Below are 144,179 nucleotides of genomic sequence, written 5' to 3'. Positions count from 1 at the left end.
GGGCAGGCCCCCTCTGTAATTTGGTTCTGGAGCCGGGCCTGCTGTGAGACGGAGCTAAACACAAAAGATGCAATATTAATAGTTTTTCATGAGATACTCAGTATTTAATATTAATACTAATACTAATAATAGAAAAGGAGAAGATACTGAATAATGACATCACAACAGTATAATCCTAATGTTAATTTAAAATTAAATATTCTTCTAAATATGGATAAAAGTCCAAAAAACATAAAATTTTCTTCGGCGTTGCCGAGATTCCATTCCTTACAGCACCCCCTACTTAATAATAGTTCCAGCGCGGCTGCAAAAATATGGTGGCGCATTGTGTCAAGTGTACTGGCTCGGGGAACGGTCCGGCCCCCGGTCCCTTAGGTTTCTGACAATGTGGCCCCCTGAACAATTTAGTTGAATAGCCCTGCTGTAAAACCCAGTCGCCCTCATATTCTGGTTTATTTCAAGAAAAACATTTTGGCTAGTTGAAATTAATTGGCTCCTAACTTTAAAATCTAGCAGCCATATTGGCTGGTGATAAAAAAAAGTTGAATCTCAAACCCTGCAGTGAGAGCAGGTGGTGACATAGGAGTGAGTGAGAAAAGGAGCAAATATATGATTGTTAAGACTGAATACTGACATCACAACCGTCTAATCCTAATGTTAATTTAAAATGAGATATTCCTATATGAATCTGGCTTCAAACGACCAAAATCTTTATATGATGATAATAATAATAATCAATGATGGTGGTTCACAGACGTGTGTGTGTGTGTGTGTGGGGGGACACGCCCCCCCGACACGCCCCCCGGCCCCCCCAAGTTCAGATGCGTTCCGCTATCCCTGCTAGTACCCACAACATCCACCAAACCTGTACCCTCCTCCTCTGTAGGAGCGTCCACCTGGCTCTCCTGCCCCCCCTCTCCCCCACAGCCCCCCCACACCTGACCCGCTGAGTAGCTCCTCTCCAGCCCCACTCTGTAACTCCCCTCGCTAGCCTCCGCTGCAGGCTGCTCCCTTGGCCTAGTGGGGGCCTCCCTCTCTGCCTGTTTATGTGGGCATGCAAACCTCTTATGCCCAATGTCCCCGCACTCAAAACAACGCAACGTATCCGTACTCGCATAACCTCGCATCAAAACCTGGTCGGTGCTTTTCAAGTATATAAACACCTGTCTGCGAAAGGACAGGACATGTTTCAAACCTGGCTCCTTACACCCGAGTGAAATCATCCTGAACCCACTAGCAAACTTCCCAAAACAAGACAGCTCCTTCACTAACGCATCATTTTTGATAAACGGAGGCACATTTGACACTACTACACATGTAGCTGGCGCCGACAGCGGAGCTACCGGTACCAGCACACCCTTCACCCAAATGCCAAACTTTCTTTCTTCATAAACACCACCACTGCTTTGTTCAGTCGTGAAGCCTATCCGAGCTGTTCGCTCCGTACCTGTTCACTGACGGCTTGCAACACGTCCTCCACCGTGATCCCGCTGTCAGGTACGAGAAGCCCCCCGAACGAGACCGCTTAGACCACTTCAAACCCCAGCACCGAAGAGAAAAAGAGGGGAAGGAAAAACAAAGGGAAAGAGTGAGGATTGATTGATTGATTGATAACTTTATTGAAACAATAATAGCAGGATTGTACAAGACAACACAACAAAATATATTGCTCAACACCTAAACACAGGCCTACATAACAACATTGAATTCACCTGTATCTCATAGGGATGGGCGCGAGTACTCGGGTACTCGAGCACTCGTTCATAACGTCAGTAGTCGAGTAACATTTCTGCTGTTCGGGTACTCGCCCCACTCCGCACGCCTTTAAAAATGGCCTAGAAGATCTATGCACGCATCGTCATGTGGATCTGGCAGCATGAACTGCACGGGCGTCAAGTCAGCCAGAATGTACAAGTACATCGTCCGCTTTGTTGCTTTCAAAATAAAACGCTTATTGTACCTTATTTATTTTGAGTAATGCGTTACAGCCACAGTTTCACGCCATATAACATCACAACGAGTATTTTGATACAAGGTTTGGTGCTTCATTCGTTGAAATACCTTTTCTCCTCCAACGTGCATTAATAAGCTATTTACTTTTGTTTAAGTAACATTATTTTGAAAGTTTTAACCGGAAGTTTTCCAGCTCATCCCGAAAATGGTGGCTGAAGATATGCTCCCGAAGGAGACGCAGACTTCTTCATAGCGCACGCCCGATAAAACTCATTCAAAACTTTGCAGTAAACGCTAGTTTACCGACTACACTGTCGTTTCCCATAACGGTAGTCACAAGGAATGTGGAGAAAGAATCACTTTTTGGGAGACAATCGCTTCATGGTGATCACTATTCAGCTGCAGCTCAGCAGCTGTAACGTTAATCACACTGGTCAGTTTTCACTTTTTGGCAGAACACCGGACCTTGTAATCCGTGGATTTACGTTAGTGTAACAGTGATCATAAAGTAAAATGGATGATACTGGACAATAACCTGACATTGCTGGACAAGGACAATGGACATGTAGGCTATTGGAAATGCATTCGCTTGTTTCACAACTTGTCTGCTCCAAAGCGCTAATGCCATCCATCCAACCATCGGAGATAGGTAGGCTTTAGATGTTCGCGTCACCTAATATCACAGTCAGTCCCTCTCCTGACAAAAAATGCTCCAGGTAGCGCTTTTTCCATGCAAAAATGCAAACGTTATGTGTGAACAGCCCCATATACAGCAAATTACCCCTGCTCAGTCATTACCATAGTAATCACACAGCAGACCCCCCCCCCCCCCCCGCGCGCGAGTGCTCGAGCACTCGTTCATAATATAAGGAGAGTACTCGAGTATTTAAATTGCTTGAAATGCCCATCTCTAGTATCTCATAGGATTTACAGTGCAGGTATACACCCAATTAAAGCCAAAGGCACAATAACCCTCTAATTGTCCATAAACTTATGGGACAATTTGTCAAAAAATAAAGGGATCATTTCGTCCATGGCTCGGGCAAGATACATGGTGAAGAGGCTCTGGTTTATGGCTGTGGGCTCACGGGCAGACGCCACTCCTCCTGACAAAGCTACCAAAACACTGGTCGCTCATCCAACACTCAAAAACAGTAGGCCTTACCTGATCATATGGATAGGACAGACATATGAAGAAAACGGGGGGAAACCGAAATACAGGGACAGAAAAAATCTCCACGCCACTCGTCCTCTGCACTCGCTCACTGCACACTGTGGTGCTCAGTAAAGTAGGCCTACAGGTCTGAACGCATTGTGAATGAGATGTACTCGCCTCAGGTCAGATTCCTGTGTGTGTCTGAACAGAAATGTGACCTATAGGAGGCAATAAGGACAGCTTACTCTACTGACCTCCTCTGCATAACAATGGCTATTCTGGCTCAGCATTATGCAACTCTCTCCTAACATTGATTAGTTAGCTGAAATTAAATAGTAGCCTGGGAGACCTTTTATATCCTATATATTTTTTTTGCTATATCGCCCACCCCTACTACAAGCTGACCTCTGCCTCTGCCCTGTCTACAAACTGACCTCTGCTCTGTGAGTTAGGATTATTTAATCCCTTGTTTCCTTGTCTTGTTATTTTTGAGTAAAATGGCAGTTTATTGAATTGTAATTGTATTGAATTGGGCTGGTGAGCTTCAGTGCCCAGGGGCCCCTGGGGGTGTTAATCTGGCTCAGCCAGCAACAAACGGCAAGACAGTCACCAAGCAGCCAATAAACTGAAAACCGCACCTTACCTGATCATGTAGAGAAAAATATGAAAAGGAAAACTCCCGAAGTTGGTTCAGAAAATCAAACTCCGCGCAGAGAACTCACTCTCACACCCTCCACCAACAACGTCCCAGCAAGCAGCAGCAGCAGCTAGAGACTCGCGGAACTCCACCCCCATGTATAAGCGAGAGAGAGGAGAGGACACGCCTTGGGGGTGTGTGTGTGTGTGTGTGTGTGTGTGTGTGTGTGTGTGTGTGTGTGTGTGTGTGTGTGTGTGTGTGCGTGCGTGCGTGCGTGCGTGCGTGCGTGCGTGTGTGTGTGTGTGAGAGAGAGAGAGAGAGAGAGAGAGAGGACATCAGGGGGGGTGGGAGAGTTTAGCTCCAGCACCCAATCTGACTGTTGTCAGTCACCCATAGATTCAGTAGGTTCGTCATCAGCCCCATTCCTATCCTGATAAACCTGCTAGTAGGTTTCAATGGCCGTTATCAAACAACTTTATATTTAGGCAAATAAAACAACTTAGGGTTAGGGTGAGGGTGAGGGTGAGGGTGGGTTAGGTTTAGGGTTAGAATTAAGCAACAAAACACGTTAAAAATACGAAAACGTAAACCTCTCCTGATAACGAATCGCTGATAACGACCTTCTGCGCCTACTAGCAGGTCAGTAGGGCCCTACTGGCCGATATGAATGGGGTGATAAGACGCTGATAACGACGATTGAATGGGCTGACAAGCCGGTCCACCGACACGCTGCACGCCGCCTCGCTCAGCTGCTTCTGCTTGTGGGCTGTCGGCACTGCAGGCTGTCGGTATATAGATGGGGCACCGGTTTGGACATAAACACACATAATGATGGATGACTAAACTGAGTCATTCTCTGCTTAGTAACAGCACCACTGTGTCATTAGCACAGCACAGCCATACATCCATGATATGAGCACATGGAGAGAGCCAGTCGACTAAATCCATTCATTCTTTATTCTTTGCCTTTACCAGTCACAGACGTTTGTTTTGTCATTGTTTAATAAGAGCATCGCTGAGTTGCTTACCACTGTGTTATGAGTGCGTGCTGCAATTGTGAGTCTTGCTTGACTACAATGACAGAAAAGCAGCACATGAAGAAGCCATGACTTTTTTTGCTGACTTTAATCCAAATTTCCCTGACCAAACACTTTCTGGGGACCGCCTTCCATTCTGAAACACCACCATTCCGACACACCCCCACTCAGAAACACCCCCTTTCCGAAACCCCCCCACTCCGAAATTTAACCCCCCCACTCCGAAACCCCCCCACTCCGAAATTGATTTTCAAGTCCATATTTCTCAGAGTTTCCTGCATTCCTGCAGCTTGAAATAAACGTTTCAACTCGTTTTTTTATGTCACTTCATATAATTTCGCTATAGCAGCAAACACGAGCCTGCTGCATTCAGATAGATACAGGAATGTGATTGTAAACGTTGGATACATCCTAAAATCAGCTGTGGATCACAGACATTGGTGAGAAATAGCCTTTATTTAGATGTCGGCTGCCACGGACTTTTTTTTTTTTTTTACAGTGTGACTATTTTATTAGATAATATGTATTTCTGATTGAATAAAAACTACATCAAATTGATTGTGACTACGATGGAGTTTTAGGGCCATGCATGATGAAAAATAAAAATTAAAGAGGGATTTTTTTTTCCAATGACAGGAGGGGAAAAAATAGTTTCCATTTCAAGAATAAAGTCGAAATGTTGAGAATAAAGTCGAAATTTAGGCACCAGGCAGAAGAAAAAAAAATCAGAGGACCAAGTTTTTTTTTCAAGAATAAAGTCGAAATGTTGAGATTAAAATCGAAATTTCGTGAATAAAGTTGAAATACTGTAACGAGAATACAAATGAAATGTATCATTGCACCTGGAGCAATATCTCCAGAGACCAGACAGGCTAAGAGCGCACTCACTCAGACTCAGTGCGCTCTTAGCCTCGCTGGTCTATTTGGATTCCCAGGGGCACAAGTTAACATGTCTTAAGACCAGAGAGGCTAAAAATCTATGACTGGGCCTAGAGACACCCAGGCCAGCCACCATACCCAGGCTAGAGCCCCTTTGCCAGCCCCAGACACCCAGGGAAGCCACCCCCACCTCCAGGCTGCCAACAAACTGAAAAATCAAAACAAGTTAGGAGAGCACCGCCCACAGTGTAGCCTACATACTGTACATATCCCATTCTCCGACTCAGTCAGTGGGCTATATCCTGAGTTTCTGAAGTGTTGCAACTACTGTATATTGATGCAATGCCATGTGTATTTAACTTAAATTGCCATAATCTTGAGATTGATCATTCACAGATGATCTTGTACAACCAAATGCAAACGTCGGGCCGTGCGTTGTGCAATATGAAGACATTTGGATTCAGGTGTGTCCAAACGCATCCGCCGCCCCCGCCCGTGCATACAGCATAAATTATTCTTATTGCCGTTATTAAGGAGAGGAGTTGATTTGCCACTTAAGGAACGGTAAGTAGGCTATTCTAGCCATTCAATAGAGGCCTATATCAAAATTGTGCTGACGGGCAGATAGGCTTTCATCTTGCTGCGCACCTGTGTGGAGCTGCCTGCCGACTCCATATCCAAGTGTCTCTCCAACTTGCAATGCACACAATCATGCCTGTGTAATATGAATAGGCCTCTGCTCCTCAATTCTTAATCAATTTATTTTGTTGCCTATAGCCTAATTTCCGGATTGCCGCCGCGTTAAATTCGGCTGTGTCAACCACGCTTATAACCAGCAGATTAAAACGCGACAATGCTCACTGCAGGCCAAGCGCATGGCTTGTTGAGATGAGTGCACTGCCGACAAACCTTTCTCAGATGATACTGTTAATGTCAACACAGAAGTTAAAATAAAGTGTTGGAATATTTGTAATTAAATCAGAACAAACTAATTTTAATTTTTAAATCAAGTTGTGTGTTGTTTCTGCAATGTCAGGCTATTTGATGCAGACATCACGGCATTTTGAAATAATGGACATCCCGTTAACAATGGCTATATTTCTCTTGAACATAAAATAGGCTAAATAAGGCACACACAAAAACTAACCTACCTTTTTTATTTATAGCTGCCAGCCATATTCACAGTAGCCTATGGCTATATGATTATCAGTATAGCCTATAGCCTATTTAAAATTAATATTTGAAAGGTTGAATCCTCCATCGTTTCAGGGGGCACGGGTCAGACAGCCATGTCTACATATACCTATTTGATGGGTCGGCACTTTGTTATGTATGTTCATATTACGCATGGGTTTTCACTGCTTTTTCGCGCATTGCAAGTTGGAGAGACACTTGGATTTGAGTCGGCAGGTAGCTGCACGTGAGCCAGCAAGCATTGTTCATTTTAAATTAGTTTTAATTCGATTTTGGGCCTTGATTATGCCACTCTATAGGCCCGCATATCAATTGATGAAAGGAGTGTTGGCATTAAGTGTTAGCCTATATAAACTATAACTCCTTTGATGTCCAACACACGGTGCACAGCGAGATGAAAGCCTGCATCTGCCCATCACCAGCACAGTTTTGATATAGGCCTATTGAAATAGGCTAGAACTAAATGTTCACACATCTCCATCTATTAAATAAGCGAATATTATTTTGTGATGTGTATGGCTAGCCTATAGGCTACGTGATGAATGAATGAATTTGCAATTAGGAAGTGCAGATGCACAGTGTGCCTCTCGTCACCTCACAACAACATGGGAATAACATTTGCTTTTATGGAATAAAAAGGTAAGAAATAGCGTATTGTGTTAGTTAGCCTCAATCTCGAGATTATGGCAATTTAAACGAATTAAATCCATCAAGAATTGAAGAGAGGAATTGGAAACATGCGGATGTTGGCTGCCAATCTATATGCACCATGCAGTCGCAATATGATTTTTTTTTTTTTTTTTTCAGAGTGTTTATTCTAATTCATTTCATCTGATAATATGTATAGGCCTAAAACTGTAGGAAATTCATTGTGTTTATAGGTGTTGCCCCCATGCACGTGAGTCTAATTTATTATAGAGTTAATATAATGTAGGCTATATAGTCTACTTAACTTTTCAATAAAAATAAAAATAAATAGCTTAAACATATGCCTTATGTTATTTAGCCTAGCTGTTTTCAGGGGAGCTGTGTGGACAAAGGGAAGGATAGAACACTTCAATTAACATATTCTGCCTGTTTTCTGGAAAACGACTATAGTGAAGACTTTCCACTCTGCTGGTCTAAATACCAGGTGTGGTCTTGCGCATTCCTGGCTCGCAGTTTTCTGCAGGTCACGGTGCACAGAGATATCTCTACAATCACTAAACATTGTTCATTTATGTTGTCTTGCCACACAGTTTGTTAAGTTTGTCAAATGCGTAATCCGAGAGCACAAGGATCTGTTCCACAGCAGCCTATTCAACTGATTATTTATATCTCCTGACACGCCAACAGGATCTAACCATAAATTATGTTTTCTACACATCTAAAGGTGAGCTGTTACACACGCCCACATTCATACCGTGAAAGGTGTTTGAAAAAAAATAATTGTAACTTTGAGTCAAATGCTCACAGTTGAATAAGGTTCATTGAGTCGAGGACGTTCTTATTTGTGAATGCCAGTCGGGTTGAACTGATTTTGTTTTATGAAAATCTGAGGAAATGTAGCTTCCCCATTCCCGATGGTCTAACATGCATATGCATATTTTCAATAAAAAACAATGAGTTGAACGTTCATTTCAAGCTTTTGTAATTGGCTGCAGCTTATTTCCGAATCGATTGCGGCTGGAGAGCTGGCTGCAGTGTTTGATGCAGGAAACTCGGAGAAATCTGGACTTAAAAATCAATTTCGGAGTGGGGGGGTTTCGAAATGGAGGGGATGTCCCCATTCGGAATAGCGGTGCCTTTAAAAAAAATGGGAACCCCCTCCATTACGAAGAATGGAGGTCGATCTTCGGAATGGGGGGGTTTCGAAAAGGCACATTTTCTCTGCGTATACATAAAAACATGACTAATGAGTATGACATTCTAAATTTCAAATGTCACTATTAACAGATTACAATAATTGAAAAACTAACATGGTCAGTTAGTACTCTAAGGCTGGCTTTACACTGTGAAACTTTCAGGCAACTAGTTGCAGGTTGCAAATGGCATGAAACAATTTTCATGCAACTTGACATGAATTGAATTAGCAATTCAAAAATAATCAAGGTCTCATGTAACACTTGTTTCACTAAAACAGCGAGCTACATTCGTAATGTTTCATGGAATAGCACTTTAAAGCCAGTAATAGCACTTTAAATTACTGGCTCCATGGCAATGCACTTTACATTTATTTCATAGCTTTTTTATATTTTTTTATTCTCTTCCATTGCCCTGCTGCTATTTGCTTCATCTGCTGTCATTTGTTTTTATCTTGAGTTCCTTTAATGTAAACCACTTAGTGTTTTATGTTTATTGTGCCTCGTCTTTACTATATGTTTTATGTAGAGGTTGTAGTTGTCATAGACAGTGTTGCATAGTTGATTGCTCTATTGCTGACAAAAATGTGTTATTGTAAGTCGCTTTGGATAAAAGCGTCTGCCAAATGACGTAATGTAATGTAATGTTGTAATGTGAGGACCACAATTGTAAATTTCTGTGTTTTTATCCTCTGTGATTGATCTATTTGTCTGTTCTTTTTACTAAACTAGACATAGATATCTCGCGCGCTACGTGTGCTCGATTCCTAGGCTCGCCCGCTGCACGGGCTCACTCAGAAGAATAGATGAAAAATGAATGGATTTATTTTGGCTCTCTCCATGTGGTTATACCAGCATTGCGTAATGCTGTGCTGTGCGTAATCACACACTGGCGCTGGTAATAAGCAGAGAATGAGTCAGATTTTTGTCGCTCATCAGTCATCATCATGTGTTTATGTGTGTATGTGCAAACGGGTGTGCATGCAATACAATGACAAAAAGCCTGGAGTAGGGTTGGCACAATGAACCATGGCCTCGACCATCGTCAATGGGCCGACCCCCATCGACCTCTGAGCCTCCTACATCGGACCATCATGATTAACTATCTGTTCGAATACATTTTTTGCAGATTTAATAATAAAATACCAATTCCACTCAACCACGATGCGCAGAGGACGCGCGGGCGGTCTTAAACAAGTGCACCAGTACACCAGTGTGCCCACTACAGAGAAGCTGTAGAGTGGGAAGGAGGAGCGGGAGGGGAGGATAAGCAGAAGTCAGTTGTGTTCTTGTGAAAATGTTAAGACAATGAAGAAACTTCACGTTCTTTCCTGTTTTTAACCTAATGTGAGTGATGTTGCAAGTCTTCAACTGTAATTTCAACCCGCTCAAGTGTCTTTCCATGAAGTCACTCCATTACATAGGCTGCTGCTGCTGCTGTGTTTCTATCTCTCTTTACCATAATGTTAGGTTCAAAACTGAGCCCACACAAATCTCACGTTATCCTCCAGCAATTTTTTCCATTTTCTGCCAGCTAGTTAAATTCAACACACACACGTTGTTGGTCAGGATCTGTGATGTTAACGTTATTTGTTTTGTGCCTTTCAATATTGCTGGTAGTGATAGTCTACTGCTTCAGGTGCACAGCTCTGTGCTGTAGTAGTAGCCTATCCAAGCCCGCTGGTCTCATGTAGAGCTCAGCTGTCTTGTTGTAAACGTTGCAGTGGTGCAGCCAAATAGCACCGCAACGACTTCATAAATCATTCATTTGATGGGCCGACCCCCATCGACCTCTGAGCTTCCAACATTGGACCATCGTGATTAATTATCTGTTCGAAATAAGATTTTGCCGATTTAATAATAAAAAAAGACCAATTCCACTCAACCACGGGGGGACGTGCGGGCAGTGTTAAACAAGTGCACCAGTGTGCCCAGTACAGAGAAGTGGTAGCGAGGAAGCAGAGGGGGAGGATAAGCAGAAGTCAGTTGTGTTGTTGTGAAAATGTTAAAACAAAGAAGAAACTTCACGTTCTTTCCTGTTTTCAACCCAATGTGAGTAATGTTACAAGTCTTCAACTGTGAATTAAACCTGCCTGTTTCCATGAAGTCATTCCATTACATAGGCTGCTGCTGCTGTTTCTATCTCTCCTTACCGTAATGTTAGGTTAAAAACTGAGCCCACACAAATCTAACGTTATCCGCCGCCAGTAATTCTGTCCATTTTCTGCCAGCTAGTTACATTGGTAACACTTTATAATAACGTTCAGTCGTAAGTCATTTATAAGCCTTTAGTTAATGCTGAACTAATCACTTACAAAACATGAATATACATTTGTAGATGATTAATAAATGCTATGTTAATATATCACTAATGTGTTGTAAGTCATCTATAAACTTTTAGTAAATGAGGTGTTCCTCACCTGTTATAAATGATGTGTAAATCATTTACAATTAATTTACAAGGCCTTCTGCATCCCCTATTCTTTTTTTAAATATATTTTATTTAGCAATTCAAAAAATTTAGAACACAGAAAAACAAACCAAAAACAAACAAACAAACAAACTCAGATACAGTAAAAGAAAAGAAAAGAAAGAAAAAACATACATACACTAGTGCCACCAGTTACATACAGCTTGTAAATATATATAAATTATGCTTGTAAATATATATACATATATAAATGAGTGGGATCCCACACGAGGGAGAAAGACCGGCCGGGCGAGTCACCCATCACCCCTAACCTCGTTAAGGTAGGCCAGAAACGGGTCCCAAATAGTTTGAAATCTCCCAGGTGAGTTGGTCCTCAAGAACCTGAGTCTCTCCATTCGTATAACGGAAATCATGTCCGCCAACCACAACTGAAAACAGGGTGGAGTGGGGGACTTCCATTTCTGCAGAATGGGTTTCTTGGCAACAATTGTCCCCTGTGACAGAGACTGCTGCACAGCTGTAGGGAAGTTCAGAGAGGACTCCGAGCAGCCGAAGATGGCGAGTTCTGCTTCCGGCTGAAGGGTTATTTTGTAGGCCTTAGAGTCTGCATCCCCTATTCTAAAGTGTAAATCATTCATCACACATAAATGTGTTACATACAAGGGGGTAGCTCTGTCAAAATTGAAGCCAATGCGGAAGTGCACTTGAACCTGCATTCTTTCGAATGGCCTGCAGGGAGCGACCCATTGGTCTGTTGACTTCTGTTTTTTTATGCCTCACATATGGCATTTTGGCCATTGCCATCTTGGATCTTGACACAAGTCCAGGGGTTTCCCACAGAGCACGGCCTGCTATTGGTCCGTCATCGGTGAGCTGTGTGATCAGTGGACAAGCGACATGTCAATCACGCCCCAAAACATAGTCTGCAACTACAGTCAACTACTATTGAGACCATAAACACATTAGGAAAGTGTTTACTGATGAGGCCATACTTGAGGCTTCAAAACAGAAGTCCACAAACCAATGGGTCGCCCCCTGCAGGCAAAGAGGACACTTCTGCATTGGCTTCAATTTTGACAAACAGAGCTACTACCCCCTTGTATGTAACACATGTATGTGTGATGACTGGTTTACACTTTAGATTAGGGGATGCAGAAAGCCTTGTAAATGAATTCTAAATTATTTACACATCATTTACAATAAGTGAGGAACACTTCATTTACTAAATGTTTATAGATGACTTACAACACATTTGTATATGTTAACATCACATTTATTAATCATCTACAAATGTATATTAATGTTTTGTAAGTGATTAATTCATCATTAACTAAAGGCTTATAAATGACTTACGACTGAATCTTATTATAAAGTGTTACCGTTACATTCAACACACACACACGGTGTTGGTCAGGATCTGTAACGTTAACGTTATTTGCTTTGCGCCTTTCAATATTGCTGGTAGTGATAGCCTACTGCTTCAGTCGCCCGGCTCTGTGCTGTAGTAGTAGCCTATCCAAGCCCGCTGCTCTCATGTAGAGCTCAGCTGTCCTGTTGTAAACATAAACATGCATTGCAGTGGCGCAGCCAAACGGCACCGCAACGACTTCATAAATCATGAATCCACCCCCCCCCCCCCCCCCCCCCCCCATCAACGGCGATGCCATCGTCCATCGCAATGTTTCACTTTGGAACCATCGCGGTGGCCATTTGGTTGACATCGCACAACCCTAGCCTGGAGCCTGCCATTTTCTATGCTGAACAACACAATTGTAACGCATATCGGTTCATAATTAGACCTAATGTGTGATCATCAATCAATAGTATGGTCCACAATATAGCGGTGTGCGTAAAAGTGGCGTTAAAGCAGAGAACCAGCCTGGTCATCATAACTATAGGCTGAAATATAAGATGTGTGTGCATAAAAGTGCATTCCAGGAATTCCATGCAGTAAATGCGCGATTATTGAACTTTATGAAATGCAAGACGAGTCTAACAGCATCTAACTGCCCCATAATCAAAGCAGTCTACAGGCCAGCTCCATATAGGCTAAAGGGTGCGTCGCGCTGTAGCGAGCCTATGCGGTAATATTCCCATGCATTTGAAATGAAAGAAATTGTGAATTAAAGAGCCTACTCGCTTAGATCAAAACATAACATACGGTATTATAGCTTACAGGAAGAACACTCATATTAACACTAGTTAGTGGGTGATTGCCCCCTAATAATAGAATCAGTCTAACAATACCGGGACAGCTCCAGGACAGCTGTTGCTGAAAGAGCATACAGGCTTCTTCCCAATACCATATTTAATGAGGAGGGGGAAAAAGAAGAGAAAACATACTTTGTTATATCAAGATAACCAAATAAAGTAAGTATCGCGATAAAACGGCAATAAAATAATAAACAAACACGTGGCCGTTCTCGGCTTCTGTACTGGACAGAGACTAACTCAAAACTGAAAGTGTGTAGTAAATCTAGCCTGACTCTGTGTCTCCACCCCCATAGTGAAAAATAGCATCAAGTTGAATCAGCTGACTATAAACTCACTGTTAGGACCACAGAAGCAGGTTGTCCCTATAGGAACAGGCCCATTATAAATATGGAGTGATTTGACATTCAGCAGCAGTAAATGAACTTGGACAAAGATGAGCTTGAGAGAGTACAAAAGGTGTCATCAGAATTCTAGACAATTCTGAATTTTGTAGATCTGTTGTGATCAAGTCACAGTGATGTTCTGCCTTCATCTGGAGGGGAAATGCTGACGTTAAACAAGTCTAGTCTGTCACCAAACCGGTCTAACAGAAACCAGGTCTGAGACAGAGAAACCACAGACACATGAAAACAACATCATTCATGTTCAACTATAGTGTGAAAAAGCCTATTTTACAGTCTGCTGTTTTTGTTGAACGAAATGGTCACAAAGCCTCCTGTTAGCATTGCTAGCCTCCTGTTAGCATTGCTAGCCTCCTGTTAGCATCACTGGCGACTAGTGAGAGTCAAAGGGAACTGAAGGTATTTCCCTCAAACCTGCAGGTAGCCTCAGAATTCGACTACGGTACTCATTTCATATTTCATATGGAAGTCTCAGACAACATCCATCACACCGCCCCCCCACCCCGGAGTTCTACTGCGGGCCAGGGTTCCAATCAATCAATCAAAGGCAACTCGCCCTGTTGAGAAACACATTCAGGGCAGACAGAGCAGAGATAAACTCAGTAGCTATAGCTCAATAAACATAGCATGCTAAAAACAGCTGATATTTATTTGATTTGGAGTTCATGGATGATGCAGTTGAATTGGATGGCCGTGCGTATTTATTTGAGCTGGAATAACATCATGTGGAGGAGCGGAGGAACAGGAGTTTTTGTGATGGACAGCAGACAGACAGACAGGGTAAACAAATAGCCTTCCTGCAACAAGGTAAATTACAGCTGCCATTATCTTGCTGTCGCTATGATATAATAACGATATGAATTGCCGCATGTTAGAAAATAAGCTTTTTATAGTAGGTAAATACACACATCGCACACGGCCGCATTTCCCATGTTTCAGGTCGTGGCTGGGCTCGTTATTGCGCTGATCTGGATTTGACGTATGGATGTATTGGAAATGAGCATTCGCTTGTTTCACAACACTACTGTCTGCTCCGAAGTGCTAATGCCATCCATTCGACCATCGGAGATGATGGGCTCTATCATCCCACTGGCCTTAAATTAGCGCCAGGGGGGAAGATACCGTTAGGCCGGTATTTAAGGCCCATTCTGGCCTATTCTGCCACTGCGCCACGCCTCTTTGGCGTAAAGCGCATTTCGGGGCCTAAAAACATGATGCTATCTTCCCGAGGCAGGCGCAAAGCGTGTTTTTTTGCTGTTAATGCCAGTTTAGCGCCTAAGGCCAGTGGGACGCGGGCCCAGCGCCACGAGGGGGCCTAAGGGGGCTTAGCCCCCTCAGTTCAATTTTCTGCCCCCCTCACTTAATTTTTTTTTTTTTTTTTTTAAAGAATAGTTCATCTATAAAGGCCAGTTAGGCAATGTTTGTACCTGACATGTTTCGGCTGCTGTTTCTGCAGTCTTCATCAAATTTGATCAGTTTAAGTTGATGTAGGCTACCCCCTGTAAACATAGCTCTGTTGTTTCAGAATTGGCAGGGAAGCACTATTTGCTGTGCTTTGGTTGTCACAAGGTGTCAGAGATGTAGCTATTTATTAAATTTGAACCTCACTGCATGTTGTAGTGATCATGATGTGATTAAAACAGACACACACACACACACACACACACACACACACACACACACACACACACACACACACACACACACACACACACAGAGAGAGAAATCAGCTGCACCCAAGCACACAGCATGCCATGAGCAGAAAGATGGAGACAACGCATCTGATCACTTTATTTCTTTAATTTAATTAACTTGGCACTGACTGGCTATTATTCTGTTTATTTTTTTGTCGATTTTTGCTGCAATTGTTTATTCTATGACTTTTCATATAGACATATATGTTCAGAGTGCTCCAGACAGGTCCCGCATTTCACGTTATGCAAAGCTCAGCTCTATTAATGCCTTAATCTGCTGCTGTGAAATAAATGTTTTATTTGATTTTGAGTCTTTCTTGTGTTGTTATTGCACTTTTCAGAGGTTATTATGGTTAAAAAGTCCAGAAATAGGCATAGCGGGTATATAACCTATGTTTTACGATATAAAAATATAATATAAAAAAAAAAAAAAAAAATCAGCCCCCTCCCCAGTTATAACTGCCCCCTCAGTCATTTCATCCTGGCGCCGGCCCTGGTGGGACGATAGAGCCCACTGTCTGTGGTAGGCTTTAAACGTTAGCTTAGCGTCACATAATATCACAGTCAGTCCATCTCCTCACAAAGAAATGCTCCAGGTAACGCCTTTTCCATGCAAAAATGCAAATGTTATGTGTGAACAGCCATAGTAATCCATAGTAATTATGGATTAACCCCCACCGCATCGATTTATCTAATGACCATTTTTTGATTAGTCGATTAATCTAACAATTTTTTTTTTAGAAATACATTGAACCTCAAATTCAAAAGGATTGCTGACAGCTTAATGTTTAAACTGGAGTAATATGCAGTTAAGATAATTATGGGACGGCATTAGCTCGGGAGGTAGAGCAGGTCGGCCAATGACTCAAGGGTTGGCGGTTCGAATCCCGCTCCCTCCCAGCTGTTGTCGTTGTTTCCTTGGGCAAGACACTTAACCCTCATTGCCTCGTATGAATGGGTATGAATGTCTATGAATGTTGGTGGTGGTCGGAGGGGCCGTAGGCGCGAAATGGCTGCCACGCTTCCGTCAGTCTTCCCCAGGGCAGCTGTGGCTACATCACCCGTAGCTTACCACCACTGGTACGAATGGTGTGAATGAATAATGATTCCTGTGAAGCGCTTTGGGTGTCTAGAAAAGCGCTATATAAATCCAATCATTATTATTATTATTATTATTATAATCACTGGCAAATAAATGTTCTTTCATTAGTGTGCGGCAAGGAAAGTAATTGAAACGATTTGACTTACATTAATTAAATGCAGGGATGCAAAGTCATGTGTAGTGAAAAAGGTGACAGATACCAGAGGAGACATAAAACCACTCAGAAATCCTAAAGGATTAGGATAAAAAAAAGTGACTGTGACTATTTTGCATCCCCGTAAGTAACGTTAGACTAACAAACCCGCACGTATTGATATAATAATATGTAGCCATTTAGCCATGGGCAAGGGCAAAAATGCCCCCAAGTAATCTCAGAATGCCCCTAAAAACCATGATCCAGGGGCAAAAATTGCCTCCAAGATTTTGATTAAAAAAAATCACTGAATTCATATTTTCATCTCTAACACACACTCAGCACCTACAAGCTGGTTGCTAGAAGATGAAAAATGAAAAAGAACACACTCACACAACAGCGCTGTTCACATTATGCTTTAGCAAGGTTATGCACTAATTCCAGTTCTTTTTTAAGGTGCCCCCAAAGTTTTGTAAATGCCTCCAGGTCTAGACAGTGGGGGCAACTATATTTTTAATTTCCTACACTGTAGGCCAAAAAGTACGTTAAACAGGAGTGACTTGGTGCTGCTGTCTGCTGCCCAGAGACGCACGCGCACGTACGTAATGTTATGGTTACGTGACATTGTTTCCAATTTGCAGGGTTTAACGTTATATAGCGGGACATTGTTGGGTCTCAATCTAAAATCCTCCCACACTTTAGATGATCATGGACAAGGTTTTTGTAGCTTGTCCTGTCATTTGGGAATAACAATCCATGCTATTACGGGCACAGCCATTTCACTACTTCCGCTAGCCAGACAACAATATGACTTCTGGTCGGATTTCCAAGATAAAAACCATTCTACACAAGTCTAAAGCACACAGAAGCCATTAAAAAGTTTTATTTTGAAATCTGATATTGGAACGGAGCTATCTGGTGTATTAATTATCTTTGCTTCACTTAATTTCGACACATCGATGCACGTTTATGCAAATTGACGCATTTACGTAGTCGATGACGTCGACGCGTCGGAACAGCCGACGCAGGCAGAAAGCAACACAACAGAGAGAGAGGGAGGGAGGGAGAGGGGTGGACTGATTTACTGTTTGTGTGCAGGGATTTAGTTCCCACTCGAGGCTATTTCGCAAGGACATTGTTGCTGGGCTTAGCGCCGCCCATGACGATTGTGATCAGTTTAAAGCAGGGGTCTCAAACTCAAATTACCTGGGGGCCGCTGAGTGTCCAGTCTTGTCACAAGGGGGCCAGATATCTCGCGCGCTACGTGTGCTCGATTCCTAGGCTCGCCCGCTGCACGGGCTCACTCAGAAGAATAGATGAAAAATCTGACTTGTATTTGTTTTCGTTCTTGTTATTTAGTTTTGTTTATTGTATTACTTTTCTATGTATTGTAAAGCGTCTTTGAGTTCCCCAGAAAAGCGCTATATAAAACTTATGTATTATTATTATTATTTATTAAAAATGAATGGATTTATTTTGGCTCTCTCCATGTGGTTATACCAGCATTGCGTAATGCTGTGCTGTGCGTAATCACACACTGGCGCTGGTAATAAGCAGAGAATGAGTCAGATTTTTGTCGCTCATCAGTCATCATCATGTGTTTATGTGTGTATGTGCAAACGGGTGTGCATGCAATACAATGACAAAAAGCCTGGAGTAGGGTTGGCACAATGAACCATGGCCTCGACCATCGTCAATGGGACGACCCCCATCGACCTCTGAGCCTCCTACATCGGACCATCATGATTAACTATCTGTTCGAATAAATTTTTTGCAGATTTAATAATAAAATACCAATTCCACTCAACCACGATGCGCAGGGGACGCGCGGGCGGTCTTAAACAAGTGCACCAGTACACCAGTGTGCCCACTACAGAGAAGCTGTAGAGTGGGAAGGAGGAGCGGGAGGGGAGGATAAGCAGAAGTCAGTTGTGTTCTTGTGAAAATGTTAAGACAATGAAGAAACTTCACGTTCTTTCCTGTTTTTAACCTAATGTGAGTCATGTTGCAAGTCTTCAACTGTAATTTCAACCCGCTCAAGTGTCTTTCCATGAAGTCACTCCATTACATAGGCTGCTGCTGCTGCTGTGTTTCTATCTCTCTTTACCATAATGTTAGGTTCAAAACTGAGCCCACACAAATCTCACGTTATCCCCCAGCAATTTTTTCCATTTTCTGCCAGCTAGTTAAATTCAACACACACACGTTGTTGGTCAGGATCTGTGATGTTAACGTTATTTGTTTTGTGCCTTTCAATATTGCTGGTAGTGATAGTCTACTGCTTCAGGTGCACAGCTCTGTGCTGTAGTAGTAGCCTATCCAAGCCCGCTGGTCTCATGTAGAGCTCAGCTGTCTTGTTGTAAACGTTGCAGTGGTGCAGCCAAATAGCACCGCAACGACTTAATAAATCATTCATTCGATGGGCCGACCCCCATCGACCTCTGAGCTTCCAACATTGGACCATCGTGATTAATTATCTGTTCGAAATAAGATTTTGCCGATTTAATAATAAAAAAAGACCCCCCCCCCCCCCCCCCCCCATGGCTACGGCCCTGGGTGGAGGTTCCCTATAAGCCCCCTGGGCTTTTTTACCTCTCCCTGCACAGTATACAGTTGTCATTGCTGTGTATATTTTATTGTCTTGTTTTTTTACTGTGCGAATAAATAAACTAAACTAAACTAAATTTAAAGCATAAAATATTTTTGTTGAACTATGAAGCTTTTGCAACAACAACAAAAGTTTTTATTTTTATTTTCTTGAAAATGTTTCGCAAAGTGCCACGGACCCCTGGGGGTCCCCGGACCCCATTTGAGAACCACTGCCATAGGCTATATGATCCCTCCCAGTGCTTTACACTGAAACATACCTCCAGTGTTTATAGGTGAGTGCAGGAACATACCTGCCGCCTCAAAGACTGCACATGCTTCAGTTTAGGATCATTACATCCCAAACACTTTTAAATCCACTGGCAAATTTGCCAAACCTACGGAGCTCATTCTCTAACGAGTCGTTAGGTATAAACGCATATAGGTGGATTATGACATGAAGGGCCCCTGCAGGCCTGGAGGCATAAACGGGCCCTCATACGCACAATTAAGGTCAGCATTGACCTGCATCTCAACAGGATTTACAGCACAGCACCTATATATATATATATATATATATCCTATGTATCCTATATATATATATATATATATATATATATATATATATATATATATATAATGTAATCAGCAAGCAGGCCCCTCTTAACCCCGCCTCTGGCACCGTTGATATTCAGTGAGCCAACCCGTAGCACCTCCATGAAGGAAAAGAGAAAGAGACAACAAAGAAGAAACCAGCCAGGAAGGAAACCAAAAGGTGTGCTGTGAACTCTGTCCATTTAAATCTGTAAAAGATGGGAACCATTATTCACTGCTGTGACCCATTTGTTAAGGCTGGCCCTCTTCTTAGGTGTCAGGACTGCCAAAGTACATGTCCTGCTCACATGACCAGCTGACTTCAAAAACTTTCCAGCATCTGGGAAATATGCTGACAATTTAACATTTTTCTTGTACTTTGTACGGCTCAGGAAATTCTCAATTTCCCCAACTGAATACAAACTCCTAACCCGGGGCCTGGGCCCAGCCCCCCCCCCCCCCCCCCCCCTTAACTCCGGCCCTGCCGCCACAGCACCCTCTCTCTAGGACCCACAACATCCACCAAACCTGTACCCTCCTCCTCTGTAGGAGCGTCCACCTGGCTCTCCTGCCCCCCCTCTCCCCCACAGCCCCCCCACACCTGACCCGCTGAGTAGCTCCTCTCCAGCCCCACTCTGTAACTCCCCTCGCTAGCCTCCGCTGCAGGCTGCTCCCTTGGCCTAGTGGGGGCCTCCCTCTCTGCCTGTTTATGTGGGCATGCAAACCTCTTATGCCCAATGTCCCCGCACTCAAAACAACGCAACGTATCCGTACTCGCATAACCTCGCATCAAAACCTGGTCGGTGCTTTTCAAGTATATAAACACCTGTCTGCGAAAGGACAGGACATGTTTCAAACCTGGCTCCTTACACCCGAGTGAAATCATCCTGAACCCACTAGCAAACTTCCCAAAACAAGACAGCTCCTTCACTAACGCATCATTTTTGATAAACGGAGGCACATTTGACACTACTACACATGTAGCTGGCGCCGACAGCGGAGCTACCGGTACCAGCACACCCTTCACCCAAATGCCAAACTTTCTTTCTTCATAAACACCACCACTGCTTTGTTCAGTCGTGAAGCCTATCCGAGCTGTTCGCTCCGTACCTGTTCACTGACGGCTTGCAACACGTCCTCCACCGTGATCCCGCTGTCAGGTACGAGAAGCCCCCCGAACGAGACCGCTTAGACCACTTCAAACCCCAGCACCGAAGAGAAAAAGAGGGGAAGGAAAAACAAAGGGAAAGAGTGAGGATTGATTGATTGATTGATAACTTTATTGAAACAATAATAGCAGGATTGTACAAGACAACACAACAAAATATATTGCTCAACACCTAAACACAGGCCTACATAACAACATTGAATTCACCTGTATCTCATAGGGATGGGCGCGAGTACTCGGGTACTCGAGCACTCGTTCATAACGTCAGTAGTCGAGTAACATTTCTGCTGTTCGGGTACTCGCCCCACTCCGCACGCCTTTAAAAATGGCCTAGAAGATCTATGCACGCATCGTCATGTGGATCTGGCAGCATGAACTGCACGGGCGTCAAGTCAGCCAGAATGTACAAGTACATCGTCCGCTTTGTTGCTTTCAAAATAAAACGCTTATTGTACCTTATTTATTTTGAGTAATGCGTTACAGCCACAGTTTCACGCCATATAACATCACAACGAGTATTTTGATACAAGGTTTGCTGCTTCATTCGTTGAAATACCTTTTCTCCTCCAACGTGCATTAATAAGCTATTTACTTTTGTTTAAGTAACATTATTTTGAAAGTTTTAACCGGAAGTTTTCCAGCTCATCCCGAAAATGGTGGCTGAAGATATGCTCCCGAAGGAGACGCAGACTTCTTCATAGCGCACGCCCGATAAAACTCATTCAAAACTTTGCAGTAAACGCTAGTTTACCGACTACACTGTCGTTTCCCATAACGGTAGTCACAAGGAATGTGGAGAAAGAATCACTTTTTGGGAGACAATCGCTTCATGGTGATCACTATTCAGCTGCAGCTCAGCAGCTGTAACGTTAATCACACTGGTCAGTTTTCACTTTTTGGCAGAACACCGGACCTTGTAATCCGTGGATTTACGTTAGTGTAACAGTGATCATAAAGTAAAATGGATGATACTGGACAATAACCTGACATTGCTGGACAAGGACAATGGACATGTAGGCTATTGGAAATGCATTCGCTTGTTTCACAACTTGTCTGCTCCAAAGCGCTAATGCCATCCATCCAACCATCGGAGATAGGTAGGCTTTAGATGTTCGCGTCACCTAATATCACAGTCAGTCCCTCTCCTGACAAAAAATGCTCCAGGTAGCGCTTTTTCCATGCAAAAACGCAAACGTTATGTGTGAACAGCCCCATATACAGCAAATTACCCCTGCTCATCGTGCATTCCTTTATAACTGGGGACTGGTAATCTTACGACTTCAAAGGTCATGAGCTGGACGGTGACGTCATCAGAGCTGGTATGTCCCATTCCAAACTCGTAGGAGTCTCAGCAGCCCCAACCTCAAAAATCCAAGATGGCTGCGCCGCGCAACAACAGTAGTAGTATAATCGTAGTAATGTTGTTTAGCACTTCTGTTTTGTTTGTGTCTCATTAAATCAGCTGTACACACAGCACTGCCTAACATCTATCTGTGTGGACATGAGGCTGCAGTGTTTGTATGCGCAAATTGCCGCGAAATGCCATGTTGTCAAATTTATTGCTAACAATGGCTAACAATGGCTAGCCTGGCTAGCGACTGGATCTGACCAATGAACAGTGAACTTCCCAGCTCAAGTTTTCTGCAAATGGAACGCTAACAAAACGGATGTGATGTCATTTAGCCTCCACATCCCAGTTATTTTGCGATAAAGGAACGCACCATCAGTCATTACCATAGTAATCACACAGCAGACCCCCCCCCCCCGCGCGCGAGTGCTCGAGCACTCGTTCATAATATAAGGAGAGTACTCGAGTATTTAAATTGCTTGAAATGCCCATCTCTAGTATCTCATAGGATTTACAGTGCAGGTATACACCCAATTAAAGCCAAAGGCACAATAACCCTCTAACTGTCCATAAACTTATGGGACAATTTGTCAAAAAATAAAGGGATCATTTCGTCCATGGCTCGGGCAAGATACATGGTGAAGAGGCTCTGGTTTATGGCTGTGGGCTCACGGGCAGACGCCACTCCTCCTGACAAAGCTACCAAAACACTGGTCGCTCATCCAACACTCAAAAACAGTAGGCCTTACCTGATCATATGGATAGGACAGACATATGAAGAAAACGGGGGGAAACCGAAATACAGGGACAGAAAAAATCTCCACGCCACTCGTCCTCTGCACTCGCTCACTGCACACTGTGGTGCTCAGTAAAGTAGGCCTACAGGTCTGAACGCATTGTGAATGAGATGTACTCGCCTCAGGTCAGATTCCTGTGTGTGTCTGAACAGAAATGTGACCTATAGGAGGCAATAAGGACAGCTTACTCTACTGACCTCCTCTGCATAACAATGGCTATTCTGGCTCAGCATTATGCAACTCTCTCCTAACATTGATTAGTTAGCTGAAATTAAATAGTAGCCTGGGAGACCTTTTATATCCTATATATTTTTTTTGCTATATCGCCCACCCCTACTACAAGCTGACCTCTGCCTCTGCCCTGTCTACAAACTGACCTCTGCTCTGTGAGTTAGGATTATTTAATCCCTTGTTTCCTTGTCTTGTTATTTTTGAGTAAAATGGCAGTTTATTGAATTGTAATTGTATTGAATTGGGCTGGTGAGCTTCAGTGCCCAGGGGCCCCTGGGGGTGTTAATCTGGCTCAGCCAGCAACAAACGGCAAGACAGTCACCAAGCAGCCAATAAACTGAAAACCGCACCTTACCTGATCATGTAGAGAAAAATATGAAAAGGAAAACTCCCGAAGTTGGTTCAGAAAATCAAACTCCGCGCAGAGAACTCACTCTCACACCCTCCACCAACAACGTCCCAGCAAGCAGCAGCAGCAGCTATAGAGACTCGCGGAACTCCACCCCCATGTATAAGCGAGAGAGAGGAGAGGACACGCCTTGGGGGTGTGTGTGTGTGTGTGTGTGTGTGTGTGTGTGTGTGTGTGTCTGTGTGTGTGTGTGTGTGTGTGTGTGTGTGTGTGTGTGTGTGTGTGTGTGTGTGTGTGTGTGCGTGCGTGCGTGCGTGCGTGCGTGCGTGCGTGCGTGCGTGCGTGCGTGCGTGTGTGTGTGTGTGAGAGAGAGAGAGAGAGAGAGAGAGAGGACATCAGGGGGGGTGGGAGAGTTTAGCTCCAGCACCCAATCTGACTGTTGTCACCCATAGATTCAGTAGGTTCGTCATCAGCCCCATTCCTATCCTGATAAACCTGCTAGTAGGTTTCAATGGCCGTTATCAAACAACTTTATATTTAGGCAAATAAAACAACTTAGGGTTAGGGTGAGGGTGAGGGTGAGGGTGGGTTAGGTTTAGGGTTAGAATTAAGCAACAAAACACGTTAAAAATACGAAAACGTAAACCTCTCCTGATAACGAATCGCTGATAACGACCTTCTGCGCCTACTAGCAGGTCAGTAGGGCCCTACTGGCCGATATGAATGGGGTGATAAGACGCTGATAACGACGATTGAATGGGCTGACAAGCCGGTCCACCGACACGCTGCACGCCGCCTCGCTCAGCTGCTTCTGCTTGTGGGCTGTCGGCACTGCAGGCTGTCGGTATATAGATGGGGCACCGGTTTGGACATAAACACACATAATGATGGATGACTAAACTGAGTCATTCTCTGCTTAGTAACAGCACCACTGTGTCATTAGCACAGCACAGCCATACATCCATGATATGAGCACATGGAGAGAGCCAGTCGACTAAATCCATTCATTCTTTATTCTTTGCCTTTACCAGTCACAGACGTTTGTTTTGTCATTGTTTAATAAGAGCATCGCTGAGTTGCTTACCACTGTGTTATGAGTGCGTGCTGCAATTGTGAGTCTTGCTTGACTACAATGACAGAAAAGCAGCACATGAAGAAGCCATGACTTTTCCCTGACTTTAATCCAAATTTCCCTGACCAAACACTTTCTGGGGACCGCCTTCCATTCCGAAACACCACCATTCCGACACACCCCCACTCAGAAACACCCCCTTTCCGAAACCCCCCCACTCCAAAATTTAACCCCCCCACTCCGAAACCCCCCCACTCCGAAATTGATTTTCAAGTCCATATTTCTCAGAGTTTCCTGCATTCCTGCAGCTTGAAATAAACGTTTCAACTCGTTTTTTTATGTCACTTCATATAATTTCGCTATAGCAGCAAACACGAGCCTGCTGCATTCAGATAGATACAGGAATGTGATTGTAAACGTTGGATACATCCTAAAATCAGCTGTGGATCACAGACATTGGTGAGAAATAGCCTTTATTTAGATGTCGGCTGCCACGGACTTTTTTTTTTTTTTTTTACAGTGTGACTATTTTATTAGATAATATGTAGGCTATTTCTGATTGAATAAAAACTACATCAAATTGACTGTGACTACGATGGAGTTTTAGGGCCATGCATGATGAAAAATAAAAATTAAAGAGGGATTTTTTTTTCCAATGACAGGAGGGGAAAAAATAGTTTCCATTTCAAGAATAAAGTCGAAATGTTGAGAATAAAGTCGAAATTTAGGCACCAGGCAGAAGAAAAAAAAATCAGAGGACCAAGTTTTTTTTTCAAGAATAAAGTCGAAATGTTGAGATTAAAATCGAAATTTCGTGAATAAAGTTGAAATACTGTAACGAGAATACAAATGAAATGTATCATTGCCCCTGGAGCAATATCTCCAGAGACCAGACAGGCTAAGAGCGCACTCACTCAGACTCAGTGCGCTCTTAGCCTCGCTGGTCTATTTGGATTCCCAGGGGCACAAGTTAACATGTCTTAAGACCAGAGAGGCTAAAAATCTATGACTGGGCCTAGAGACACCCAGGCCAGCCACCATACCCAGGCTAGAGCCCCTTTGCCAGCCCCAGACACCCAGGGAAGCCACCCCCACCTCCAGGCTGCCAACAAACTGAAAAATCAAAACAAGTTAGGAGAGCACCGCCCACAGTGTAGCCTACATACTGTACATATCCCATTCTCCGACTCAGTCAGTGGGCTATATCCTGAGTTTCTGAAGTGTTGCAACTACTGTATATTGATGCAATGCCATGTGTATTTAACTTAAATTGCCATAATCTTGAGATTGATCATTCACAGATGATCTTGTACAACCAAATGCAAACGTCGGGCCGTGCGTTGTGCAATATGAAGACATTTGGATTCAGGTGTGTCCAAACGCATCCGCCGCCCCCGCCCGTGCATACAGCATAAATTATTCTTATTGCCGTTATTAAGGAGAGGAGTTGATTTGCCACTTAAGGAACGGTAAGTAGGCTATTCTAGCCATTCAATAGAGGCCTATATCAAAATTGTGCTGACGGGCAGATAGGCTTTCATCTTGCTGCGCACCTGTGTGGAGCTGCCTGCCGACTCCATATCCAAGTGTCTCTCCAACTTGCAATGCACACAATCATGCCTGTGTAATATGAATAGGCCTCTGCTCCTCAATTCTTAATCAATTTATTTTGTTGCCTATAGCCTAATTTCCGGATTGCCGCCGCGTTAAATTCGGCTGTGTCAACCACGCTTATAACCAGCAGATTAAAACGCGACAATGCTCACTGCAGGCCAAGCGCATGGCTTGTTGAGATGAGTGCACTGCCGACAAACCTTTCTCAGATGATACTGTTAATGTCAACACAGAAGTTAAAATAAAGTGTTGGAATATTTGTAATTAAATCAGAACAAACTAATTTTAATTTTTAAATCAAGTTGTGTGTTGTTTCTGCAATGTCAGGCTATTTGATGCAGACATTACGGCATTTTGAAATAATGGACATCCCGTTATCTCTTGAACATAAAATAGGCTAAATAAGGCACACACAAAAACTAACCTACCTTTTTTATTTATAGCTGCCAGCCATATTCACAGTAGCCTATGGCTATATGATTATCAGTATAGCCTATAGCCTATTTAAAATTAATATTTGAAAGGTTGAATCCTCCATCGTTTCAGGGGGCACGGGTCAGACAGCCATGTCTACATTAGCTTACCTATTTGATGGGTCGGCACTTTGTTATGTATGTTCATATTACGCATGGGTTTTCACTGCTTTTTCGCGCATTGCAAGTTGGAGAGACACTTGGATTTGAGTCGGCAGGTAGCTGCACGTGAGCCAGCAAGCATTGTTCATTTTAAATTAGTTTTAATTCGATTTTGGGCCTTGATTATGCCACTCTATAGGCCCGCATATCAATTGATGAAAGGAGTGTTGGCATTAAGTGTTAGCCTATATAAACTATAACTCCTTTGATGTCCAACACACGGTGCACAGCGAGATGAAAGCCTGCATCTGCCCATCACCAGCACAGTTTTGATATAGGCCTATTGAAATAGGCTAGAACTAAATGTTCACACATCTCCATCTATTAAATAAGCGAATATTATTTTGTGATGTGTATGGCTAGCCTATAGGCTACGTGATGAATGAATGAATTTGCAATTAGGAAGTGCAGATGCACAGTGTGCCTCTCGTCACCTCACAACAACATGGGAATAACATTTGCTTTTATGGAATAAAAAGGTAAGAAATAGCGTATTGTGTTAGTTAGCCTCAATCTCGAGATTATGGCAATTTAAACGAATTAAATCCATCAAGAATTGAAGAGAGGAATTGGAAACATGCGGATGTTGGCTGCCAATCTATATGCACCATGCAGTCGCAATATGATTTTTTTTTTTTTTTTTCAGAGTGTTTATTCTAATTCATTTCATCTGATAATATGTATAGGCCTAAAACTGTAGGAAATTCATTGTGTTTATAGGTGTTGCCCCCATGCACGTGAGTCTAATTTATTATAGAGTTAATATAATGTAGGCTATATAGTCTACTTAACTTTTCAATAAAAATAAAAATAAATAGCTTAAACATATGCCTTATGTTATTTAGCCTAGCTGTTTTCAGGGGAGCTGTGTGGACAAAGGGAAGGATAGAACACTTCAATTAACATATTCTGCCTGTTTTCTGGAAAACGACTATAGTGAAGACTTTCCACTCTGCTGGTCTAAATACCAGGTGTGGTCTTGCGTATTCCTGGCTCGCAGTTTTCTGCAGGTCACGGTGCACAGAGATATCTCTACAATCACTAAACATTGTTCATTTATGTTGTCTTGCCACACAGTTTGTTAAGTTTGTCAAATGCGTAATCCGAGAGCACAAGGATCTGTTCCACAGCAGCCTATTCAACTGATTATTTATATCTCCTGACACGCCAACAGGATCTAACCATAAATTATGTTTTCTACACATCTAAAGGTGAGCTGTTACACACGCCCACATTCATACCGTGAAAGGTGTTTGAAAAAAAAAAATTGTAACTTTGAGTCAAATGCTCACAGTTGAATAAGGTTCATTGAGTCGAGGACGTTCTTATTTGTGAATGCCAGTCGGGTTGAACTGATTTTGTTTTATGAAAATCTGAGGAAATGTAGCTTCCCCATTCCCGATGGTCTAACATGCATATGCATATTTTCAATAAAAAACAATGAGTTGAACGTTCATTTCAAGCTTTTGTAATTGGCTGCAGCTTATTTCCGAATCGATTGCGGCTGGAGAGCTGGCTGCAGTGTTTGATGCAGGAAACTCGGAGAAATCTGGACTTAAAAATCAATTTCGGAGTGGGGGGGTTTCGAAATGGAGGGGATGTCCCCATTCGGAATAGCGGTGCCTTTAAAAAAAATGGGAACCCCCTCCATTACGAAGAATGGAGGTCGATCTTCGGAATGGGGGGGTTTCGAAAAGGCACATTTTCTCTGCGTATACATAAAAACATGACTAATGAGTATGACATTCTAAATTTCAAATGTCACTATTAACAGATTACAATAATTGAAAAACTAACATGGTCAGTTAGTACTCTAAGGCTGGCTTTACACTGTGAAACTTTCAGGCAACTAGTTGCAGGTTGCAAATGGCATGAAACAATTTTCATGCAACTTGACATGAATTGAATTAGCAATTCAAAAATAATCAAGGTCTCATGTAACACTTGTTTCACTAAAACAGCGAGCTACATTCGTAATGTTTCATGGAATAGCACTTTAAAGCCAGTAATAGCACTTTAAATTACTGGCTCCATGGCAATGCACTTTACATTTATTTCATAGCTTTTTTATATTTTTTTATTCTCTTCCATTGCCCTGCTGCTATTTGCTTCATCTGCTGTCATTTGTTTTTATCTTGAGTTCCTTTAATGTAAACCACTTAGTGTTTTATGTTTATTGTGCCTCGTCTTTACTATATGTTTTATGTAGAGGTTGTAGTTGTCATAGACAGTGTTGCATAGTTGATTGCTCTATTGCTGACAAAAATGTGTTATTGTAAGTCGCTTTGGATAAAAGCGTCTGCCAAATGACGTAATGTAATGTAATGTTGTAATGTGAGGACCACAATTGTAAATTTCTGTGTTTTTATCCTCTGTGATTGATCTATTTGTCTGTTCTTTTTACTAAACTAGACATAGATATCTCGCGCGCTACGTGTGCTCGATTCCTAGGCTCGCCCGCTGCACGGGCTCACTCAGAAGAATAGATGAAAAATGAATGGATTTATTTTGGCTCTCTCCATGTGGTTATACCAGCATTGCGTAATGCTGTGCTGTGCGTAATCACACACTGGCGCTGGTAATAAGCAGAGAATGAGTCAGATTTTTGTCGCTCATCAGTCATCATCATGTGTTTATGTGTGTATGTGCAAACGGGTGTGCATGCAATACAATGACAAAAAGCCTGGAGTAGGGTTGGCACAATGAACCATGGCCTCGACCATCGTCAATGGGCCGACCCCCATCGACCTCTGAGCCTCCTACATCGGACCATCATGATTAACTATCTGTTCGAATAAATTTTTTGCAGATTTAATAATAAAATACCAATTCCACTCAACCACGATGCGCAGAGGACGCGCGGGCGGTCTTAAACAAGTGCACCAGTACACCAGTGTGCCCACTACAGAGAAGCTGTAGAGTGGGAAGGAGGAGCGGGAGGGGAGGATAAGCAGAAGTCAGTTGTGTTCTTGTGAAAATGTTAAGACAATGAAGAAACTTCACGTTCTTTCCTGTTTTTAACCTAATGTGAGTCATGTTGCAAGTCTTCAACTGTAATTTCAACCCGCTCAAGTGTCTTTCCATGAAGTCACTCCATTACATAGGCTGCTGCTGCTGCTGTGTTTCTATCTCTCTTTACCATAATGTTAGGTTCAAAACTGAGCCCACACAAATCTCACGTTATCCCCCAGCAATTTTTTCCATTTTCTGCCAGCTAGTTAAATTCAACACACACACGTTGTTGGTCAGGATCTGTGATGTTAACGTTATTTGTTTTGTGCCTTTCAATATTGCTGGTAGTGATAGTCTACTGCTTCAGGTGCACAGCTCTGTGCTGTAGTAGTAGCCTATCCAAGCCCGCTGGTCTCATGTAGAGCTCAGCTGTCTTGTTGTAAACGTTGCAGTGGTGCAGCCAAATAGCACCGCAACGACTTCATAAATCATTCATTTGATGGGCCGACCCCCATCGACCTCTGAGCTTCCAACATTGGACCATCGTGATTAATTATCTGTTCGAAATAAGATTTTGCCGATTTAATAATAAAAAAAGACCAATTCCACTCAACCACGGGGGGACGTGCGGGCAGTGTTAAACAAGTGCACCAGTGTGCCCAGTACAGAGAAGTGGTAGCGAGGAAGCAGAGGGGGAGGATAAGCAGAAGTCAGTTGTGTTGTTGTGAAAATGTTAAAACAAAGAAGAAACTTCACGTTCTTTCCTGTTTTCAACCCAATGTGAGTAATGTTACAAGTCTTCAACTGTGAATTAAACCTGCCTGTTTCCATGAAGTCATTCCATTACATAGGCTGCTGCTGCTGTTTCTATCTCTCCTTACCGTAATGTTAGGTTAAAAACTGAGCCCACACAAATCTAACGTTATCCGCCGCCAGTAATTCTGTCCATTTTCTGCCAGCTAGTTACATTGGTAACACTTTATAATAACGTTCAGTCGTAAGTCATTTATAAGCCTTTAGTTAATGCTGAACTAATCACTTACAAAACATGAATATACATTTGTAGATGATTAATAAATGCTATGTTAATATATCACTAATGTGTTGTAAGTCATCTATAAACTTTTAGTAAATGAGGTGTTCCTCACCTGTTATAAATGATGTGTAAATCATTTACAATTAATTTACAAGGCCTTCTGCATCCCCTATTCTTTTTTTAAATATATTTTATTTAGCAATTCAAAAAATTTAGAACACAGAAAAACAAACCAAAAACAAACAAACAAACAAACTCAGATACAGTAAAAGAAAAGAAAAGAAAGAAAAAACATACATACACTAGTGCCACCAGTTACATACAGCTTGTAAATATATATAAATTATGCTTGTAAATATATATAGATATATAAATGAGTGGGATCCCACACGAGGGAGAAAGACCGGCCGGGCGAGTCACCCATCACCCCTAACCTCGTTAAGGTAGGCCAGAAACGGGTCCCAAATAGTTTGAAATCTCCCAGGTGAGTTGGTCCTCAAGAACCTGAGTCTCTCCATTCGTATAACGGAAATCATGTCCGCCAACCACAACTGAAAACAGGGTGGAGTGGGGGACTTCCATTTCTGCAGAATGGGTTTCTTGGCAACAATTGTCCCCTGTGACAGAGACTGCTGCACAGCTGTAGGGAAGTTCAGAGAGGACTCCGAGCAGCCGAAGATGGCGAGTTCTGCCTCCGGCTGAAGGGTTATTTTGTAGGCCTTAGAGTCTGCATCCCCTAAGTGTAAATCATTCATCACACATAAATGTGTTACATACAAGGGGGTAGCTCTGTCAAAATTGAAGCCAATGCGGAAGTGCACTTGAACCTGCATTCTTTCGAATGGCCTGCAGGGAGCGACCCATTGGTCTGTTGACTTCTGTTTTTTTATGCCTCACGTATGGCATTTTGGCCATTGCCATCTTGGATCTTGACACAAGTCCAGGGGTTTCCCACAGAGCCTGCTATTGGTCCGTCATCGGTGAGCTGTGTGATCAGTGACAAGCGACATGTCAATCACGCCCCAAAACATAGTCTGCAACTACAACATAGTCAACTACTATTGAGACCATAAACACATTAGGAAAGTGTTTACTGATGAGGCCATACTTGAGGCTTCAAAACAGAAGTCCACAAACCAATGGGTCGCCCCCTGCAGGCAAAGAGGACACTTCTGCATTGGCTTCAATTTTGACAAACAGAGCTACTACCCCCTTGTATGTAACACATGTATGTGTGATGACTGGTTTACACTTTAGATTAGGGGATGCAGAAAGCCTTGTAAATGAATTCTAAATTATTTACACATCATTTACAATAAGTGAGGAACACTTCATTTACTAAATGTTTATAGATGACTTACAACACATTTGTATATGTTAACATCACATTTATTAATCATCTACAAATGTATATTAATGTTTTGTAAGTGATTAATTCATCATTAACTAAAGGCTTATAAATGACTTACGACTGAATGTTATTATAAAGTGTTACCGTTACATTCAACACACACACACGGTGTTGGTCAGGATCTGTAACGTTAACGTTATTTGCTTTGCGCCTTTCAATATTGCTGGTAGTGATAGCCTACTGCTTCAGTCGCCCGGCTCTGTGCTGTAGTAGTAGCCTATCCAAGCCCGCTGCTCTCATGTAGAGCTCAGCTGTCCTGTTGTAAACATAAACATGCATTGCAGTGGCGCAGCCAAACGGCACCGCAACGACTTCATAAATCATGAATCCACCCCCCCCCCCCCCCCCCCCCCCCCATCAACGGCGATGCCATCGTCCATCGCAATGTTTCACTTTGGAACCATCGCGGTGGCCATTTGGTTGACATCGCACAACCCTAGCCTGGAGCCTGCCATTTTCTATGCTGAACAACACAATTGTAACGCATATCGGTTCATAATTAGACCTAATGTGTGATCATCAATCAATAGTATGGTCCACAATATAGCGGTGTGCGTAAAAGTGGCGTTAAAGCAGAGAACCAGCCTGGTCATCATAACTATAGGCTGAAATATAAGATGTGTGTGCATAAAAGTGCATTCCAGGAATTCCATGCAGTAAATGCGCGATTATTGAACTTTATGAAATGCAAGACGAGTCTAACAGCATCTAACTGCCCCATAATCAAAGCAGTCTACAGGCCAGCTCCATATAGGCTAAAGGGTGCGTCGCGCTGTAGCGAGCCTATGCGGTAATATTCCCATGCATTTGAAATGAAAGAAATTGTGAATTAAAGAGCCTACTCGCTTAGATCAAAACATAACATACGGTATTATAGCTTACAGGAAGAACACTCATATTAACACTAGTTAGTGGGTGATTGCCCCCTAATAATAGAATCAGTCTAACAATACCGGGACAGCTCCAGGACAGCTGTTGCTGAAAGAGCATACAGGCTTCTTCCCAATACCATATTTAATGAGGAGGGGGAAAAAGAAGAGAAAACATACTTTGTTATATCAAGATAACCAAATAAAGTAAGTATCGCGATAAAACGGCAATAAAATAATAAACAAACACGTGGCCGTTCTCGGCTTCTGTACTGGACAGAGACTAACTCAAAACTGAAAGTGTGTAGTAAATCTAGCCTGACTCTGTGTCTCCACCCCCATAGTGAAAAATAGCATCAAGTTGAATCAGCTGACTATAAACTCACTGTTAGGACCACAGAAGCAGGTTGTCCCTATAGGAACAGGCCCATTATAAATATGGAGTGATTTGACATTCAGCAGCAGTAAATGAACTTGGACAAAGATGAGCTTGAGAGAGTACAAAAGGTGTCATCAGAATTCTAGACAATTCTGAATTTTGTAGATCTGTTGTGATCAAGTCACAGTGATGTTCTGCCTTCATCTGGAGGGGAAATGCTGACGTTAAACAAGTCTAGTCTGTCACCAAACCGGTCTAACAGAAACCAGGTCTGAGACAGAGAAACCACAGACACATGAAAACAACATCATTCATGTTCAACTATAGTGTGAAAAAGCCTATTTTACAGTCTGCTGTTTTTGTTGAACGAAATGGTCACAAAGCCTCCTGTTAGCATTGCTAGCCTCCTGTTAGCATTGCTAGCCTCCTGTTAGCATCACTGGCGACTAGTGAGAGTCAAAGGGAACTGAAGGTATTTCCCTCAAACCTGCAGGTAGCCTCAGAATTCGACTACGGTACTCATTTCATATTTCATATGGAAGTCTCAGACAACATCCATCACACCGCCCCCCCACCCCGGAGTTCTACTGCGGGCCAGGGTTCCAATCAATCAATCAAAGGCAACTCGCCCTGTTGAGAAACACATTCAGGGCAGACAGAGCAGAGATAAACTCAGTAGCTATAGCTCAATAAACATAGCATGCTAAAAACAGCTGATATTTATTTGATTTGGAGTTCATGGATGATGCAGTTGAATTGGATGGCCGTGCGTATTTATTTGAGCTGGAATAACATCATGTGGAGGAGCGGAGGAACAGGAGTTTTTGTGATGGACAGCAGACAGACAGACAGGGTAAACAAATAGCCTTCCTGCAACAAGGTAAATTACAGCTGCCATTATCTTGCTGTCGCTATGATATAATAACGATATGAATTGCCGCATGTTAGAAAATAAGCTTTTTATAGTAGGTAAATACACACATCGCACACGGCCGCATTTCCCATGTTTCAGGTCGTGGCTGGGCTCGTTATTGCGCTGATCTGGATTTGACGTATGGATGTATTGGAAATGAGCATTCGCTTGTTTCACAACACTACTGTCTGCTCCGAAGTGCTAATGCCATCCATTCGACCATCGGAGATGATGGGCTCTATCATCCCACTGGCCTTAAATTAGCGCCAGGGGGGAAGATACCGTTAGGCCGGTATTTAAGGCCCATTCTGGCCTATTCTGCCACTGCGCCACGCCTCTTTGGCGTAAAGCGCATTTCGGGGCCTAAAAACATGATGCTATCTTCCCGAGGCAGGCGCAAAGCGTGTTTTTTTGCTGTTAATGCCAGTTTAGCGCCTAAGGCCAGTGGGACGCGGGCCCAGCGCCACGAGGGGGCCTAAGGGGGCTTAGCCCCCTCAGTTCAATTTTCTGCCCCCCTCACTTAATTTTTTTTTTTTTTTTTTTAAAGAATAGTTCATCTATAAAGGCCAGTTAGGCAATGTTTGTACCTGACATGTTTCGGCTGCTGTTTCTGCAGTCTTCATCAAATTTGATCAGTTTAAGTTGATGTAGGCTACCCCCTGTAAACATAGCTCTGTTGTTTCAGAATTGGCAGGGAAGCACTATTTGCTGTGCTTTGGTTGTCACAAGGTGTCAGAGATGTAGCTATTTATTAAATTTGAACCTCACTGCATGTTGTAGTGATCATGATGTGATTAAAACAGACACACACACACACACACACACACACACACACACACACACACACACACACACACACACAGAGAGAGAAATCAGCTGCACCCAAGCACACAGCATGCCATGAGCAGAAAGATGGAGACAACGCATCTGATCACTTTATTTCTTTAATTTAATTAACTTGGCACTGACTGGCTATTATTCTGTTTATTTTTTTGTCGATTTTTGCTGCAATTGTTTATTCTATGACTTTTCATATAGACATATATGTTCAGAGTGCTCCAGACAGGTCCCGCATTTCACGTTATGCAAAGCTCAGCTCTATTAATGCCTTAATCTGCTGCTGTGAAATAAATGTTTTATTTGATTTTGAGTCTTTCTTGTGTTGTTATTGCACTTTTCAGAGGTTATTATGGTTAAAAAGTCCAGAAATAGGCATAGCGGGTATATAACCTATGTTTTACGATATAAAAATATAATATAAAAAAAAAAAAAAAAAATCAGCCCCCTCCCCAGTTATAACTGCCCCCTCAGTCATTTCATCCTGGCGCCGGCCCTGGTGGGACGATAGAGCCCACTGTCTGTGGTAGGCTTTAAACGTTAGCTTAGCGTCACATAATATCACAGTCAGTCCATCTCCTCACAAAGAAATGCTCCAGGTAACGCCTTTTCCATGCAAAAATGCAAATGTTATGTGTGAACAGCCATAGTAATCCATAGTAATTATGGATTAACCCCCACCGCATCGATTTATCTAATGACCATTTTTTGATTAGTCGATTAATCTAACAATTTTTTTTTTAGAAATACATTGAACCTCAAATTCAAAAGGATTGCTGACAGCTTAATGTTTAAACTGGAGTAATATGCAGTTAAGATAATTATGGGACGGCATTAGCTCGGGAGGTAGAGCAGGTCGGCCAATGACTCAAGGGTTGGCGGTTCGAATCCCGCTCCCTCCCAGCTGTTGTCGTTGTTTCCTTGGGCAAGACACTTAACCCTCATTGCCTCGTATGAATGGGTATGAATGTCTATGAATGTTGGTGGTGGTCGGAGGGGCCGTAGGCGCGAAATGGCTGCCACGCTTCCGTCAGTCTTCCCCAGGGCAGCTGTGGCTACATCACCCGTAGCTTACCACCACTGGTACGAATGGTGTGAATGAATAATGATTCCTGTGAAGCGCTTTGGGTGTCTAGAAAAGCGCTATATAAATCCAATCATTATTATTATTATTATTATTATAATCACTGGCAAATAAATGTTCTTTCATTAGTGTGCGGCAAGGAAAGTAATTGAAACGATTTGACTTACATTAATTAAATGCAGGGATGCAAAGTCATGTGTAGTGAAAAAGGTGACAGATACCAGAGGAGACATAAAACCACTCAGAAATCCTAAAGGATTAGGATAAAAAAAAGTGACTGTGACTATTTTGCATCCCCGTAAGTAACGTTAGACTAACAAACCCGCACGTATTGATATAATAATATGTAGCCATTTAGCCATGGGCAAGGGCAAAAATGCCCCCAAGTAATCTCAGAATGCCCCTAAAAACCATGATCCAGGGGCAAAAATTGCCTCCAAGATTTTGATTAAAAAAAATCACTGAATTCATATTTTCATCTCTAACACACACTCAGCACCTACAAGCTGGTTGCTAGAAGATGAAAAATGAAAAAGAACACACTCACACAACAGCGCTGTTCACATTATGCTTTAGCAAGGTTATGCACTAATTCCAGTTCTTTTTTAAGGTGCCCCCAAAGTTTTGTAAATGCCTCCAGGTCTAGACAGTGGGGGCAACTATATTTTTAATTTCCTACACTGTAGGCCAAAAAGTACGTTAAACAGGAGTGACTTGGTGCTGCTGTCTGCTGCCCAGAGACGCACGCGCACGTACGTAATGTTATGGTTACGTGACATTGTTTCCAATTTGCAGGGTTTAATGTTATATAGCGGGACATTGTTGGGTCTCAATCTAAAATCCTCCCACACTTTAGATGATCATGGACAAGGTTTTTGTAGCTTGTCCTGTCATTTGGGAATAACAATCCATGCTATTACGGGCACAGCCATTTCACTACTTCCGCTAGCCAGACAACAATATGACTTCTGGTCGGATTTCCAAGATAAAAACCATTCTACACAAGTCTAAAGCACACAGAAGCCATTAAAAAGTTTTATTTTGAAATCTGATATTGGAACGGAGCTATCTGGTGTATTAATTATCTTTGCTTCACTTAATTTCGACACATCGATGCACGTTTATGCAAATTGACGCATTTACGTAGTCGATGACGTCGACGCGTCGGAACAGCCGACGCAGGCAGAAAGCAACACAACAGAGAGAGAGGGAGGGAGGGAGAGGGGTGGACTGATTTACTGTTTGTGTGCAGGGATTTAGTTCCCACTCGAGGCTATTTCGCAAGGACATTGTTGCTGGGCTTAGCGCCGCCCATGACGATTGTGATCAGTTTAAAGCAGGGGTCTCAAACTCAAATTACCTGGGGGCCGCTGAGTGTCCAGTCTTGTCACAAGGGGGCCAGATATCTCGCGCGCTACGTGTGCTCGATTCCTAGGCTCGCCCGCTGCACGGGCTCACTCAGAAGAATAGATGAAAAATCTGACTTGTATTTGTTTTCGTTCTTGTTATTTAGTTTTGTTTATTGTATTACTTTTCTATGTATTGTAAAGCGTCTTTGAGTTCCCCAGAAAAGCGCTATATAAAACTTATGTATTATTATTATTATTTATTAAAAATGAATGGATTTATTTTGGCTCTCTCCATGTGGTTATACCAGCATTGCGTAATGCTGTGCTGTGCGTAATCACACACTGGCGCTGGTAATAAGCAGAGAATGAGTCAGATTTTTGTCGCTCATCAGTCATCATCATGTGTTTATGTGTGTATGTGCAAACGGGTGTGCATGCAATACAATGACAAAAAGCCTGGAGTAGGGTTGGCACAATGAACCATGGCCTCGACCATCGTCAATGGGACGACCCCCATCGACCTCTGAGCCTCCTACATCGGACCATCATGATTAACTATCTGTTCGAATAAATTTTTTGCAGATTTAATAATAAAATACCAATTCCACTCAACCACGATGCGCAGGGGACGCGCGGGCGGTCTTAAACAAGTGCACCAGTACACCAGTGTGCCCACTACAGAGAAGCTGTAGAGTGGGAAGGAGGAGCGGGAGGGGAGGATAAGCAGAAGTCAGTTGTGTTCTTGTGAAAATGTTAAGACAATGAAGAAACTTCACGTTCTTTCCTGTTTTTAACCTAATGTGAGTCATGTTGCAAGTCTTCAACTGTAATTTCAACCCGCTCAAGTGTCTTTCCATGAAGTCACTCCATTACATAGGCTGCTGCTGCTGCTGTGTTTCTATCTCTCTTTACCATAATGTTAGGTTCAAAACTGAGCCCACACAAATCTCACGTTATCCCCCAGCAATTTTTTCCATTTTCTGCCAGCTAGTTAAATTCAACACACACACGTTGTTGGTCAGGATCTGTGATGTTAACGTTATTTGTTTTGTGCCTTTCAATATTGCTGGTAGTGATAGTCTACTGCTTCAGGTGCACAGCTCTGTGCTGTAGTAGTAGCCTATCCAAGCCCGCTGGTCTCATGTAGAGCTCAGCTGTCTTGTTGTAAACGTTGCAGTGGTGCAGCCAAATAGCACCGCAACGACTTAATAAATCATTCATTCGATGGGCCGACCCCCATCGACCTCTGAGCTTCCAACATTGGACCATCGTGATTAATTATCTGTTCGAAATAAGATTTTGCCGATTTAATAATAAAAAAAGACCCCCCCCCCCCCCCCCCCCCATGGCTACGGCCCTGGGTGGAGGTTCCCTATAAGCCCCCTGGGCTTTTTTACCTCTCCCTGCACAGTATACAGTTGTCATTGCTGTGTATATTTTATTGTCTTGTTTTTTTACTGTGCGAATAAATAAACTAAACTAAACTAAATTTAAAGCATAAAATATTTTTGTTGAACTATGAAGCTTTTGCAACAACAACAAAAGTTTTTATTTTTATTTTCTTGAAAATGTTTCGCAAAGTGCCACGGACCCCTGGGGGTCCCCGGACCCCATTTGAGAACCACTGCCATAGGCTATATGATCCCTCCCAGTGCTTTACACTGAAACATACCTCCAGTGTTTATAGGTGAGTGCAGGAACATACCTGCCGCCTCAAAGACTGCACATGCTTCAGTTTAGGATCATTACATCCCAAACACTTTTAAATCCACTGGCAAATTTGCCAAACCTACGGAGCTCATTCTCTAACGAGTCGTTAGGTATAAACGCATATAGGTGGATTATGACATGAAGGGCCCCTGCAGGCCTGGAGGCATAAACGGGCCCTCATACGCACAATTAAGGTCAGCATTGACCTGCATCTCAACAGGATTTACAGCACAGCACCTATATATATATATATATATATATCCTATGTATCCTATATATATATATATATATATATATATATATATATATATATATAATGTAATCAGCAAGCAGGCCCCTCTTAACCCCGCCTCTGGCACCGTTGATATTCAGTGAGCCAACCCGTAGCACCTCCATGAAGGAAAAGAGAAAGAGACAACAAAGAAGAAACCAGCCAGGAAGGAAACCAAAAGGTGTGCTGTGAACTCTGTCCATTTAAATCTGTAAAAGATGGGAACCATTATTCACTGCTGTGACCCATTTGTTAAGGCTGGCCCTCTTCTTAGGTGTCAGGACTGCCAAAGTACATGTCCTGCTCACATGACCAGCTGACTTCAAAAACTTTCCAGCATCTGGGAAATATGCTGACAATTTAACATTTTTCTTGTACTTTGTACGGCTCAGGAAATTCTCAATTTCCCCAACTGAATACAAACTCCTAACCCGGGGCCTGGGCCCAGCCCCCCCCCCCCCCCCCCCCCTTAACTCCGGCCCTGCCGCCACAGCACCCTCTCTCTAGGACCCACAACATCCACCAAACCTGTACCCTCCTCCTCTGTAGGAGCGTCCACCTGGCTCTCCTGCCCCCCCTCTCCCCCACAGCCCCCCCACACCTGACCCGCTGAGTAGCTCCTCTCCAGCCCCACTCTGTAACTCCCCTCGCTAGCCTCCGCTGCAGGCTGCTCCCTTGGCCTAGTGGGGGCCTCCCTCTCTGCCTGTTTATGTGGGCATGCAAACCTCTTATGCCCAATGTCCCCGCACTCAAAACAACGCAACGTATCCGTACTCGCATAACCTCGCATCAAAACCTGGTCGGTGCTTTTCAAGTATATAAACACCTGTCTGCGAAAGGACAGGACATGTTTCAAACCTGGCTCCTTACACCCGAGTGAAATCATCCTGAACCCACTAGCAAACTTCCCAAAACAAGACAGCTCCTTCACTAACGCATCATTTTTGATAAACGGAGGCACATTTGACACTACTACACATGTAGCTGGCGCCGACAGCGGAGCTACCGGTACCAGCACACCCTTCACCCAAATGCCAAACTTTCTTTCTTCATAAACACCACCACTGCTTTGTTCAGTCGTGAAGCCTATCCGAGCTGTTCGCTCCGTACCTGTTCACTGACGGCTTGCAACACGTCCTCCACCGTGATCCCGCTGTCAGGTACGAGAAGCCCCCCGAACGAGACCGCTTAGACCACTTCAAACCCCAGCACCGAAGAGAAAAAGAGGGGAAGGAAAAACAAAGGGAAAGAGTGAGGATTGATTGATTGATTGATAACTTTATTGAAACAATAATAGCAGGATTGTACAAGACAACACAACAAAATATATTGCTCAACACCTAAACACAGGCCTACATAACAACATTGAATTCACCTGTATCTCATAGGGATGGGCGCGAGTACTCGGGTACTCGAGCACTCGTTCATAACGTCAGTAGTCGAGTAACATTTCTGCTGTTCGGGTACTCGCCCCACTCCGCACGCCTTTAAAAATGGCCTAGAAGATCTATGCACGCATCGTCATGTGGATCTGGCAGCATGAACTGCACGGGCGTCAAGTCAGCCAGAATGTACAAGTACATCGTCCGCTTTGTTGCTTTCAAAATAAAACGCTTATTGTACCTTATTTATTTTGAGTAATGCGTTACAGCCACAGTTTCACGCCATATAACATCACAACGAGTATTTTGATACAAGGTTTGCTGCTTCATTCGTTGAAATACCTTTTCTCCTCCAACGTGCATTAATAAGCTATTTACTTTTGTTTAAGTAACATTATTTTGAAAGTTTTAACCGGAAGTTTTCCAGCTCATCCCGAAAATGGTGGCTGAAGATATGCTCCCGAAGGAGACGCAGACTTCTTCACAGCGCACGCCCGATAAAACTCATTCAAAACTTTGCAGTAAACGCTAGTTTACCGACTACACTGTCGTTTCCCATAACGGTAGTCACAAGGAATGTGGAGAAAGAATCACTTTTTGGGAGACAATCGCTTCATGGTGATCACTATTCAGCTGCAGCTCAGCAGCTGTAACGTTAATCACACTGGTCAGTTTTCACTTTTTGGCAGAACACCGGACCTTGTAATCCGTGGATTTACGTTAGTGTAACAGTGATCATAAAGTAAAATGGATGATACTGGACAATAACCTGACATTGCTGGACAAGGACAATGGACATGTAGGCTATTGGAAATGCATTCGCTTGTTTCACAACTTGTCTGCTCCAAAGCGCTAATGCCATCCATCCAACCATCGGAGATAGGTAGGCTTTAGATGTTCGCGTCACCTAATATCACAGTCAGTCCCTCTCCTGACAAAAAATGCTCCAGGTAGCGCTTTTTCCATGCAAAAACGCAAACGTTATGTGTGAACAGCCCCATATACAGCAAATTACCCCTGCTCAGTCATTACCATAGTAATCACACAGCAGACCCCCCCCCCCCCCCGCCCCGCGCGCGAGTGCTCGAGCACTCGTTCATAATATAAGGAGAGTACTCGAGTATTTAAATTGCTTGAAATGCCCATCTCTAGTATCTCATAGGATTTACAGTGCAGGTATACACCCAATTAAAGCCAAAGGCACAATAACCCTCTAACTGTCCATAAACTTATGGGACAATTTGTCAAAAAATAAAGGGATAATTTCGTCCATGGCTCGGGCAAGATACATGGTGAAGAGGCTCTGGTTTATGGCTGTGGGCTCACGGGCAGACGCCACTCCTCCTGACAAAGCTACCAAAACACTGGTCGCTCATCCAACACTCAAAAACAGTAGGCCTTACCTGATCATATGGATAGGACAGACATATGAAGAAAACGGGGGGAAACCGAAATACAGGGACAGAAAAAATCTCCACGCCACTCGTCCTCTGCACTCGCTCACTGCACACTGTGGTGCTCAGTAAATGAGGCCTACAGGTCTGAACGCATTGTGAATGAGATGTACTCGCCTCAGGTCAGATTCCTGTGTGTGTCTGAACAGAAATGTGACCTATAGGAGGCAATAAGGACAGCTTACTCTACTGACCTCCTCTGCATAACAATGGCTATTCTGGCTCAGCATTATGCAACTCTCTCCTAACATTGATTAGTTAGCTGAAATTAAATAGTAGCCTGGGAGACCTTTTATATCCTATATATTTTTTGCTATATCGCCCACCCCTACTACAAGCTGACCTCTGCCTCTGCCCTGTCTACAAACTGACCTCTGCTCTGTGAGTTAGGATTATTTAATCCCTTGTTTCCTTGTCTTGTTATTTTTGAGTAAAATGGCAGTTTATTGAATTGTAATTGTATTGAATTGGGCTGGTGAGCTTCAGTGCCCAGGGGCCCCTGGGGGTGTTAATCTGGCTCAGCCAGCAACAAACGGCAAGACAGTCACCAAGCAGCCAATAAACTGAAAACCGCACCTTACCTGATCATGTAGAGAAAAATATGAAAAGGAAAACTCCCGAAGTTGGTTCAGAAAATCAAACTCCGCGCAGAGAACTCACTCTCACACCCTCCACCAACAACGTCCCAGCAAGCAGCAGCAGCAGCTTGAGAGACTCGCGGAACTCCACCCCCATGTATAAGCGAGAGAGAGGAGAGGACACGCCTTGGGGGTGTGTGTGTGTGTGTGTGTGTGTGTGTGTGTGTGTGTGTGTGTGTGTGTGTGTGTGTGTGTGTGTGTGTGTGCGTGCGTGCGTGCGTGCGTGCGTGCGTGCGTGTGTGTGTGTGAGAGAGAGAGAGAGAGAGAGAGAGGACATCAGGGGGGGTGGGAGAGTTTAGCTCCAGCACCCAATCTGACTGTTGTCAGTCACCCATAGATTCAGTAGGTTCGTCATCAGCCCCATTCCTATCCTGATAAACCTGCTAGTAGGTTTCAATGGCCGTTATCAAACAACTTTATATTTAGGCAAATAAAACAACTTAGGGTTAGGGTGAGGGTGAGGGTGAGGGTGGGTTAGGTTTAGGGTTAGAATTAAGCAACAAAACACGTTAAAAATACGAAAACGTAAACCTCTCCTGATAACGAATCGCTGATAACGACCTTCTGCGCCTACTAGCAGGTCAGTAGGGCCCTACTGGCCGATATGAATGGGGTGATAAGACGCTGATAACGACGATTGAATGGGCTGACAAGCCGGTCCACCGACACGCTGCACGCCGCCTCGCTCAGCTGCTTCTGCTTGTGGGCTGTCGGCACTGCAGGCTGTCGGTATATAGATGGGGCACCGGTTTGGACATAAACACACATAATGATGGATGACTAAACTGAGTCATTCTCTGCTTAGTAACAGCACCACTGTGTCATTAGCACAGCACAGCCATACATCCATGATATGAGCACATGGAGAGAGCCAGTCGACTAAATCCATTCATTCTTTATTCTTTGCCTTTACCAGTCACAGACGTTTGTTTTGTCATTGTTTAATAAGAGCATCGCTGAGTTGCTTACCACTGTGTTATGAGTGCGTGCTGCAATTGTGAGTCTTGCTTGACTACAATGACAGAAAAGCAGCACATGAAGAAGCCATGACTTTTCCCTGACTTTAATCCAAATTTCCCTGACCAAACACTTTCTGGGGACCGCCTTCCATTCCGACACACCCCCACTCAGAAACACCCCCTTTCCGAAACCCCCCCACTCCGAAATTTAACCCCCCCACTCCGAAACCCCCCCACTCCGAAATTGATTTTCAAGTCCATATTTCTCAGAGTTTCCTGCATTCCTGCAGCTTGAAATAAACGTTTCAACTCGTTTTTTTATGTCACTTCATATAATTTCGCTATAGCAGCAAACACGAGCCTGCTGCATTCAGATAGATACAGGAATGTGATTGTAAACGTTGGATACATCCTAAAATCAGCTGTGGATCACAGACATTGGTGAAAAATAGCCTTTATTTAGATGTCGGCTGCCACGGACTTTTTTTTTTTTTTTACAGTGTGACTATTTTATTAGATAATATGTATTTCTGATTGAATAAAAACTACATCAAATTGACTGTGACTACGATGGAGTTTTAGGGCCATGCATGATGAAAAATAAAAATTAAAGAGGGATTTTTTTTTCCAATGACAGGAGGGGAAAAAATAGTTTCCATTTCAAGAATAAAGTCGAAATGTTGAGAATAAAGTCGAAATTTAGGCACCAGGCAGAAGAAAAAAAAATCAGAGGACCAAGTTTTTTTTTCAAGAATAAAGTCGAAATGTTGAGATTAAAATCGAAATTTCGTGAATAAAGTTGAAATACTGTAACGAGAATACAAATGAAATGTATCATTGCCCCTGGAGCAATATCTCCAGAGACCAGACAGGCTAAGAGCGCACTCACTCAGACTCAGTGCGCTTAGCCTCGCTGGTCTATTTGGATTCCCAGGGGCACAAGTTAACATGTCTTAAGACCAGAGAGGCTAAAAATCTATGACTGGGCCTAGAGACACCCAGGCCAGCCACCATACCCAGGCTAGAGCCCCTTTGCCAGCCCCAGACACCCAGGGAAGCCACCCCCACCTCCAGGCTGCCAACAAACTGAAAAATTAAAACAAGTTAGGAGAGCACCGCCCACAGTGTAGCCTACATACTGTACATATCCCATTCTCCGACTCAGTCAGTGGGCTATATCCTGAGTTTCTGAAGTGTTGCAACTACTGTATATTGATGCAATGCCATGTGTATTTAACTTAAATTGCCATAATCTTGAGATTGATCATTCACAGATGATCTTGTACAACCAAATGCAAACGTCGGGCCGTGCGTTGTGCAATATGAAGACATTTGGATTCAGGTGTGTCCAAACGCATCCGCCGCCCCCGCCCGTGCATACAGCATAAATTATTCTTATTGCCGTTATCAAGGAGAGGAGTTGATTTGCCACTTAAGGAACGGTAAGTAGGCTATTCTAGCCATTCAATAGAGGCCTATATCAAAATTGTGCTGACGGGCAGATAGGCTTTCATCTTGCTGCGCACCTGTGTGGAGCTGCCTGCCGACTCCATATCCAAGTGTCTCTCCAACTTGCAATGCACACAATCATGCCTGTGTAATATGAATAGGCCTCTGCTCCTCAATTCTTAATCAATTTATTTTGTTGCCTATAGCCTAATTTCCGGATTGCCGCCGCGTTAAATTCGGCTGTGTCAACCACGCTTATAACCAGCAGATTAAAACGCGACAATGCTCACTGCAGGCCAAGCGCATGGCTTGTTGAGATGAGTGCACTGCCGACAAACCTTTCTCAGATGATACTGTTAATGTCAACACAGAAGTTAAAATAAAGTGTTGGAATATTTGTAATTAAATCAGAACAAACTAATTTTAATTTTTAAATCAAGTTGTGTGTTGTTTCTGCAATGTCAGGCTATTTGATGCAGACATCACGGCATTTTGAAATAATGGACATCCCGTTAACAATGGCTATATTTCTCTTGAACATAAAATAGGCTAAATAAGGCACACACAAAAACTAACCTACCTTTTTTATTTATAGCTGCCAGCCATATTCACAGTAGCCTATGGCTATATGATTATCAGTATAGCCTATAGCCTATTTAAAATTAATATTTGAAAGGTTGAATCCTCCATCGTTTCAGGGGGCACGGGTCAGACAGCCATGTCTACATTAGCTTACCTATTTGATGGGTCGGCACTTTGTTATGTATGTTCATATTACGCATGGGTTTTCACTGCTTTTTCGCGCATTGCAAGTTGGAGAGACACTTGGATTTGAGTCGGCAGGTAGCTGCACGTGAGCCAGCAAGCATTGTTCATTTTAAATTAGTTTTAATTCGATTTTGGGCCTTGATTATGCCACTCTATAGGCCCGCATATCAATTGATGAAAGGAGTGTTGGCATTAAGTGTTAGCCTATATAAACTATAACTCCTTTGATGTCCAACACACGGTGCACAGCGAGATGAAAGCCTGCATCTGCCCATCACCAGCACAGTTTTGATATAGGCCTATTGAAATAGGCTAGAACTAAATGTTCACACATCTCCATCTATTAAATAAGCGAATATTATTTTGTGATGTGTATGGCTAGCCTATAGGCTACGTGATGAATGAATGAATTTGCAATTAGGAAGTGCAGATGCACAGTGTGCCTCTCGTCACCTCACAACAACATGGGAATAACATTTGCTTTTATGGAATAAAAAGGTAAGAAATAGCGTATTGTGTTAGTTAGCCTCAATCTCGAGATTATGGCAATTTAAACGAATTAAATCCATCAAGAATTGAAGAGAGGAATTGGAAACATGCGGATGTTGGCTGCCAATCTATATGCACCATGCAGTCGCAATATGATTTTTTTTTTTTTTTTTCAGAGTGTTTATTCTAATTCATTTCATCTGATAATATGTATAGGCCTAAAACTGTAGGAAATTCATTGTGTTTATAGGTGTTGCCCCCATGCACGTGAGTCTAATTTATTATAGAGTTAATATAATGTAGGCTATATAGTCTACTTAACTTTTCAATAAAAATAAAAATAAATAGCTTAAACATATGCCTTATGTTATTTAGCCTAGCTGTTTTCAGGGGAGCTGTGTGGACAAAGGGAAGGATAGAACACTTCAATTAACATATTCTGCCTGTTTTCTGGAAAACGACTATAGTGAAGACTTTCCACTCTGCTGGTTTAAATACCAGGTGTGGTCTTGCGCATTCCTGGCTCGCAGTTTTCTGCAGGTCACGGTGCACAGAGATATCTCTACAATCACTAAACATTGTTCATTTATGTTGTCTTGCCACACAGTTTGTTAAGTTTGTCAAATGCGTAATCCGAGAGCACAAGGATCTGTTCCACAGCAGCCTATTCAACTGATTATTTATATCTCCTGACACGCCAACAGGATCTAACCATAAATTATGTTTTCTACACATCTAAAGGTGAGCTGTTACACACGCCCACATTCATACCGTGAAAGGTGTTTGAAAAAAAATAATTGTAACTTTGAGTCAAATGCTCACAGTTGAATAAGGTTCATTGAGTCGAGGACGTTCTTATTTGTGAATGCCAGTCGGGTTGAACTGATTTTGTTTTATGAAAATCTGAGGAAATGTAGCTTCCCCATTCCCGATGGTCTAACATGCATATGCATATTTTCAATAAAAAACAATGAGTTGAACGTTCATTTCAAGCTTTTGTAATTGGCTGCAGCTTATTTCCGAATCGATTGCGGCTGGAGAGCTGGCTGCAGTGTTTGATGCAGGAAACTCGGAGAAATCTGGACTTAAAAATCAATTTCGGAGTGGGGGGGTTTCGAAATGGAGGGGATGTCCCCATTCGGAATAGCGGTGCCTTTAAAAAAAATGGGAACCCCCTCCATTACGAAGAATGGAGGTCGATCTTCGGAATGGGGGGGTTTCGAAAAGGCACATTTTCTCTGCGTATACATAAAAACATGACTAATGAGTATGACATTCTAAATTTCAAATGTCACTATTAACAGATTACAATAATTGAAAAACTAACATGGTCAGTTAGTACTCTAAGGCTGGCTTTACACTGTGAAACTTTCAGGCAACTAGTTGCAGGTTGCAAATGGCATGAAACAATTTTCATGCAACTTGACATGAATTGAATTAGCAATTCAAAAATAATCAAGGTCTCATGTAACACTTGTTTCACTAAAACAGCGAGCTACATTCGTAATGTTTCATGGAATAGCACTTTAAAGCCAGTAATAGCACTTTAAATTACTGGCTCCATGGCAATGCACTTTACATTTATTTCATAGCTTTTTTATATTTTTTTATTCTCTTCCATTGCCCTGCTGCTATTTGCTTCATCTGCTGTCATTTGTTTTTATCTTGAGTTCCTTTAATGTAAACCACTTAGTGTTTTATGTTTATTGTGCCTCGTCTTTACTATATGTTTTATGTAGAGGTTGTAGTTGTCATAGACAGTGTTGCATAGTTGATTGCTCTATTGCTGACAAAAATGTGTTATTGTAAGTCGCTTTGGATAAAAGCGTCTGCCAAATGACGTAATGTAATGTAATGTTGTAATGTGAGGACCACAATTGTAAATTTCTGTGTTTTTATCCTCTGTGATTGATCTATTTGTCTGTTCTTTTTACTAAACTAGACATAGATATCTCGCGCGCTACGTGTGCTCGATTCCTAGGCTCGCCCGCTGCACGGGCTCACTCAGAAGAATAGATGAAAAATGAATGGATTTATTTTGGCTCTCTCCATGTGGTTATACCAGCATTGCGTAATGCTGTGCTGTGCGTAATCACACACTGGCGCTGGTAATAAGCAGAGAATGAGTCAGATTTTTGTCGCTCATCAGTCATCATCATGTGTTTATGTGTGTATGTGCAAACGGGTGTGCATGCAATACAATGACAAAAAGCCTGGAGTAGGGTTGGCACAATGAACCATGGCCTCGACCATCGTCAATGGGCCGACCCCCATCGACCTCTGAGCCTCCTACATCGGACCATCATGATTAACTATCTGTTCGAATAAATTTTTTGCAGATTTAATAATAAAATACCAATTCCACTCAACCACGATGCGCAGAGGACGCGCGGGCGGTCTTAAACAAGTGCACCAGTACACCAGTGTGCCCACTACAGAGAAGCTGTAGAGTGGGAAGGAGGAGCGGGAGGGGAGGATAAGCAGAAGTCAGTTGTGTTCTTGTGAAAATGTTAAGACAATGAAGAAACTTCACGTTCTTTCCTGTTTTTAACCTAATGTGAGTCATGTTGCAAGTCTTCAACTGTAATTTCAACCCGCTCAAGTGTCTTTCCATGAAGTCACTCCATTACATAGGCTGCTGCTGCTGCTGTGTTTCTATCTCTCTTTACCATAATGTTAGGTTCAAAACTGAGCCCACACAAATCTCACGTTATCCCCCAGCAATTTTTTCCATTTTCTGCCAGCTAGTTAAATTCAACACACACACGTTGTTGGTCAGGATCTGTGATGTTAACGTTATTTGTTTTGTGCCTTTCAATATTGCTGGTAGTGATAGTCTACTGCTTCAGGTGCACAGCTCTGTGCTGTAGTAGTAGCCTATCCAAGCCCGCTGGTCTCATGTAGAGCTCAGCTGTCTTGTTGTAAACGTTGCAGTGGTGCAGCCAAATAGCACCGCAACGACTTCATAAATCATTCATTTGATGGGCCGACCCCCATCGACCTCTGAGCTTCCAACATTGGACCATCGTGATTAATTATCTGTTCGAAATAAGATTTTGCCGATTTAATAATAAAAAAAGACCAATTCCACTCAACCACGGGGGGACGTGCGGGCAGTGTTAAACAAGTGCACCAGTGTGCCCAGTACAGAGAAGTGGTAGCGAGGAAGCAGAGGGGGAGGATAAGCAGAAGTCAGTTGTGTTGTTGTGAAAATGTTAAAACAAAGAAGAAACTTCACGTTCTTTCCTGTTTTCAACCCAATGTGAGTAATGTTACAAGTCTTCAACTGTGAATTAAACCTGCCTGTTTCCATGAAGTCATTCCATTACATAGGCTGCTGCTGCTGTTTCTATCTCTCCTTACCGTAATGTTAGGTTAAAAACTGAGCCCACACAAATCTAACGTTATCCGCCGCCAGTAATTCTGTCCATTTTCTGCCAGCTAGTTACATTGGTAACACTTTATAATAACGTTCAGTCGTAAGTCATTTATAAGCCTTTAGTTAATGCTGAACTAATCACTTACAAAACATGAATATACATTTGTAGATGATTAATAAATGCTATGTTAATATATCACTAATGTGTTGTAAGTCATCTATAAACTTTTAGTAAATGAGGTGTTCCTCACCTGTTATAAATGATGTGTAAATCATTTACAATTAATTTACAAGGCCTTCTGCATCCCCTATTCTTTTTTTAAATATATTTTATTTAGCAATTCAAAAAATTTAGAACACAGAAAAACAAACCAAAAACAAACAAACAAACAAACTCAGATACAGTAAAAGAAAAGAAAAGAAAGAAAAAACATACATACACTAGTGCCACCAGTTACATACAGCTTGTAAATATATATAAATTATGCTTGTAAATATATATACATATATAAATGAGTGGGATCCCACACGAGGGAGAAAGACCGGCCGGGCGAGTCACCCATCACCCCTAACCTCGTTAAGGTAGGCCAGAAACGGGTCCCAAATAGTTTGAAATCTCCCAGGTGAGTTGGTCCTCAAGAACCTGAGTCTCTCCATTCGTATAACGGAAATCATGTCCGCCAACCACAACTGAAAACAGGGTGGAGTGGGGGACTTCCATTTCTGCAGAATGGGTTTCTTGGCAACAATTGTCCCCTGTGACAGAGACTGCTGCACAGCTGTAGGGAAGTTCAGAGAGGACTCCGAGCAGCCGAAGATGGCGAGTTCTGCCTCCGGCTGAAGGGTTATTTTGTAGGCCTTAGAGTCTGCATCCCCTAAGTGTAAATCATTCATCACACATAAATGTGTTACATACAAGGGGGCAGCTCTGTCAAAATTGAAGCCAATGCGGAAGTGCACTTGAACCTGCATTCTTTCGAATGGCCTGCAGGGAGCGACCCATTGGTCTGTTGACTTCTGTTTTTTTATGCCTCACGTATGGCATTTTGGCCATTGCCATCTTGGATCTTGACACAAGTCCAGGGGTTTCCCACAGAGCCTGCTATTGGTCCGTCATCGGTGAGCTGTGTGATCAGTGACAAGCGACATGTCAATCACGCCCCAAAACATAGTCTGCAACTACAACATAGTCAACTACTATTGAGACCATAAACACATTAGGAAAGTGTTTACTGATGAGGCCATACTTGAGGCTTCAAAACAGAAGTCCACAAACCAATGGGTCGCCCCCTGCAGGCAAAGAGGACACTTCTGCATTGGCTTCAATTTTGACAAACAGAGCTACTACCCCCTTGTATGTAACACATGTATGTGTGATGACTGGTTTACACTTTAGATTAGGGGATGCAGAAAGCCTTGTAAATGAATTCTAAATTATTTACACATCATTTACAATAAGTGAGGAACACTTCATTTACTAAATGTTTATAGATGACTTACAACACATTTGTATATGTTAACATCACATTTATTAATCATCTACAAATGTATATTAATGTTTTGTAAGTGATTAATTCATCATTAACTAAAGGCTTATAAATGACTTACGACTGAATGTTATTATAAAGTGTTACCGTTACATTCAACACACACACACGGTGTTGGTCAGGATCTGTAACGTTAACGTTATTTGCTTTGCGCCTTTCAATATTGCTGGTAGTGATAGCCTACTGCTTCAGTCGCCCGGCTCTGTGCTGTAGTAGTAGCCTATCCAAGCCCGCTGCTCTCATGTAGAGCTCAGCTGTCCTGTTGTAAACATAAACATGCATTGCAGTGGCGCAGCCAAACGGCACCGCAACGACTTCATAAATCATTAATCCACCCCCCCCCCCCCCCCCCCCCCCATCAACGGCGATGCCATCGTCCATCGCAATGTTTCACTTTGGAACCATCGCGGTGGCCATTTGGTTGACATCGCACAACCCTAGCCTGGAGCCTGCCATTTTCTATGCTGAACAACACAATTGTAACGCATATCGGTTCATAATTAGACCTAATGTGTGATCATCAATCAATAGTATGGTCCACAATATAGCGGTGTGCGTAAAAGTGGCGTTAAAGCAGAGAACCAGCCTGGTCATCATAACTATAGGCTGAAATATAAGATGTGTGTGCATAAAAGTGCATTCCAGGAATTCCATGCAGTAAATGCGCGATTATTGAACTTTATGAAATGCAAGACGAGTCTAACAGCATCTAACTGCCCCATAATCAAAGCAGTCTACAGGCCAGCTCCATATAGGCTAAAGGGTGCGTCGCGCTGTAGCGAGCCTATGCGGTAATATTCCCATGCATTTGAAATGAAAGAAATTGTGAATTAAAGAGCCTACTCGCTTAGATCAAAACATAACATACGGTATTATAGCTTACAGGAAGAACACTCATATTAACACTAGTTAGTGGGTGATTGCCCCCTAATAATAGAATCAGTCTAACAATACCGGGACAGCTCCAGGACAGCTGTTGCTGAAAGAGCATACAGGCTTCTTCCCAATACCATATTTAATGAGGAGGGGGAAAAAGAAGAGAAAACATACTTTGTTATATCAAGATAACCAAATAAAGTAAGTATCGCGATAAAACGGCAATAAAATAATAAACAAACACGTGGCCGTTCTCGGCTTCTGTACTGGACAGAGACTAACTCAAAACTGAAAGTGTGTAGTAAATCTAGCCTGACTCTGTGTCTCCACCCCCATAGTGAAAAATAGCATCAAGTTGAATCAGCTGACTATAAACTCACTGTTAGGACCACAGAAGCAGGTTGTCCCTATAGGAACAGGCCCATTATAAATATGGAGTGATTTGACATTCAGCAGCAGTAAATGAACTTGGACAAAGATGAGCTTGAGAGAGTACAAAAGGTGTCATCAGAATTCTAGACAATTCTGAATTTTGTAGATCTGTTGTGATCAAGTCACAGTGATGTTCTGCCTTCATCTGGAGGGGAAATGCTGACGTTAAACAAGTCTAGTCTGTCACCAAACCGGTCTAACAGAAACCAGGTCTGAGACAGAGAAACCACAGACACATGAAAACAACATCATTCATGTTCAACTATAGTGTGAAAAAGCCTATTTTACAGTCTGCTGTTTTTGTTGAACGAAATGGTCACAAAGCCTCCTGTTAGCATTGCTAGCCTCCTGTTAGCATTGCTAGCCTCCTGTTAGCATCACTGGCGACTAGTGAGAGTCAAAGGGAACTGAAGGTATTTCCCTCAAACCTGCAGGTAGCCTCAGAATTCGACTACGGTACTCATTTCATATTTCATATGGAAGTCTCAGACAACATCCATCACACCGCCCCCCCACCCCGGAGTTCTACTGCGGGCCAGGGTTCCAATCAATCAATCAAAGGCAACTCGCCCTGTTGAGAAACACATTCAGGGCAGACAGAGCAGAGATAAACTCAGTAGCTATAGCTCAATAAACATAGCATGCTAAAAACAGCTGATATTTATTTGATTTGGAGTTCATGGATGATGCAGTTGAATTGGATGGCCGTGCGTATTTATTTGAGCTGGAATAACATCATGTGGAGGAGCGGAGGAACAGGAGTTTTTGTGATGGACAGCAGACAGACAGACAGGGTAAACAAATAGCCTTCCTGCAACAAGGTAAATTACAGCTGCCATTATCTTGCTGTCGCTATGATATAATAACGATATGAATTGCCGCATGTTAGAAAATAAGCTTTTTATAGTAGGTAAATACACACATCGCACACGGCCGCATTTCCCATGTTTCAGGTCGTGGCTGGGCTCGTTATTGCGCTGATCTGGATTTGACGTATGGATGTATTGGAAATGAGCATTCGCTTGTTTCACAACACTACTGTCTGCTCCGAAGTGCTAATGCCATCCATTCGACCATCGGAGATGATGGGCTCTATCATCCCACTGGCCTTAAATTAGCGCCAGGGGGGAAGATACCGTTAGGCCGGTATTTAAGGCCCATTCTGGCCTATTCTGCCACTGCGCCACGCCTCTTTGGCGTAAAGCGCATTTCGGGGCCTAAAAACATGATGCTATCTTCCCGAGGCAGGCGCAAAGCGTGTTTTTTTGCTGTTAATGCCAGTTTAGCGCCTAAGGCCAGTGGGACGCGGGCCCAGCGCCACGAGGGGGCCTAAGGGGGCTTAGCCCCCTCAGTTCAATTTTCTGCCCCCCTCACTTAATTTTTTTTTTTTTTTTTTTAAAGAATAGTTCATCTATAAAGGCCAGTTAGGCAATGTTTGTACCTGACATGTTTCGGCTGCTGTTTCTGCAGTCTTCATCAAATTTGATCAGTTTAAGTTGATGTAGGCTACCCCCTGTAAACATAGCTCTGTTGTTTCAGAATTGGCAGGGAAGCACTATTTGCTGTGCTTTGGTTGTCACAAGGTGTCAGAGATGTAGCTATTTATTAAATTTGAACCTCACTGCATGTTGTAGTGATCATGATGTGATTAAAACAGACACACACACACACACACACACACACACACACACACACACACACACACACACACACACACAGAGAGAGAAATCAGCTGCACCCAAGCACACAGCATGCCATGAGCAGAAAGATGGAGACAACGCATCTGATCACTTTATTTCTTTAATTTAATTAACTTGGCACTGACTGGCTATTATTCTGTTTATTTTTTTGTCGATTTTTGCTGCAATTGTTTATTCTATGACTTTTCATATAGACATATATGTTCAGAGTGCTCCAGACAGGTCCCGCATTTCACGTTATGCAAAGCTCAGCTCTATTAATGCCTTAATCTGCTGCTGTGAAATAAATGTTTTATTTGATTTTGAGTCTTTCTTGTGTTGTTATTGCACTTTTCAGAGGTTATTATGGTTAAAAAGTCCAGAAATAGGCATAGCGGGTATATAACCTATGTTTTACGATATAAAAATATAATATAAAAAAAAAAAAAAAAAATCAGCCCCCTCCCCAGTTATAACTGCCCCCTCAGTCATTTCATCCTGGCGCCGGCCCTGGTGGGACGATAGAGCCCACTGTCTGTGGTAGGCTTTAAACGTTAGCTTAGCGTCACATAATATCACAGTCAGTCCATCTCCTCACAAAGAAATGCTCCAGGTAACGCCTTTTCCATGCAAAAATGCAAATGTTATGTGTGAACAGCCATAGTAATCCATAGTAATTATGGATTAACCCCCACCGCATCGATTTATCTAATGACCATTTTTTGATTAGTCGATTAATCTAACAATTTTTTTTTTAGAAATACATTGAACCTCAAATTCAAAAGGATTGCTGACAGCTTAATGTTTAAACTGGAGTAATATGCAGTTAAGATAATTATGGGACGGCATTAGCTCGGGAGGTAGAGCAGGTCGGCCAATGACTCAAGGGTTGGCGGTTCGAATCCCGCTCCCTCCCAGCTGTTGTCGTTGTTTCCTTGGGCAAGACACTTAACCCTCATTGCCTCGTATGAATGGGTATGAATGTCTATGAATGTTGGTGGTGGTCGGAGGGGCCGTAGGCGCGAAATGGCTGCCACGCTTCCGTCAGTCTTCCCCAGGGCAGCTGTGGCTACATCACCCGTAGCTTACCACCACTGGTACGAATGGTGTGAATGAATAATGATTCCTGTGAAGCGCTTTGGGTGTCTAGAAAAGCGCTATATAAATCCAATCATTATTATTATTATTATTATTATAATCACTGGCAAATAAATGTTCTTTCATTAGTGTGCGGCAAGGAAAGTAATTGAAACGATTTGACTTACATTAATTAAATGCAGGGATGCAAAGTCATGTGTAGTGAAAAAGGTGACAGATACCAGAGGAGACATAAAACCACTCAGAAATCCTAAAGGATTAGGATAAAAAAAAGTGACTGTGACTATTTTGCATCCCCGTAAGTAACGTTAGACTAACAAACCCGCACGTATTGATATAATAATATGTAGCCATTTAGCCATGGGCAAGGGCAAAAATGCCCCCAAGTAATCTCAGAATGCCCCTAAAAACCATGATCCAGGGGCAAAAATTGCCTCCAAGATTTTGATTAAAAAAAATCACTGAATTCATATTTTCATCTCTAACACACACTCAGCACCTACAAGCTGGTTGCTAGAAGATGAAAAATGAAAAAGAACACACTCACACAACAGCGCTGTTCACATTATGCTTTAGCAAGGTTATGCACTAATTCCAGTTCTTTTTTAAGGTGCCCCCAAAGTTTTGTAAATGCCTCCAGGTCTAGACAGTGGGGGCAACTATATTTTTAATTTCCTACACTGTAGGCCAAAAAGTACGTTAAACAGGAGTGACTTGGTGCTGCTGTCTGCTGCCCAGAGACGCACGCGCACGTACGTAATGTTATGGTTACGTGACATTGTTTCCAATTTGCAGGGTTTAACGTTATATAGCGGGACATTGTTGGGTCTCAATCTAAAATCCTCCCACACTTTAGATGATCATGGACAAGGTTTTTGTAGCTTGTCCTGTCATTTGGGAATAACAATCCATGCTATTACGGGCACAGCCATTTCACTACTTCCGCTAGCCAGACAACAATATGACTTCTGGTCGGATTTCCAAGATAAAAACCATTCTACACAAGTCTAAAGCACACAGAAGCCATTAAAAAGTTTTATTTTGAAATCTGATATTGGAACGGAGCTATCTGGTGTATTAATTATCTTTGCTTCACTTAATTTCGACACATCGATGCACGTTTATGCAAATTGACGCATTTACGTAGTCGATGACGTCGACGCGTCGGAACAGCCGACGCAGGCAGAAAGCAACACAACAGAGAGAGAGGGAGGGAGGGAGAGGGGTGGACTGATTTACTGTTTGTGTGCAGGGATTTAGTTCCCACTCGAGGCTATTTCGCAAGGACATTGTTGCTGGGCTTAGCGCCGCCCATGACGATTGTGATCAGTTTAAAGCAGGGGTCTCAAACTCAAATTACCTGGGGGCCGCTGAGTGTCCAGTCTTGTCACAAGGGGGCCAGATATCTCGCGCGCTACGTGTGCTCGATTCCTAGGCTCGCCCGCTGCACGGGCTCACTCAGAAGAATAGATGAAAAATCTGACTTGTATTTGTTTTCGTTCTTGTTATTTAGTTTTGTTTATTGTATTACTTTTCTATGTATTGTAAAGCGTCTTTGAGTTCCCCAGAAAAGCGCTATATAAAACTTATGTATTATTATTATTATTTATTAAAAATGAATGGATTTATTTTGGCTCTCTCCATGTGGTTATACCAGCATTGCGTAATGCTGTGCTGTGCGTAATCACACACTGGCGCTGGTAATAAGCAGAGAATGAGTCAGATTTTTGTCGCTCATCAGTCATCATCATGTGTTTATGTGTGTATGTGCAAACGGGTGTGCATGCAATACAATGACAAAAAGCCTGGAGTAGGGTTGGCACAATGAACCATGGCCTCGACCATCGTCAATGGGACGACCCCCATCGACCTCTGAGCCTCCTACATCGGACCATCATGATTAACTATCTGTTCGAATAAATTTTTTGCAGATTTAATAATAAAATACCAATTCCACTCAACCACGATGCGCAGGGGACGCGCGGGCGGTCTTAAACAAGTGCACCAGTACACCAGTGTGCCCACTACAGAGAAGCTGTAGAGTGGGAAGGAGGAGCGGGAGGGGAGGATAAGCAGAAGTCAGTTGTGTTCTTGTGAAAATGTTAAGACAATGAAGAAACTTCACGTTCTTTCCTGTTTTTAACCTAATGTGAGTCATGTTGCAAGTCTTCAACTGTAATTTCAACCCGCTCAAGTGTCTTTCCATGAAGTCACTCCATTACATAGGCTGCTGCTGCTGCTGTGTTTCTATCTCTCTTTACCATAATGTTAGGTTCAAAACTGAGCCCACACAAATCTCACGTTATCCCCCAGCAATTTTTTCCATTTTCTGCCAGCTAGTTAAATTCAACACACACACGTTGTTGGTCAGGATCTGTGATGTTAACGTTATTTGTTTTGTGCCTTTCAATATTGCTGGTAGTGATAGTCTACTGCTTCAGGTGCACAGCTCTGTGCTGTAGTAGTAGCCTATCCAAGCCCGCTGGTCTCATGTAGAGCTCAGCTGTCTTGTTGTAAACGTTGCAGTGGTGCAGCCAAATAGCACCGCAACGACTTAATAAATCATTCATTCGATGGGCCGACCCCCATCGACCTCTGAGCTTCCAACATTGGACCATCGTGATTAATTATCTGTTCGAAATAAGATTTTGCCGATTTAATAATAAAAAAAGACCCCCCCCCCCCCCCCCCCCCATGGCTACGGCCCTGGGTGGAGGTTCCCTATAAGCCCCCTGGGCTTTTTTACCTCTCCCTGCACAGTATACAGTTGTCATTGCTGTGTATATTTTATTGTCTTGTTTTTTTACTGTGCGAATAAATAAACTAAACTAAACTAAATTTAAAGCATAAAATATTTTTGTTGAACTATGAAGCTTTTGCAACAACAACAAAAGTTTTTATTTTTATTTTCTTGAAAATGTTTCGCAAAGTGCCACGGACCCCTGGGGGTCCCCGGACCCCATTTGAGAACCACTGCCATAGGCTATATGATCCCTCCCAGTGCTTTACACTGAAACATACCTCCAGTGTTTATAGGTGAGTGCAGGAACATACCTGCCGCCTCAAAGACTGCACATGCTTCAGTTTAGGATCATTACATCCCAAACACTTTTAAATCCACTGGCAAATTTGCCAAACCTACGGAGCTCATTCTCTAACGAGTCGTTAGGTATAAACGCATATAGGTGGATTATGACATGAAGGGCCCCTGCAGGCCTGGAGGCATAAACGGGCCCTCATACGCACAATTAAGGTCAGCATTGACCTGCATCTCAACAGGATTTACAGCACAGCACCTATATATATATATATATATATATCCTATGTATCCTATATATATATATATATATATATATATATATATATATAATGTAATCAGCAAGCAGGCCCCTCTTAACCCCGCCTCTGGCACCGTTGATATTCAGTGAGCCAACCCGTAGCACCTCCATGAAGGAAAAGAGAAAGAGACAACAAAGAAGAAACCAGCCAGGAAGGAAACCAAAAGGTGTGCTGTGAACTCTGTCCATTTAAATCTGTAAAAGATGGGAACCATTATTCACTGCTGTGACCCATTTGTTAAGGCTGGCCCTCTTCTTAGGTGTCAGGACTGCCAAAGTACATGTCCTGCTCACATGACCAGCTGACTTCAAAAACTTTCCAGCATCTGGGAAATATGCTGACAATTTAACATTTTTCTTGTACTTTGTACGGCTCAGGAAATTCTCAATTTCCCCAACTGAATACAAACTCCTAACCCGGGGCCTGGGCCCAGCCCCCCCCCCCCCCCCCCCCCTTAACTCCGGCCCTGCCGCCACAGCACCCTCTCTCTAGGACCCACAACATCCACCAAACCTGTACCCTCCTCCTCTGTAGGAGCGTCCACCTGGCTCTCCTGCCCCCCCTCTCCCCCACAGCCCCCCCACACCTGACCCGCTGAGTAGCTCCTCTCCAGCCCCACTCTGTAACTCCCCTCGCTAGCCTCCGCTGCAGGCTGCTCCCTTGGCCTAGTGGGGGCCTCCCTCTCTGCCTGTTTATGTGGGCATGCAAACCTCTTATGCCCAATGTCCCCGCACTCAAAACAACGCAACGTATCCGTACTCGCATAACCTCGCATCAAAACCTGGTCGGTGCTTTTCAAGTATATAAACACCTGTCTGCGAAAGGACAGGACATGTTTCAAACCTGGCTCCTTACACCCGAGTGAAATCATCCTGAACCCACTAGCAAACTTCCCAAAACAAGACAGCTCCTTCACTAACGCATCATTTTTGATAAACGGAGGCACATTTGACACTACTACACATGTAGCTGGCGCCGACAGCGGAGCTACCGGTACCAGCACACCCTTCACCCAAATGCCAAACTTTCTTTCTTCATAAACACCACCACTGCTTTGTTCAGTCGTGAAGCCTATCCGAGCTGTTCGCTCCGTACCTGTTCACTGACGGCTTGCAACACGTCCTCCACCGTGATCCCGCTGTCAGGTACGAGAAGCCCCCCGAACGAGACCGCTTAGACCACTTCAAACCCCAGCACCGAAGAGAAAAAGAGGGGAAGGAAAAACAAAGGGAAAGAGTGAGGATTGATTGATTGATTGATAACTTTATTGAAACAATAATAGCAGGATTGTACAAGACAACACAACAAAATATATTGCTCAACACCTAAACACAGGCCTACATAACAACATTGAATTCACCTGTATCTCATAGGGATGGGCGCGAGTACTCGGGTACTCGAGCACTCGTTCATAACGTCAGTAGTCGAGTAACATTTCTGCTGTTCGGGTACTCGCCCCACTCCGCACGCCTTTAAAAATGGCCTAGAAGATCTATGCACGCATCGTCATGTGGATCTGGCAGCATGAACTGCACGGGCGTCAAGTCAGCCAGAATGTACAAGTACATCGTCCGCTTTGTTGCTTTCAAAATAAAACGCTTATTGTACCTTATTTATTTTGAGTAATGCGTTACAGCCACAGTTTCACGCCATATAACATCACAACGAGTATTTTGATACAAGGTTTGCTGCTTCATTCGTTGAAATACCTTTTCTCCTCCAACGTGCATTAATAAGCTATTTACTTTTGTTTAAGTAACATTATTTTGAAAGTTTTAACCGGAAGTTTTCCAGCTCATCCCGAAAATGGTGGCTGAAGATATGCTCCCGAAGGAGACGCAGACTTCTTCATAGCGCACGCCCGATAAAACTCATTCAAAACTTTGCAGTAAACGCTAGTTTACCGACTACACTGTCGTTTCCCATAACGGTAGTCACAAGGAATGTGGAGAAAGAATCACTTTTTGGGAGACAATCGCTTCATGGTGATCACTATTCAGCTGCAGCTCAGCAGCTGTAACGTTAATCACACTGGTCAGTTTTCACTTTTTGGCAGAACACCGGACCTTGTAATCCGTGGATTTACGTTAGTGTAACAGTGATCATAAAGTAAAATGGATGATACTGGACAATAACCTGACATTGCTGGACAAGGACAATGGACATGTAGGCTATTGGAAATGCATTCGCTTGTTTCACAACTTGTCTGCTCCAAAGCGCTAATGCCATCCATCCAACCATCGGAGATAGGTAGGCTTTAGATGTTCGCGTCACCTAATATCACAGTCAGTCCCTCTCCTGACAAAAAATGCTCCAGGTAGCGCTTTTTCCATGCAAAAACGCAAACGTTATGTGTGAACAGCCCCATATACAGCAAATTACCCCTGCTCAGTCATTACCATAGTAATCACACAGCAGACCCCCCCCCCCCCGCGCGCGAGTGCTCGAGCACTCGTTCATAATATAAGGAGAGTACTCGAGTATTTAAATTGCTTGAAATGCCCATCTCTAGTATCTCATAGGATTTACAGTGCAGGTATACACCCAATTAAAGCCAAAGGCACAATAACCCTCTAACTGTCCATAAACTTATGGGACAATTTGTCAAAAAATAAAGGGATCATTTCGTCCATGGCTCGGGCAAGATACATGGTGAAGAGGCTCTGGTTTATGGCTGTGGGCTCACGGGCAGACGTCATTCCTCCTGACAAAGCTACCAAAACACTGGTCGCTCATCCAACACTCAAAAACAGTAGGCCTTACCTGATCATATGGATAGGACAGACATATGAAGAAAACGGGGGGAAACCGAAATACAGGGACAGAAAAAATCTCCACGCCACTCGTCCTCTGCACTCGCTCACTGCACACTGTGGTGCTCAGTAAAGTAGGCCTACAGGTCTGAACGCATTGTGAATGAGATGTACTCGCCTCAGGTCAGATTCCTGTGTGTGTCTGAACAGAAATGTGACCTATAGGAGGCAATAAGGACAGCTTACTCTACTGACCTCCTCTGCATAACAATGGCTATTCTGGCTCAGCATTATGCAACTCTCTCCTAACATTGATTAGTTAGCTGAAATTAAATAGTAGCCTGGGAGACCTTTTATATCCTATATATTTTTTTTGCTATATCGCCCACCCCTACTACAAGCTGACCTCTGCCTCTGCCCTGTCTACAAACTGACCTCTGCTCTGTGAGTTAGGATTATTTAATCCCTTGTTTCCTTGTCTTGTTATTTTTGAGTAAAATGGCAGTTTATTGAATTGTAATTGTATTGAATTGGGCTGGTGAGCTTCAGTGCCCAGGGGCCCCTGGGGGTGTTAATCTGGCTCAGCCAGCAACAAACGGCAAGACAGTCACCAAGCAGCCAATAAACTGAAAACCGCACCTTACCTGATCATGTAGAGAAAAATATGAAAAGGAAAACTCCCGAAGTTGGTTCAGAAAATCAAACTCCGCGCAGAGAACTCACTCTCACACCCTCCACCAACAACGTCCCAGCAAGCAGCAGCAGCAGCTATAGAGACTCGCGGAACTCCACCCCCATGTATAAGCGAGAGAGAGGAGAGGACACGCCTTGGGGGTGTGTGTGTGTGTGTGTGTGTGTGTGTGTGTGTGTGTGTGTGTGTGTGTGTGTGTGTGTGTCTGTGTGTGTGTGTGTGTGTGTGTGTGTGTGTGTGTGTGTGTGTGTGTGTGTGTGTGTGTGTGTGTGTGTGTGTGTGCGTGCGTGCGTGCGTGCGTGCGTGCGTGCGTGCGTGCGTGCGTGTGTGTGTGTGTGAGAGAGAGAGAGAGAGAGAGAGAGAGGACATCAGGGGGGGTGGGAGAGTTTAGCTCCAGCACCCAATCTGACTGTTGTCACCCATAGATTCAGTAGGTTCGTCATCAGCCCCATTCCTATCCTGATAAACCTGCTAGTAGGTTTCAATGGCCGTTATCAAACAACTTTATATTTAGGCAAATAAAACAACTTAGGGTTAGGGTGAGGGTGAGGGTGAGGGTGGGTTAGGTTTAGGGTTAGAATTAAGCAACAAAACACGTTAAAAATACGAAAACGTAAACCTCTCCTGATAACGAATCGCTGATAACGACCTTCTGCGCCTACTAGCAGGTCAGTAGGGCCCTACTGGCCGATATGAATGGGGTGATAAGACGCTGATAACGACGATTGAATGGGCTGACAAGCCGGTCCACCGACACGCTGCACGCCGCCTCGCTCAGCTGCTTCTGCTTGTGGGCTGTCGGCACTGCAGGCTGTCGGTATATAGATGGGGCACCGGTTTGGACATAAACACACATAATGATGGATGACTAAACTGAGTCATTCTCTGCTTAGTAACAGCACCACTGTGTCATTAGCACAGCACAGCCATACATCCATGATATGAGCACATGGAGAGAGCCAGTCGACTAAATCCATTCATTCTTTATTCTTTGCCTTTACCAGTCACAGACGTTTGTTTTGTCATTGTTTAATAAGAGCATCGCTGAGTTGCTTACCACTGTGTTATGAGTGCGTGCTGCAATTGTGAGTCTTGCTTGACTACAATGACAGAAAAGCAGCACATGAAGAAGCCATGACTTTTCCCTGACTTTAATCCAAATTTCCCTGACCAAACACTTTCTGGGGACCGCCTTCCATTCCGAAACACCACCATTCCGACACACCCCCACTCAGAAACACCCCCTTTCCGAAACCCCCCCACTCCGAAATTTAACCCCCCCACTCCGAAACCCCCCCACTCCGAAATTGATTTTCAAGTCCATATTTCTCAGAGTTTCCTGCATTCCTGCAGCTTGAAATAAACGTTTCAACTCGTTTTTTTATGTCACTTCATATAATTTCGCTATAGCAGCAAACACGAGCCTGCTGCATTCAGATAGATACAGGAATGTGATTGTAAACGTTGGATACATCCTAAAATCAGCTGTGGATCACAGACATTGGTGAAAAATAGCCTTTATTTAGATGTCGGCTGCCACGGACTTTTTTTTTTTTTTTACAGTGTGACTATTTTATTAGATAATATGTATTTCTGATTGAATAAAAACTACATCAAATTGACTGTGACTACGATGGAGTTTTAGGGCCATGCATGATGAAAAATAAAAATTAAAGAGGGATTTTTTTTTCCAATGACAGGAGGGGAAAAAATAGTTTCCATTTCAAGAATAAAGTCGAAATGTTGAGAATAAAGTCGAAATTTAGGCACCAGGCAGAAGAAAAAAAAATCAGAGGACCAAGTTTTTTTTTCAAGAATAAAGTCGAAATGTTGAGATTAAAATCGAAATTTCGTGAATAAAGTTGAAATACTGTAACGAGAATACAAATGAAATGTATCATTGCCCCTGGAGCAATATCTCCAGAGACCAGACAGGCTAAGAGCGCACTCACTCAGACTCAGTGCGCTTAGCCTCGCTGGTCTATTTGGATTCCCAGGGGCACAAGTTAACATGTCTTAAGACCAGAGAGGCTAAAAATCTATGACTGGGCCTAGAGACACCCAGGCCAGCCACCATACCCAGGCTAGAGCCCCTTTGCCAGCCCCAGACACCCAGGGAAGCCACCCCCACCTCCAGGCTGCCAACAAACTGAAAAATTAAAACAAGTTAGGAGAGCACCGCCCACAGTGTAGCCTACATACTGTACATATCCCATTCTCCGACTCAGTCAGTGGGCTATATCCTGAGTTTCTGAAGTGTTGCAACTACTGTATATTGATGCAATGCCATGTGTATTTAACTTAAATTGCCATAATCTTGAGATTGATCATTCACAGATGATCTTGTACAACCAAATGCAAACGTCGGGCCGTGCGTTGTGCAATATGAAGACATTTGGATTCAGGTGTGTCCAAACGCATCCGCCGCCCCCGCCCGTGCATACAGCATAAATTATTCTTATTGCCGTTATCAAGGAGAGGAGTTGATTTGCCACTTAAGGAACGGTAAGTAGGCTATTCTAGCCATTCAATAGAGGCCTATATCAAAATTGTGCTGACGGGCAGATAGGCTTTCATCTTGCTGCGCACCTGTGTGGAGCTGCCTGCCGACTCCATATCCAAGTGTCTCTCCAACTTGCAATGCACACAATCATGCCTGTGTAATATGAATAGGCCTCTGCTCCTCAATTCTTAATCAATTTATTTTGTTGCCTATAGCCTAATTTCCGGATTGCCGCCGCGTTAAATTCGGCTGTGTCAACCACGCTTATAACCAGCAGATTAAAACGCGACAATGCTCACTGCAGGCCAAGCGCATGGCTTGTTGAGATGAGTGCACTGCCGACAAACCTTTCTCAGATGATACTGTTAATGTCAACACAGAAGTTAAAATAAAGTGTTGGAATATTTGTAATTAAATCAGAACAAACTAATTTTAATTTTTAAATCAAGTTGTGTGTTGTTTCTGCAATGTCAGGCTATTTGATGCAGACATCACGGCATTTTGAAATAATGGACATCCCGTTAACAATGGCTATATTTCTCTTGAACATAAAATAGGCTAAATAAGGCACACACAAAAACTAACCTACCTTTTTTATTTATAGCTGCCAGCCATATTCACAGTAGCCTATGGCTATATGATTATCAGTATAGCCTATAGCCTATTTAAAATTAATATTTGAAAGGTTGAATCCTCCATCGTTTCAGGGGGCACGGGTCAGACAGCCATGTCTACATTAGCTTACCTATTTGATGGGTCGGCACTTTGTTATGTATGTTCATATTACGCATGGGTTTTCACTGCTTTTTCGCGCATTGCAAGTTGGAGAGACACTTGGATTTGAGTCGGCAGGTAGCTGCACGTGAGCCAGCAAGCATTGTTCATTTTAAATTAGTTTTAATTCGATTTTGGGCCTTGATTATGCCACTCTATAGGCCCGCATATCAATTGATGAAAGGAGTGTTGGCATTAAGTGTTAGCCTATATAAACTATAACTCCTTTGATGTCCAACACACGGTGCACAGCGAGATGAAAGCCTGCATCTGCCCATCACCAGCACAGTTTTGATATAGGCCTATTGAAATAGGCTAGAACTAAATGTTCACACATCTCCATCTATTAAATAAGCGAATATTATTTTGTGATGTGTATGGCTAGCCTATAGGCTACGTGATGAATGAATGAATTTGCAATTAGGAAGTGCAGATGCACAGTGTGCCTCTCGTCACCTCACAACAACATGGGAATAACATTTGCTTTTATGGAATAAAAAGGTAAGAAATAGCGTATTGTGTTAGTTAGCCTCAATCTCGAGATTATGGCAATTTAAACGAATTAAATCCATCAAGAATTGAAGAGAGGAATTGGAAACATGCGGATGTTGGCTGCCAATCTATATGCACCATGCAGTCGCAATATGATTTTTTTTTTTTTTTTTCAGAGTGTTTATTCTAATTCATTTCATCTGATAATATGTATAGGCCTAAAACTGTAGGAAATTCATTGTGTTTATAGGTGTTGCCCCCATGCACGTGAGTCTAATTTATTATAGAGTTAATATAATGTAGGCTATATAGTCTACTTAACTTTTCAATAAAAATAAAAATAAATAGCTTAAACATATGCCTTATGTTATTTAGCCTAGCTGTTTTCAGGGGAGCTGTGTGGACAAAGGGAAGGATAGAACACTTCAATTAACATATTCTGCCTGTTTTCTGGAAAACGACTATAGTGAAGACTTTCCACTCTGCTGGTTTAAATACCAGGTGTGGTCTTGCGCATTCCTGGCTCGCAGTTTTCTGCAGGTCACGGTGCACAGAGATATCTCTACAATCACTAAACATTGTTCATTTATGTTGTCTTGCCACACAGTTTGTTAAGTTTGTCAAATGCGTAATCCGAGAGCACAAGGATCTGTTCCACAGCAGCCTATTCAACTGATTATTTATATCTCCTGACACGCCAACAGGATCTAACCATAAATTATGTTTTCTACACATCTAAAGGTGAGCTGTTACACACGCCCACATTCATACCGTGAAAGGTGTTTGAAAAAAAATAATTGTAACTTTGAGTCAAATGCTCACAGTTGAATAAGGTTCATTGAGTCGAGGACGTTCTTATTTGTGAATGCCAGTCGGGTTGAACTGATTTTGTTTTATGAAAATCTGAGGAAATGTAGCTTCCCCATTCCCGATGGTCTAACATGCATATGCATATTTTCAATAAAAAACAATGAGTTGAACGTTCATTTCAAGCTTTTGTAATTGGCTGCAGCTTATTTCCGAATCGATTGCGGCTGGAGAGCTGGCTGCAGTGTTTGATGCAGGAAACTCGGAGAAATCTGGACTTAAAAATCAATTTCGGAGTGGGGGGGTTTCGAAATGGAGGGGATGTCCCCATTCGGAATAGCGGTGCCTTTAAAAAAAATGGGAACCCCCTCCATTACGAAGAATGGAGGTCGATCTTCGGAATGGGGGGGTTTCGAAAAGGCACATTTTCTCTGCGTATACATAAAAACATGACTAATGAGTATGACATTCTAAATTTCAAATGTCACTATTAACAGATTACAATAATTGAAAAACTAACATGGTCAGTTAGTACTCTAAGGCTGGCTTTACACTGTGAAACTTTCAGGCAACTAGTTGCAGGTTGCAAATGGCATGAAACAATTTTCATGCAACTTGACATGAATTGAATTAGCAATTCAAAAATAATCAAGGTCTCATGTAACACTTGTTTCACTAAAACAGCGAGCTACATTCGTAATGTTTCATGGAATAGCACTTTAAAGCCAGTAATAGCACTTTAAATTACTGGCTCCATGGCAATGCACTTTACATTTATTTCATAGCTTTTTTATATTTTTTTATTCTCTTCCATTGCCCTGCTGCTATTTGCTTCATCTGCTGTCATTTGTTTTTATCTTGAGTTCCTTTAATGTAAACCACTTAGTGTTTTATGTTTATTGTGCCTCGTCTTTACTATATGTTTTATGTAGAGGTTGTAGTTGTCATAGACAGTGTTGCATAGTTGATTGCTCTATTGCTGACAAAAATGTGTTATTGTAAGTCGCTTTGGATAAAAGCGTCTGCCAAATGACGTAATGTAATGTAATGTTGTAATGTGAGGACCACAATTGTAAATTTCTGTGTTTTTATCCTCTGTGATTGATCTATTTGTCTGTTCTTTTTACTAAACTAGACATAGATATCTCGCGCGCTACGTGTGCTCGATTCCTAGGCTCGCCCGCTGCACGGGCTCACTCAGAAGAATAGATGAAAAATGAATGGATTTATTTTGGCTCTCTCCATGTGGTTATACCAGCATTGCGTAATGCTGTGCTGTGCGTAATCACACACTGGCGCTGGTAATAAGCAGAGAATGAGTCAGATTTTTGTCGCTCATCAGTCATCATCATGTGTTTATGTGTGTATGTGCAAACGGGTGTGCATGCAATACAATGACAAAAAGCCTGGAGTAGGGTTGGCACAATGAACCATGGCCTCGACCATCGTCAATGGGCCGACCCCCATCGACCTCTGAGCCTCCTACATCGGACCATCATGATTAACTATCTGTTCGAATAAATTTTTTGCAGATTTAATAATAAAATACCAATTCCACTCAACCACGATGCGCAGAGGACGCGCGGGCGGTCTTAAACAAGTGCACCAGTACACCAGTGTGCCCACTACAGAGAAGCTGTAGAGTGGGAAGGAGGAGCGGGAGGGGAGGATAAGCAGAAGTCAGTTGTGTTCTTGTGAAAATGTTAAGACAATGAAGAAACTTCACGTTCTTTCCTGTTTTTAACCTAATGTGAGTCATGTTGCAAGTCTTCAACTGTAATTTCAACCCGCTCAAGTGTCTTTCCATGAAGTCACTCCATTACATAGGCTGCTGCTGCTGCTGTGTTTCTATCTCTCTTTACCATAATGTTAGGTTCAAAACTGAGCCCACACAAATCTCACGTTATCCCCCAGCAATTTTTTCCATTTTCTGCCAGCTAGTTAAATTCAACACACACACGTTGTTGGTCAGGATCTGTGATGTTAACGTTATTTGTTTTGTGCCTTTCAATATTGCTGGTAGTGATAGTCTACTGCTTCAGGTGCACAGCTCTGTGCTGTAGTAGTAGCCTATCCAAGCCCGCTGGTCTCATGTAGAGCTCAGCTGTCTTGTTGTAAACGTTGCAGTGGTGCAGCCAAATAGCACCGCAACGACTTCATAAATCATTCATTTGATGGGCCGACCCCCATCGACCTCTGAGCTTCCAACATTGGACCATCGTGATTAATTATCTGTTCGAAATAAGATTTTGCCGATTTAATAATAAAAAAAGACCAATTCCACTCAACCACGGGGGGACGTGCGGGCAGTGTTAAACAAGTGCACCAGTGTGCCCAGTACAGAGAAGTGGTAGCGAGGAAGCAGAGGGGGAGGATAAGCAGAAGTCAGTTGTGTTGTTGTGAAAATGTTAAAACAAAGAAGAAACTTCACGTTCTTTCCTGTTTTCAACCCAATGTGAGTAATGTTACAAGTCTTCAACTGTGAATTAAACCTGCCTGTTTCCATGAAGTCATTCCATTACATAGGCTGCTGCTGCTGTTTCTATCTCTCCTTACCGTAATGTTAGGTTAAAAACTGAGCCCACACAAATCTAACGTTATCCGCCGCCAGTAATTCTGTCCATTTTCTGCCAGCTAGTTACATTGGTAACACTTTATAATAACGTTCAGTCGTAAGTCATTTATAAGCCTTTAGTTAATGCTGAACTAATCACTTACAAAACATGAATATACATTTGTAGATGATTAATAAATGCTATGTTAATATATCACTAATGTGTTGTAAGTCATCTATAAACTTTTAGTAAATGAGGTGTTCCTCACCTGTTATAAATGATGTGTAAATCATTTACAATTAATTTACAAGGCCTTCTGCATCCCCTATTCTTTTTTTAAATATATTTTATTTAGCAATTCAAAAAATTTAGAACACAGAAAAACAAACCAAAAACAAACAAACAAACAAACTCAGATACAGTAAAAGAAAAGAAAAGAAAGAAAAAACATACATACACTAGTGCCACCAGTTACATACAGCTTGTAAATATATATAAATTATGCTTGTAAATATATATACATATATAAATGAGTGGGATCCCACACGAGGGAGAAAGACCGGCCGGGCGAGTCACCCATCACCCCTAACCTCGTTAAGGTAGGCCAGAAACGGGTCCCAAATAGTTTGAAATCTCCCAGGTGAGTTGGTCCTCAAGAACCTGAGTCTCTCCATTCGTATAACGGAAATCATGTCCGCCAACCACAACTGAAAACAGGGTGGAGTGGGGGACTTCCATTTCTGCAGAATGGGTTTCTTGGCAACAATTGTCCCCTGTGACAGAGACTGCTGCACAGCTGTAGGGAAGTTCAGAGAGGACTCCGAGCAGCCGAAGATGGCGAGTTCTGCCTCCGGCTGAAGGGTTATTTTGTAGGCCTTAGAGTCTGCATCCCCTAAGTGTAAATCATTCATCACACATAAATGTGTTACATACAAGGGGGTAGCTCTGTCAAAATTGAAGCCAATGCGGAAGTGCACTTGAACCTGCATTCTTTCGAATGGCCTGCAGGGAGCGACCCATTGGTCTGTTGACTTCTGTTTTTTTATGCCTCACGTATGGCATTTTGGCCATTGCCATCTTGGATCTTGACACAAGTCCAGGGGTTTCCCACAGAGCCTGCTATTGGTCCGTCATCGGTGAGCTGTGTGATCAGTGACAAGCGACATGTCAATCACGCCCCAAAACATAGTCTGCAACTACAACATAGTCAACTACTATTGAGACCATAAACACATTAGGAAAGTGTTTACTGATGAGGCCATACTTGAGGCTTCAAAACAGAAGTCCACAAACCAATGGGTCGCCCCCTGCAGGCAAAGAGGACACTTCTGCATTGGCTTCAATTTTGACAAACAGAGCTACTACCCCCTTGTATGTAACACATGTATGTGTGATGACTGGTTTACACTTTAGATTAGGGGATGCAGAAAGCCTTGTAAATGAATTCTAAATTATTTACACATCATTTACAATAAGTGAGGAACACTTCATTTACTAAATGTTTATAGATGACTTACAACACATTTGTATATGTTAACATCACATTTATTAATCATCTACAAATGTATATTAATGTTTTGTAAGTGATTAATTCATCATTAACTAAAGGCTTATAAATGACTTACGACTGAATGTTATTATAAAGTGTTACCGTTACATTCAACACACACACACGGTGTTGGTCAGGATCTGTAACGTTAACGTTATTTGCTTTGCGCCTTTCAATATTGCTGGTAGTGATAGCCTACTGCTTCAGTCGCCCGGCTCTGTGCTGTAGTAGTAGCCTATCCAAGCCCGCTGCTCTCATGTAGAGCTCAGCTGTCCTGTTGTAAACATAAACATGCATTGCAGTGGCGCAGCCAAACGGCACCGCAACGACTTCATAAATCATGAATCCACCCCCCCCCCCCCCCCCCCCCCCATCAACGGCGATGCCATCGTCCATCGCAATGTTTCACTTTGGAACCATCGCGGTGGCCATTTGGTTGACATCGCACAACCCTAGCCTGGAGCCTGCCATTTTCTATGCTGAACAACACAATTGTAACGCATATCGGTTCATAATTAGACCTAATGTGTGATCATCAATCAATAGTATGGTCCACAATATAGCGGTGTGCGTAAAAGTGGCGTTAAAGCAGAGAACCAGCCTGGTCATCATAACTATAGGCTGAAATATAAGATGTGTGTGCATAAAAGTGCATTCCAGGAATTCCATGCAGTAAATGCGCGATTATTGAACTTTATGAAATGCAAGACGAGTCTAACAGCATCTAACTGCCCCATAATCAAAGCAGTCTACAGGCCAGCTCCATATAGGCTAAAGGGTGCGTCGCGCTGTAGCGAGCCTATGCGGTAATATTCCCATGCATTTGAAATGAAAGAAATTGTGAATTAAAGAGCCTACTCGCTTAGATCAAAACATAACATACGGTATTATAGCTTACAGGAAGAACACTCATATTAACACTAGTTAGTGGGTGATTGCCCCCTAATAATAGAATCAGTCTAACAATACCGGGACAGCTCCAGGACAGCTGTTGCTGAAAGAGCATACAGGCTTCTTCCCAATACCATATTTAATGAGGAGGGGGAAAAAGAAGAGAAAACATACTTTGTTATATCAAGATAACCAAATAAAGTAAGTATCGCGATAAAACGGCAATAAAATAATAAACAAACACGTGGCCGTTCTCGGCTTCTGTACTGGACAGAGACTAACTCAAAACTGAAAGTGTGTAGTAAATCTAGCCTGACTCTGTGTCTCCACCCCCATAGTGAAAAATAGCATCAAGTTGAATCAGCTGACTATAAACTCACTGTTAGGACCACAGAAGCAGGTTGTCCCTATAGGAACAGGCCCATTATAAATATGGAGTGATTTGACATTCAGCAGCAGTAAATGAACTTGGACAAAGATGAGCTTGAGAGAGTACAAAAGGTGTCATCAGAATTCTAGACAATTCTGAATTTTGTAGATCTGTTGTGATCAAGTCACAGTGATGTTCTGCCTTCATCTGGAGGGGAAATGCTGACGTTAAACAAGTCTAGTCTGTCACCAAACCGGTCTAACAGAAACCAGGTCTGAGACAGAGAAACCACAGACACATGAAAACAACATCATTCATGTTCAACTATAGTGTGAAAAAGCCTATTTTACAGTCTGCTGTTTTTGTTGAACGAAATGGTCACAAAGCCTCCTGTTAGCATTGCTAGCCTCCTGTTAGCATTGCTAGCCTCCTGTTAGCATCACTGGCGACTAGTGAGAGTCAAAGGGAACTGAAGGTATTTCCCTCAAACCTGCAGGTAGCCTCAGAATTCGACTACGGTACTCATTTCATATTTCATATGGAAGTCTCAGACAACATCCATCACACCGCCCCCCCACCCCGGAGTTCTACTGCGGGCCAGGGTTCCAATCAATCAATCAAAGGCAACTCGCCCTGTTGAGAAACACATTCAGGGCAGACAGAGCAGAGATAAACTCAGTAGCTATAGCTCAATAAACATAGCATGCTAAAAACAGCTGATATTTATTTGATTTGGAGTTCATGGATGATGCAGTTGAATTGGATGGCCGTGCGTATTTATTTGAGCTGGAATAACATCATGTGGAGGAGCGGAGGAACAGGAGTTTTTGTGATGGACAGCAGACAGACAGACAGGGTAAACAAATAGCCTTCCTGCAACAAGGTAAATTACAGCTGCCATTATCTTGCTGTCGCTATGATATAATAACGATATGAATTGCCGCATGTTAGAAAATAAGCTTTTTATAGTAGGTAAATACACACATCGCACACGGCCGCATTTCCCATGTTTCAGGTCGTGGCTGGGCTCGTTATTGCGCTGATCTGGATTTGACGTATGGATGTATTGGAAATGAGCATTCGCTTGTTTCACAACACTACTGTCTGCTCCGAAGTGCTAATGCCATCCATTCGACCATCGGAGATGATGGGCTCTATCATCCCACTGGCCTTAAATTAGCGCCAGGGGGGAAGATACCGTTAGGCCGGTATTTAAGGCCCATTCTGGCCTATTCTGCCACTGCGCCACGCCTCTTTGGCGTAAAGCGCATTTCGGGGCCTAAAAACATGATGCTATCTTCCCGAGGCAGGCGCAAAGCGTGTTTTTTTGCTGTTAATGCCAGTTTAGCGCCTAAGGCCAGTGGGACGCGGGCCCAGCGCCACGAGGGGGCCTAAGGGGGCTTAGCCCCCTCAGTTCAATTTTCTGCCCCCCTCACTTAATTTTTTTTTTTTTTTTTTTAAAGAATAGTTCATCTATAAAGGCCAGTTAGGCAATGTTTGTACCTGACATGTTTCGGCTGCTGTTTCTGCAGTCTTCATCAAATTTGATCAGTTTAAGTTGATGTAGGCTACCCCCTGTAAACATAGCTCTGTTGTTTCAGAATTGGCAGGGAAGCACTATTTGCTGTGCTTTGGTTGTCACAAGGTGTCAGAGATGTAGCTATTTATTAAATTTGAACCTCACTGCATGTTGTAGTGATCATGATGTGATTAAAACAGACACACACACACACACACACACACACACACACACACACACACACACACACACACACACACAGAGAGAGAAATCAGCTGCACCCAAGCACACAGCATGCCATGAGCAGAAAGATGGAGACAACGCATCTGATCACTTTATTTCTTTAATTTAATTAACTTGGCACTGACTGGCTATTATTCTGTTTATTTTTTTGTCGATTTTTGCTGCAATTGTTTATTCTATGACTTTTCATATAGACATATATGTTCAGAGTGCTCCAGACAGGTCCCGCATTTCACGTTATGCAAAGCTCAGCTCTATTAATGCCTTAATCTGCTGCTGTGAAATAAATGTTTTATTTGATTTTGAGTCTTTCTTGTGTTGTTATTGCACTTTTCAGAGGTTATTATGGTTAAAAAGTCCAGAAATAGGCATAGCGGGTATATAACCTATGTTTTACGATATAAAAATATAATATAAAAAAAAAAAAAAAAAATCAGCCCCCTCCCCAGTTATAACTGCCCCCTCAGTCATTTCATCCTGGCGCCGGCCCTGGTGGGACGATAGAGCCCACTGTCTGTGGTAGGCTTTAAACGTTAGCTTAGCGTCACATAATATCACAGTCAGTCCATCTCCTCACAAAGAAATGCTCCAGGTAACGCCTTTTCCATGCAAAAATGCAAATGTTATGTGTGAACAGCCATAGTAATCCATAGTAATTATGGATTAACCCCCACCGCATCGATTTATCTAATGACCATTTTTTGATTAGTCGATTAATCTAACAATTTTTTTTTTAGAAATACATTGAACCTCAAATTCAAAAGGATTGCTGACAGCTTAATGTTTAAACTGGAGTAATATGCAGTTAAGATAATTATGGGACGGCATTAGCTCGGGAGGTAGAGCAGGTCGGCCAATGACTCAAGGGTTGGCGGTTCGAATCCCGCTCCCTCCCAGCTGTTGTCGTTGTTTCCTTGGGCAAGACACTTAACCCTCATTGCCTCGTATGAATGGGTATGAATGTCTATGAATGTTGGTGGTGGTCGGAGGGGCCGTAGGCGCGAAATGGCTGCCACGCTTCCGTCAGTCTTCCCCAGGGCAGCTGTGGCTACATCACCCGTAGCTTACCACCACTGGTACGAATGGTGTGAATGAATAATGATTCCTGTGAAGCGCTTTGGGTGTCTAGAAAAGCGCTATATAAATCCAATCATTATTATTATTATTATTATTATAATCACTGGCAAATAAATGTTCTTTCATTAGTGTGCGGCAAGGAAAGTAATTGAAACGATTTGACTTACATTAATTAAATGCAGGGATGCAAAGTCATGTGTAGTGAAAAAGGTGACAGATACCAGAGGAGACATAAAACCACTCAGAAATCCTAAAGGATTAGGATAAAAAAAAGTGACTGTGACTATTTTGCATCCCCGTAAGTAACGTTAGACTAACAAACCCGCACGTATTGATATAATAATATGTAGCCATTTAGCCATGGGCAAGGGCAAAAATGCCCCCAAGTAATCTCAGAATGCCCCTAAAAACCATGATCCAGGGGCAAAAATTGCCTCCAAGATTTTGATTAAAAAAAATCACTGAATTCATATTTTCATCTCTAACACACACTCAGCACCTACAAGCTGGTTGCTAGAAGATGAAAAATGAAAAAGAACACACTCACACAACAGCGCTGTTCACATTATGCTTTAGCAAGGTTATGCACTAATTCCAGTTCTTTTTTAAGGTGCCCCCAAAGTTTTGTAAATGCCTCCAGGTCTAGACAGTGGGGGCAACTATATTTTTAATTTCCTACACTGTAGGCCAAAAAGTACGTTAAACAGGAGTGACTTGGTGCTGCTGTCTGCTGCCCAGAGACGCACGCGCACGTACGTAATGTTATGGTTACGTGACATTGTTTCCAATTTGCAGGGTTTAACGTTATATAGCGGGACATTGTTGGGTCTCAATCTAAAATCCTCCCACACTTTAGATGATCATGGACAAGGTTTTTGTAGCTTGTCCTGTCATTTGGGAATAACAATCCATGCTATTACGGGCACAGCCATTTCACTACTTCCGCTAGCCAGACAACAATATGACTTCTGGTCGGATTTCCAAGATAAAAACCATTCTACACAAGTCTAAAGCACACAGAAGCCATTAAAAAGTTTTATTTTGAAATCTGATATTGGAACGGAGCTATCTGGTGTATTAATTATCTTTGCTTCACTTAATTTCGACACATCGATGCACGTTTATGCAAATTGACGCATTTACGTAGTCGATGACGTCGACGCGTCGGAACAGCCGACGCAGGCAGAAAGCAACACAACAGAGAGAGAGGGAGGGAGGGAGAGGGGTGGACTGATTTACTGTTTGTGTGCAGGGATTTAGTTCCCACTCGAGGCTATTTCGCAAGGACATTGTTGCTGGGCTTAGCGCCGCCCATGACGATTGTGATCAGTTTAAAGCAGGGGTCTCAAACTCAAATTACCTGGGGGCCGCTGAGTGTCCAGTCTTGTCACAAGGGGGCCAGATATCTCGCGCGCTACGTGTGCTCGATTCCTAGGCTCGCCCGCTGCACGGGCTCACTCAGAAGAATAGATGAAAAATCTGACTTGTATTTGTTTTCGTTCTTGTTATTTAGTTTTGTTTATTGTATTACTTTTCTATGTATTGTAAAGCGTCTTTGAGTTCCCCAGAAAAGCGCTATATAAAACTTATGTATTATTATTATTATTTATTAAAAATGAATGGATTTATTTTGGCTCTCTCCATGTGGTTATACCAGCATTGCGTAATGCTGTGCTGTGCGTAATCACACACTGGCGCTGGTAATAAGCAGAGAATGAGTCAGATTTTTGTCGCTCATCAGTCATCATCATGTGTTTATGTGTGTATGTGCAAACGGGTGTGCATGCAATACAATGACAAAAAGCCTGGAGTAGGGTTGGCACAATGAACCATGGCCTCGACCATCGTCAATGGGACGACCCCCATCGACCTCTGAGCCTCCTACATCGGACCATCATGATTAACTATCTGTTCGAATAAATTTTTTGCAGATTTAATAATAAAATACCAATTCCACTCAACCACGATGCGCAGGGGACGCGCGGGCGGTCTTAAACAAGTGCACCAGTACACCAGTGTGCCCACTACAGAGAAGCTGTAGAGTGGGAAGGAGGAGCGGGAGGGGAGGATAAGCAGAAGTCAGTTGTGTTCTTGTGAAAATGTTAAGACAATGAAGAAACTTCACGTTCTTTCCTGTTTTTAACCTAATGTGAGTCATGTTGCAAGTCTTCAACTGTAATTTCAACCCGCTCAAGTGTCTTTCCATGAAGTCACTCCATTACATAGGCTGCTGCTGCTGCTGTGTTTCTATCTCTCTTTACCATAATGTTAGGTTCAAAACTGAGCCCACACAAATCTCACGTTATCCCCCAGCAATTTTTTCCATTTTCTGCCAGCTAGTTAAATTCAACACACACACGTTGTTGGTCAGGATCTGTGATGTTAACGTTATTTGTTTTGTGCCTTTCAATATTGCTGGTAGTGATAGTCTACTGCTTCAGGTGCACAGCTCTGTGCTGTAGTAGTAGCCTATCCAAGCCCGCTGGTCTCATGTAGAGCTCAGCTGTCTTGTTGTAAACGTTGCAGTGGTGCAGCCAAATAGCACCGCAACGACTTAATAAATCATTCATTCGATGGGCCGACCCCCATCGACCTCTGAGCTTCCAACATTGGACCATCGTGATTAATTATCTGTTCGAAATAAGATTTTGCCGATTTAATAATAAAAAAAGACCCCCCCCCCCCCCCCCCCCCCATGGCTACGGCCCTGGGTGGAGGTTCCCTATAAGCCCCCTGGGCTTTTTTACCTCTCCCTGCACAGTATACAGTTGTCATTGCTGTGTATATTTTATTGTCTTGTTTTTTTACTGTGCGAATAAATAAACTAAACTAAACTAAATTTAAAGCATAAAATATTTTTGTTGAACTATGAAGCTTTTGCAACAACAACAAAAGTTTTTATTTTTATTTTCTTGAAAATGTTTCGCAAAGTGCCACGGACCCCTGGGGGTCCCCGGACCCCATTTGAGAACCACTGCCATAGGCTATATGATCCCTCCCAGTGCTTTACACTGAAACATACCTCCAGTGTTTATAGGTGAGTGCAGGAACATACCTGCCGCCTCAAAGACTGCACATGCTTCAGTTTAGGATCATTACATCCCAAACACTTTTAAATCCACTGGCAAATTTGCCAAACCTACGGAGCTCATTCTCTAACGAGTCGTTAGGTATAAACGCATATAGGTGGATTATGACATGAAGGGCCCCTGCAGGCCTGGAGGCATAAACGGGCCCTCATACGCACAATTAAGGTCAGCATTGACCTGCATCTCAACAGGATTTACAGCACAGCACCTATATATATATATATATATATATCCTATGTATCCTATATATATATATATATATATATATATATATATATATATATAATGTAATCAGCAAGCAGGCCCCTCTTAACCCCGCCTCTGGCACCGTTGATATTCAGTGAGCCAACCCGTAGCACCTCCATGAAGGAAAAGAGAAAGAGACAACAAAGAAGAAACCAGCCAGGAAGGAAACCAAAAGGTGTGCTGTGAACTCTGTCCATTTAAATCTGTAAAAGATGGGAACCATTATTCACTGCTGTGACCCATTTGTTAAGGCTGGCCCTCTTCTTAGGTGTCAGGACTGCCAAAGTACATGTCCTGCTCACATGACCAGCTGACTTCAAAAACTTTCCAGCATCTGGGAAATATGCTGACAATTTAACATTTTTCTTGTACTTTGTACGGCTCAGGAAATTCTCAATTTCCCCAACTGAATACAAACTCCTAACCCGGGGCCTGGGCCCAGCCCCCCCCCCCCCCCCCCCCTTAACTCCGGCCCTGCCGCCACAGCACCCTCTCTCTAGGACCCACAACATCCACCAAACCTGTACCCTCCTCCTCTGTAGGAGCGTCCACCTGGCTCTCCTGCCCCCCCTCTCCCCCACAGCCCCCCCACACCTGACCCGCTGAGTAGCTCCTCTCCAGCCCCACTCTGTAACTCCCCTCGCTAGCCTCCGCTGCAGGCTGCTCCCTTGGCCTAGTGGGGGCCTCCCTCTCTGCCTGTTTATGTGGGCATGCAAACCTCTTATGCCCAATGTCCCCGCACTCAAAACAACGCAACGTATCCGTACTCGCATAACCTCGCATCAAAACCTGGTCGGTGCTTTTCAAGTATATAAACACCTGTCTGCGAAAGGACAGGACATGTTTCAAACCTGGCTCCTTACACCCGAGTGAAATCATCCTGAACCCACTAGCAAACTTCCCAAAACAAGACAGCTCCTTCACTAACGCATCATTTTTGATAAACGGAGGCACATTTGACACTACTACACATGTAGCTGGCGCCGACAGCGGAGCTACCGGTACCAGCACACCCTTCACCCAAATGCCAAACTTTCTTTCTTCATAAACACCACCACTGCTTTGTTCAGTCGTGAAGCCTATCCGAGCTGTTCGCTCCGTACCTGTTCACTGACGGCTTGCAACACGTCCTCCACCGTGATCCCGCTGTCAGGTACGAGAAGCCCCCCGAACGAGACCGCTTAGACCACTTCAAACCCCAGCACCGAAGAGAAAAAGAGGGGAAGGAAAAACAAAGGGAAAGAGTGAGGATTGATTGATTGATTGATAACTTTATTGAAACAATAATAGCAGGATTGTACAAGACAACACAACAAAATATATTGCTCAACACCTAAACACAGGCCTACATAACAACATTGAATTCACCTGTATCTCATAGGGATGGGCGCGAGTACTCGGGTACTCGAGCACTCGTTCATAACGTCAGTAGTCGAGTAACATTTCTGCTGTTCGGGTACTCGCCCCACTCCGCACGCCTTTAAAAATGGCCTAGAAGATCTATGCACGCATCGTCATGTGGATCTGGCAGCATGAACTGCACGGGCGTCAAGTCAGCCAGAATGTACAAGTACATCGTCCGCTTTGTTGCTTTCAAAATAAAACGCTTATTGTACCTTATTTATTTTGAGTAATGCGTTACAGCCACAGTTTCACGCCATATAACATCACAACGAGTATTTTGATACAAGGTTTGCTGCTTCATTCGTTGAAATACCTTTTCTCCTCCAACGTGCATTAATAAGCTATTTACTTTTGTTTAAGTAACATTATTTTGAAAGTTTTAACCGGAAGTTTTCCAGCTCATCCCGAAAATGGTGGCTGAAGATATGCTCCCGAAGGAGACGCAGACTTCTTCATAGCGCACGCCCGATAAAACTCATTCAAAACTTTGCAGTAAACGCTAGTTTACCGACTACACTGTCGTTTCCCATAACGGTAGTCACAAGGAATGTGGAGAAAGAATCACTTTTTGGGAGACAATCGCTTCATGGTGATCACTATTCAGCTGCAGCTCAGCAGCTGTAACGTTAATCACACTGGTCAGTTTTCACTTTTTGGCAGAACACCGGACCTTGTAATCCGTGGATTTACGTTAGTGTAACAGTGATCATAAAGTAAAATGGATGATACTGGACAATAACCTGACATTGCTGGACAAGGACAATGGACATGTAGGCTATTGGAAATGCATTCGCTTGTTTCACAACTTGTCTGCTCCAAAGCGCTAATGCCATCCATCCAACCATCGGAGATAGGTAGGCTTTAGATGTTCGCGTCACCTAATATCACAGTCAGTCCCTCTCCTGACAAAAAATGCTCCAGGTAGCGCTTTTTCCATGCAAAAACGCAAACGTTATGTGTGAACAGCCCCATATACAGCAAATTACCCCTGCTCAGTCATTACCATAGTAATCACACAGCAGACCCCCCCCCCCCCGCGCGCGAGTGCTCGAGCACTCGTTCATAATATAAGGAGAGTACTCGAGTATTTAAATTGCTTGAAATGCCCATCTCTAGTATCTCATAGGATTTACAGTGCAGGTATACACCCAATTAAAGCCAAAGGCACAATAACCCTCTAACTGTCCATAAACTTATGGGACAATTTGTCAAAAAATAAAGGGATCATTTCGTCCATGGCTCGGGCAAGATACATGGTGAAGAGGCTCTGGTTTATGGCTGTGGGCTCACGGGCAGACGTCATTCCTCCTGACAAAGTTACCAAAACACTGGTCGCTCATCCAACACTCAAAAACAGTAGGCCTTACCTGATCATATGGATAGGACAGACATATGAAGAAAACGGGGGGAAACCGAAATACAGGGACAGAAAAAATCTCCACGCCACTCGTCCTCTGCACTCGCTCACTGCACACTGTGGTGCTCAGTAAAGTAGGCCTACAGGTCTGAACGCATTGTGAATGAGATGTACTCGCCTCAGGTCAGATTCCTGTGTGTGTCTGAACAGAAATGTGACCTATAGGAGGCAATAAGGACAGCTTACTCTACTGACCTCCTCTGCATAACAATGGCTATTCTGGCTCAGCATTATGCAACTCTCTCCTAACATTGATTAGTTAGCTGAAATTAAATAGTAGCCTGGGAGACCTTTTATATCCTATATATTTTTTTTGCTATATCGCCCACCCCTACTACAAGCTGACCTCTGCCTCTGCCCTGTCTACAAACTGACCTCTGCTCTGTGAGTTAGGATTATTTAATCCCTTGTTTCCTTGTCTTGTTATTTTTGAGTAAAATGGCAGTTTATTGAATTGTAATTGTATTGAATTGGGCTGGTGAGCTTCAGTGCCCAGGGGCCCCTGGGGGTGTTAATCTGGCTCAGCCAGCAACAAACGGCAAGACAGTCACCAAGCAGCCAATAAACTGAAAACCGCACCTTACCTGATCATGTAGAGAAAAATATGAAAAGGAAAACTCCCGAAGTTGGTTCAGAAAATCAAACTCCGCGCAGAGAACTCACTCTCACACCCTCCACCAACAACGTCCCAGCAAGCAGCAGCAGCAGCTATAGAGACTCGCGGAACTCCACCCCCATGTATAAGCGAGAGAGAGGAGAGGACACGCCTTGGGGGTGTGTGTGTGTGTGTGTGTGTGTGTGTGTGTGTGTGTGTGTGTGTGTGTGTCTGTGTGTGTGTGTGTGTGTGTGTGTGTGTGTGTGTGTGTGTGTGTGTGTGTGTGTGTGTGTGTGTGTGTGTGTGTGCGTGCGTGCGTGCGTGCGTGCGTGCGTGCGTGCGTGCGTGCGTGCGTGTGTGTGTGTGTGAGAGAGAGAGAGAGAGAGAGAGAGAGGACATCAGGGGGGGTGGGAGAGTTTAGCTCCAGCACCCAATCTGACTGTTGTCACCCATAGATTCAGTAGGTTCGTCATCAGCCCCATTCCTATCCTGATAAACCTGCTAGTAGGTTTCAATGGCCGTTATCAAACAACTTTATATTTAGGCAAATAAAACAACTTAGGGTTAGGGTGAGGGTGAGGGTGAGGGTGGGTTAGGTTTAGGGTTAGAATTAAGCAACAAAACACGTTAAAAATACGAAAACGTAAACCTCTCCTGATAACGAATCGCTGATAACGACCTTCTGCGCCTACTAGCAGGTCAGTAGGGCCCTACTGGCCGATATGAATGGGGTGATAAGACGCTGATAACGACGATTGAATGGGCTGACAAGCCGGTCCACCGACACGCTGCACGCCGCCTCGCTCAGCTGCTTCTGCTTGTGGGCTGTCGGCACTGCAGGCTGTCGGTATATAGATGGGGCACCGGTTTGGACATAAACACACATAATGATGGATGACTAAACTGAGTCATTCTCTGCTTAGTAACAGCACCACTGTGTCATTAGCACAGCACAGCCATACATCCATGATATGAGCACATGGAGAGAGCCAGTCGACTAAATCCATTCATTCTTTATTCTTTGCCTTTACCAGTCACAGACGTTTGTTTTGTCATTGTTTAATAAGAGCATCGCTGAGTTGCTTACCACTGTGTTATGAGTGCGTGCTGCAATTGTGAGTCTTGCTTGACTACAATGACAGAAAAGCAGCACATGAAGAAGCCATGACTTTTCCCTGACTTTAATCCAAATTTCCCTGACCAAACACTTTCTGGGGACCGCCTTCCATTCCGAAACACCACCATTCCGACACACCCCCACTCAGAAACACCCCCTTTCCGAAACCCCCCCACTCCGAAATTTAACCCCCCCACTCCGAAACCCCCCCACTCCGAAATTGATTTTCAAGTCCATATTTCTCAGAGTTTCCTGCATTCCTGCAGCTTGAAATAAACGTTTCAACTCGTTTTTTTATGTCACTTCATATAATTTCGCTATAGCAGCAAACACGAGCCTGCTGCATTCAGATAGATACAGGAATGTGATTGTAAACGTTGGATATATCCTAAAATCAGCTGTGGATCACAGACATTGGTGAAAAATAGCCTTTATTTAGATGTCGGCTGCCACGGACTTTTTTTTTTTTTTTTACAGTGTGACTATTTTATTAGATAATATGTATTTCTGATTGAATAAAAACTACATCAAATTGACTGTGACTACGATGGAGTTTTAGGGCCATGCATGATGAAAAATAAAAATTAAAGAGGGATTTTTTTTTCCAATGACAGGAGGGGAAAAAATAGTTTCCATTTCAAGAATAAAGTCGAAATGTTGAGAATAAAGTCGAAATTTAGGCACCAGGCAGAAGAAAAAAAAATCAGAGGACCAAGTTTTTTTTTCAAGAATAAAGTCGAAATGTTGAGATTAAAATCGAAATTTCGTGAATAAAGTTGAAATACTGTAACGAGAATACAAATGAAATGTATCATTGCCCCTGGAGCAATATCTCCAGAGACCAGACAGGCTAAGAGCGCACTCACTCAGACTCAGTGCGCTTAGCCTCGCTGGTCTATTTGGATTCCCAGGGGCACAAGTTAACATGTCTTAAGACCAGAGAGGCTAAAAATCTATGACTGGGCCTAGAGACACCCAGGCCAGCCACCATACCCAGGCTAGAGCCCCTTTGCCAGCCCCAGACACCCAGGGAAGCCACCCCCACCTCCAGGCTGCCAACAAACTGAAAAATTAAAACAAGTTAGGAGAGCACCGCCCACAGTGTAGCCTACATACTGTACATATCCCATTCTCCGACTCAGTCAGTGGGCTATATCCTGAGTTTCTGAAGTGTTGCAACTACTGTATATTGATGCAATGCCATGTGTATTTAACTTAAATTGCCATAATCTTGAGATTGATCATTCACAGATGATCTTGTACAACCAAATGCAAACGTCGGGCCGTGCGTTGTGCAATATGAAGACATTTGGATTCAGGTGTGTCCAAACGCATCCGCCGCCCCCGCCCGTGCATACAGCATAAATTATTCTTATTGCCGTTATCAAGGAGAGGAGTTGATTTGCCACTTAAGGAACGGTAAGTAGGCTATTCTAGCCATTCAATAGAGGCCTATATCAAAATTGTGCTGACGGGCAGATAGGCTTTCATCTTGCTGCGCACCTGTGTGGAGCTGCCTGCCGACTCCATATCCAAGTGTCTCTCCAACTTGCAATGCACACAATCATGCCTGTGTAATATGAATAGGCCTCTGCTCCTCAATTCTTAATCAATTTATTTTGTTGCCTATAGCCTAATTTCCGGATTGCCGCCGCGTTAAATTCGGCTGTGTCAACCACGCTTATAACCAGCAGATTAAAACGCGACAATGCTCACTGCAGGCCAAGCGCATGGCTTGTTGAGATGAGTGCACTGCCGACAAACCTTTCTCAGATGATACTGTTAATGTCAACACAGAAGTTAAAATAAAGTGTTGGAATATTTGTAATTAAATCAGAACAAACTAATTTTAATTTTTAAATCAAGTTGTGTGTTGTTTCTGCAATGTCAGGCTATTTGATGCAGACATCACGGCATTTTGAAATAATGGACATCCCGTTAACAATGGCTATATTTCTCTTGAACATAAAATAGGCTAAATAAGGCACACACAAAAACTAACCTACCTTTTTTATTTATAGCTGCCAGCCATATTCACAGTAGCCTATGGCTATATGATTATCAGTATAGCCTATAGCCTATTTAAAATTAATATTTGAAAGGTTGAATCCTCCATCGTTTCAGGGGGCACGGGTCAGACAGCCATGTCTACATTAGCTTACCTATTTGATGGGTCGGCACTTTGTTATGTATGTTCATATTACGCATGGGTTTTCACTGCTTTTTCGCGCATTGCAAGTTGGAGAGACACTTGGATTTGAGTCGGCAGGTAGCTGCACGTGAGCCAGCAAGCATTGTTCATTTTAAATTAGTTTTAATTCGATTTTGGGCCTTGATTATGCCACTCTATAGGCCCGCATATCAATTGATGAAAGGAGTGTTGGCATTAAGTGTTAGCCTATATAAACTATAACTCCTTTGATGTCCAACACACGGTGCACAGCGAGATGAAAGCCTGCATCTGCCCATCACCAGCACAGTTTTGATATAGGCCTATTGAAATAGGCTAGAACTAAATGTTCACACATCTCCATCTATTAAATAAGCGAATATTATTTTGTGATGTGTATGGCTAGCCTATAGGCTACGTGATGAATGAATGAATTTGCAATTAGGAAGTGCAGATGCACAGTGTGCCTCTCGTCACCTCACAACAACATGGGAATAACATTTGCTTTTATGGAATAAAAAGGTAAGAAATAGCGTATTGTGTTAGTTAGCCTCAATCTCGAGATTATGGCAATTTAAACGAATTAAATCCATCAAGAATTGAAGAGAGGAATTGGAAACATGCGGATGTTGGCTGCCAATCTATATGCACCATGCAGTCGCAATATGATTTTTTTTTTTTTTTTCAGAGTGTTTATTCTAATTCATTTCATCTGATAATATGTATAGGCCTAAAACTGTAGGAAATTCATTGTGTTTATAGGTGTTGCCCCCATGCACGTGAGTCTAATTTATTATAGAGTTAATATAATGTAGGCTATATAGTCTACTTAACTTTTCAATAAAAATAAAAATAAATAGCTTAAACATATGCCTTATGTTATTTAGCCTAGCTGTTTTCAGGGGAGCTGTGTGGACAAAGGGAAGGATAGAACACTTCAATTAACATATTCTGCCTGTTTTCTGGAAAACGACTATAGTGAAGACTTTCCACTCTGCTGGTTTAAATACCAGGTGTGGTCTTGCGCATTCCTGGCTCGCAGTTTTCTGCAGGTCACGGTGCACAGAGATATCTCTACAATCACTAAACATTGTTCATTTATGTTGTCTTGCCACACAGTTTGTTAAGTTTGTCAAATGCGTAATCCGAGAGCACAAGGATCTGTTCCACAGCAGCCTATTCAACTGATTATTTATATCTCCTGACACGCCAACAGGATCTAACCATAAATTATGTTTTCTACACATCTAAAGGTGAGCTGTTACACACGCCCACATTCATACCGTGAAAGGTGTTTGAAAAAAAAGAATTGTAACTTTGAGTCAAATGCTCACAGTTGAATAAGGTTCATTGAGTCGAGGACGTTCTTATTTGTGAATGCCAGTCGGGTTGAACTGATTTTGTTTTATGAAAATCTGAGGAAATGTAGCTTCCCCATTCCCGATGGTCTAACATGCATATGCATATTTTCAATAAAAAACAATGAGTTGAACGTTCATTTCAAGCTTTTGTAATTGGCTGCAGCTTATTTCCGAATCGATTGCGGCTGGAGAGCTGGCTGCAGTGTTTGATGCAGGAAACTCGGAGAAATCTGGACTTAAAAATCAATTTCGGAGTGGGGGGGTTTCGAAATGGAGGGGATGTCCCCATTCGGAATAGCGGTGCCTTTAAAAAAAATGGGAACCCCCTCCATTACGAAGAATGGAGGTCGATCTTCGGAATGGGGGGGTTTCGAAAAGGCACATTTTCTCTGCGTATACATAAAAACATGACTAATGAGTATGACATTCTAAATTTCAAATGTCACTATTAACAGATTACAATAATTGAAAAACTAACATGGTCAGTTAGTACTCTAAGGCTGGCTTTACACTGTGAAACTTTCAGGCAACTAGTTGCAGGTTGCAAATGGCATGAAACAATTTTCATGCAACTTGACATGAATTGAATTAGCAATTCAAAAATAATCAAGGTCTCATGTAACACTTGTTTCACTAAAACAGCGAGCTACATTCGTAATGTTTCATGGAATAGCACTTTAAAGCCAGTAATAGCAATTTAAATTACTGGCTCCATGGCAATGCACTTTACATTTATTTCATAGCTTTTTTATATTTTTTTATTCTCTTCCATTGCCCTGCTGCTATTTGCTTCATCTGCTGTAATTTGTTTTTATCTTGAGTTCCTTTAATGTAAACCACTTAGTGTTTTATGTTTATTGTGCCTCGTCTTTACTATATGTTTTATGTAGAGGTTGTAGTTGTCATAGACAGTGTTGCATAGTTGATTGCTCTATTGCTGACAAAAATGTGTTATTGTAAGTCGCTTTGGATGAAAGCGTCTGCCAAATGACGTAATGTAATGTAATGTTGTAATGTGAGGACCACAATTGTAAATTTCTGTGTTTTTATCCTCTGTGATTGATCTATTTGTCTGTTCTTTTTACTAAACTAGACATAGATATCTCGCGCGCTACGTGTGCTCGATTCCTAGGCTCGCCCGCTGCACGGGCTCACTCAGAAGAATAGATGAAAAATGAATGGATTTATTTTGGCTCTCTCCATGTGGTTATACCAGCATTGCGTAATGCTGTGCTGTGCGTAATCACACACTGGCGCTGGTAATAAGCAGAGAATGAGTCAGATTTTTGTCGCTCATCAGTCATCATCATGTGTTTATGTGTGTATGTGCAAACGGGTGTGCATGCAATACAATGACAAAAAGCCTGGAGTAGGGTTGGCACAATGAACCATGGCCTCGACCATCGTCAATGGGCCGACCCCCATCGACCTCTGAGCCTCCTACATCGGACCATCATGATTAACTATCTGTTCGAATACATTTTTTGCAGATTTAATAATAAAATACCAATTCCACTCAACCACGATGCGCAGAGGACGCGCGGGCGGTCTTAAACAAGTGCACCAGTACACCAGTGTGCCCACTACAGAGAAGCTGTAGAGTGGGAAGGAGGAGCGGGAGGGGAGGATAAGCAGAAGTCAGTTGTGTTCTTGTGAAAATGTTAAGACAATGAAGAAACTTCACGTTCTTTCCTGTTTTTAACCTAATGTGAGTCATGTTGCAAGTCTTCAACTGTAATTTCAACCCGCTCAAGTGTCTTTCCATGAAGTCACTCCATTACATAGGCTGCTGCTGCTGCTGTGTTTCTATCTCTCTTTACCATAATGTTAGGTTCAAAACTGAGCCCACACAAATCTCACGTTATCCCCCAGCAATTTTTTCCATTTTCTGCCAGCTAGTTAAATTCAACACACACACGTTGTTGGTCAGGATCTGTGATGTTAACGTTATTTGTTTTGTGCCTTTCAATATTGCTGGTAGTGATAGTCTACTGCTTCAGGTGCACAGCTCTGTGCTGTAGTAGTAGCCTATCCAAGCCCGCTGGTCTCATGTAGAGCTCAGCTGTCTTGTTGTAAACGTTGCAGTGGTGCAGCCAAATAGCACCGCAACGACTTCATAAATCATTCATTTGATGGGCCGACCCCCATCGACCTCTGAGCTTCCAACATTGGACCATCGTGATTAATTATCTGTTCGAAATAAGATTTTGCCGATTTAATAATAAAAAAGACCAATTCCACTCAACCACGGGGGGACGTGCGGGCAGTGTTAAACAAGTGCACCAGTGTGCCCAGTACAGAGAAGTGGTAGCGAGGAAGCGGAGGGGGAGGATAAGCAGAAGTCAGTTGTGTTGTTGTGAAAATGTTAAAACAAAGAAGAAACTTCACGTTCTTTCCTGTTTTCAACCCAATGTGAGTAATGTTACAAGTCTTCAACTGTGAATTAAACCTGCCTGTTTCCATGAAGTCATTCCATTACATAGGCTGCTGCTGCTGTTTCTATCTCTCCTTACCGTAATGTTAGGTTAAAAACTGAGCCCACACAAATCTAACGTTATCCGCCGCCAGTAATTCTGTCCATTTTCTGCCAGCTAGTTACATTGGTAACACTTTATAATAACGTTCAGTCGTAAGTCATTTATAAGCCTTTAGTTAATGCTGAACTAATCACTTACAAAACATGAATATACATTTGTAGATGATTAATAAATGCTATGTTAATATATCACTAATGTGTTGTAAGTCATCTATAAACTTTTAGTAAATGAGGTGTTCCTCACCTGTTATAAATGATGTGTAAATCATTTACAATTAATTTACAAGGCCTTCTGCATCCCCTATTCTTTTTTTAAATATATTTTATTTAGCAATTCAAAAAATTTAGAACACAGAAAAACAAACCAAAAACAAACAAACAAACAAACTCAGATACAGTAAAAGAAAAGAAAAGAAAGAAAAAACATACATACACTAGTGCCACCAGTTACATACAGCTTGTAAATATATATAAATTATGCTTGTAAATATATATACATATATAAATGAGTGGGATCCCACACGAGGGAGAAAGACCGGCCGGGCGAGTCACCCATCACCCCTAACCTCGTTAAGGTAGGCCAGAAACGGGTCCCAAATAGTTTGAAATCTCCCAGGTGAGTTGGTCCTCAAGAACCTGAGTCTCTCCATTCGTATAACGGAAATCATGTCCGCCAACCACAACTGAAAACAGGGTGGAGTGGGGGACTTCCATTTCTGCAGAATGGGTTTCTTGGCAACAATTGTCCCCTGTGACAGAGACTGCTGCACAGCTGTAGGGAAGTTCAGAGAGGACTCCGAGCAGCCGAAGATGGCGAGTTCTGCTTCCGGCTGAAGGGTTATTTTGTAGGCCTTAGAGTCTGCATCCCCTATTCTAAAGTGTAAATCATTCATCACACATAAATGTGTTACATACAAGGGGGTAGCTCTGTCAAAATTGAAGCCAATGCGGAAGTGCACTTGAACCTGCATTCTTTCGAATGGCCTGCAGGGAGCGACCCATTGGTCTGTTGACTTCTGTTTTTTTATGCCTCACATATGGCATTTTGGCCATTGCCATCTTGGATCTTGACACAAGTCCAGGGGTTTCCCACAGAGCACGGCCTGCTATTGGTCCGTCATCGGTGAGCTGTGTGATCAGTGGACAAGCGACATGTCAATCACGCCCCAAAACATAGTCTGCAACTACAACATAGTCAACTACTATTCATAGCTTTCAAGGGGCGTTACGTGCTGCCGGGAACGCCCACCTGGCGGTCAAAAAAACAACTTGCCAGCCGTGTCGACTAGTTTCTCACGCTGTGTAGTGTTTGTTCAGCCAAAGTGCCGATAGCCTACCTGTTGTGTTATCGGTTGCACTAAACCGACGAGGAGACACGCCTGGCTTGTGCTTTCACAGAATCCCGTCGGAGAAAGAAAGGAGGAGGTTGTGGATTTGTGCGAGTGGTTCAGTCGCTGAGCAGGGGAAATGCAAATAGCTTTTTTTTCTACCATCAAAGTACACACGTCTTTGCTCTTTGCGGCCAACATTTCATCAAAGGTAAGCTCAAGTAACGTTAACGGGCTATTAATCATTATTGTAACGTTACTTGAGCTTACCTTTGATGAAATGTTGGCCGCAAAGAGCAAAGACGTGTGTACTTTGATGGTAGAAAAAAAAGCCAAACAGCGTGAGTCGACTGACTCGCAGGCAACGGAATGAACAAGTTGTTTTTTTGACCGCCAGGTGGGCGTTCCCGGCAGCACGTAAGCCCCTTGAAAGCTATGAATTGAGACCATAAACACATTAGGAAAGTGTTTACTGATGAGGCCATACTTGAGGCTTCAAAACAGAAGTCCACAAACCAATGGGTCGCCCCCTGCAGGCAAAGAGGACACTTCTGCATTGGCTTCAATTTTGACAAACAGAGCTACTACCCCCTTGTATGTAACACATGTATGTGTGATGACTGGTTTACACTTTAGATTAGGGGATGCAGAAAGCCTTGTAAATTAATTCTAAATTATTTACACATCATTTACAATAAGTGAGGAACACTTCATTTACTAAATGTTTATAGATGACTTACAACACATTTGTATATGTTAACATCACATTTATTAATCATCTACAAATGTATATTAATGTTTTGTAAGTGATTAATTCATCATTAACTAAAGGCTTATAAATGACTTACGACTGAATGTTATTATAAAGTGTTACCGTTACATTCAACACACACACACGGTGTTGGTCAGGATCTGTAACGTTAACGTTATTTGCTTTGCGCCTTTCAATATTGCTGGTAGTGATAGCCTACTGCTTCAGTCGCCCGGCTCTGTGCTGTAGTAGTAGCCTATCCAAGCCCGCTGCTCTCATGTAGAGCTCAGCTGTCCTGTTGTAAACATAAACATGCATTGCAGTGGCGCAGCCAAACGGCACCGCAACGACTTCATAAATCATTAATCCACCCCCCCCCCCCCCACCCCCCCCCCCACCCCCCCCCCCACCCCCCCCCCCCCCCACCCCCCCCCCCCCCATCAACGGCGATGCCATCGTCCATCGCAATGTTTCACTTTGGAACCATCGCGGTGGCCATTTGGTTGACATCGCACAACCCTAGCCTGGAGCCTGCCATTTTCTATGCTGAACAACACAATTGTAACGCATATCGGTTCATAATTAGACCTAATGTGTGATCATCAATCAATAGTATGGTCCACAATATAGCGGTGTGCGTAAAAGTGGCGTTAAAGCAGAGAACCAGCCTGGTCATCATAACTATAGGCTGAAATATAAGATGTGTGTGCATAAAAGTGCATTCCAGGAATTCCATGCAGTAAATGCGCGATTATTGAACTTTATGAAATGCAAGACGAGTCTAACAGCATCTAACTGCCCCATAATCAAAGCAGTCTACAGGCCAGCTCCATATAGGCTAAAGGGTGCGTCGCGCTGTAGCGAGCCTATGCGGTAATATTCCCATGCATTTGAAATGAAAGAAATTGTGAATTAAAGAGCCTACTTGCTTAGATCAAAACATAACATACGGTATTATAGCTTACAGGAAGAACACTCATATTAACACTAGTTAGTTGGTGATTGCCCCCTAATAATAGAATCAGTCTAACAATACCGGGACAGCTCCAGGACAGCTGTTGCTGAAAGAGCATACAGGCTTCTTCCCAATACCATATTTAATGAGGAGGGGGAAAAAGAAGAGAAAACATACTTTGTTATATCAAGATAACCAAATAAAGTAATTATCGCGATAAAACGGCAATAAAATAATAAACAAACACGTGGCCGTTCTCGGCTTCTGTACTGGACAGAGACTAACTCAAAACTGAAAGTGTGTAGTAAATCTAGCCTGACTCTGTGTCTCCACCCCCATAGTGAAAAATAGCATCAAGTTGAATCAGCTGACTATAAACTCACTGTTAGGACCACAGAAGCAGGTTGTCCCTATAGGAACAGGCCCATTATAAATATGGAGTGATTTGACATTCAGCAGCAGTAAATGAACTTGGACAAAGATGAGCTTGAGAGAGTACAAAAGGTGTCATCAGAATTCTAGACAATTCTGAATTTTGTAGATCTGTTGTGATCAAGTCACAGTGATGTTCTGCCTTCATCTGGAGGGGAAATGCTGACGTTAAACAAGTCTAGTCTGTCACCAAACCGGTCTAACAGAAACCAGGTCTGAGACAGAGAAACCACAGACACATGAAAACAACATCATTCATGTTCAACTATAGTGTGAAAAAGCCTATTTTACAGTCTGCTGTTTTTGTTGAACGAAATGGTCACAAAGCCTCCTGTTAGCATTGCTAGCCTCCTGTTAGCATTGCTAGCCTCCTGTTAGCATCACTGGCGACTAGTGAGAGTCAAAGGGAACTGAAGGTATTTCCCTCAAACCTGCAGGTAGCCTCAGAATTCGACTACTCATTTCATATTTCATATGGAAGTCTCAGACAACATCCATCACACCGCCCCCCCACCCCGGAGTTCTACTGCGGGCCAGGGTTCCAATCAATCAATCAAAGGCAACTCGCCCTGTTGAGAAACACATTCAGGGCAGACAGAGCAGAGATAAACTCAGTAGCTATAGCTCAATAAACATAGCATGCTAAAAACAGCTGATATTTATTTGATTTGGAGTTCATGGATGATGCAGTTGAATTGGATGGCCGTGCGTATTTATTTGAGCTGGAATAACATCATGTGGAGGAGCGGAGGAACAGGAGTTTTTGTGATGGACAGCAGACAGACAGACAGGGTAAACAAATAGCCTTCCTGCAACAAGGTAAATTACAGCTGCCATTATCTTGCTGTCGCTATGATATAATAACGATATGAATTGCCGCATGTTAGAAAATAAGCTTTTTATAGTAGGTAAATACACACATCGCACACGGCCGCATTTCCCATGTTTCAGGTCGTGGCTGGGCTCGTTATTGCGCTGATCTGGATTTGACGTATGGATGTATTGGAAATGAGCATTCGCTTGTTTCACAACACTACTGTCTGCTCCGAAGTGCTAATGCCATCCATTCGACCATCGGAGATGATGGGCTCTATCATCCCACTGGCCTTAAATTAGCGCCAGGGGGGAAGATACCGTTAGGCCGGTATTTAAGGCCCATTCTGGCCTATTCTGCCACTGCGCCACGCCTCTTTGGCGTAAAGCGCATTTCGGGGCCTAAAAACATGATGCTATCTTCCCGAGGCAGGCGCAAAGCGTGTTTTTTTGCTGTTAATGCCAGTTTAGCGCCTAAGGCCAGTGGGACGCGGGCCCAGCGCCACGAGGGGGCCTAAGGGGGCTTAGCCCCCTCAGTTCAATTTTCTGCCCCCCTCACTTAATTTTTTTTTTTTTTTTTTTAAAGAATAGTTCATCTATAAAGGCCAGTTAGGCAATGTTTGTACCTGACATGTTTCGGCTGCTGTTTCTGCAGTCTTCATCAAATTTGATCAGTTTAAGTTGATGTAGGCTACCCCCTGTAAACATAGCTCTGTTGTTTCAGAATTGGCAGGGAAGCACTATTTGCTGTGCTTTGGTTGTCACAAGGTGTCAGAGATGTAGCTATTTATTAAATTTGAACCTCACTGCATGTTGTAGTGATCATGATGTGATTAAAACAGACACACACACACACACACACACACACACACACACACACACACACACACACACACACACAGAGAGAGAAATCAGCTGCACCCAAGCACACAGCATGCCATGAGCAGAAAGATGGAGACAACGCATCTGATCACTTTATTTCTTTAATTTAATTAACTTGGCACTGACTGGCTATTATTCTGTTTATTTTTTTGTCGATTTTTGCTGCAATTGTTTATTCTATGACTTTTCATATAGACATATATGTTCAGAGTGCTCCAGACAGGTCCCGCATTTCACGTTATGCAAAGCTCAGCTCTATTAATGCCTTAATCTGCTGCTGTGAAATAAATGTTTTATTTGATTTTGAGTCTTTCTTGTGTTGTTATTGCACTTTTCAGAGGTTATTATGGTTAAAAAGTCCAGAAATAGGCATAGCGGGTATATAACCTATGTTTTACGATATAAAAATATAATATAAAAAAAAAAAAAAAAAATCAGCCCCCTCCCCAGTTATAACTGCCCCCTCAGTCATTTCATCCTGGCGCCGGCCCTGGTGGGACGATAGAGCCCACTGTCTGTGGTAGGCTTTAAACGTTAGCTTAGCGTCACATAATATCACAGTCAGTCCATCTCCTCACAAAGAAATGCTCCAGGTAACGCCTTTTCCATGCAAAAATGCAAATGTTATGTGTGAACAGCCATAGTAATCCATAGTAATTATGGATTAACCCCCACCGCATCGATTTATCTAATGACCATTTTTTGATTAGTCGATTAATCTAACAATTTTTTTTTTAGAAATACATTGAACCTCAAATTCAAAAGGATTGCTGACAGCTTAATGTTTAAACTGGAGTAATATGCAGTTAAGATAATTATGGGACGGCATTAGCTCGGGAGGTAGAGCAGGTCGGCCAATGACTCAAGGGTTGGCGGTTCGAATCCCGCTCCCTCCCAGCTGTTGTCGTTGTTTCCTTGGGCAAGACACTTAACCCTCATTGCCTCGTATGAATGGGTATGAATGTCTATGAATGTTGGTGGTGGTCGGAGGGGCCGTAGGCGCGAAATGGCTGCCACGCTTCCGTCAGTCTTCCCCAGGGCAGCTGTGGCTACATCACCCATAGCTTACCACCACTGGTACGAATGGTGTGAATGAATAATGATTCCTGTGAAGCGCTTTGGGTGTCTAGAAAAGCGCTATATAAATCCAATCATTATTATTATTATTATTATTATAATCACTGGCAAATAAATGTTCTTTCATTAGTGTGCGGCAAGGAAAGTAATTGAAACGATTTGACTTACATTAATTAAATGCAGGGATGCAAAGTCATGTGTAGTGAAAAAGGTGACAGATACCAGAGGAGACATAAAACCACTCAGAAATCCTAAAGGATTAGGATAAAAAAAAGTGACTGTGACTATTTTGCATCCCCGTAAGTAACGTTAGACTAACAAACCCGCACGTATTGATATAATAATATGTAGCCATTTAGCCATGGGCAAGGGCAAAAATGCCCCCAAGTAATCTCAGAATGCCCCTAAAAACCATGATCCAGGGGCAAAAATTGCCTCCAAGATTTTGATTAAAAAAAATCACTGAATTCATATTTTCATCTCTAACACACACTCAGCACCTACAAGCTGGTTGCTAGAAGATGAAAAATGAAAAAGAACACACTCACACAACAGCGCTGTTCACATTATGCTTTAGCAAGGTTATGCACTAATTCCAGTTCTTTTTTAAGGTGCCCCCAAAGTTTTGTAAATGCCTCCAGGTCTAGACAGTGGGGGCAACTATATTTTTAATTTCCTACACTGTAGGCCAAAAAGTACGTTAAACAGGAGTGACTTGGTGCTGCTGTCTGCTGCCCAGAGACGCACGCGCACGTACGTAATGTTATGGTTACGTGACATTGTTTCCAATTTGCAGGGTTTAACGTTATATAGCGGGACATTGTTGGGTCTCAATCTAAAATCCTCCCACACTTTAGATGATCATGGACAAGGTTTTTGTAGCTTGTCCTGTCATTTGGGAATAACAATCCATGCTATTACGGGCACAGCCATTTCACTACTTCCGCTAGCCAGACAACAATATGACTTCTGGTCGGATTTCCAAGATAAAAACCATTCTACACAAGTCTAAAGCACACAGAAGCCATTAAAAAGTTTTATTTTGAAATCTGATATTGGAACGGAGCTATCTGGTGTATTAATTATCTTTGCTTCACTTAATTTCGACACATCGATGCACGTTTATGCAAATTGACGCATTTACGTAGTCGATGACGTCGACGCGTCGGAACAGCCGACGCAGGCAGAAAGCAACACAACAGAGAGAGAGGGAGGGAGGGAGAGGGGTGGACTGATTTACTGTTTGTGTGCAGGGATTTAGTTCCCACTCGAGGCTATTTCGCAAGGACATTGTTGCTGGGCTTAGCGCCGCCCATGACGATTGTGATCAGTTTAAAGCAGGGGTCTCAAACTCAAATTACCTGGGGGCCGCTGAGTGTCCAGTCTTGTCACAAGGGGGCCAGATATCTCGCGCGCTACGTGTGCTCGATTCCTAGGCTCGCCCGCTGCACGGGCTCACTCAGAAGAATAGATGAAAAATCTGACTTGTATTTGTTTTCGTTCTTGTTATTTAGTTTTGTTTATTGTATTACTTTTCTATGTATTGTAAAGCGTCTTTGAGTTCCCCAGAAAAGCGCTATATAAAACTTATGTATTATTATTATTATTTATTAAAAATGAATGGATTTATTTTGGCTCTCTCCATGTGGTTATACCAGCATTGCGTAATGCTGTGCTGTGCGTAATCACACACTGGCGCTGGTAATAAGCAGAGAATGAGTCAGATTTTTGTCGCTCATCAGTCATCATCATGTGTTTATGTGTGTATGTGCAAACGGGTGTGCATGCAATACAATGACAAAAAGCCTGGAGTAGGGTTGGCACAATGAACCATGGCCTCGACCATCGTCAATGGGACGACCCCCATCGACCTCTGAGCCTCCTACATCGGACCATCATGATTAACTATCTGTTCGAATAAATTTTTTGCAGATTTAATAATAAAATACCAATTCCACTCAACCACGATGCGCAGGGGACGCGCGGGCGGTCTTAAACAAGTGCACCAGTACACCAGTGTGCCCACTACAGAGAAGCTGTAGAGTGGGAAGGAGGAGCGGGAGGGGAGGATAAGCAGAAGTCAGTTGTGTTCTTGTGAAAATGTTAAGACAATGAAGAAACTTCACGTTCTTTCCTGTTTTTAACCTAATGTGAGTCATGTTGCAAGTCTTCAACTGTAATTTCAACCCGCTCAAGTGTCTTTCCATGAAGTCACTCCATTACATAGGCTGCTGCTGCTGCTGTGTTTCTATCTCTCTTTACCATAATGTTAGGTTCAAAACTGAGCCCACACAAATCTCACGTTATCCCCCAGCAATTTTTTCCATTTTCTGCCAGCTAGTTAAATTCAACACACACACGTTGTTGGTCAGGATCTGTGATGTTAACGTTATTTGTTTTGTGCCTTTCAATATTGCTGGTAGTGATAGTCTACTGCTTCAGGTGCACAGCTCTGTGCTGTAGTAGTAGCCTATCCAAGCCCGCTGGTCTCATGTAGAGCTCAGCTGTCTTGTTGTAAACGTTGCAGTGGTGCAGCCAAATAGCACCGCAACGACTTAATAAATCATTCATTCGATGGGCCGACCCCCATCGACCTCTGAGCTTCCAACATTGGACCATCGTGATTAATTATCTGTTCGAAATAAGATTTTGCCGATTTAATAATAAAAAAAGACCCCCCCCCCCCCCCCCCCCCATGGCTACGGCCCTGGGTGGAGGTTCCCTATAAGCCCCCTGGGCTTTTTTACCTCTCCCTGCACAGTATACAGTTGTCATTGCTGTGTATATTTTATTGTCTTGTTTTTTTACTGTGCGAATAAATAAACTAAACTAAACTAAATTTAAAGCATAAAATATTTTTGTTGAACTATGAAGCTTTTGCAACAACAACAAAAGTTTTTATTTTTATTTTCTTGAAAATGTTTCGCAAAGTGCCACGGACCCCTGGGGGTCCCCGGACCCCATTTGAGAACCACTGCCATAGGCTATATGATCCCTCCCAGTGCTTTACACTGAAACATACCTCCAGTGTTTATAGGTGAGTGCAGGAACATACCTGCCGCCTCAAAGACTGCACATGCTTCAGTTTAGGATCATTACATCCCAAACACTTTTAAATCCACTGGCAAATTTGCCAAACCTACGGAGCTCATTCTCTAACGAGTCGTTAGGTATAAACGCATATAGGTGGATTATGACATGAAGGGCCCCTGCAGGCCTGGAGGCATAAACGGGCCCTCATACGCACAATTAAGGTCAGCATTGACCTGCATCTCAACAGGATTTACAGCACAGCACCTATATATATATATATATATATATCCTATGTATCCTATATATATATATATATATATATATATATATATATATATATATATATATATATATATATATAATGTAATCAGCAAGCAGGCCCCTCTTAACCCCGCCTCTGGCACCGTTGATATTCAGTGAGCCAACCCGTAGCACCTCCATGAAGGAAAAGAGAAAGAGACAACAAAGAAGAAACCAGCCAGGAAGGAAACCAAAAGGTGTGCTGTGAACTCTGTCCATTTAAATCTGTAAAAGATGGGAACCATTATTCACTGCTGTGACCCATTTGTTAAGGCTGGCCCTCTTCTTAGGTGTCAGGACTGCCAAAGTACATGTCCTGCTCACATGACCAGCTGACTTCAAAAACTTTCCAGCATCTGGGAAATATGCTGACAATTTAACATTTTTCTTGTACTTTGTACGGCTCAGGAAATTCTCAATTTCCCCAACTGAATACAAACTCCTAACCCGGGGCCTGGGCCCAGCCCCCCCCCCCCCCCCCCCCCTTAACTCCGGCCCTGCCGCCACAGCACCCTCTCTCTAGGACCCACAACATCCACCAAACCTGTACCCTCCTCCTCTGTAGGAGCGTCCACCTGGCTCTCCTGCCCCCCCTCTCCCCCACAGCCCCCCCACACCTGACCCGCTGAGTAGCTCCTCTCCAGCCCCACTCTGTAACTCCCCTCGCTAGCCTCCGCTGCAGGCTGCTCCCTTGGCCTAGTGGGGGCCTCCCTCTCTGCCTGTTTATGTGGGCATGCAAACCTCTTATGCCCAATGTCCCCGCACTCAAAACAACGCAACGTATCCGTACTCGCATAACCTCGCATCAAAACCTGGTCGGTGCTTTTCAAGTATATAAACACCTGTCTGCGAAAGGACAGGACATGTTTCAAACCTGGCTCCTTACACCCGAGTGAAATCATCCTGAACCCACTAGCAAACTTCCCAAAACAAGACAGCTCCTTCACTAACGCATCATTTTTGATAAACGGAGGCACATTTGACACTACTACACATGTAGCTGGCGCCGACAGCGGAGCTACCGGTACCAGCACACCCTTCACCCAAATGCCAAACTTTCTTTCTTCATAAACACCACCACTGCTTTGTTCAGTCGTGAAGCCTATCCGAGCTGTTCGCTCCGTACCTGTTCACTGACGGCTTGCAACACGTCCTCCACCGTGATCCCGCTGTCAGGTACGAGAAGCCCCCCGAACGAGACCGCTTAGACCACTTCAAACCCCAGCACCGAAGAGAAAAAGAGGGGAAGGAAAAACAAAGGGAAAGAGTGAGGATTGATTGATTGATTGATAACTTTATTGAAACAATAATAGCAGGATTGTACAAGACAACACAACAAAATATATTGCTCAACACCTAAACACAGGCCTACATAACAACATTGAATTCACCTGTATCTCATAGGGATGGGCGCGAGTACTCGGGTACTCGAGCACTCGTTCATAACGTCAGTAGTCGAGTAACATTTCTGCTGTTCGGGTACTCGCCCCACTCCGCACGCCTTTAAAAATGGCCTAGAAGATCTATGCACGCATCGTCATGTGGATCTGGCAGCATGAACTGCACGGGCGTCAAGTCAGCCAGAATGTACAAGTACATCGTCCGCTTTGTTGCTTTCAAAATAAAACGCTTATTGTACCTTATTTATTTTGAGTAATGCGTTACAGCCACAGTTTCACGCCATATAACATCACAACGAGTATTTTGATACAAGGTTTGCTGCTTCATTCGTTGAAATACCTTTTCTCCTCCAACGTGCATTAATAAGCTATTTACTTTTGTTTAAGTAACATTATTTTGAAAGTTTTAACCGGAAGTTTTCCAGCTCATCCCGAAAATGGTGGCTGAAGATATGCTCCCGAAGGAGACGCAGACTTCTTCATAGCGCACGCCCGATAAAACTCATTCAAAACTTTGCAGTAAACGCTAGTTTACCGACTACACTGTCGTTTCCCATAACGGTAGTCACAAGGAATGTGGAGAAAGAATCACTTTTTGGGAGACAATCGCTTCATGGTGATCACTATTCAGCTGCAGCTCAGCAGCTGTAACGTTAATCACACTGGTCAGTTTTCACTTTTTGGCAGAACACCGGACCTTGTAATCCGTGGATTTACGTTAGTGTAACAGTGATCATAAAGTAAAATGGATGATACTGGACAATAACCTGACATTGCTGGACAAGGACAATGGACATGTAGGCTATTGGAAATGCATTCGCTTGTTTCACAACTTGTCTGCTCCAAAGCGCTAATGCCATCCATCCAACCATCGGAGATAGGTAGGCTTTAGATGTTCGCGTCACCTAATATCACAGTCAGTCCCTCTCCTGACAAAAAATGCTCCAGGTAGCGCTTTTTCCATGCAAAAACGCAAACGTTATGTGTGAACAGCCCCATATACAGCAAATTACCCCTGCTCAGTCATTACCATAGTAATCACACAGCAGACCCCCCCCCCCCGCGCGCGAGTGCTCGAGCACTCGTTCATAATATAAGGAGAGTACTCGAGTATTTAAATTGCTTGAAATGCCCATCTCTAGTATCTCATAGGATTTACAGTGCAGGTATACACCCAATTAAAGCCAAAGGCACAATAACCCTCTAACTGTCCATAAACTTATGGGACAATTTGTCAAAAAATAAAGGGATCATTTCGTCCATGGCTCGGGCAAGATACATGGTGAAGAGGCTCTGGTTTATGGCTGTGGGCTCACGGGCAGACGCCACTCCTCCTGACAAAGCTACCAAAACACTGGTCGCTCATCCAACACTCAAAAACAGTAGGCCTTACCTGATCATATGGATAGGACAGACATATGAAGAAAACGGGGGGAAACCGAAATACAGGGACAGAAAAAATCTCCACGCCACTCGTCCTCTGCACTCGCTCACTGCACACTGTGGTGCTCAGTAAAGTAGGCCTACAGGTCTGAACGCATTGTGAATGAGATGTACTCGCCTCAGGTCAGATTCCTGTGTGTGTCTGAACAGAAATGTGACCTATAGGAGGCAATAAGGACAGCTTACTCTACTGACCTCCTCTGCATAACAATGGCTATTCTGGCTCAGCATTATGCAACTCTCTCCTAACATTGATTAGTTAGCTGAAATTAAATAGTAGCCTGGGAGACCTTTTATATCCTATATATTTTTTTTGCTATATCGCCCACCCCTACTACAAGCTGACCTCTGCCTCTGCCCTGTCTACAAACTGACCTCTGCTCTGTGAGTTAGGATTATTTAATCCCTTGTTTCCTTGTCTTGTTATTTTTGAGTAAAATGGCAGTTTATTGAATTGTAATTGTATTGAATTGGGCTGGTGAGCTTCAGTGCCCAGGGGCCCCTGGGGGTGTTAATCTGGCTCAGCCAGCAACAAACGGCAAGACAGTCACCAAGCAGCCAATAAACTGAAAACCGCACCTTACCTGATCATGTAGAGAAAAATATGAAAAGGAAAACTCCCGAAGTTGGTTCAGAAAATCAAACTCCGCGCAGAGAACTCACTCTCACACCCTCCACCAACAACGTCCCAGCAAGCAGCAGCAGCAGCTATAGAGACTCGCGGAACTCCACCCCCATGTATAAGCGAGAGAGAGGAGAGGACACGCCTTGGGGGTGTGTGTGTGTGTGTGTGTGTGTGTGTGTGTGTGTGTGTGTGTGTGTGTGTGTGTCTGTGTGTGTGTGTGTGTGTGTGTGTGTGTGTGTGTGTGTGTGTGTGTGTGTGTGTGTGTGTGTGTGTGTGCGTGCGTGCGTGCGTGCGTGCGTGCGTGCGTGCGTGCGTGCGTGCGTGTGTGTGTGTGTGTGAGAGAGAGAGAGAGAGAGAGAGAGAGGACATCAGGGGGGGTGGGAGAGTTTAGCTCCAGCACCCAATCTGACTGTTGTCACCCATAGATTCAGTAGGTTCGTCATCAGCCCCATTCCTATCCTGATAAACCTGCTAGTAGGTTTCAATGGCCGTTATCAAACAACTTTATATTTAGGCAAATAAAACAACTTAGGGTTAGGGTGAGGGTGAGGGTGAGGGTGGGTTAGGTTTAGGGTTAGAATTAAGCAACAAAACACGTTAAAAATACGAAAACGTAAACCTCTCCTGATAACGAATCGCTGATAACGACCTTCTGCGCCTACTAGCAGGTCAGTAGGGCCCTACTGGCCGATATGAATGGGGTGATAAGACGCTGATAACGACGATTGAATGGGCTGACAAGCCGGTCCACCGACACGCTGCACGCCGCCTCGCTCAGCTGCTTCTGCTTGTGGGCTGTCGGCACTGCAGGCTGTCGGTATATAGATGGGGCACCGGTTTGGACATAAACACACATAATGATGGATGACTAAACTGAGTCATTCTCTGCTTAGTAACAGCACCACTGTGTCATTAGCACAGCACAGCCATACATCCATGATATGAGCACATGGAGAGAGCCAGTCGACTAAATCCATTCATTCTTTATTCTTTGCCTTTACCAGTCACAGACGTTTGTTTTGTCATTGTTTAATAAGAGCATCGCTGAGTTGCTTACCACTGTGTTATGAGTGCGTGCTGCAATTGTGAGTCTTGCTTGACTACAATGACAGAAAAGCAGCACATGAAGAAGCCATGACTTTTCCCTGACTTTAATCCAAATTTCCCTGACCAAACACTTTCTGGGGACCGCCTTCCATTCCGAAACACCACCATTCCGACACACCCCCACTCAGAAACACCCCCTTTCCGAAACCCCCCCACTCCGAAATTTAACCCCCCCACTCCGAAACCCCCCCACTCCGAAATTGATTTTCAAGTCCATATTTCTCAGAGTTTCCTGCATTCCTGCAGCTTGAAATAAACGTTTCAACTCGTTTTTTTATGTCACTTCATATAATTTCGCTATAGCAGCAAACACGAGCCTGCTGCATTCAGATAGATACAGGAATGTGATTGTAAACGTTGGATACATCCTAAAATCAGCTGTGGATCACAGACATTGGTGAGAAATAGCCTTTATTTAGATGTCGGCTGCCACAGACTTTTTTTTTTTTTTTACAGTGTGACTATTTTATTAGATAATATGTATTTCTGATTGAATAAAAACTACATCAAATTGATTGTGACTACGATGGAGTTTTAGGGCCATGCATGATGAAAAATAAAAATTAAAGAGGGATTTTTTTTTCCAATGACAGGAGGGGAAAAAATAGTTTCCATTTCAAGAATAAAGTCGAAATGTTGAGAATAAAGTCGAAATTTAGGCACCAGGCAGAAGAAAAAAAAATCAGAGGACCAAGTTTTTTTTTCAAGAATAAAGTCGAAATGTTGAGATTAAAATCGAAATTTCGTGAATAAAGTTGAAATACTGTAACGAGAATACAAATGAAATGTATCATTGCCCCTGGAGCAATATCTCCAGAGACCAGACAGGCTAAGAGCGCACTCACTCAGACTCAGTGCGCTCTTAGCCTCGCTGGTCTATTTGGATTCCCAGGGGCACAAGTTAACATGTCTTAAGACCAGAGAGGCTAAAAATCTATGACTGGGCCTAGAGACACCCAGGCCAGCCACCATACCCAGGCTAGAGCCCCTTTGCCAGCCCCAGACACCCAGGGAAGCCACCCCCACCTCCAGGCTGCCAACAAACTGAAAAATCAAAACAAGTTAGGAGAGCACCGCCCACAGTGTAGCCTACATACTGTACATATCCCATTCTCCGACTCAGTCAGTGGGCTATATCCTGAGTTTCTGAAGTGTTGCAACTACTGTATATTGATGCAATGCCATGTGTATTTAACTTAAATTGCCATAATCTTGAGATTGATCATTCACAGATGATCTTGTACAACCAAATGCAAACGTCGGGCCGTGCGTTGTGCAATATGAAGACATTTGGATTCAGGTGTGTCCAAACGCATCCGCCGCCCCCGCCCGTGCATACAGCATAAATTATTCTTATTGCCGTTATTAAGGAGAGGAGTTGATTTGCCACTTAAGGAACGGTAAGTAGGCTATTCTAGCCATTCAATAGAGGCCTATATCAAAATTGTGCTGACGGGCAGATACAGGCTTTCATCTTGCTGCGCACCTGTGTGGAGCTGCCTGCCGACTCCATATCCAAGTGTCTCTCCAACTTGCAATGCACACAATCATGCCTGTGTAATATGAATAGGCCTCTGCTCCTCAATTCTTAATCAATTTATTTTGTTGCCTATAGCCTAATTTCCGGATTGCCGCCGCGTTAAATTCGGCTGTGTCAACCACGCTTATAACCAGCAGATTAAAACGCGACAATGCTCACTGCAGGCCAAGCGCATGGCTTGTTGAGATGAGTGCACTGCCGACAAACCTTTCTCAGATGATACTGTTAATGTCAACACAGAAGTTAAAATAAAGTGTTGGAATATTTGTAATTAAATCAGAACAAACTAATTTTAATTTTTAAATCAAGTTGTGTGTTGTTTCTGCAATGTCAGGCTATTTGATGCAGACATCACGGCATTTTGAAATAATGGACATCCAGTTAACAATGGCTATATTTCTCTTGAACATAAAATAGGCTAAATAAGGCACACACAAAAACTAACCTACCTTTTTTATTTATAGCTGCCAGCCATATTCACAGTAGCCTATGGCTATATGATTATCAGTATAGCCTATAGCCTATTTAAAATTAATATTTGAAAGGTTGAATCCTCCATCGTTTCAGGGGGCACGGGTCAGACAGCCATGTCTACATTAGCTTACCTATTTGATGGGTCGGCACTTTGTTATGTATGTTCATATTACGCATGGGTTTTCACTGCTTTTTCGCGCATTGCAAGTTGGAGAGACACTTGGATTTGAGTCGGCAGGTAGCTGCACGTGAGCCAGCAAGCATTGTTCATTTTAAATTAGTTTTAATTCGATTTTGGGCCTTGATTATGCCACTCTATAGGCCCGCATATCAATTGATGAAAGGAGTGTTGGCATTAAGTGTTAGCCTATATAAACTATAACTCCTTTGATGTCCAACACACGGTGCACAGCGAGATGAAAGCCTGCATCTGCCCATCACCAGCACAGTTTTGATATAGGCCTATTGAAATAGGCTAGAACTAAATGTTCACACATCTCCATCTATTAAATAAGCGAATATTATTTTGTGATGTGTATGGCTAGCCTATAGGCTACGTGATGAATGAATGAATTTGCAATTAGGAAGTGCAGATGCACAGTGTGCCTCTCGTCACCTCACAACAACATGGGAATAACATTTGCTTTTATGGAATAAAAAGGTAAGAAATAGCGTATTGTGTTAGTTAGCCTCAATCTCGAGATTATGGCAATTTAAACGAATTAAATCCATCAAGAATTGAAGAGAGGAATTGGAAACATGCGGATGTTGGCTGCCAATCTATATGCACCATGCAGTCGCAATATGTTTTTTTTTTTTTTTTTTCAGAGTGTTTATTCTAATTCATTTCATCTGATAATATGTATAGGCCTAAAACTGTAGGAAATTCATTGTGTTTATAGGTGTTGCCCCCATGCACGTGAGTCTAATTTATTATAGAGTTAATATAATGTAGGCTATATAGTCTACTTAACTTTTCAATAAAAATAAAAATAAATAGCTTAAACATATGCCTTATGTTATTTAGCCTAGCTGTTTTCAGGGGAGCTGTGTGGACAAAGGGAAGGATAGAACACTTCAATTAACATATTCTGCCTGTTTTCTGGAAAACGACTATAGTGAAGACTTTCCACTCTGCTGGTCTAAATACCAGGTGTGGTCTTGCGCATTCCTGGCTCGCAGTTTTCTGCAGGTCACGGTGCACAGAGATATCTCTACAATCACTAAACATTGTTCATTTATGTTGTCTTGCCACACAGTTTGTTAAGTTTGTCAAATGCGTAATCCGAGAGCACAAGGATCTGTTCCACAGCAGCCTATTCAACTGATTATTTATATCTCCTGACACGCCAACAGGATCTAACCATAAATTATGTTTTCTACACATCTAAAGGTGAGCTGTTACACACGCCCACATTCATACCGTGAAAGGTGTTTGAAAAAAAATAATTGTAACTTTGAGTCAAATGCTCACAGTTGAATAAGGTTCATTGAGTCGAGGACGTTCTTATTTGTGAATGCCAGTCGGGTTGAACTGATTTTGTTTTATGAAAATCTGAGGAAATGTAGCTTCCCCATTCCCGATGGTCTAACATGCATATGCATATTTTCAATAAAAAACAATGAGTTGAACGTTCATTTCAAGCTTTTGTAATTGGCTGCAGCTTATTTCCGAATCGATTGCGGCTGGAGAGCTGGCTGCAGTGTTTGATGCAGGAAACTCGGAGAAATCTGGACTTAAAAATCAATTTCGGAGTGGGGGGGTTTCGAAATGGAGGGGATGTCCCCATTCGGAATAGCGGTGCCTTTAAAAAAAATGGGAACCCCCTCCATTACGAAGAATGGAGGTCGATCTTCGGAATGGGGGGGTTTCGAAAAGGCACATTTTCTCTGCGTATACATAAAAACATGACTAATGAGTATGACATTCTAAATTTCAAATGTCACTATTAACAGATTACAATAATTGAAAAACTAACATGGTCAGTTAGTACTCTAAGGCTGGCTTTACACTGTGAAACTTTCAGGCAACTAGTTGCAGGTTGCAAATGGCATGAAACAATTTTCATGCAACTTGACATGAATTGAATTAGCAATTCAAAAATAATCAAGGTCTCATGTAACACTTGTTTCACTAAAACAGCGAGCTACATTCGTAATGTTTCATGGAATAGCACTTTAAAGCCAGTAATAGCAATTTAAATTACTGGCTCCATGGCAATGCACTTTACATTTATTTCATAGCTTTTTTATATTTTTTTATTCTCTTCCATTGCCCTGCTGCTATTTGCTTCATCTGCTGTAATTTGTTTTTATCTTGAGTTCCTTTAATGTAAACCACTTAGTGTTTTATGTTTATTGTGCCTCGTCTTTACTATATGTTTTATGTAGAGGTTGTAGTTGTCATAGACAGTGTTGCATAGTTGATTGCTCTATTGCTGACAAAAATGTGTTATTGTAAGTCGCTTTGGATGAAAGCGTCTGCCAAATGACGTAATGTAATGTAATGTTGTAATGTGAGGACCACAATTGTAAATTTCTGTGTTTTTATCCTCTGTGATTGATCTATTTGTCTGTTCTTTTTACTAAACTAGACATAGATATCTCGCGCGCTACGTGTGCTCGATTCCTAGGCTCGCCCGCTGCACGGGCTCACTCAGAAGAATAGATGAAAAATGAATGGATTTATTTTGGCTCTCTCCATGTGGTTATACCAGCATTGCGTAATGCTGTGCTGTGCGTAATCACACACTGGCGCTGGTAATAAGCAGAGAATGAGTCAGATTTTTGTCGCTCATCAGTCATCATCATGTGTTTATGTGTGTATGTGCAAACGGGTGTGCATGCAATACAATGACAAAAAGCCTGGAGTAGGGTTGGCACAATGAACCATGGCCTCGACCATCGTCAATGGGCCGACCCCCATCGACCTCTGAGCCTCCTACATCGGACCATCATGATTAACTATCTGTTCGAATACATTTTTTGCAGATTTAATAATAAAATACCAATTCCACTCAACCACGATGCGCAGAGGACGCGCGGGCGGTCTTAAACAAGTGCACCAGTACACCAGTGTGCCCACTACAGAGAAGCTGTAGAGTGGGAAGGAGGAGCGGGAGGGGAGGATAAGCAGAAGTCAGTTGTGTTCTTGTGAAAATGTTAAGACAATGAAGAAACTTCACGTTCTTTCCTGTTTTTAACCTAATGTGAGTCATGTTGCAAGTCTTCAACTGTAATTTCAACCCGCTCAAGTGTCTTTCCATGAAGTCACTCCATTACATAGGCTGCTGCTGCTGCTGTGTTTCTATCTCTCTTTACCATAATGTTAGGTTCAAAACTGAGCCCACACAAATCTCACGTTATCCCCCAGCAATTTTTTCCATTTTCTGCCAGCTAGTTAAATTCAACACACACACGTTGTTGGTCAGGATCTGTGATGTTAACGTTATTTGTTTTGTGCCTTTCAATATTGCTGGTAGTGATAGTCTACTGCTTCAGGTGCACAGCTCTGTGCTGTAGTAGTAGCCTATCCAAGCCCGCTGGTCTCATGTAGAGCTCAGCTGTCTTGTTGTAAACGTTGCAGTGGTGCAGCCAAATAGCACCGCAACGACTTCATAAATCATTCATTTGATGGGCCGACCCCCATCGACCTCTGAGCTTCCAACATTGGACCATCGTGATTAATTATCTGTTCGAAATAAGATTTTGCCGATTTAATAATAAAAAAGACCAATTCCACTCAACCACGGGGGGACGTGCGGGCAGTGTTAAACAAGTGCACCAGTGTGCCCAGTACAGAGAAGTGGTAGCGAGGAAGCGGAGGGGGAGGATAAGCAGAAGTCAGTTGTGTTGTTGTGAAAATGTTAAAACAAAGAAGAAACTTCACGTTCTTTCCTGTTTTCAACCCAATGTGAGTAATGTTACAAGTCTTCAACTGTGAATTAAACCTGCCTGTTTCCATGAAGTCATTCCATTACATAGGCTGCTGCTGCTGTTTCTATCTCTCCTTACCGTAATGTTAGGTTAAAAACTGAGCCCACACAAATCTAACGTTATCCGCCGCCAGTAATTCTGTCCATTTTCTGCCAGCTAGTTACATTGGTAACACTTTATAATAACGTTCAGTCGTAAGTCATTTATAAGCCTTTAGTTAATGCTGAACTAATCACTTACAAAACATGAATATACATTTGTAGATGATTAATAAATGCTATGTTAATATATCACTAATGTGTTGTAAGTCATCTATAAACTTTTAGTAAATGAGGTGTTCCTCACCTGTTATAAATGATGTGTAAATCATTTACAATTAATTTACAAGGCCTTCTGCATCCCCTATTCTTTTTTTAAATATATTTTATTTAGCAATTCAAAAAATTTAGAACACAGAAAAACAAACCAAAAACAAACAAACAAACAAACTCAGATACAGTAAAAGAAAAGAAAAGAAAGAAAAAACATACATACACTAGTGCCACCAGTTACATACAGCTTGTAAATATATATAAATTATGCTTGTAAATATATATACATATATAAATGAGTGGGATCCCACACGAGGGAGAAAGACCGGCCGGGCGAGTCACCCATCACCCCTAACCTCGTTAAGGTAGGCCAGAAACGGGTCCCAAATAGTTTGAAATCTCCCAGGTGAGTTGGTCCTCAAGAACCTGAGTCTCTCCATTCGTATAACGGAAATCATGTCCGCCAACCACAACTGAAAACAGGGTGGAGTGGGGGACTTCCATTTCTGCAGAATGGGTTTCTTGGCAACAATTGTCCCCTGTGACAGAGACTGCTGCACAGCTGTAGGGAAGTTCAGAGAGGACTCCGAGCAGCCGAAGATGGCGAGTTCTGCTTCCGGCTGAAGGGTTATTTTGTAGGCCTTAGAGTCTGCATCCCCTATTCTAAAGTGTAAATCATTCATCACACATAAATGTGTTACATACAAGGGGGTAGCTCTGTCAAAATTGAAGCCAATGCGGAAGTGCACTTGAACCTGCATTCTTTCGAATGGCCTGCAGGGAGCGACCCATTGGTCTGTTGACTTCTGTTTTTTTATGCCTCACATATGGCATTTTGGCCATTGCCATCTTGGATCTTGACACAAGTCCAGGGGTTTCCCACAGAGCACGGCCTGCTATTGGTCCGTCATCGGTGAGCTGTGTGATCAGTGGACAAGCGACATGTCAATCACGCCCCAAAACATAGTCTGCAACTACAACATAGTCAACTACTATTCATAGCTTTCAAGGGGCGTTACGTGCTGCCGGGAACGCCCACCTGGCGGTCAAAAAAACAACTTGCCAGCCGTGTCGACTAGTTTCTCACGCTGTGTAGTGTTTGTTCAGCCAAAGTGCCGATAGCCTACCTGTTGTGTTATCGGTTGCACTAAACCGACGAGGAGACACGCCTGGCTTGTGCTTTCACAGAATCCCGTCGGAGAAAGAAAGGAGGAGGTTGTGGATTTGTGCGAGTGGTTCAGTCGCTGAGCAGGGGAAATGCAAATAGCTTTTTTTTCTACCATCAAAGTACACACGTCTTTGCTCTTTGCGGCCAACATTTCATCAAAGGTAAGCTCAAGTAACGTTAACGGGCTATTAATCATTATTGTAACGTTACTTGAGCTTACCTTTGATGAAATGTTGGCCGCAAAGAGCAAAGACGTGTGTACTTTGATGGTAGAAAAAAAAGCCAAACAGCGTGAGTCGACTGACTCGCAGGCAACGGAATGAACAAGTTGTTTTTTTGACCGCCAGGTGGGCGTTCCCGGCAGCACGTAAGCCCCTTGAAAGCTATGAATTGAGACCATAAACACATTAGGAAAGTGTTTACTGATGAGGCCATACTTGAGGCTTCAAAACAGAAGTCCACAAACCAATGGGTCGCCCCCTGCAGGCAAAGAGGACACTTCTGCATTGGCTTCAATTTTGACAAACAGAGCTACTACCCCCTTGTATGTAACACATGTATGTGTGATGACTGGTTTACACTTTAGATTAGGGGATGCAGAAAGCCTTGTAAATTAATTCTAAATTATTTACACATCATTTACAATAAGTGAGGAACACTTCATTTACTAAATGTTTATAGATGACTTACAACACATTTGTATATGTTAACATCACATTTATTAATCATCTACAAATGTATATTAATGTTTTGTAAGTGATTAATTCATCATTAACTAAAGGCTTATAAATGACTTACGACTGAATGTTATTATAAAGTGTTACCGTTACATTCAACACACACACACGGTGTTGGTCAGGATCTGTAACGTTAACGTTATTTGCTTTGCGCCTTTCAATATTGCTGGTAGTGATAGCCTACTGCTTCAGTCGCCCGGCTCTGTGCTGTAGTAGTAGCCTATCCAAGCCCGCTGCTCTCATGTAGAGCTCAGCTGTCCTGTTGTAAACATAAACATGCATTGCAGTGGCGCAGCCAAACGGCACCGCAACGACTTCATAAATCATTAATCCACCCCCCCCCCCCCCACCCCCCCCCCCCCCACCCCCCCCCCCCCCCCATCAACGGCGATGCCATCGTCCATCGCAATGTTTCACTTTGGAACCATCGCGGTGGCCATTTGGTTGACATCGCACAACCCTAGCCTGGAGCCTGCCATTTTCTATGCTGAACAACACAATTGTAACGCATATCGGTTCATAATTAGACCTAATGTGTGATCATCAATCAATAGTATGGTCCACAATATAGCGGTGTGCGTAAAAGTGGCGTTAAAGCAGAGAACCAGCCTGGTCATCATAACTATAGGCTGAAATATAAGATGTGTGTGCATAAAAGTGCATTCCAGGAATTCCATGCAGTAAATGCGCGATTATTGAACTTTATGAAATGCAAGACGAGTCTAACAGCATCTAACTGCCCCATAATCAAAGCAGTCTACAGGCCAGCTCCATATAGGCTAAAGGGTGCGTCGCGCTGTAGCGAGCCTATGCGGTAATATTCCCATGCATTTGAAATGAAAGAAATTGTGAATTAAAGAGCCTACTTGCTTAGATCAAAACATAACATACGGTATTATAGCTTACAGGAAGAACACTCATATTAACACTAGTTAGTTGGTGATTGCCCCCTAATAATAGAATCAGTCTAACAATACCGGGACAGCTCCAGGACAGCTGTTGCTGAAAGAGCATACAGGCTTCTTCCCAATACCATATTTAATGAGGAGGGGGAAAAAGAAGAGAAAACATACTTTGTTATATCAAGATAACCAAATAAAGTAATTATCGCGATAAAACGGCAATAAAATAATAAACAAACACGTGGCCGTTCTCGGCTTCTGTACTGGACAGAGACTAACTCAAAACTGAAAGTGTGTAGTAAATCTAGCCTGACTCTGTGTCTCCACCCCCATAGTGAAAAATAGCATCAAGTTGAATCAGCTGACTATAAACTCACTGTTAGGACCACAGAAGCAGGTTGTCCCTATAGGAACAGGCCCATTATAAATATGGAGTGATTTGACATTCAGCAGCAGTAAATGAACTTGGACAAAGATGAGCTTGAGAGAGTACAAAAGGTGTCATCAGAATTCTAGACAATTCTGAATTTTGTAGATCTGTTGTGATCAAGTCACAGTGATGTTCTGCCTTCATCTGGAGGGGAAATGCTGACGTTAAACAAGTCTAGTCTGTCACCAAACCGGTCTAACAGAAACCAGGTCTGAGACAGAGAAACCACAGACACATGAAAACAACATCATTCATGTTCAACTATAGTGTGAAAAAGCCTATTTTACAGTCTGCTGTTTTTGTTGAACGAAATGGTCACAAAGCCTCCTGTTAGCATTGCTAGCCTCCTGTTAGCATTGCTAGCCTCCTGTTAGCATCACTGGCGACTAGTGAGAGTCAAAGGGAACTGAAGGTATTTCCCTCAAACCTGCAGGTAGCCTCAGAATTCGACTACTCATTTCATATTTCATATGGAAGTCTCAGACAACATCCATCACACCGCCCCCCCACCCCGGAGTTCTACTGCGGGCCAGGGTTCCAATCAATCAATCAAAGGCAACTCGCCCTGTTGAGAAACACATTCAGGGCAGACAGAGCAGAGATAAACTCAGTAGCTATAGCTCAATAAACATAGCATGCTAAAAACAGCTGATATTTATTTGATTTGGAGTTCATGGATGATGCAGTTGAATTGGATGGCCGTGCGTATTTATTTGAGCTGGAATAACATCATGTGGAGGAGCGGAGGAACAGGAGTTTTTGTGATGGACAGCAGACAGACAGACAGGGTAAACAAATAGCCTTCCTGCAACAAGGTAAATTACAGCTGCCATTATCTTGCTGTCGCTATGATATAATAACGATATGAATTGCCGCATGTTAGAAAATAAGCTTTTTATAGTAGGTAAATACACACATCGCACACGGCCGCATTTCCCATGTTTCAGGTCGTGGCTGGGCTCGTTATTGCGCTGATCTGGATTTGACGTATGGATGTATTGGAAATGAGCATTCGCTTGTTTCACAACACTACTGTCTGCTCCGAAGTGCTAATGCCATCCATTCGACCATCGGAGATGATGGGCTCTATCATCCCACTGGCCTTAAATTAGCGCCAGGGGGGAAGATACCGTTAGGCCGGTATTTAAGGCCCATTCTGGCCTATTCTGCCACTGCGCCACGCCTCTTTGGCGTAAAGCGCATTTCGGGGCCTAAAAACATGATGCTATCTTCCCGAGGCAGGCGCAAAGCGTGTTTTTTTGCTGTTAATGCCAGTTTAGCGCCTAAGGCCAGTGGGACGCGGGCCCAGCGCCACGAGGGGGCCTAAGGGGGCTTAGCCCCCTCAGTTCAATTTTCTGCCCCCCTCACTTAATTTTTTTTTTTTTTTTTTTTAAAGAATAGTTCATCTATAAAGGCCAGTTAGGCAATGTTTGTACCTGACATGTTTCGGCTGCTGTTTCTGCAGTCTTCATCAAATTTGATCAGTTTAAGTTGATGTAGGCTACCCCCTGTAAACATAGCTCTGTTGTTTCAGAATTGGCAGGGAAGCACTATTTGCTGTGCTTTGGTTGTCACAAGGTGTCAGAGATGTAGCTATTTATTAAATTTGAACCTCACTGCATGTTGTAGTGATCATGATGTGATTAAAACAGACACACACACACACACACACACACACACACACACACACACACAGAGAGAGAGAAATCAGCTGCACCCAAGCACACAGCATGCCATGAGCAGAAAGATGGAGACAACGCATCTGATCACTTTATTTCTTTAATTTAATTAACTTGGCACTGACTGGCTATTATTTTGTTTATTTTTTTGTCGATTTTTGCTGCAATTGTTTATTCTATGACTTTTCATATAGACATATATGTTCAGAGTGCTCCAGACAGGTCCCGCATTTCACGTTATGCAAAGCTCAGCTCTATTAATGCCTTAATCTGCTGCTGTGAAATAAATGTTTTATTTGATTTTGAGTCTTTCTTGTGTTGTTATTGCACTTTTCAGAGGTTATTATGGTTAAAAAGTCCAGAAATAGGCATAGCGGGTATATAACCTATGTTTTACGATATAAAAATATAATATAAAAAAAAAAAAAAAAAAAAAAAAAATCAGCCCCCTCCCCAGTTATAACTGCCCCCTCAGTCATTTCATCCTGGCGCCGGCCCTGGTGGGACGATAGAGCCCACTGTCTGTGGTAGGCTTTAAACGTTAGCTTAGCGTCACATAATATCACAGTCAGTCCATCTCCTCACAAAGAAATGCTCCAGGTAACGCCTTTTCCATGCAAAAATGCAAATGTTATGTGTGAACAGCCATAGTAATCCATAGTAATTATGGATTAACCCCCACCCCATCGATTTATCTAATGACCATTTTTTGATTAGTCGATTAATCTAACAATTTCTTTTTTAGAAATACATTGAACCTCAAATTCAAAAGGATTGCTGACAGCTTAATGTTTAAACTGGAGTAATATGCAGTTAAGATAATTATGGGACGGCATTAGCTCGGGAGGTAGAGCAGGTCGGCCAATGACTCAAGGGTTGGCGCTTCGAATCCCGCTCCCTCCCAGCTGTTGTTGTTGTTTCCTTGGGCAAGACACTTAACCCTCATTGCCTCGTATGAATGGGTATGAATGTCTATGAATGTTGGTGGTGGTCGGAGGGGCCGTAGGCGCGAAATGGCTGCCACGCTTCCGTCAGTCTTCCCCAGGGCAGCTGTGGCTACATCACCCGTAGCTTACCACCACTGGTACGAATGGTGTGAATGAATAATGATTCCTGTGAAGCGCTTTGGGTGTCTAGAAAAGCGCTATATAAATCCAATCATTATTATTATTATTATTATTATAATCACTGGCAAATAAATGTTCTTTCATTAGTGTGCGGCAAGGAAAGTAATTGAAACGATTTGACTTACATTAATTAAATGCAGGGATGCAAAGTCATGTGTAGTGAAAAAGGTGACAGATACCAGAGGAGACATAAAACCACAAGGATTAGGATAAAAAAAAGTGACTGTGACTATTTTGCATCCCCGTAAGTAACGTTAGACTAACAAACCCGCACGTATTGATATAATAATATGTAGCCATTTAGCCATGGGCAAGGGCAAAAATGCCCCCAAGTAATCTCAGAATGCCCCTAAAAACCATGATCCAGGGGCAAAAATTGCCTCCAAGATTTTGATTAAAAAAAATCACTGAATTCATATTTTCATCTCTAACACACACTCAGCACCTACAAGCTGGTTGCTAGAAGATGAAAAATGAAAAAGAACACACTCACACAACAGCGCTGTTCACATTATGCTTTAGCAAGGTTATGAACTAATTCCAGTTCTTTTTTAAGGTGCCCCCAAAGTTTTGTAAATGCCTCCAGGTCTAGACAGTGGGGGCAACTATATTTTTAATTTCCTACACTGTAGGCCAAAAAGTACGTTAAACAGGAGTGACTTGGTGCTGCTGTCTGCTGCCCAGAGACGCACGCGCACGTACGTAATGTTATGGTTACGTGACATTGTTTCCAATTTGCAGGGTTTAACGTTATATAGCGGGACATTGTTGGGTCTCAATCTAAAATCCTCCCACACTTTAGATGATCATGGACAAGGTTTTTGTAGCTTGTCCTGTCATTTGGGAATAACAATCCATGCTATTACGGGCACAGCCATTTCACTACTTCCGCTAGCCAGACAACAATATGACTTCTGGTCATATTGATATATTACTGGGTATGAAATCCGACAGTCGGAATAATGGCGTTAAAATGGTCGGATTAATGGAGGGTCGACATTATGAGACTACAATGATAAAACTCGCCGTAGACATCAATGGTCGGATTAGCGGGTGGTCGGAGTTATGTGTAGTCTGACCTATGGGGTGTCGTACCAACGCGTGGACCCCAAAAATCGGAGCCTCTCCATACGTATAACCGAGATCATGTCCGTCAGCCACAGCTGAAAAGAAGGTGTAGAGGGAGACTTCCACTCCCTCAGAATGAGTCTCTTGGCGACAGTAGTTAGGGCGCCCCAGTGTTTTAAATGACTACAGGCCGATGGCGTTGACCTCACACATCATGATGACACTGGAAAGGCTCGTCCTCGCTCACCTCCGAGCACTGGTGGAGGAAGAAATTGATCCTCTGCAGTTTGCATATCAGGGTAAAGTGGGAGTGGAAGATGCAATAATATACCTGCTGCATAAGGCCAACTCCCATCTGAACAGGGCAGGAAGCATTTTTAGGATCATGTTTTTTTTTTTTGTTATTGTGCTGTTGGCTTTGAGTGTTCAGGTGGCTGTGTTATAAATCCTGTTGAGATATGAGTGTATGTCTTAGTTATTATTCTGGCCTTAATTGTGCGTATGTGTGCTGTGAGGGGGGCCCTTTATACATCCAGGCCCAGGGGCCCGTCATGTCATAATCCGCCTATGGCTTGGACAGACTATCTCCACACTTTGTTTAGTGCTGTACCAGCACTGGAGAGAGGCCCCACCTACCCTCATTCTGCTATAGGGGAAAAACACGGACTTGTTTGCATTCCTTTAAACTGATCACAATCGTCATGGGCCTTTGCGAAATAGCCTCGAGGGGGAACTTGTTTGGTGGAACCAAATTGCTAAATCCCTGCAGACGAAAATGCCACATAAAACAGTAAAAACGCACGTCGAGCATGTCAAACTTTCCATTGTCAGCATGTAAACATGTCAACATGTTTAATCATGTTTTAAGGTGTCTACGCTAGAAAAGAAAAGGAAAAGTTTACTGTTATTGCTTGTTGTTCTCTTGTTTTACTGCATCTATATGCCCTGTTTTTGCACTGTTATACTGTTATTTGCACTATGTTGTAACGGAGCCTACAGCACAAGAATTATCATGGGGAAATCGCCCCCTCAGAACAGTGAATGAGGGGAGAAACTGAGAGGATGGACAGGCTCCACAGATTTGTGTTTGTTGTTGTTGTTGTTTTTGCAACATAATTCATAACCTTATTTTAAAGACCACTGAGAAATGTTTTAAACAGCTAAAAATATGTATATATAAAAATATGTTTGCTTTGACTGAAAATAGGAGCAAAGCATGTAATTACCACTGACTTTTTCAAACCCAACAGCGCTGACTGATGATGTTACTTTGCAGTCTTGTAATGACTTTGTAGTCATTTCTAGTCAAAGACAAGAATAGACACAAGGGGCCCTATCTTCCCCCTGGCCTTAGGCGCTAAACTGGCGTTGAAAGCAAAAAACACGCTTTGCGCCTGACTTGGGAAGATAGCATCTACAGGCGGAGTTTGACTTTTAGCTTTGGGGGGGCCACTTCTGCAGGAGACAGACAGATGACTTTTATTCATCTTCTGAATAAAAGGACAATTAGGCTATTGAAAAGTATGGATTAGACTGAGGATATCTCTGATTACTGTAACAAGTCTTACACCTGCAATAGCCTATTGTTGTAAGCAGGGTTTGTACAGCTTTTAAGAGTAAAATTCAAGCACTTTCAAGGTACCTAAACCAGGCTCTCGAAGCCTTTATTATCACATCTAAATATATTGACAATGTGAAAAAACAATGGCATTGTGATGCCTGGTGAGTGAGGAACTTTTTTGAGTGCTCCCTGTGTCCTGGGCACTGTCCACAGCCTCTTGCTATAGGCTGCTGTAACATGACACCGTGGGCTCTATTTTCCCACAGGCCTTAGGCGCAGAAACTGGCGTTAAACGCAAAAAAATGCGCCTTGCCCCTGCCTCTGGAAGATAGCATCATGGTTTTAGGCCCCGAAATGCGCTTTACGCCGAAGAGGTGTGGCGCAGTGCCAGAATAGGCCAGAATGGGCGTTTCGGCCTTAAATACCGGCCTAACGATATCTTCCCCCCCTGGCGTTAATTTAGCGCTTTGCGCTTTTGAAAACCAGGCCTTATTCAGTGCGCCGCGGATATTCCTCTGCGTATTTACGCACAGGTCTCCTCTGCCGATCTCCCCCCCCCTCTCTCTCTCTCACTCCCTCTCTCTTGCGCTCAGACAGGCACAAAGACTGATGAAAAATAAGTTGTTATACCGTACGTAGTATAACAACATGCCAGTTTTTTATAACATGACAGTTTTGAGCCCCTGACATTCAGAGGCTGTTGCATCATCCTACCTGTGCAGTGGGGGAGAAGAAAAGGCGAGAGAAAACGAGATCATTCTGCCCAAACAAATGTTCACTGCCTGGCTTCCCTACCAAAGCCACAAATGTGAAATCTCCCAGCATACATTTCGATAATAAATAGCAACCAAATGAGCCTAAATAGATAGAAAGGTAGAAATAATGTGTAATGTTAACACAACATGCAATTGTAGAACATTTCACTATTGGACAAAATAAAATCTCGAAATCAAAACACAACCTTATGTGAAACATATATGTCATCCTGGTGGTATATATATCCCTCGCAGTTTTAACGTAATTTAGGAGATGAGTGACAGCCGTAACACGGTTCTACTGTGACTTCCTACTGTGATGTCGCTCCAATAAGACAACTTACTTCACATTTTCTTTTACAATAAAAACACATTTATGCAATGACTTTAGATAATGTAGGCTATATTTATGTGCATCATCCTACCTGTGCAGCAGGGGAGAGAAAACGATATCATTCTGGACAAACTTTCACCAATCTAATCTCATCATGACATAGGGATAGGCTATATTTTTCTAGCCAATGCGTTTAGAACATTCTTTTCACTTTGATCTTGCTATAGTGTAGCGCAGTGGTTCTCAAATGGGGGTCCGCGGACCCCCAGGGGTCCGTGGCACTTTGCCAGTGGGTCCGCGAAAAGTTTTCAGGTTAAAAAATTAATTAATTAATTAAATTAAAAAATAAAATGCTACATGTTACTTATTCCTTCTCAAACTACTTCCTACATGGTGCTAGTCTATCAAAATATCTTGGCTGTCATTGATTGTGTTGCATAGTGGTTTTCTGTACTGTTGACAAATTGTGATATTGTAAGTCGCTTTGGACAAAACAAAGGCATCTGCTAAATGACGTAATGTAAATGTAATGTAATAAAAAAAAAAAAAAAATTTTTTTTTTGCAAAATCTTCATAGTTGAACGAAAATAGTTTATGCTTTAAATCTAAAATGGTTCATGGATTACATTCTAATAACAAACCTATCAAATTAAAAGTCAAGCACGTTACCGTGGAAACAATTAAGCTTAGCCCAAAATCACAAATCAGAATCAGGGGGTCCCCGGTATATTTTCTATCTTGTAAGGGGTCCTTGGCTAAAAAACATTTGAGAACCTCTGGTGTAGCGTATTTACATGCTTGCAGTATTTAAACTGCAGTTAGATTGGTTTGAGAAGCATAATAATATGGAATAATAGCCTATATATGGAGACAGACAGACGGGGATGAAAGGGAGGGGGGGACCAGAGCGCTTGGCTTTCTGACCGGACTGGATCGCTCCGTGGAATTGGAGCTTAAAAGGGAAGCTTGTGATTCATTTACCGCACTTCCCCAATGAGCAGATTGTGCATAATTTTACGCTTAAAAGGCGTGGTTATAATGCTTAAGGCCACCTGTAGCGCCGACACCAAAATATAGAGTGCGCTGGTCCACACCCACTAATCTGTGCTGCGCCTGGCACTAAGCGCAGTTTTTAGGCCATTGCAATGATAGAGCCCCGTCTGTCTCATAGGCCAGGGGAGGGGCAGCGGTGCCAGCGGACTGAGTGGAGTAGCTTTGTACTGCAGTGTCTCTCGAATACGGGACAAAGCACGTCCCGTATCAGTTCAATACAGAACACATCTTTTTGTTTACAAATACGGGACGATTCCATATTTTAAGGGACGGTTGGCAACCCTATGTGAGGGGTTGAGAGGGGGTTATCCTGTGCAGTGAATTGTTCTGTGTGAACTGTTTTGAAAATGTTTCTGAATGACAAAATCAGGTAGTGTGTGACCTCACATCTACATCTCTGTCCCGTCGTCTATTGTGGACAGTGCCCGCTCGTTCAGTCTGAGCTGCTCTGATCACAGTCCAGTTTAGTTCTGATTAGCACATGATGGGTCCTCCAGGATTTAGACCCTGTCGTCCCTGGATCTGTCGTCCCCAGGCGAGACGCTCTGCTGCCCGGCCTGAAGGCTGCTTTATGCTCACCATGCCGTGAAGGGCGCGGGGGTGGAGCGAGGGCCGGGCACATCAAATGACGTAAATTTGTTGGGCGTGGTTATTCGCTACCTCCGTTGGGCGCCCACCTTGTGCCTGATTGTTTTTTTCTCACAGCGCGACCAACGCACGGCTTCTCTCCAAACATGGCCGCTTTCAAGCCACTGAGCCCTGAACACTGAGCTGTGTTTTCCCCCACATTTCTTGACCCATGTGGTAGGCTAAACTTTGATTTGCAACTGTTAGTTTTTAGTCATTTCACCAAGTAAATGTGTTGTGTTGAGAGCATTATTGAGAGAGTTTAAAAGCAGCACAGAGTAGGGGGGTACGGTGGTGCAGTGGTAAGCGCTGTCGCCTCACAGCTCGAAGGTCCTGGGTTCGACTCCCACCTGGGATGCTGTGAATGCTGAAGGAATGCGTGCCCGTCCGCATGTCCTCGAGTGCCCACCGCCCGGGTGGGCACTCTGAGGTGAATCATCTAGATAGTAATGGAAGATCTATGGTTGTGCAGCTCCACAATCTGGATCATTAGATCACGTTGTGTGCACACGCTTCCACAGGTGCACAGGGTGTGAAAGGAAGCATTACGGTACCAGTTTTTTCTTCATTGGAAAATACGGCTTTGAGATAGCCTGCAAGGTTTCAGCTGCGTTATGTTACCAGGGCTGTTTTCTTCAATCTCTTAAACGGTGTGAACCCTATGCTACGTTTTCTGGGTTGAACGTAATGTTGCACAACAGGCTTTGATGTATGTCTCTTGTTTGGTGGCCGTGTCAGAGGTGTTACCCAATCAGCAGTGATGTGTTTATTCATAATCCCCGCCGTTTAAAGAGGCAGTGTGCACAGTGGCTGCAACGCTTGTGTCACAGAACAGGGTGTTCAAAAGCACCGCCGTTTCTGTTTAAATAAACAGTTTGCTACATGTTGTCGGGGCTGAACTCAACCCAGGCTGCTTGCACTGACTTGCTGCCTTAAAGCAGAAGTTATTATGAGGAAGTGAACACAGCCTCAGAAGATACAGGCAGCACTGAGGAAGCAGAGTTTTTCTGTTTCCTCTGCAGATAAGGCACAACATGCTCAGAGCTTTACATTTAAAACAGGAACAGAGACATTGATATTTCCTGGATCAAACCAGTCCACCCCTCTCCTCTCTCTCTCCCTCTCTCTGAAAAAAAAAAGTCTGAAAACAAAGTCCCTCAAATAAACAAATAAATTGTTAATGTAAAAAATAGATTGTCCCTCAAATAAATGAATAAATGGTTAATGTTGAGAATTCGAACGGTTGCATTTTTCTCTTTTCTTTTTTTAAATACATGAAGTGGCCCCCTTGTGACAATACTGGACACTCAGCGGCCCCCAGGTAATTTGAGTTTGAGACCCCTGCTTTAAACTGATCACAATCGTCATGGGCGGCGCTAAGCCCAGCAACAATGTCCTTGCGAAATAGCCTCGAGTGGGAACTAAATCCCTGCACACAAACAGTAAATCAGTCCACCCCTCTCCCTCCCTCCCTCTCTCTCTGTTGTGTTGCTTTCTGCCTGCGTCGGCTGTTCCGACGCGTCGACGTCATCGACTACGTAAATGCGTCAATTTGCATAAACGTGCATCGATGTGTCGAAATTAAGTGAAGCAAAGATAATTAATACACCAGATAGCTCCGTTCCAATATCAGATTTCAAAATAAAACTTTTTAATGGCTTCTGTGTGCTTTAGACTTGTGTAGAATGGTTTTTATCTTGGAATAAGATAAAATGGGAGAGTCTTATGACAAAAGCTTTATTGAATGGAAAGCTATGGCAGAAATACCCTCAGATGCCTGCCAGATGACTGGGGCCCCAGAACACCATCTGGAGGAGAGCTTTTGCATTCAGGTGAGGGAAATAATCAACATTGGTATTCAATTACATGTATTACACATTGATCATATTTACATTATATAATTTTTGGTGATTTTCAGCATGTGAGCCATGAAGATCGGATCCTGGAAGATAACTGTACCAACCAGCCCACAAAGCCAGTCCATGTGCCATGTTTACCTGTGGTTAAGCAGAGACCTGCAGCAACACAGGTATGTCACATTTCTCCCTGTATCTTATCTACTTTTTTCAAAGAGTCACAATGTAGTTAGATTTAAAAATGTATTAAAAATATATGATATTTTCTCTGTCTCTCTCTCTCTCTGTCTGTTTCAGCTTGCGAGCCATGAAAGCAGGATCCTGGAAGATAACTACACCAAACAGTCCACAAAGCCAGTCCATGCGCCATGTTTGCCTGTGGTTAGGCAGAGACCCGCAGCAACACAGGTATGTCACATTTCTCCCTGTATCTTATCTACAATTTGTCAAAGAATCAAAATTTACATTGAAATAACAAAAATCGATTCTATCCTCTCTCTCTCTCAGTTTGCGAGCCATGAAAGTGGGATCCTGGAGGATAACCGCACCAACCAGTCCACAAAGCATCCATGTTTACCTGTGGTTATGCAGAGACCTGCAGCAACACGTGTATGTCAAATTTTTCCCTGTATCTTATCTTACTTTTTTCAAAGAGTCACAATGTAGTTTGATTTTAAATTATATTAAAAAAAATCTCTCTCTCTCTCTCTCTCTCTCTCTCTCTCTCTCTCTCTCTCTCTCTCTCTCTCTCTGTCTCTGTCTCTGTCTCTCTGTCTCTCTGTCTCTCTGTCTCTCTGTCTCTGTCTGTCTGTTTCAGCTTGCGGGCCATGAAAGTGGGATCCTAGAAGATAACTGCACCAATCAGTCCACAAAGCCAGTCCATGCGCCATGTTTAACTGTGGTTCTGCAGAGCCCTGCAGCAACACAGGTATGTCACATTTCTCCCTGGATCTTATCTACAATTTATCAAAGAATCAAAATTTAGATTGAAAATCAAAAAAATTGGATCTATTCTATCCTCTCTCTCCCCCTCTCTCTCTCTCAGCTTGCGAGCCATGTAAGTGGGATCCTGGAAGATAACTGCACCTACCAGTCCACAAAGCCTCCATGTTTACCTGTGGTTATTCAGAGACCTGCAGTAACACATGTATGTCTAATTTTTCCCTGTATCCTATCTACTTTTTTCAAAGAGTCACAATGTAGTTTGCTTTAAAATTGTATTCAAAAAATATTTCTCTCTCTCTCTCTCTCTCTCTCTCTCTCTCTCTCTCTCTCTCTCTCTCTCTGTCTGTCTGTTTCAGCTTGCGGGCCATGAATGTGGGATCCTAGAAGATAGCTGCACCAACAAGCCCACAAAGCCAGTCCATGCGCCATGTTTACCTGTGGTTATGCAGAGACCCGCAGCAACACAGGTACAGTATGTCAGCATGTGACATTTTGTAGCGAGACAACACAACTTGATCGGAACAAAGTTGTGTGCATTGGGCTTAAAGACCAATGTACGTGGGAGGCGATCGATGCCTGGCGGCCGAGAATGATTGCTCCCATTGTTATAAATGAGTCTCCATCGGTCGTCTGCCATCTGCATTTGACTTAATTTACAATATCATTCTTTTTCAAGATTTATTGCTCTCATTTCAGAAACCTGCGGACAACCTCACAGACCTGTTCAGTGTGCCATCTCCAGCTGACCTCATCAACCCGCCCACTGTGCCATCTCCAGCTCCAGACATATCCTCAAACCCAATGCAACTGACAATCGACAACTTTGATCGCATTGTACTGTATCCCCACATGCAATGACCATTACAAATCAGAACATAGACTATCACTGGCTGTTAGTAGTTGGAAGTCAGGAGAGGGTTAGTGGAGCGCACCTTTGTGACAAGAGTACAAGGTCAGTTCTAGAAGTGCCACTCACTGACATTTTGCCTAATACAGAAGACAAGCTGTGCTTAAGAAATGACTTTAAAGAACTGGTGGGCCGTGTAGTAGTAGAACATTTTCCTCATATGCAGCAGTTTAAGGAGAATGTTCAACAACACATTACCCACGAGTATTCAGCTGCCATGTGCCAAAAAAGTGAAATCATACCAGTGGGATTGCTCGACTATGATGAGAAAAAAGGTAGTGATATGATCCAGGCACTTAAATATATTAACGGCAGATACATACCATACACTCCCACCGTTGTCGGCAATAATACGGTAATGAAACCTCCTGTCAAGGTTATCATTCATGGAGACCAGCTTACAAAGCAGAACAGTGATGCTGCTATCAGAGCCATGAAAAATGGTGAAAGCCCAGTTGATAGATTGGAGGGACTATGTCCTGCCATTGCAGACTTTCATTGTAGTATGAATTTTACAGATGTTATATACAAGAACTTTTATAACACGTCATCTACCTCAGAAACAGGAACACTTTTTCAAATTAGGAATAAAATAAACCGAAGAAATGTCACCAAGAGTGCTCTTGGTGACAACTACCGACCCTGCAGTGACTTTTTAAATGACGTGACTGATGCCTCTCTTATTGCAGCTGCTCTCCATCACTTTGACATGAAATCAACCACAGATACTCCTAAAGATGAAATGAAACCACCTGTCTTTACATGTAATAGTGAAAAGCAAAAGTGGTTTGACAAAGAAATGTTTGCTTTAGTAAACAAATATATAATGAATGATCACTTGGCTCAGACTGGACTCCCTGAACAGACTACTGACCACACCATCCTGCCTCAGGCCATCAAATGTCCCTTCCAAGCTTGCAGTCACACGACATTCCGTGAGATTGATCAGCTCTGTAAGCATATGTTGAAGGAGCACCAAGTGAAAATACAGGAGAACAGGGAGACTAAAAAGTATACAACTGAAGATGACAGAAATCTAGATGGTGTATTTAGCTACCACAGTGCCTTATTGAAACTAGCTCTATTGGAAAGGAATTTTCTAGATTCTATAATGGAAGGGGATGGTGAACGTACATGTCGTATCTGGAAGTTTAAAATGTTACATTTCAAGAAATCAGGCAGGCACAAATATGCTCTAGAATCCCTCAAACTTCAACTCGATATCCACGCGATACAGAGCCCACAGACTGCGCACAGGCTAAAGTGGAACAGGACAGTAAATACAAAAGGTGGTGTTGGAAACAATGTAGCTATGGATCTAAACTGTGAACACTATGTGCGTGTAACAAAAGATCTGATATCTCATCAAGGCGCCAATGTCAAATTTAATCTTGCACAGGAGGTCAGCCGGACTATAAAACAGCAGAACAAATTGATGGATAAATTTGACGAAGACTGCAACCTCCGTCCTGAATTTGGTGAACATTCACGGCCAAACAAACAAGAAGATATCTATGCCATCGTGCAGGCTCTACAAGAAGAGAATGTTTTCAGTCAGTGTCCTGGCAGATTCTATCCCTCCTTTAAAAACATCAAAAGAAACCCGTTACAGGGTATGAATATGGCAGATGTTAAACAATGGATCAATGAACACAAGAGGAAAATATATAAACTGCAGCAGTTGGAGTGTATGAAGGTGTAGAGCCCTTAATTTTTTTTCAAAACAGTATAACATCTTAAGTCTCAATTTAAGTTTTATTTTAGGACAAAAAAATGGTTATACAATTCACATGCTCTGCAGGAAGCACAAATTCGCAGGAGAAAACAGTGTAAACGTCTTTACTCAGGTTCTAAGGTTTCAAAATGCTCAAGTCCATCAAAGTATGAATACAATTATTTTAGACTTCACATGCTCTGCAGGAAGCACAAATTCACAGGAGAAAAAAGTGTAAACGTCTTTCCTCAAGTTCTAAGGTTTCAAAATGCTCTAGTGCATCAAAGTATGAATACAATTATTTTACGCTTCACATGCTCTGCAGGAAGCACAAATTCACAGGAGAAAACAGTGTAAACGTCTTTCCTCAAGTTCTAAGGTTTCAAAATGCTCAAGTGCATCAAAGTATGAATACAATTATTTTAGACTTCACATGCTCTGCAGGAAGCACAAATTCACAGGAGAAAACAGTGTAAACGTCTTTCCTCAAGTTCTAAGGTTTCAAAATTCTCAAGTGCATCAAAGTATGAATACAATTATTTTAGACTTCACATGCTCTGCAGGAAGCACAAATTCACAGGAGAAAAAAGTGTAAACGTCTTTCCTCAAGTTCTAAGGTTTCAAAATGCTCTAGTGCATCAAAGTATGAATACAATTATTTTACGCTTCACATGCTCTGCAGGAAGCACAAATTCACAGGAGAAAACAGTGTAAACGTCTTTCCTCAAGTTCTAAGGTTTCAAAATGCTCAAGTGCATCAAAGTATGAATACAATTATTTTAGACTTCACATGCTCTGCAGGAAACACAAATTCACAGGAGAAAACAGTGTAAACGTCTTTCCTCAAGTTCTAAGGTTTCAAAATTCTCAAGTGCATCAAAGTATGAATACAATTATTTTAGACTTCACATGCTCTGCAGGAAGGACAAATTCACAGGAGAAAACAGTATAAACGTCTTTACTCAAGTTCTAAGGTTTCAAAATGCTCAAGTGCATCAAAGTATGAATTATTATTATCATCTGACACAGTATACATGTCCCCAATTACCTCTTGGATGACTAACAAAATCAATCTTGCTTGCTGTACATTTCTAACCTGTATTTTGCACAGAATGTCCTCTAATGTGAAAAGTCTATTGCATTCCTCCAGCACTTCTTCTGAAATGATGTGATTTGATTCATGTGATGACTCTGCTGAATAAACAGACATAAAGGAATATGCTTCTTCAGACTTCCACTCATTGCCTAATGCATTCATCTTTTCTTTCAGTGTGTGTTTTTGTTCCTGGGTAGACATTCGTTCCCTCTGTGGAACGACCTCTGACGCGTGTCTCTCGAGCGGGCTAGCTTGGCCATTACATGCTTCCCCACAGGTACAAGACTTTGCACAAAGGTCACAGCAATCATGGCCTGGCAGAACAGGATCGGTCTTTTCTTTATCAAAAAGATGAAAAAGTTTAACTCTCCTGCACATGTCTACATTTGTGACATACTCCCTCATCTGCTTAGATAGCCCCAGCATCAGTCGGCCGTGATGCAATATAATTGAATGAGACCTTGACCCATCTCTTCCCGCCCTCCCCAATGCTTGAATGTAAGACTCCAAATCATTTGGGGCACCATAGTTAATTACATTATTTACACCTTTGAAATCGACACCCATGCCTAATGCAGATGTTGCTATAACAACTCGAAGCACAGATGTATGATCACTTAAAGATTTGATTATTTGTTTTTTGATGTGATCGGGGGTTTCAGAATGAAACATTTCAAAAAGTCTGTTCTCAGTGGTGTCTGGAGCTCCAACAGGGCACACAGACTTTTCTTTCAATGTTGCCTTGAATACTTCATAATAAAGGAGTGAGCAGTCTGCAATACTTTTGCAATAGATAACAGTCCTTTCTGTATTCTGCCCTTTAGTATCAAGTTCTTTGATTAGCCATGAAAATGTGTTGACAGGGTCAACGGACACCTTTTTAACAGCAAGGCGTATATTATTGCGATTAGTGCTTTTTATTACTTCGATGCAGTCATTCATTCCTAGGGACTTCTTAATACTTTCTCTTGTAGATTTGCAGGCTGTCGCAGTGGTGGCTAGGACAGGAACCTTCACAGGCAGCAAAGAACGCAGTTCCCCAATGAGACTACACCACTTCCGGAATGGGTCACCTTTCCCCTTGGCTGAACCCCTATAAAGACAATGAGAAAAAGCAATCAGTGAAGTCTATTTTATTTGGGAAAGATGCCATCATTTTTCACTTGGGTTAGGGTTAGTTTGTGAAGCTACTACTTGGTAGATGTGGACATCACTGTAGTCCACATCTAACATTTTTAAATATTTTATGGCACTGTGTTGCCTGTTTTTGCTATTTTAATATTGTGAAGAATTGTGATCTTGTATCTGTGAAAGATGCTATACAATACAAATAAACAACTAACAAGGGGAAGATATGTTCCTCTTGCTCCCATCATACCTCTCTTACACACACCCATTTTTTGTGAGGAACGTTTTGGCTCAAATGTAATAATGACATAGTTCCTTATTATCAGGGGTGTAGTGGAAAATACACAGGTGAGTAAACTATGTGAGTAGTTTAACTACCTTGTTTCCCCTCATTGATTGGTAGCCTATATGAAAATAGTGGAATTGGTTGGCTATTAAAACTCTCTGCCTCATTTCAAAAGTGTGTAAACTGCATTTACCCTCCACTATGCCCATATTATGCCTAATCAGCTGTCATATTTCCAAAATACGGGAAAATTGATTATTTATAGATGAAGGTATTCACGTTATACACTTACCACAGGATCATGGTGTGAACTTCATCTACAGCCAGTCCAATGACACGTCTGCAGAAATCAGGCATTTGGAGAGCAGCTCTCCACGTCTCGTTTCCAAGGAATGTCTCCGGTGAACCGAAAACCACGTTGAATTGGCCGCTCATGATCGACTCATCAACTTCGGGACTTTTGCCGGCATAGGCCGCTTTGATGCCTCTCTCGTTTAGGAAAGCGACCTGCTCCTCCATGATGGAAATTAGTGGGCACACCACCAGCACTATATTGCTATCTTCTGACCATAGTCGCGGGTAGTCCTTTGCCAAAACTTGGCATAACGTCGGCCATGCTTGGTAAATAAGGCTTTTGCCATAACCTGTTGGCAGACAGGCAAGGACGTCGCGATGGGATACCAGGTATTTCAAACACAGATGCTGTAGATCTTTCAGTTCCACGATAGAATGCAAACTGCAAACTTCTAGCAGTGCACGTTGCAAAATATTGTCTTCCACTTGCATGTTATAGAATGGGTTATGGGTTATCTTAAGTAGTTAGCGAATCCACGATATTTGTTTTGTTTTTTAAGAGCATGCTGCTTCCTGGTGGGATGGGCGCTGGGCGGTCTCAGGGTGGGTTGACCTCGCGTCACCGTAAAGTCATTGCTGATTGGACAGGACTGTAGCCATCACTGGCATATGACTGGTCAAGTGAAGGTTCCCTCCCATAACCAGCCAGCGGGGGTGAAGCGTTCCAGACCCAGAGAGAGCTCTGCAGCATGCAGTAACGTAGTGTATCAGCGTAAGAACTCTCATGGGTCTGGCGTCGAGACTAGGGTCACACAAGAACAAAAATGCACTCCTGAAGCTAAATCAATCCAAAACCAAACAAGTTAATTATTTACATTTTTACTTCAAACTTCCTCAATGTAGAACAGTAATTTCTTACACATGAGATTACTTTTGAGCCTTTTAGTCATGAAGATGATATCTTCCAGACTGAAATGTTATAACAGAAGTGGAGTATTGGCCAGAATGAACATTTGGACACTAGGGCCCTATCGTTGTACGGCGCTATCGTTTGCGCTGCCTTTACGCAAAAAGTGTTATTGCATGCTGCACAGATAGTGTTGGGTAAACAAACGCCCATGTTTTGACTAAACGTTAACATACAGTGATTAATAACACATGTCGTTTGTTTCTTCAAGGGAATGGGATGATGACCGTCGAGTGATGGGGACACACAACAGAGGATCAAAGGATTTGTGGAAAATTAACGTTATTAAATGCTGTAACATTAATGGTAATTATCATGTGTATGGTTTATTTAGCCTACTCAAGCTCTCCTGAGATTAAAATGTTAACCTGTTAGGCTACTGTGCAGGTTAATTAATACTGCTGATGATCAGTTGTTTCAACATAAGATATAACACAAGTCAAATGCCAACAGTTTTGAGACTTTGAGAGATTTGTTTTGAACTATTTGTACGCATCTATCTGCCAGTGACTGGAGAATTATATTGTTATTTGCTTGTTTTAATGCTTTTGTCAATAAACATTGCCCACAAATAGCCTTGTTGATTTTGTGCTATGTACTTCGGTAAATCATTTAGGCTACCTGAATGTATCACAATATAATCGCAGATGGAGCCCATTAGTCTGGTCAGAGGCAGGTTGGATAAAATGATTAGATGTGATATATAATAAAGATTGTTGATGTCGAGTGAACAAACTATTGTCGTATCTTATTATCAAAAACTTCGATGTGCAGAGAGAAAGCTGAATGGAAAAACAGGAGTCAGAGCCAGCGGTGAGGTCTCACAATAGGCTTTATTGTTTTGAACCAGCACGCTGAAAAGTAGGACCGGATTTGTGCCTGCAGGTCCACAAATCGAGATAGCATCTGTCTAAGTTTTGCTTTATTGTTCCTTATAAAACCTCTGTCCAGACTAAGCCCTGCCTTCCTTCTGACCTCACATCCTATTCTCTTCCACCAATCAGATGACTCCGTTCAGCTGTGGGTGTTCCCAAGCAAATGCAGAAACTGGATCGATAACCAGTTAGTCTCCTCTCCTCTCCCAGATGCCCAAATCCTTTGTTGACCTCTCTCTGGAGAAACTAACCCCCTTCTCACCTCCCCCTTATCTCAGGCCTGAGGGCACAATACTTGCCTCTTCAAGTTCTTTAATAACTGTCCTCCAGGGTGAAGCTCCTAGCCTCTTTACAAATGCGTATGAGCCTTCGCCCAGTCGCCCAGTCATAAAGATTCAGAGCCAGAGCCATGTGGCCTCTTCAAACAGCAATCCTCAGGTTTAACCCTGATCAAACAGATTATTAACTGTCACCTGGTCTCTATCTATTTTCTAGATCTGAACCAAAAGTGCACATGTGAATGCACATACTTTACTTTATTGGTTTATTGTGACGGGACAATGCACATTAATGGACATGTTCAGTAATACAGAAGCCTCTATATACGAAAACATGTAAATATGCCGAAGTTAGCTAATGCTAATTTACATCCGTAGTCCCCAATAAATATCAAAACAATCACTCATTACATTCATTCAACGCACAAACGGATATACATGTAGCGTGTCATCGCAAGAGATACCACAACATTACAGACATCAAAATTACAGCAAATCACAGACAGGATGTACATGCAGCATGTCAGTGCTAAAAGAAGAATACTACACCTTACATTCGACAGGTTACATGATAACAATACATAAATACAATATGGGAGGCTACTCTACTCTCTCTTAAGTGCTACACTTAAGTGGTGAAGTGCCTAGTGCAGGAAGAGAAGAAAATTTGGAAGGCAGCTATTAAGCTAGTGTTCACAAAATTGGTTTGTTTTAAGCCAGTTTTTGAGCTGGCTTTTGAATGCCGCAAAAGTGGGGCTTTCCCTAATAGCCATAGGCAGTGTGTTCCAGCTAGTGCTGCCATTGATCGACCAGGTGTTTTGAGAATGTGGTTTTTCTAGCTTGGACTTCACAGTCCCCCCTAGCTGCTGCCCTTGTGCTCAAATTTCTATTCTTCCTTCTAATGAACTCCCCTAGTGGGTGTGTGTGGTGCATATCTGTCATATTCTTCTTGAGTGCAGTACCCTGCTTACCTGTGTGTGTGTGTGTGTGTGTGTGTGTGTGTGTGTGTGTGTGTGTGTGTGTGTGTGTGTGTGTGTGTGTGTGTGTGTGCGTGTGCGTGTGCGTGTGCGTCTGTGTGTGTGTATATTGGCTGTGCTCTCCACCCAAATGCCAAATGGCTGTCACCTGACCACATTCCCTTCAGCCTGTCTGAGACTGCTACCAACCAAACCTGTTTTCTCAACCTAGCTTAACCAACTAAACTAATGTCTGTTCTATTAAGTATAACAAACTACAGTCTTCTACAGACACTACTATGACACGAACCGAAGATTGGACCAGAGGACATGACGACGGAGAAACAACCGACCAGCAGCCTGCTTCAAATCAATGCTTTATATTTATTTAAATGAAATATGGTGATATCTGTAACAATTCGGCATACATTACATAGGCTACACCATGCAACATATATTTCAATATAATTCAAACAACGGTTCCTTTCCCATACCATGGTGGGCTGGACTGTACTGTACTGTGAAAAGTGACTACACATGTGATTGTGTTAAGTGTTACACCTATCGATAAATGATGTTTTCCAATGACACATTAGCTTGCCATATTTTTTACTGAGCTTGGTGGAATTACCTCAAGACAAGTGTGTATCAGCTTTAAATGTCCAATACAGAAGAGCATTAAACAAACGAATCTGCAAAAACTACATTTATTATTGAAATGTGATCGTCACGTTACATAACATTATAGAGCCCGAATGGTCTGCCCATAGTGTCACTTTACATGAAGGCTAGCCTATATGTAAGAAATTATTTGCATCTGTTAAACCAACATTTATCTTCCATAATGAATTAAATCATAATCATAATGCTAAAAAGAGCTAATCACCACAGAACCGCACAGACCATTTCGCCCGGTATCACGGACGTAAATGTGTCCAGGCCACTGAGATAAATATGAATCTTAATTATTGAGAGGCAAAGTGACCGCCTACTTTCTGCTTCAGCACTGTACCAGAGGTTTTCATCCGCCATTTATTTTTGCCATACACATTTCGTAAAATGCGTATAAAAATAGCTTTACTGGTTCAAACCAAACGGTACAGATATATTTAGAAACAGGAGAGAACGCATAACATTTCACTGGGACCAAAACGTAAAAAAAATGCGGGTTTAAAGAAAATATTTTTTCAATGTTGTTTTTTTAAGTTTTGGTCCGAGTGAAATGTTCTATGGTCTCTCCCGATTATAGCGTTAGCTGAACCGCTTGGTTCGACGAAGTAAAACTATTTTATAAGCATTTTACGAAATGTCTACGGGAAAATAAATGGCGGGTGAAAATCTCTGGTACAGTGCTCAAGCAGGACGTGACGTTCCACTTTGCCTCCCTATTTCCATCAGAACGTTTTCCTGATTTACTTCAAAATTGGCTTTGTATGCCCGTCGGCCCCCGTCACTTGCACTAAACACTGTCCATTTCTGTTTCTCCTGCATGCACATAGCCTGTGACTTTTTTCTGGCTTTCCCTTCCCTTTTCTTCATGTGCTGGCCCTCCAGCCATGCACGCCTTCTGGATATGTGCAAGCTTACCACATTTATGGCATTTGACATTCCTGAAGTAGCATTCACTGGCTCTATGATTCTTTCCTTTGCATCTATAGCAGCACTCTGATTGTGTTGAGGGAGAGCGTCCTTGCTTTTCGTTTACCTTGTGAACAGAAGCGGTGACGTCATCACCTTTCCTCAACTGCTGCGCGTCTCGGTGGGCTGTCTCCACATTGACTGCAATTTCGAGAGCTCTTGCAAAAGTCAGCCCGTCCTCCGAGAGCAACTTTTGCTGGCATGCTTCATTGTTGATCCCACTGATGAAACCATCACGCAGAGCCTCATCCAGCCTGTCCCCGAAGTGAAGTCACACTTTGCAGCTAGTTGTCTCAGCTCGGCGGCATATTGAGTAGCCGTCTCGTTGCTCTTCTGAACGCACTTACGATATCTGAAACGCTCGGCGATGACCAACGGTCTCGGCTCGTAGTATCCCCTCAGAATTGCCACAATCTGCTCCAAACCTTTGTCCTTTGGCTCATCAGGTTGAACCAAGTTGCGTAAAAAAGTCTGTATGTCGAAGCACCTACGGCGCTTACTTTCTTCTCCGGTTCTTCTTCTTGTGCCTCGAAAAATAGCTCCATGCGTTCCACGTAGGCAGGCGGACCACGATTCATTTTCAGGCTAGAACTCGTCCGCTCTTGCAAAAGTTCGCCATTTTCACTCACTTCACCGCTCACTACGGTGGAATCCACTTTATCTCGTCGCCAATTATGTGGTGTACTTCAATAACGAGGCAGTGGCACATGTTGACACCTTTACTGGGGGAACGACAGCGCTATGTACATTTTACATCTGACATGTGTCTTGTACACTTCTGAACATGCGCAGTACACAAACTCAAACTACGGCAATTCCACTATGCCAATCAGTACCAAATAATCACTGTGTTAATATACCACAGGTTGCAATCCTGCATTCCCTCCCGGATAGTTTCTCTAACCCACTGCCCCAGTAAGGCAGCGCCGGTGTCACAGCCACCACCAGCAATACGCTGTGTTGTTTTATGTGAATATGTCGGCTGGTTAGAATGCATTCCAAGAAACTGCTCTAGCTTTCATTGCAAAACTTCGGCCAATGGTAATTAGCCGACTCCTGTCTGTCTGCCATCACGCTAGCATGTTAGCCAGGCTAATATGCCCGAGGCTCGAGCTACACTGAATAACACAAACCCCGACAGCTTTGACTCGTGCTGGCTCGCTCCCTCAGTGGATGCATCCATATACTTCTACTACCTTCAGATAAAGGTTGTAAGCTCATCTGTAACTATCGGTGACATTCCTGATACCATCCACCATGATCTTTAGACATATATGTAAACGCATCCCAGCATATTGGTGACATTTTGGAACCCTCATGTATTGTGCTAACGCTAGACTATGCTAACGCTAACTTTCACAATAACCAACAAGGCTCATTCAGGGCAGGCTTAGTTAGTTTTATAACTTGTACCTGCTGCTCCTGCACATCACAGCACTGGCTAAATGATGCAACATAAATATACATGATGTAAAGTCATGGCATAAATGTGTTTTTATTGAAAAAGGGAGAAACAGGAAGGTCCGGCCAGTGGGTAACGTAGGTCCCTGGAGGACAAGGGCGTGACGGGCGATTGGCGCTCCGGCGCTGCAGATGGATGTATCTCAGTCTGACTGGTTTCCTCGACGCTGCACCAGCACCTTTTAACCTTGAGGGGGGGCTGATTGTGAGCTACCATTTTTAGGCATCAGTGGGAGCACACATATCTACCCACACACACACACACACACACACACACAGTGGCGGACTGCATAATCGGGCACGTCGGGCAAATGCCCGGTGGCCTGGCCTGGCCTGGCCTGGCCTGCCAATTTTTTTTTTTTTTTTTGCAGGGCAGGCCAGGCCACTCACTGAACAGCAGGCCAGGCGCCGCCTACTGGTTTACTAGTGGTTTTATTACTTTATTCAGGTTTAAAGTGGGTGCATTCCATTGTAAAATTGGACTTGGCCCAAATTGGGCTTCAAACGGCCCAAATTGGGCTTCAAACGGCCCAAATCGGGCTTCAAACGGCCCAAATCTGGCTTTAAACGACCCAAATAGGGCTTCAAATGGACCAAATCTGGCTTCAAACGGCCCAAATTGGGCTTCAAACGGCCCAAATTGAGCTTCAAATGCCCCAAATTTTTCGCCGCCGCCCTTCGGACGCCGGCATGCACGCCGGCACGCACGCCGGCCCGTATCGGCCTGGCCTGCTTGGTATCTAATGCCCGGCCTGAATTATGATCCCTGTCCGCCCCTGCACACACACACACACACACACACACACACACACGCAAACACACATAAATTCAATCACTGTCACATTCTTCCTTTCTTTACCTCAAGTCTCCCCCAGGATGCTTTTAGCAAACATGATGTTTTCATCCTATAGGACGAATCAGCGTGATGTCACTGGCCACCGAGAAATGCGCAACCCCGCGGTAGTTTGACATTCTGAGTGAGACCAGAAGTAGCTCAAGAGTTTGATGTATAATGTATACATGTCGTGTTAAAGTTGTGTGAACTGTCGCAGTTTTTAAAATGTAAACAGAGTTAGACGGCTAGAGTCAGACATGCACACAAGCCTCGCGCCACTTGGGCTCCATAGGGTTCCATTGCCGTTGCCACCCAGTGACGCCGTTTGTTTACCAAAATGCTGCTCGGCTGATCCCTCGTATAGACGAGTTTCCTGGGCCGTTCCTAGGGCGGCGCCATAGCAGCCTTTCGTGTCCCCGGCTTCCGTTTAAGTCCACATTGCGTCCACAGCAGCGAGCACATCAGAAGGCAGCAGCCGAAATATCCAAACTTTTTTACCACGATCGATAACATCAGCTACACTAACGTTAGCAGACGTTATTAACAATGGGTTATAATGGAACACATTGTGCAGTGCGTGGCTGTCACAAAACACAGTGCGCGTTTCCATCCACTGCTATTTTGTGAATTATAGAGCTGACAATCACCTCGTGTTTGAGGCTGTCTGAGCTGCTGATCAGCTGCTAGACCCAATATACAGCTCTGTTAAACACATCTAACGTTATTAATTTAAAGTTTCTTGATGATCTACAAGTAGACAAAGGTACCATAACGCCATTTCTGGATTACCAGGTGCGACTCGGCAAACTAACGTTATAATCCCAACCCGATCTCCCAATTTTTTTTTTAAATAGCAGCGTTTGTGGACCAACGTTGCTATGTTACAATTTCGTGTCCGAAATTGTAAAATGGTAATCCACGGAGCAGATAGTAGGTGAATACAATTTCATTCAAGTCTAGAAGTGAGTCGCCTTAAAGTTAATATCCCAGTCTTCTTCTGTTTACCACGATGGGTATTGTGCTGCGTATTTACCATGATTTACCGTGTGTAGCCCTATTGTGTGGAGGCTACACACGGCATGTCATGTTTTGCAGTGATCAAGGCAAACTGGGTTGTTTTTGAATGGAGAGACACCTAACGTTAGTCTGACTGACTGTGACAGAGGAGAGGACTGTAACCTAACGTTAGTCTGACTGTGAGAGAGGAGAGTACTGTCACTGTAACCTAACATTAGTCTGACTGACTGTGACAGAGGAGAGGACTGTAACCTAACGTTAGTCTAACTGTGACAGAGGAGAGGACTGTAACCTAACGTTAGTCTAACTGTGACAGAGGAGAGGACTGTAGCCTAACGTTAGTCTGACTGACTGTGACAGAGGAGAGGACTGTAACCTAACGTTAGTCTAACTGTGACAGAGGAGAGGACTGTAGCCTAACGTTAGTCTGACTGACTGCGATAGAGGAGAGGACTGTAACCTAACGTTAGTCTGACTGACTGTGACAGAGGAGAGGACTGTAACCTAACGTTAGTCTAACTGTGACAGAGGAGAGGACTGTAGCCTAACGTTAGTCTGACTGACTGCGATAGAGGAGAGGACTGTAGCCTAACGTTAGTCTGACTGACTGTGAGAGAGGAGAGGACTGTAGCCTAACGTTAGTCTGACTGACTGTGAGAGAGGAGAGGACTGTAGCCTAACGTTAGTCTAACTGTGACAGAGGAGAGGACTGTAACCTAACGTTAGTCTGACTGTGACAGAGGAGAGGACTGTAGCCTAACGTTAGTCTGACTGACTGCGATAGAGGAGAGGACTGTAACCTAACGTTAGTCTGGCTGACGCTTCGGAGCTTTTGAGATAGTTCATCGCGTTGCCGTCCACCGCCAATGATTCCTCAAAATACGCTATAATCCTGCCTGTAGTTACGTTCGGGCATTTACACATATTATCTTCCCATGTGTCCACAGTCAACGGGTGTGGGATAGACACTATTTCGTTAGATAGGAGACTCAGAGAATCATCCCAAGTTTGCATTTTTTCGGCGGTCGCTATGGCTACTACGGTAGTACGTTACGCTTCTCCGTATTCACAAACACCGGAAGTGACAGACACGATCGCGGCCGAGTCCGGAAGCAAACCGGAAGTGCCCAGGAAACTCGTCTATAGTAAAGAGCCAGTCTCCCTCTCTCTCTCCCTCCCCCCCCTCTCTCTCTCTCCCTCTCTCTCTCTCTTTCCCTCCCCCCCTCTCTCTCTCTCTCTCTCTCTTGGTGTCCATCAAAGGAAATCATTTGTCAGCAGGCAGCAGCTAGCACTTAGCACGCCGCGGGCTGCTAAGTGACGGGCTGCTAAGTGACGCGGCAGGAATGTGACTGCAGTCAATCAACCTGTCTGACCACTCCCTTCATCTGTCTGTCTGTCTGTCTGTCTGTCTGTCTGTCTGTCTGTCTGTCTGACAGTGACCACTCCCTTTCCTCTGTCTGTCTGTCTGTCTGTCTGTCTGTCTGTCTGTCTGACAGTGACCACTCCCTTCATCTGTCTGTCTGTTTGTCTGTCTGTCTGTCTGTCTGACAGTGACCACTCCCTTCATCTGTCTGTCTGTCTGTCTGTCTGTCTGTCTGTCTGTCTGTCTGTCTGTCTGTCTGACAGTGACCACTCCCTTCATCTGTCTGTCTGTTTGTCTGTCTGTCTGTCTGTCTGTCTGTCTGTCTGTCTGTCTGACAGTGACCACTCCCTTTCCTCTGTCTGTCTGTCTGTCTGTCTGTCTGTCTGTCTGTCTGTCTGTCTGTCTGTCTGACAGTGACCACTCCCTTCATCTGTCTGTCTGTCTGTCTGTCTGACAGTGACCACTCCCTTTCCTCTGTCTGTCTGTCTGTCTGTCTGTCTGTCTGTCTGTCTGACAGTGACCACTCCCTTCATCTGTCTGTCTGTTTGTCTGTCTGTCTGTCTGTCTGTCTGTCTGTCTGACAGTGACCACTCCCTTTCCTCTGTCTGTCTGTCTGTCTGTCTGTCTGTCTGACAGTGACCACTCCCTTCATCTGTCTGTCTGTTTGTCTGTCTGTCTGTCTGTCTGTCTGTCTGTCTGTCTGACAGTGACCACTCCCTTCATCTGTCTGTCTGTCTGTCTGAATATCTGTCTGTCTGTCTGTCTGTCTGTCTGTCTGACAGTGACCACTCCCTTTCCTCTGTCTGTCTGTCTGTCTGTCTGTCTGTCTGTCTGTCTGTCTGTGTGTCTGTCTGTCCCTCCCTTCCTCCCTGATGTCTCCTCCCTGAAGCTGGGAATATGCTTGACGTTTGGCCCGGCCGCATGGAAATGAGAGACACAGAATCCTGAGGAGAAAACGTGTGGAGCTTTTATACTCTGTGCGGGTTTCTGCTTGCGGAAGTGAGCGGGAGTCCACTTTGTCCGCCCAGCCGCGTCCACGTAGTTACACAATCCAGGGTGTGCACGGCCAGACAAAAACCGTCTGCACAGCCGTCTTGCCAGTTGGCAAATGTTACCAGAGGGTCAAAATTATCTCCCCGAGGTTTTTTTTATTTGATCCTTTGCAAGACTCGCCCCGTATCTTCCCGCATTCTGCTCTGTGACGCGCGCCTACTGTGACTGTCTGTGTTTATGGTGTTCAGGTTGCTGGGCCAGGTTCTATTTCCTTCTCCCTCCCAACCAATCATGACTCACGCTCACGTCACGTGCCTCACGTTCAAGCATTTACTCTTTGTAAATATTCAGTCTTAACCACCAATAAATAGTTGATCCTTTTCTCACTGGGTGGGTTAATTTAAGCATAAGTGTTTAAGCATATATCAGTAAGTGGCCCGGGATTCTCAAAGCCTGTGTTAAGGGTCACACAAGAACAAAAATGCACTCCTGAAGCTAAATCAATCCAAAACCAAACAAGTTAATTATTTACATTTTCACTTCAAACTTCCTCAATGTAGAACAGTAATTTCTTACATATGAGATTACTTTTGAGCCTTTTAGTCATGAAGATTATATCTTCCAGACTGAAATGTTATAACAGAAGTGGAGTATTGGCCAGAATGAACATTTGGACACTGCGCTGCGTTTGCGCGCCTCTTATTGCTATCTTCCCAGCATCTAAGCTATCGTCTGCCTCCACCGTCCAGTTTTGCGCTGTGATGACACAGGTGTAGGCATGGCCCAGGCGTGTCGGTGGGGCTCTAGCCTATCATGTGTCTCACGCAAGTGTCATTTAGCGCTGTGGGGAAGATACCGTCGGTATGTGCCGAGCGCAAAGAGAGGTTTGGGAGTGGCCCCTTCCAAAATAAGTGTTCCAGCGCGATGTGTTAGAAAAAATCGCCTTGGGTGCTCTCAATTTTAATGAAATAGCCGGTCTGAGCGCAAACGCAGACTGTAGAAAAGGGTCCATAATGGCCCACCACTAGGCCTGTTCTTGGGGCAATTGACGCCCACGAACCAACGCGCCAACGACGTAATGACGATGACACCGCCGTGACATCATCAATGATGACGTCAGAGTTAATCTGTGAGGTCATCGGCGATGTCAGACGGTCTAGGCTGACTGTGATGGCAGACGGGACTTTACGGGGTCACCGATGATGTCATACCTCCCCAGGCGTTGTGACATCACCAACGATGTCATACACCAAATGTGGAGGGGGTATATAACAAGGTGTTCTGTGACGCTGTATTCTTCTTCTACTTTATAATGTCTTCCCTTCCCACGACCGAATCCGAGGACCGACATCTCTGTGGTTCTGACCGATCACTCTTGGTCACTGGCTGCCTTACAACCAGCCAGGTCCCGGTCACTGGCTGCCTTACAACCAGCCAGGTCCTGGTCACGAGTGGTATTCCTTCAACCGCGTCCGAGGACCGACATCTCTGTGGTTCTGACCGACCACTGCCCGTGAGCCCTCAACTACGATCCAGCACACTTCACACATCACCCGAGGCAAGCACACAAGCTTCCTTACACAGACGTACGCCTGAGCGCAGACAGTCTCCACATCTCCGTGCAGTGCAGGAAATCCTTGCTTGGATCCATTTACGCACGGCATGGATGTCACTCTCCACTCGCGCCTGCACACACTCTTCTCTCCTCGGAATGCCACGTTGATTTTCAACTATAGCCTACATTGCAGATAAAACACACCTTGATTTAAAAATGAGAATTTGTTTGTCATGGTTTTATTAGGTTACATAATTCCCGACCATACAGGTTTGTGGTGTGAGGTAACAGTAGATTGCTTTTGAGAAAGTTGTGACGGTGTTGTGCCAAGCTGCCTCTCTCCCCACCCTGGCCGGCCCAAAACACCCAGGGGACCGACCCGTAGTGTCCGGCCAGTACAGTAACCTCTTTCCCTGCAATTGCACGCATGCAAGACCAGCTTCTCCATCTCCGCGGATGGCGTGACCGCAGTCAATGGCTTAACCAGAGTGGACAATTCTGACACAGGCTATCGAAATAGGCTAGAAGTAAAATCTCACACATTCCTACCCTATTAAAGAAACAAATATTATGTTATAGCAAATATTTATGTTATAGCCTATATGAACGAAACATCTAATTACAGTAAGCGCACGCTTTGGGACACCACTGCGTAATTGCGTGGCGGCCCTCTCTCGTTCTCTCTCTCCCCCCCTCTCTCTCTTGCTCGCTCTCTCTCTCACCCTCTCTCTTTTCTCTCTCTGTTTCTCTGCTTGCTCTCAGCAAGAAAGAAGCTGGCCCCGATTGGGCTCTCTCGATTCGTCCGGGTCCGTCCTTGCTTGCTGGGCAGAGATGGGCAGTATTTTAAATACATGTATTTCAAATACGTATTTCAAATACATTGGTGTGTTTTGTCATTTGAATTTGGCTGGACCGAGAAAAATAAGATGTAATTTGTATCAAAATACTTTCAGACCTTGTATTTTGTGTATTACATAAAATCCTTTTTTTCTTTCATTTTATGTCATTTTATTCTCAAATTGACACAGTTTTAACATTGACACAGGTTTAAACTGTGGAGAAAAAAACTACAATGTGACATGTCACTTCTACTCCACCTCTGATTGGCTTAGCCTACCCTCAGAACAAACTCAACCGCAAATCAGAGACAGAGTAGGGTGGGTCTTGATTCAGACTTCACATAAATTATTTGTCTAATGAAGCCTCGTATTGGTGGAAATTCCCCCAGAGATAATTTAGTAATATAAATTTATGATTAGATATTGCATGCACTGGCCTATGTGCAAATTAAATGGTTTACTGCATTTTCAAACCAGTGTATCATATTAGAGAGACACAACTAATTATCTTCTTAATTAAAATTGACTAAGTGGGTGACGGTGTGTGGTGGCAGTGTGGGTCACGATTGTGATGTCATCAGTGATGTCACTCAGGCAGTTGGGATGTCATCAGTGATGTCACTCGAGCAACTCATGTAGTATGAGCCGATGGCGCCTAGGTGGGTGGCCACCACGCGTCATCTCCTGGGATAGGCTACTGTATGTCAGATATCTATGGCTAAACATGGTCAAAGTTCCAAAACTTGAGGTTAACATGTAGAAATGCTGCCTCTAAGTCAAAAGCCCTCACAGAAGCCCAGCAAACATTTTCACGTATAGCCTACCGACCGTCTTCTGCACGTCAAACCACTACATCTATAGGGTCTAAATATATATCCGTAATGGAAATCGTAGCGACGTAATTCGTCTACTTCCCCACGATGTCGAAATATGCCGCTCCCACAACGGCTATATTAATATATACATTATATAAAATCTGCATAGTGTGCATGCAGCAGCGTTGCATATAGCCTATCCAGATTCAATCATTTTTGTTACATCGAAAGTCGCCTCGTCAGGGTTTCGACCCCGCGGCGCCGCTTCGGTGTCCTGTGTCTTAACCACTAGGCTATCAATTTAGTTAGAAAGACTTTGGATTTGGTCATATATAGAATCCTTAACATTGAGAACTTAGCATTTTGACTGGAACTTGCATTGCTAGGCTAGCTGCCTCGCTAATTCTGTTTCATGATTCCAACCAGCGATGAGGTATATATTTTATATCATTTATGATAATGTAACCAACATGACTTGACCATTTATTTAGCAGACAGCACCATACACAACATCCAAGACCCAGAACACACTGCGTTCAGTTACGGCAAGAGTAACGGGACAATACACCACAGGATTCAGGAAGCTGATAAATACAATAAGACACATTTCTATGGGCACTTATATGACATAAACGTGTTTTCATATTTAAAAAAAGAAAAGGGCGTCCAATAATAGTCGTCATTGCACGTGGAGTGCACTGTCACACTGTGACTATCTGATCACACAACACATAAATTGTCAATCAAATGTCGTTTTATTCAACAAAAACACAAAAGACACCTATACATGTGGTGTTTTCAAAGCAATATGAGATCAATATTTCTTGTTTTACAAGAGGTATAGACGCTACTATGGGGGAACGTGGAGAGAACGTCACCTTGTGGCCGGCAGCGGCATGACTTTCTGGGTAGATGCCAAACCACAATTCTATTGTCTGGTGACGTCGCGGTCAAGACGATGTTTGCTGGGAGGTGATTAACAGCTGAA

The sequence above is a fragment of the Poromitra crassiceps genome (assembly GCF_964638095.1).
Source record: "Poromitra crassiceps genome assembly, contig: HAP1_SCAFFOLD_352, whole genome shotgun sequence".
NCBI classification, from domain to species: domain Eukaryota; kingdom Metazoa; phylum Chordata; class Actinopteri; order Beryciformes; family Melamphaidae; genus Poromitra; species Poromitra crassiceps.
This window is presented reverse-complemented; position numbering follows the sequence as displayed.